A 144,179-nucleotide genomic window follows, 5' to 3' on the forward strand; every position below is an offset into this window, starting at 1 on the left:
AGTGATCTGTAAAACAGGATTAATGCATACTTTGCATAATACTCCTTAGAGCTGAAGAGCATTTTTAGAGAAACAGCAATTTTGGTTGGAAATTGATGTTCCATAAGAGATGCCAGAGAAGCCTTGCCTGAAGAAAAAAAGAAAGCATTGAAGAAGCAAACAAACAAATCAGATTGCTTTAGGCATCTTATAATGCAAAAACATAAACAATGTGGAAATCTGACTATGCTATTTCTGTTCTTCCTGTTACTCTCTCTTTTCTGCTATCACCCAAAGGTGCCTACAGGACGAAAACCTCTGGTGGCCATCTAGATGAATCACCCAACCCATGCAGAACTGGTGTTTTGTTGGGAGATTTCAAAGGAAATTGCTATTGTCAAAAGAGTTTTTGAATCTTATCTTAGCTTTTGTTGTAGTGAAGTACCAGAGGATCTAGTCTTTCAAGAGAAGGTCTTGTAGACAAGACCCTCAGCATGATTTTTTCCTAATGCAATGGTGCTGACCTAGTGCCAAATTCCTCATGGGAAAACATACTTAATTTCTCAGTACCCTTTGGCAGTGTTCATGTATTTCTGTCTTCTACTACTCAGTAGTATTTGCTATAAATTCATAAAAAGCTGCTATCTCACTATGGGCAAAAACATATTTTATTTCACCTTGGAGATGTCACTATCTCTAAATTTGTAAAGTTAGATAAGTGAAGGAAAATTATAAGCACTTAAATTTTAGTTGCTCCATTATTCAAACAGAACTATGGGTTTTTGAATGACCTCATTGTCCTCTGTTGCTACTACCTGCTCAGAGCTGAAACTGCATTTTTTAACATTTTACAATACTGCATCAAATGTGCAGTCTGCAGTGAAAAAGTAAAATACCATAACAGTAGTGAATGTGAATCAAGCTACTGATCCTGTTCAACATATGCACTCACTGACCTTTATGTAGATCCTTTTCTTTCCTCTGTACTTCTGATTTTACTTTACTATATTTTAAGTGCAACAAATAGAATCTTATTTCTGTTGGTAGTTCTTTAACACATTTTTAATGTCATAATTTCAACTGACATGAAAATCTAAGTTTACTAATTGAAAGTGTATATACACTGATTTCTTTGCTTTCAAACTCATTCTAATTTCTAATAATATTATCCATTTTCCTTTCGAAAGAAGGAATTGTTGATCGATTTTATGGCAGCTTTAGAACAGCCAGTATCTATTTCTTTCAGGAAAAAAAGAAAAGAAGTTACATAACATAGTTTATTTTAACCATGTATCTTTGTTGCTTGGTGTTACTCTTCACATGTCAGCAGAATAGAAGAAAGGTAATTGGCTTCTAAAAATTATTAATTTTTTTTCTTTTTTCTTCTTTTTTTTTTCTCCTTAAGTTAGAGGTAGTGTCTGGGCAGCTCAGGCTGCCCAGTACCCCATCCAACCTGGCCTTGAACGCCTCCAGGGATGGGGCAGCCATAGGATCTCAGGGCATCTGTGCCAGTGCCTCACCACCCTCAACATAAAGAACTTCCTCTTCACATCCATCTAACCTAAATTTCCCCTCTTTTAGTTTAAAACCATTCTCCTTTGTCCTATCACCATCACACCACATAAAAAGTTGGTCTCCCTCCTGCACAGATGCTCCCCTTAAGTACTGGAAGGCCACAACGAGGTCTCCCCATGGCCACTCCTTCTGCAGGCTGAACAAGCCCTGCTCCCTCAGCCTCTCTTCATACGACAGGTGCTCCCACCCTCCAGTCACCTTCCCAGCCTCCCTGCCCACTCCAGCAGCTCTGCATCTTCATGATTCACCAAGTTATAACCACACATGAACAGAAGGAGGCGAGGGTCGTACGTGGAGCAAAAACCACTCTGACAAACTGATGGCCATCACTCTTGCTTCAGCTCCCTTATATACAACCAGCCTATAAGCTAAAATCTAATGTATACAGTATGTGACTACTGCAAAGACAGAGTTACGGCATGGAAGTTTGGATGAACCCACTCCTAAACACATACAGCTGGCACCAAAAATGTTTTGATGACAACAAATTCCCTCTAGCTGAGTAAAGTGGCTTAATGAAAGTAAACAAAGGTGAGCAGCCCATGTTTTCTTTTAAACTATTTCTTGCCTTTAGCAAGAAAAGGCAGAAGGCAATACACTAAGTGTAAGTGTCCTACAGGCAGTCTGTAGTTCTGTGTTGGTTTTCTTTTAAAGGAGAAAAAATACAAAAAAATCCGAGGCTTCAAAACACTGCTAAGATAACAGCAACAGTGATGCTTCCCAGTTTACTGAAGAGCAGGAGATGAGGCCTAGAACAATGTACTGCTGTAAGTATGTTCATGGAAGTCAGTCTCTGGCAGCCAAACACTGCTTAGAATTAAAAAAAAAAAAGAAATGCAACATTTGTCTAGAATCTATTGTTTATTATTTGTGGCTGTGGAAATTTCGATACATGACTGAATTTCTACACCATTTTTTTCTGTTTTAGCACAACCTGGTCTTTTCCAGCCAACCTGACCAGCTGCACAGTCAGTTATGTACAGTCAGTACTTTTGAAATATCGTGCTTATATGAACTCTGAAAAACAACATACAAGGTAAATTCTTGCCATGAATCTGATAAAAAAGTTAGGCAAAAGAGTCCATCCCCCCATTAGTGTGTTATGGCTTTACATACGTATCAGATGTCCAAACAAACAATTAGAAATGCTTCTTGTTAAAGGCACTTACTGTTTTTACATACTTGTAAGTTTAGTTCTGTTGCATCGAGGAGTTTATCCCTAGATCATATTTTCATAGAACAGCCCAAATTGGCAGCGTTAATAAAAGGGAAAAAAAGGTTTTCATGTTAAAGTATGAAAATAGCAACAAATAATGCAAACTTTAAAACAGGATTTGGTCCTCTCAAAACAGGCAACAGCGTTCAGGCGATAGTGATTTCTTTTCTTAGACGCTAACAAAATGGCATATCCCCAAAAAACAAAGTCTTCCAGTTTCAGCCTATGGATATGTCTACGTTGTGCAGCACACCTACTAATTATCCCCAACAAAAAATACAGCTTTGCAAGACTAACTGTGCTCCACTTTGGCCGGGAAGGAAGAGAACCTCCTTCTGCATTCTGCTTGCACGGACCAGCAAGCCTAGAGTTCTGTGTCTCTGTATCTGGATGGCTGTCCATAGTAACCTTTCTTAGAGTGGTCTGAGAGCTGCCGGCGGTACTCTTCCTCCTCCTCTCCATCACTGCCACAGCTGCCACGATCCTCCAGGTAAGGTCTGGTAGGAGGTTTCTGGGGTTCTGGAGGGCGGCAGCTAGCAGTCAGACAGGGGAAAAGAAAGATAATGTTTACTTCCATTCTGAGAACCTAAAAATGACTCATTGACTTCATGGTCACGCACAGCACAGAGACCCACATAGAGCCCACATAGAGTGAAGCCGCTTCTAGCCCGTTTTACCACTATCAGCATTTGTATGGCCGCGGTAGGACTATCAAGAGAGCGGCATCTTATTTCCAGCAAGCTGGAGCTTCGTGTTCAGATTTGCTCCACTCATCACGCCCGGAAGAATGCCAAGTTTTAAAGTATTAACTACTCTGCACCTCACCCCACATGACCAAGAGCTTGGCTGCTCTTCACGCCCCGAGCACAGAGGTTTCCACGCTACTGCTGGTACCGCAACTGAGCGCCTCAAGTCTTCCTCAAACTGTTCTGCACCATCCATTTCTGCACCATTCTCTGTATGCCTGCTTCCTTTCCTTGCATCTCTGGCCTGCTGTCTCAAGGCCTGAGATGTGATATTTCTTAAACTCATGGCCTTCATTCAAGGCTCTTACAATGGCTCCCATCTCTAAAAAAGCAGGCACAAATAATCGGTGTATTTCCTTTTTATACACTTTGGTGCTGCCCATTTAATGTGAAACCAAGCATGCGTATGTAAATGCAGTCTGCCAAAGGCATCTCACTGGTGTCAAAACCCATGATTTTTGCAGCCCCACACTGTACATAAATAAGGTGTCACTGCCCCTTTCCAGGGCAGCCATTACCATTCCTCCAAAATGCTAAAAGCACTGATTGCTGGAAGTAGGCAAATACTTGGCACACGCAGTTCAAAATGATTTTTTTTGGCTGCTTTCCAAAAAGCATCTAAACCCCACATAAAAGTTTTTAACCTACCAAGAAAAACTGAAATTAAAATTCTGTTTTCTGCATTTTAGTACGTTTCTGCATTTTAAATTATATACTGTGACATCAAAGGATTTGACTCTTTAGAAAGAAGTCCCATTTCTACTGGCTACAACTAAGAAACAAGAAAATCTCGAAGAGTTCTGTAGAGCACAAAACAACAGTGTTTGTGTCTTGGTATTGTGTAGGTTTAAGCTGACACAGTGGTCTTACAATTGAAAAATCACTGAACTTAAATGAAAGAGTCTAACAATTTCATGAGACTAGTTAAATTGAAAAAATGTTCTCTTCTCAGCTATGCCTTGATGGGTAACCTCAGCAAAGTTTCATTCTTGGTTTCCCTACCTAGGCAACACATCTGCAACTGACAAGGCACCTGAGTAATTAAAACAGCTGTTAATAGTAACTGGAACTAAAAACTGACTGTGCAAGTCTCTCAGTAAACATGCACAGTTGTTTCTCCCTAGCTAACTAAAATATTGAGTGTACTAAAAGAAAAAAGAAAATCATGAAAAACAAGAGAGGTTAACTGAGGCTTTGCCTCATCATTACAGTAATTTTCAAGGCACTAGAAGAAAGCAATTACGTAGGTAGGATTGTTTTTATGGATACAAACTATCCTCTTGACACTGAGCTGCACATTCAAGACAGGAATCCAATTTTAAATTGGATATGCCTTACCTCATGGGCTGAGTCCAGTTCTGGTCTGACTTCTGTGTTTTGATGGGGACAGCATAAATATCTGGGTGCTTCTGGGCTATTTCAATCTTTAAAATAAAATTGGAGAAAGTAACTGTTCATTTTAAGTCTATCCATAAGGGAACCCTAGATAATAGACATAGCATGTCACAGCTACATCTGAAACAATTAAAGCACAAACTGATTAATGATCTTATTTATATTCCTGCAGTTGCAAGATCTTTTGCTAGAGTACTGATTAAAAGTACATGCAGAAATGAGGGATTGCAAGAACAGAAGGATTTTTAAGATACAGCTTGCTACAACTAAAATAAGAAGCCAAAAATTATACTCTCTTTTTATATGCAAATCCACACAATGGTATTCCCCTTTGTGTAATTTACCACACTTTCCCTCTCCAGAATCAGCACAATGTAAGTGCATGGTTTTCACTTTCGGGATGCAGGCTGTTCTGTATGGGGAAAGCACAACAAGGGGAGAATGCATTTCTTCATACCCTGGCATTCTGGGCCTCCTGTAGCTCTTGCATTCTTTGCATCCTCGCCTTATGATCCATCTCCTCAAATATTTTTACTTTCCTCAGTACAGATTTTGGAGTATTTTCTTGTTCGCTTCCTTCCTCTTCCAACTTTCCCTCCTCTTCTTCTTCTGCACATGGGACTGCTGGCTGAGTATTTCTCAGGATGGGACGCCCAAAAGTAGGTTTCACAGAAACAGGTGGTGGTGCTGCTTTGGCTGATACAGTTGAAGTCTCACTGCTCATATGGATGTTACTTGGTTTGGAATCATAGTTCTTAGGGAAGTCATATAGATCCTCTTTGTTTTGTAACTTCCCCTAGAAGTATTAATAATACGTTTACAATAATAATTTCATATTATTATCTGAAATAAAGACTTTTATCTGAAATTAATCATTTTGCCTTTGTATTTAATGTCACCCAATGTATATAATGTCACCCTTCATTCAAAGAAAATCTTGAACGGTACTTGAACATTTGGATCATTTGGGTAGCCATACATCCATATGCTACACAACAACCTACAGAAAAGCAGTACATTTAGATTTACTGGTACAAATCTTTGAAGATTACCATAACAAGACATTCCAAGAAAGAGCACAGAGAATACTGAGCAACCAGATGATTTGTCCTCTCTACCTAATACAAAATATCATTAGAAGTGCACAGCAACATGCCTATTTTCTCTTCCACCATTATTTTCATTGTTTGCATTCCACTCGGTCCTACCTCCATTGCTAAAGTGTACTTGTAATATACTTGAACATGGAATGAAGACTGTGAGGGCACCTCAGTCTCTTGCAGAAAAGACTCTAAGGTCAGTGAAAATCAGAAATTGCAATAGTAGAATTTCGTTTCCAAGCATCATCTTGTTTTTTCCTGTTTCATTCCTGAGCAAGTTTTGACTAGCTAGTTAACAACAGTTTCTAGTAATGGAAACTGATGACAGAGGTGGTAGATTCTGCTTTTGCATTTCACAACAGTGGCTCATCAGATAAACGTTTATTGATGATTAGCTTAGATTTGTTCTTGCAGCTTTCAAAAAGTAACTTTTAATTAATTAGCAGACACAAAAAGCAGTATCATTTCTTTCTCCATACAGAGATTTCACAAATTTGAAGACAGCTATAACCCCTTTTCTTTCTGGTGGCTTTTGCAACCCTCTAATTCATTTTCTCTCCGCACTTTCCTTGTTTTCTTGTCTTTGATCATTCCTGTGGCTTTTCTTAATGTGCCACCCTGAAAAGTTCTCCTGAAAGAGGAACTTTGTATTCTGTTTCTACAAGTTTACCTTAGGTGGTTCAGGCTTGAATGCTGGAGGTGGACTAGGTTCTCTAAGAATCTCCCTGCTACCAGCTTTCCTCAATGGAGTTCTTTGTTCCAAGCTAAATTTCTTTATATTCTGTGATAGAACATAAGAGATAAAAAACAACCATGCAGTATCCAGTAATTCAACCATTTTTGGTCTCTCTCATGTTTACTATTTTGGGAAGAATAACCAAAAGTTAGAAGACTGTCAGCAATCTTAATCACTGCAGATATAACTGTCAAGTTCAAGGTGATGAGACATCAGCAGTAACCTATGGAATTAAGCAGAGCAGCAGAGATATTATTACTTTTGCCATACAGAAGATATTTCCAAAACACTGTCATAAGTAACTTAATGCTGCACCTTAAAGACAGTACAAGAGAATATTTTTTTATTTCTAGACCACATAAACAAGGCTTTCATAAAGTCCAAAGCAGAGTCTTATTGAAAATCCAGGCATCTCACCTCCTCATGATGTACAGGTTCAGAGGACCGGCCAACAGATGAAATTCTTGGTTCATCCAAAGGTTCATCAAGTTCATTATCAGTGTATGCACCTCCTTCTCCATCTGTATCTTCTAAGTCACTGATCAACCGACTGTCACAACTCAAATAGTCTGCACCCATGGCAGTAAGGTAAGACATGCGATCATCTGCATCATCTTCCATGCCATCTACCTGCAGAAAAGTTATTAAGAATTAAGGAATAAAGACTAAAGAAATAAGAATTAGAGCTTAGATAGGTCATGACATCATGCTAACAACTGCTTAAGAATTTGACTCTGCAGAAAACAAAAGAAATTCTAATGAAGAATCATAAGGGAAAATCCTGTGAAGTTTATTCCTCCTCATCACTCTTCTCTACCCACAGCATTAGTGATCAAAGTTCCAAAGTATAACAGAAAAACAGGTAATTTTTAGTTAGCAAGACAGACATCAACTGACACTTGTCTAGTATGTCCAGCATGAGCTAACAAAAATTTGAACATTTTCCCTGGCAAGAGGTTATCTCGAGACATCTGTATAGATTAGCATGGACTGATTGCTTACCTTTCCTTCTGACACCCAAACTGCTTCACCTTGCTGTTGCTGAATTGTATCCTTCAGACTACCATACCAGCTATCATTAGCTGAATTCAAATTGATGGTGGCTATACAAAATTAAAGAGAATGTATTTATACACATTTACGTGAGAATGTTAAATAGACATTTCATTTAAATCACAAATATGTAGTATTTTTATTTTATTTGTCCATATCCTAAGATTATTAACTCATATGCATATTGCCTCGGAAAGACAGCATGCTGATTCTCAGACCTTTTTGAATCGTAATTTGGCAAAACAAGGAATTTTGAGAAGAAGTCAAAGAAGAGATTGCTCATGACCATACTTTCACAGTCCTAGTTCCAGCCTGCATATTGAGTTAATAGGCAGAGCAGTAAGTGGATGTTTGAAGACACAGACATCCACTGATAAACAGGTTTGACGCATATTCTTCCTTACCTGTAAAGAGGTGGGAACAAGTTTTCTTCAGCTTGCTTGCTTGCTCGTAAAGCTTCCTTGAGCTCTTGTTAGATGTGGAACACAATCTTTGCCTCATTGTTTTCACACCCTGCTTACTGTCTGGGTTAAAGAAGATTACAATGGGAAACCACTGGGTATAATTTAGCAGATCCACTGCTTTAGGAGTCACATCCAAGAGAGCATGTTTATCCTGTTAACAAGAAAGCACAATCAGCATTATGCCTATATAGACTAAGGGGCAGAGTTTGGAACATCTTATCCTAGAAAATTTAGGACGCCTAACTTGCTGGATTTTTTCTCTACAGTTATTTTACATTCAGAAGCCACAGCAGGCAACATTTTCCCTTCAGCTCCATTTTTCTGAACAGTTTTGCCTGACTGTATCCACATTCTTATGTTAATTAACTAACTAATGTTAAGTTAAATACATTTATTTTACTGAATTTAACTGGCCTTTCTCTCTACCTGTTCATACCACAGCTTCCACTAACCCAACAATTCTGGGTATTAACTGTGGAATTTTATCTATTATTAGCTGTGGAAACTCTTTTTTCCTTTAATTACCTCTAGTGTTAAGATGAATGGGATGTGTGCTGCAACGGGGCCTGAGCTCTGAATAGCCCCGTGTCATATTTTAACCCCTCTGGCACTGCCTTTCTTGGGCTCAGGGTAATAAGCAGCAGAATGTATTATTTAGCCTACTTTTTTAGGTGCTTTGAATACAACCTATTTACTTTATCCCCAAAGAGTATTACAAAAAGAGTCAGTGCAGTCTCAGTAGATATCACAGCTACCACAATCCCTTCCTAGTCAATTCACATAAGGGAAACTTTGAAGGAAACTAAAATATTAGATTTCTGATGGTAATTGCAATGTGTAAAGCACCGCATGACAGAAAAACTACACTGGCAAATTCAGGAAGCAAACTGTACAACGTAGACACCCCTCTGCTTCAATTCAGAATGGGTAATATAGCAGAATTTAATTTTTAGTATCAGGTTCGCATTCTCATTTAGAGAACAGCTATTAAAATCACATAAGTTGATCTTAAATACATTTCAAAACAGCCCTATGATTAAACAAGTCTGATCATCACAGAAATAGATTCAGTGAAGATGGGAGAACTCCCAGGTTTTAAGAGCAAACAAACTGAATAATATGCCTTTAAGAGTAAGCAATTCTCATAGAAAAATACTCTACCTGCTCAATGATTTGCCTCACAGTGTTCAAGCGTACTACCCCAGTTGCCTTCTCTGAACCTGCATCTCTGGGTTCTGTCTCTGCAAAGAAAACATTTTATCTCACCTATAGTAGCTGGAAAGGTAAGAGATGAAGTTACCAATTTTTCAGCTAAAGATGATAAGGAAGCTGGAAGGACAACTTACTTGCAGTCTGGTACAGGTGAGGCAAGTCATTTGACAACTTCTCCATAGCAACATCTGCAATAGGGCCAAATATCACAACAGGTCTCTTAAAACCAGCTGCAAAAATATAATTGGAGAAAAGGTAAGCTCAGTAAGATCACTTTTACATACTTATGTGAAGTAGTACAAAATATCCTCATTTACACAACTTGAAGAAAACTTCATCAGCTGAGAAAGCATAAAAGTGTTTCAGTTTAACTTTCTTATTCCTCATAATGATGATGGGTTGAGAAGATTCTACATTCTGAAAATTCATGATGTATCTTCAGCAGTCTTTCCATCTACAAAATAACATGACCCTTCACCCAGTGGGATTTCTGAAACTAAAGCTACAAATGCTAAACCAGCTGCAAGGCAGCCTAAAGAAGCAAAAGAAATGCAAAATTCTGTTATGCTAATGTCAAAAGAAGTGCTAATATAGTTCCTGCAAGTGGATGAATACCATTCTATTTCTCAGTCTTCATTGGTGAGTTCCTTCAAAACACATTTTACAGTTTTTTTTCCTTTTTTTTTTTTTCTTTTTCCCCACAACATTATCGTGTGCAAATGTCCAGGAAACATTACCCAACGTAATGAGCAATATAGCTAATTTTTTTAACAGCTAATTTGAACTCACAAGGACAGACCATATCAACTCCAAATTTACTAACAAATTTGGACTGAATATACAAACTACTGAATATACTTAGGTTTTACTTGCTTTCAAGATAATGTTAAGTGGTGCTGAACTAGAAATGGTGAATCATTTCAGTCACATGAATTGTATTTTCTAAGCAAGCCACAGAGAAGTTGAGGAAACAAAAAAAAAATTCTACTTGTTTCTTTTTTTCTTCATTTTGAAACCTGAAATTGGCATGTGTAATTTAGAGGCAAGTGAGAACAGCAGTTTAGAAAACACAGAAAGCTTTCTTTTTAAAGTTGTTAATTTGCATTCTGATAAAAACATGATCTTTTTCTGTTCTTCAAATTTAACACTTAAGCCTAAGTTGTTCCAAATCACTGATTTAGCTGAACAAATGGACACCAAAAGAGCCAGCAATAAATGGACAACTGGCTACAGTGGTCTCACACTTACCTTCACGCAACTGAACTCGTTCATAAGCTGGGAATTTTGTGCCCACTGATACAATAGCTGTCAGATCTTCACGACTCTTCCTCAAATTTTTCTTCACTCCAGATCGCTGTCCGCGTGTTCTCCAGAAGTCTGCCCTGTCACTAGGGCCATCTTTTTGGGCATTTTGAACACTGGCCATCTGCTCGGCTCTGACAGAGAAAGCAAAGTGCTTATGTGTATGCAACTAGTCAAAAATGGGCATAAGGCCCTTAGCTGAATAAGTGAGTTTTGAATTTGCAATTGGTACTTTGACAGCTAGGCAGACATGAAAGTTGAAAAGGATACAAATGCAAGTTTTGTGCGTTGGAGCAAACTTAGCATCAGCATGATGATCCAGTTCGCCAAACAGCCCACAAGTTTTAAACTGATAACTCATACAGGCATAAATAAAAGAATGCAACTGCACAGCATGGTGAAGAAAGAGCACGATGGCCTAAATAATTACAGCCATTATTCTCTTCTTTATTAGAGCTTTTAAGTTACGTCACTACAGTATAAAAATAAAGGCTGGTTTGGACATATTAATTACCAGAGAGGACAGAATGTACTAACCAGGAAAGAGGCAGGGGAACCATGTATGACTGTATTTCAGGAATTTCTGTACAATGCAACTGAGAACATTTTTTTTTTCTCCCCATTGTAAAATCGTTACCCCCCTCAAGGACGTAAAGGCTAGAGTTTAAAAAAAACATCCTTACTGCTTTTGCAGATGAATTTTAATTCTCTTATTCAGTGCACAAATTATGGACTGGATTACTTTTATCTCACCTTAACTTTTACCAGAACAGTGTAATATAAGCAAAATACCAAAAAAAATCATTGCTGTAGTTTAACTCCACAGTTCATGCAAAAATTACTATTATGGCTACCAAGAAATATTATCTTGGAATAAATTCTTGAACTGTTTTCCGCAAGAATTAACAAAGAGTTCTGCACTGGAAGAGATAAATTATCAGAGTATCCCTGCACATGCAGTAATGAGATCTTGCTGGATTTTGTTTTTTTGCTTGTTTTTTAAAACTATTCTCAAGCAAAAAAAGAACCTTCTTCCTATTTTGTACAAGAGGAATTGAAGAAGTTTATGGTCAATGCTTGGGTGATTACTTAATCATGAGCTCTAGGGCTATGCTGCAAAAGCCCAGCTCAGCGTGTACATAAAACTATTCTTTCTCCCACCATCTTCTAAAATCTACAGTTTTGAAGGAACAACTGTTGTGAAAGTAAAGGCAGAACAATTTCATCATTCTTTTATGGAAGATAGGAAAAAAAAACAGCAAAGAAGAAAAGTATGGCAAAGAAAAGAAAAACACATATTTTTAACAATGAATAGGAGAACAGAACGTCAGCTTACCTGCTCCTATTTGGAATGAGGCCCTTTTCAAGTTCATTTCCAATTCTCACAGCCAGCCAGTTTCCCAGTTTGCCATCATACAGTGTATCAACTACTCTAAAGATTTCCCCTCTGGTAAAGGCTAAGCTCTGTGGTGACTCTTTTTCACACTCAAAGTGGCTTCTGATGAAGAATGAATCTCCTCTGCCACAGGCCATGATGTCTCTGTATACTAAAGAAGGAATTCCATTTAGTTTATGATTTTTACATTTGAAAGAAAGATTAAACTGTCATTTCAGTTAAGAGTTTAAAATTAGAAACATATAATGAAGGCTGGAAAAGACTAAGAACACCATCTAGTCCAACCATCAACCCATCACCACCATGCTCACAATACCATGTCCCTACTCCCTGTTCAAACATTCCTCACCACTCTAAGAATAATTTTTTCCTAATATTCACTCTGAACCTTCCCTAGAGCAACTTGAGGCCATTACCTCATCCTGCCACTATTTACATGGGAGAAGAGGCTGACACCATCTCACCACAATCTCTTTACAAGGAGTAAGCTGCAGAGAGTGATAAAATCATCTTTGAGCCTCCTCTTCTCTAGTACAATCCCAGTTCCCTCAGCTGCTCCTCATAAGACTTGTGCTCCAGACCCCTCACCAGCTTCAGTGACATTCTCTGGACACACTCGATGTCTTTCTTGTAGTGAGGAGCCCAAAACTGAACACAGTACTCAAGGTGTGGCTTCACCAGAGCTGAGTACATGGTAAAGCTCACCTCCCTGCTTTTGTTGACTACACTATTTTTGATACAAGCCAGGATGCCGTTGGCCTTTTTGGCCACCTGGGCAGTCTTCTTGCTCATGTTCAGCCAGCCGTCAGCTAACACCCTCAGGTCCTTTTTCTTTGCACAGCTTTCCAGCCACTCTGCCCCAAGAACATGATGGATGGGGTTATGTGGCCAAAGCGCAGAACCCAGAAATTGTCTTCTTAAAGCTCATACACTTGGCCTCAACCTATCAATTCAGCCTGTCCAGATTCTGCTGTAGTGCATTCCTAAGACACACTGTCACTTCATCCAAACTTGGTGTCATCTGCAAACTTACGGAGGCTGCAATCAATTCCCTCATCCAAATAATCAATAAGGATAATTAAAAAGGGCCAACTCCACTATTGACCACTGAGGAACACCACCAGTGATCAGTCGCCGGATGGATTTAACTCCATTCAATTCTTCCAGTCCACTCAAAAATACACAAAAGAACAGCCTTCACAACCAATACCCTGCACCTATAATTATCAATAACGTTCTATATTTGTACATAAATAGCCATTACAGCAAAAGGGAAGCATGAACTTGCACCCTCAAAAAGCAAAAGGCTTGCTCCTTCACTGCTCATTAATTGCACTCTTTCTGCTGGGTGACTGTGAATACCTTATGACTGCCAAGGCACAGCTGAAAAGAAACGTAAACACCAGATCTTAGGCCAACTGCTACACAAAGAAAAGCAGAAGGAACAAGCACTATGCTATCAGGATTAAGAAAAGATGCTACTAACTAATAATGCAAATGGTGATTAAATGTTCTGATAGACATATCATACAGGTATCTCTATGATTTCTGTGGTATGGAAGACAGCTGTCTTGTATGCTACTGAAAAGGTAACTAAAATGCTGTCAAGAATAAGCAAGAGAGAAGTTATCTGTAGTTTCACTTGCAAAATAGATCACAGCATCCTTCTGAAACCTCCAAAAGCTTCATACACATTTTGTTAAAAGCACCCACCTTCATATTTGCTTTGAGCCAAAATTGTCACTGTTTCACCTTTGGGAATTTCTAATAGGTATAAAACAGCATCCTCCCGAACAATGCCTCTGAAATCCTGACTGTTTACCTACATACCAAAAAATAAAAATAACACCAGAGAAAAACAACAATTAAAAAGAATACCCAAAGCTTTTTGTTTAACTTAAATATATATATAAAATCATAGAATCAAGAATTGGTCAGGTTGGGAAAGGCCTTAAAGATCATCAATTCCAACCACAACCTAACCATACTACCCTAACTCTTAACAATCCACTGCTAAATCATATCCCTGAGCACCACATCAGTTTTTAAACACATTCAGGGATGGTGACTCAACCACCTCCCTGGGGAGCCTATTCCAGTACTTAACAACCCTTTCTGTAAAGAAGTGTTTCCTAATATAGGACCTAAACTCACCCTGGCGCAACTGGAGGCCATTTGCCCTCATCCTGTCACCTGTCACCAACCCTGAGAAGAGACCAACCCTGCTCTCGCTGTAAGTACCTTTCAGATGTTGGAAGAAAACAATAAGGTCTCCCCTCAGCCTCCTTTTCCCCGTATTAAACAGCCCCATTTCCTTCAGTCTTTCCTCATAGTGCATATTCTCCAAGCCCTTCACAAGCCTTGTTGCCCTTCTTTGGACCTGCTCCAGCACCTCCATGTCCTTTCTGTACTGAAATGCCCAAAACTGAACACATTACTCGAGGCGAGGCCTCACCAATGCTGAGTACAGGGGCAGGATGTCCCTAGTCCTGTCTTATGTATTATCTTCCTTTTTTTTCCCCTACATTTATTTATTAAGTCAATATGGATATTTTAATCTTGCCATTCGCTGTAGCCTTCCCAGAATAATAAGGTTCTAGTTGTTTATTGCTAGATTGTTTCAATTTCTTCTACGACTTGAATAGTCTCCAAAAGGCCTTAAAAAGGCTCCTAAAATTGAACTAAAAAAAAAAAAAAAAAAAAAAAAGAATGAAAAAGGACAAAATACCATAGAAAAAATAATTCAGAACCTTGTCATCTAAATAAGTTGAAGAAAAATTAAAAAAAGAAAAATATACTATCTCCAATTTTTTTTTTTCTCCTCTCCAAGACTAGGAGGAAACAGTGTACAGAAAATCTTGAGGCATTTTTTAAACTTAATCTTTTCCCTATCTATTCTTTCCACAGAATTTTATACATCTCGATATATAATTTGAGTTCTCCTTCATAAGCTGATTATAGTAAGGTCGCTCCATCACACAGTTACACATCAAGCAAAAATCTGACTTTCTGAGAACATGACTTGTTCTATATTTCCAGTAAGAAGCAAATAAAAAATTATAAAAGCTTGAATTTCAAAACACAAATTCATACCTTGAGAATCTGATCTCCTTCCTGAAGTCCTTCCTGGTCAGCTGAGGTGCCTTCTTGAATTCCAGCAATAAATATCCCTACATCATTTCCACCAGCAAGCCGCAGACCCACACTGTCCCCTTTCTTGAATCTCACCATTTTCGTATTAGGACTACAAGATTTATAGGCAGAAGAAGGACAGCCAAACATTAGGCATATGACAGTAACAGGCTGTCAAGAGCAAAAAACTGCAACTTAAAAAAATATGTTAGTAATACTTTTATATGCTTTCTGTCACTAGATAGGCTGTACTTACCCATGTAATGCTTCAAAGAAAGAAAGCAGAAAATTTACATTTTTTAGAGTAGAAACTGAGTTAGAAAGGGGACGAAGTGACATACCCATACATGACAGAGAGTAAACAAATTCTTGGTTTCTGACGTCCTGAATACTTACCACCTACTGGATCTTCTGTCACATAAGCAGCTTTTTTTTTTTTTATTTTAAATTTTTTGTATGAAAACAGCCTGAGTAATGAGTAATCCCACTCATAGTTTTTTCCTCCAAGCACCCAAGAACCGTCAAACAAATGACAGTTTCTTTGCAGTTTAACATTTATTAGATCATGTGGAACTTCTGTTTACTCTTACCACAAATACTTCAAAATATATTTTACTGTTATGTTATCTGTCATACCTTTTATATTTCAGAAGGGAAGAGGCTATAGGATTAGGTTCAGCTTTTTTCCTGTCAGAAAAGCTGTATGCCTGAATGACCTTCCAACACAGAGGACAGTATTTATCTGTCAGCCTTTCTCACTAATACTCTAAGCCTGTATTATAAATTCCCCTTCACCAAAATAATCACTTGATTAATTTGTACATCAGTGACAACAGGGTCCAACTCCAGGGAAGATCTGAGAAGAGAATCTATTTGACAAAAAAAAAAAAAAAATTCAAGACGCACAATCTTTAGGCTTTCCTTTACAAGCTTAGCACTCCTCTTCCTTTAATTTTTGTATTTGGGAACAGTCAAAGGGAACAGGTATGCTGATTTCATATCAATACTGTTTACAACCTTTAGTATCTTATTTCTTAACGCAACAACAGTACCAGATTAAAAAAGAAAACAACAACACAAAACTGCCAACTCCCCACCTCCACAAATTTTGCAAGCAGTATTTTTTCTTTCATTCAGAGCAGATAGGGACTGCACAGGCTTGAGTTTGAACAAACTTCTGTATAGAATTTTTCAGCATTGGCCTTTGCTTCCAACAGACTTGTTCCCAAATAGAGAATGTTCTCTTAGTATCTTAGTATAGGGGAAAAAGGATTGTTGTCTTTTTAAGTATAAAATAATGAAGAAGTTTAAAATACACTATCTACATTCCATAGCTTTGCGCAGGCTAGAATGGACCTGTGCTCAAAGCAGTTGTCCTGATCAGTTATGCTTCTGAGTATCACTGGTGGTGGAGATACCACAAAATACATGGGAAAGCCGTTCAAGAAATTAACCAATCACACAGAAAAGTTTCTCTATACCAAGCCAGACTTTTCTATGTTCCAGCTTGTGTCTGTTGCTCTTCATCCTACCACCTTGCCCTATAGGGGCTCTATTTTCTCTGCATGTAGTCATTAGGTAGCTGGAATCAACGCTGTCTTCTGTTCTCTCTTCTTCAGGCTTGACAACCTCCATTCTCTTATAGTCTCTTCTTCTGTGCCATACACTGACTCTGTTGATGTGCCAGAGCTAGATATACTCCAGTGTGTCTATGTCTTTTCTTGGCCTTGCAGGACACAAAATTCCAAAAGCTATCCCACAAGTGCAAAATAGGGAATAAAAAACATATCTCTGTCTAAATTCCTACGAATGCACAGAAGCACAGGGTCTTCCAGGCATAAAATAAGTCTATATCTTCTATACAAATACTTGTAAAACTAATCTTTTTCCCAAGTACATACAGTTAGAAGGCATGTGATTTTGGCATTAAACTTTAAAAGGAGTATTACTCCAAATGTACAGAAATTCTGAACACATGGAACTAATACGTGCAAGTCATGAAAGCACTGAGAGCAAAAGAACAAGGAATATGCCTCCTTACCCATATATCGCTTCATCTTCGGGGCTGGGTTTAAGAATCGTTCTTGTAGCCGCTTTTGGTTGAGGCACTGTGTGTAAAAAAAAAAAAAAAAAAGGTCAGTGGAAGTTACTAAGCTATAAAAAAAAGTTCAACTGGCAACAATTTTTAGTGATCAGATAGCAGACCAACTGCCCCATGCCAAAGATTAATACAAAAATGAATGTTAATGTCCTCAGAAGGAGAGATCAGTTCACTCCACATGATTTTACTATTAAAGCCTTTTATTAAAGTAACCAACTTGTTTGGTACAGGAAGATTAATACAAAAATTCAAATGCCTATCATTTTTTGTGTAGAACTGATCCACTTTCCTTTATTTTCAGTTGTTTCTTTGCTTTTACTTAATTCTTGGGGGAAAAAATATCATCAGAAAGATATACAACTCTTTTTTCAGTCAAGACAAACCAGACATCAGAAATAGCTCTTCTTGTCTACTTAGGCTACGAGGCTACTAGGTAGCATCTAGAAAAGCAAATGCTTTTTGCGATAGTAATTCCAATGGACCACTACCTTCAGGTAATCTCAGATATTTCCTCTTTCTCTATACCACAAAGCAAAGACAGATCTCTTTTGCAAACAAGGATGTGATTAACAGGAAGACTATGCTAGACTTGTGGATGTGACTGAGGGAAACAGACTTTTTGTAGTCAGGAGAAGGAAAAAAAAAATGGGGAAAAAAATTATAATGGGAAGCTCTGACCTGCTACATCATCTTGGTACTTTGGTTCTTTGTCTGCATCTACAACAGTGACAGCAGTTGTAGCAATATCACCAGTTGATTTAAATGGCGTAGGCATTGCTCCCATCCTGGACATCCTGTTGGATGGATCATCTTTTGAACTAAATTGAGCACAAAAAAATGAAAGAATGCAGTAAAAACAGTTAACTGTTAGTGCATGTATTTTAAGCATTGCCTTGATAAGCAAAATACTAGAAAACAACACTTCTTACTTTGTTTTATCTTTCAGCTTTTCATTGGATGAATGTGAATCCAGATCAGAATGATGTAATCTGTCATCTTGAGGGGAGAATGATCTGTTTGACTCTATTTCAGAAATATCTACAGAAACAAACAAAAAAAAATATAAATGAAAAGAGAAATATCTATAAACACAGCAATAAACCAAAAAACACCTATACTGTCTGTACATATAATTACCACATTTGTTTACAAAAACTTTCACATATATGTAGAATCTTCAAGTCTATTTCCCTTCCAAGTATGGTGTTTGGATTTGACTAGAGTTCCATAGGTGCTGTATGCTTTTTAGTGCTTCCCCTCTCTCCACTCAAAAATACTTCAAGAAGTTTTCACACAACTTTTGGGAAACATGCAACACACAACTATTATCACCATACCACTCCTAGATTAGCTAGCATTCATTTCAGTTCTGCTGAGAAAAGGAAAACTACATTAACCATCCTCATTACTGCTTCTCAGTGACAAAACAGTAGCCTTCAGATTTGAGCTACATTTCTGTCATGACAGTAAAACCTATGAAGCACTGTACGGACTATGCTGATATATGAGAAACAAATATCTTGCACCAAGTAATGTAACATCCTACTCCCCCAGACATCCTGAGGCCATCCCAAAGTGAGATCATATTGTGAGATACAGCTCATGCACTGTCAGAGATCACTTGTGAAGATACTGGAAATTGAAACCATTTCTCCTGGAGACTTCATATCCTTGTCCTGAACGCTTTTCTAATGAATTCTGTAATGAATGTTAATGTCCTCAGAAGGAGAGATCAGTTCACTCCACATGATTTTACTATTAAAGCCTTTTATTAAAGTAACCAACTTGTTTGGTACAGGAAGTAAGCAACATTGACCGTTATTTTGCCTGACCATTACTACTTTTTCTGTCTCTGCCTCTGCCCAATATGTAATCATGTGATTACTACAGAATTCTTCTTTCACCTAAAAGGAAGTTGGCTTGATGCTTATTTAGCTAGTATTTAGTTGTGTGTGCAGTTTTTTGCTTGTTTTGTGTTTCAAAACCTAGTGCTACTGTACCACTGCAAAACACTATAAGATCCAATTTATCTCTGTGCAGAAAGAAGAAATTTTCATCCAAATTAAACCTCACCATCCATTTCTGAGTCACTGTCATTCAATGAAGGAATGTTGAGCAGGGTCTGCTTTCTGTCCCTGAGGACAACCAGCTGGAGCTTTCCCCGAGACTTCTCAATCAACTTTCGGGCATCAGCTAAAGACATGTTTTCTGTCACTGTACCATTGATCTGGATATAAAAAAGGTATCAAGTAAATAATAAAAATCCATATTGCACTGAAGTTCAACACTGAATTTCACTATAACATGACATTCCCCAGATAAATCATCTTTAACAAGTACTTGCTACACTGCTAGTAGTTTAACCACAACACACCTTAAGAATGATATCCCCTTCATGAAGGTTGCCATCTTTGGTTGCTAGGCCAGTACTGGTCATTTCTTTTATGAAGATCTGACTTCCAAGTCGGAGACCATATTCTAGAATCAGAAAAATAACCCATTGTAGCTTAGATAATAAGCAAGAATACATACATTTTTTTAAATAATGTTGTATACGAGCAGCCTTACACTATGAGAAAAATAAGAAATGGGAACCAAGTATACAAACTTAAGCTCAGATGCTTCTATTTCAGTGCTGTCACACCTGTATAAACAGGTCTGAAAACAATCACAGACAAACCACTAGCCTGCACCTTCAAAAGTGAAATGACACCTTTGTTCTGGACATGCTCATAAACACAGTGGACTACATTCTCTCTGCATCATAGTTTGTATGGTATAGAAAGGCATGGGAAAGTGTCAACAAGACTAAGAGAAGAGCTAGTTCTTTTACTGTTTGCTTTATGGGGGCCCTTTCCTATCTATAACAACCTAGTAAGTTGTCTCCTTTGTTTTGGGCAAAGGGGAGAAAAATGCACAAAAGTTAACACTGATTTTATAAAAAGCATGTCTTTGAGCATAAGAAGACAGAAACCACACTTAAGAGAAACCGCAGAGTGTATATATATGAGTGGCAGGAAGTATTAAGGAAATGCTGGCTACATATAAAACTTCTTAAAGTCATCTGATATCCTTATTTGGATAACTATCTGCATTATATGTAGAAGTAGAAACATTACATGCATGGGAAGAACAAGAAGGAGGGAAAATGATCCTCACCAGAGCCAAAATGAGTGATTTCTGCATACAAAGCTTATATAGGAAGAAAATTCTCACAATAGGCACATTTTAAATTTAAAACAACAACACAACCTCCAACAAGCAAACAAACAACCAGAAAATTTGCATTATCTAATCTCAGATAGGTTTTACAAGAGTCTTTATTTCACTGCGCATTAAAAGATCCCACTTTTGGCTTTTATCTACACACTCCAGTGCTTGACAGAAAAAGGCGGCTATTTCAGTTGTTGCTGTTTCAGCATCCATTAATTACATTCTGAAGTATTTAGAATCAAACAATTCTTGGAACCACTTATTTCCTTCAGCATAATAAAATTAAATGCACCATTAACAGCAGAGTCTACCCTTCACTCATTGTAACTACCCATTTTATGGATATGACAAGTGTAATCTCAGTCATGATCATATCCATGCTTCAAACCACATTTAGAAGAATAGGGAGGAGAAAACAGAAAACTAAAGGACACAGAGGCTCAAAAAGACTCAAATGATCTGGGTGAACAGTTATTTGTACAAAGGCAAAGTCCAAAGTGCTGGGGGAAAAAAAAAAAAAACAAACACCAAAAACATCTGAGAGCAAACTGAGAGAAGAAAAGAACAACTTAAACAACCAGTGAAAAAGCTCTATCTAAATTCTAAAACAGAGAATATTTAAGTACCCAGAAAATATTTAAGTTTCCAGAAAAACATGTTACATCAAAGTCAACCCCTCCCCTCCCACACCTACCTTCATTATGTTTGCCTTTTGTTAAGAGAACACTGATGGGTCCATTCTGATCCTGTGGTCCTAGGTACTCATGCTGATGGTGTGTTTCAGGTGAAGGACTACGAGAATGAAGCCTGTCTCGACTTAGGCTCCTCATCTCCCTCACGTATCTGGGATCAGGTTGAGATCCATGTCTGTAACTGGCTGGACTGTAGTCTCTTCTGTAGTCCTGTCCATAGCCACCATCCCTGTCAACGCTTCTTCCCCTGCTCCGATCTCTGCCATAGTCTTGATCCAAGCTCCTGTCAATGCTCCTACCACGACTTCGATCACGGCTGTAGCTACATTCCCTACTACGATCTCTGCTTCGGCTCTGCTCTCTGTCTTGATCATCTCTATAGCTCTGATCCAGGCTGTTTCCCCAACTTTGACTGCGCCCTCCATTGCCACTACGCCAGCTTCTTTCACTGTAACCACTTCGAGCGCTTTTGCCATCAAATTCTGCATGGTCATCCATTACATCTAAAGCTCTGTCCTCATAGTCAAGGGAAGGGCTTCTCCTCAAAGCAGCAGCCTGCACTTTCCGTGGTCTTTTCACAACCTATTCAGTGCAATATGAAACAAAGAAAGCAACTCCAACAGTCAGAAATTGACATTTGACAAATGAAAATTCTTCACGCTTTGATCAGAGCTGCAGAACCTCAAAACTCTGAAATACTGTAGTGCTGTACTTATGACAACTGAAGTTCACAGAAAAACAAGCACATGAGATTATTTAGATGTGCAAAAGAAATATTTACTAATTGGAAGTATAAAAATCAGAAGAACCAAAATAAACACACACACACACACACACACACACACACAAAAGAACCACAAAAAACACATCAGTAACCATATATTTCAGCTCTGCAATAAGTATGCTACTGCAAATGTGACAGCCCCTTTAAAACAACAGTAGGTGCATCTCCCAAAGAGAGCCAGTCTGAAAAGCAAATTCAATGAATGCTGGACATCATTTTCTTCATATTATTTTATTTTGTCCAACAAGCACTCATTAGTAAAACTAAAGACTGAAGACAAATTTTATTCCCAGTTTTTCAGTAAGATAAATAACAGTGTCACAAAGTTAACTTCCATTTGCTTCACCTGTATAAACTAAAACAAAAATATTGTTTATTTACTTGTACATTCTACTGGCCAAAGGCTTGCTTTGCTTTACACATTTGTAGATCATTTCATGTAAGAAAACCAAAATCTTGATTAACCAATCACACAGCCATATACCACTGTAGAGTGAATATATTCATACTGCACTTACAATGGTGGCCACTTTTCCACTTTTCCTAAGCTGCTGTACTGCAAAAGAATGTGGAACATTTTCCATTGGGGTCCCATTAACTATCACCACGCGATCATTTTCTCTGAAAAAGATGGGAGAAAGAGAGAAAAGTATTTAAGAGAAGTCTTCATAAAAACACCAGAAGAAAACCTCCCTCCCTTCCCCTCCCCTAGAAATGAGGAGAAAGATGGACCAAAGGATTTCATTCACCTTACCAAGAATTTTTTCTTAAAAACAGTACTTGTTAGACAGACACTATAACACCTGAGATTGCTACAAGAAGCTTTCAGTATGTATGATAATTAGTTTCGGTAGAATAGCATAATTTTGTATGTGTATTATTATGTCCTGCTTCAGTTAACTACCGTAACTTCAAGGCAGATTTTTTTTTTTTTTTTTAATTTCTTTTGTTTTAAGAATATTCAAGATAACAATCAAACTTACTATCATTTATTTATTAAGTTTTTCATAACTCATCATCTTTCACACCTAGTGGTAGCTTCTTTTTCACAGCAGCATGCAAATTTCAAGAGAGATTCAAATTCATGCATGCAATAGTATTCATGCAAATCTAAACAAAAAAACCTACTCTTGCACAATCTTCTGAAAGACTGGCATTCAAACCCTGTCTATTCTGGAAGAACAAGACCAGTGAAAACCACACCAAACTGACCTCCCCCAGAAAAACAAAACAAAACAAACAAACAAGGCAAAAACCAAAAACAAAGCAAAACAAAAAGAAAGGCTCAGGTCAAAAGAGATTATAAATTCAACAACTTTTCAAACTTCCTATGTGTGTCAGGGAGCATTAGCACTTGGCCACCCACAGGAAACAAATCCATAACACATGATAAATTAAAAACATATCTTCTCAAAAGGCATTTCAAACCTACAAAGTGCAGGAGATAAAAAAAATTCACAACTCCACATATTAGTTTTTTCTGGTGTTTACTCAGCTAGTAACCTTACAAAGCATCAGTCCAAAGAAGTATTGGCTACTCTACCTTTTTTTCAGCTAGATAAAAGAAATTCTTAGTACCAATTATTTTCCATGTAATCAAGTCACATCACAATCTTCTTTTTAAATAAGAAGATTATGTACTTTAAGCTTCCATTTGTAGAGCATTTTCTCTAACTCCTGAATGACTTCTGTGCCTCTTTTCATACCTTTCCAATTCCTTTTACTGAAAAATATGCCATTTTCTGTTCTGCAGTACTCATCTAGTCCTTCAATACCCACTCCTATGCGAGAGCCTTTCCATTATCTTGCCAGATTTCTGTTTGACAAAATGGCCAGAACATTCTCTTTTGAATTACTGTGCAACATCATCGTTCTTCTGAAATTCATCAGATATTCTAGGATGAAAATCCAATCAGCTGTGGACTGGAAACTGTTTATGTCAGCCTATAGATTTAAAAATACGGTAAATGTCTCACCGAGGAAGATGTAATCTAAAGGACACTGGAGTGCGTTTATTTCTTTCAAAATAATATTTAGCACACAATTCTGTTTCTCTTCCCTCTCCTGTTATCATTTCCAGTACCTTAAGGGTTGAGACTCTCCATTAGGTGACCTGACTTAGGCCATTCTCATGAAAACTAATAACTGATAAGGAAGTACATTTCGTGGAAGTACATTTCCTGGAAGAAGAACAGGATGAATGTTTTGAGATGCTAAGTATTTCTGTTGTTTCTTTAGAAGACATACAATCCTAAAGGAGATACAGGTGGCAATAAAAGCTTTTCAACACTACTGAAATTTATTTTCTTAGAAAACAGTGAAGAAGAACAACCCCAGGTATTATTTTGTTTCGGTTTTTGTTTCCATTTAAAACAGTCATTTAGGTCTTCAAGAAATTATCAAATCTCAGTAGGACTAAATCACCAAGACATTAACCACAACTCTCTGAAGGTTTTAATTATTCTGTAGCCATGCTCCTAAAAATATGTCAGACAAAGAAATAAAAAAATTGCTTACTGAAGTAATCCATCTGCTGGGCCACCTGGGAGAACATCTGAAATGACTATTGAGGTTTCACCATTTTCAAAATGTGGGTTATCTCTGCCACCAGAAACTGCAATCCCAAATCCTCGTTTTGAATCCTTGGAAATAAAAACAAATACAACAAAACTCAATGCTTCCAGCAAGAATTTTGATAGAAATAAGAGTAACGTGAATATTCTCATGATAGCACTCTATTAATTATTCCAAATCCAATAGTTGCATGAACAGTTGCAGAAACACACAATACTTCTAGATTTAAAAAAGAATAAAACAAACAAACAAACAAACAAACAAACATTAAAAAAAAAAAATATCAATCCGTCGCAAGGTAATATGTTCCCATGTTCCAAATTCTCAGTCTACGTAGAACACTTGGAAGGACACTGAGTTCAAATCCTGGCTCCACACAGGATCACCCAAAATTCAGGCCACATTTCCAAGAGCATTCTCCAAGAGATTCTTGAACTCCAGCAGGCTCTGTGCAGGGCTTCTCTCTAATCTTGTAGTCTGTACATATACTCCAGTGATGCCCTGACCCACATGCAGAACCCAGCACCTACATTTGTTAAAATTCAATCCTGCAACGGCTATTAATTAAACAGACTATTCACTAATTTAGCCTACAATTTATTACACCATCCCACTAGGTGTTCATGCCAAAGTTACTGTTGGATATATGGCTCTATTTTGTTAGTGATGCTTAGGAAATCAGACCAGCATTTCTATTATGTCATCTTTATTAGCCGCTATCTAGTCTTTCATTACTTATTTACTCCTCAACCAGGCTAAACAAGATTAGAAAAAGCAAGCCAAAGTACTTATGAATTTTATACTCTCTCATTATCAAGTATTTTAAATAAGCAATTTAAGTCGAACCTGCTCTCATAGAAATGTCAGATCTGTAACTGCTCAACTCTGGCATTCAAAAAAGTCAAAGAAGTACTTAACAAGATGTAAAGGAATCATGCCTGTAACACTAAACCTGAAGTGTTAGCATAATTTAAATGCAGACAAGAACATGTGCACAAAACCATACATTTTATTTAAAACACGGGTTGAATGCTACTAGCTACAATAAAGACCTTCTAGTCCTTAAAACAAATATGTATATACGTATACACAAGTTATGCCACAGGAACATTTTAAAATTTTAATTAAGTTACACATGAAATAATTCACCAGATTAAAGTGGTACTTCTACCACTCTGCATGTGTATTTAATCATATGCCAGCTTACACTCCATTAAAGTCAATATTAAGAGATTATTTCTTCAAGGAAATAATAAAGCTTCACTTTTACTGCATCTTAGCTTTACAGGAAGTAGATTGGTGCTTCAAGCAAAACAATAAAGAACTTAATTGTAGAACTCAATGGTAGTGTCTGAAACAGTAAGTCCATGGCTCACACTGCTCAAGTGATAAACAGCTATCTCTGAATTAAAGATTTAATGCACATTTGCAGGGAAGTCAATACCTGAAAAGGTGAGAATTTCAAGAACTACGATCTTCTGCAGTGTTTCACCTGTCCATGTCCGCAACATGGAAAGCAATCCATCTCAGAAATTCCCCCATAAAACCAGTTCTGTAGGTGAGGCGACTGTTTTACCTCAGGTCATTGAGTTCATTTCAATGTAGGACATATGAAAAACACTAATACCATAGTACAGCCTGCTCACTGAACACAGATCACCAAAACAGCTGGGAAGACTACCAACACTGTCAAGCAACATATCCTGTATTGTACTGTGGTGGCTTAGCCCTCACAGAACTCACAAGCAAGAGACAGACTTTGTTTAACTCAAAAGGGCTTGCAACATACCAATCTAACTTCAGCTTTTCTTGAACGTTAAAGCAACGCTTGTAGCTTGCACATTTTAGAAATTTAGATGAAGTACTTTACAACTAAATTCCACACTGGTTGAAAGTATATACAAACAAATCAGTGGAAATGTGTTCAGTGATACTTACAAAGCTTGAACATTAATCACAACTGCATAATAAAGCCATCTGCTTTGCTTTTAAGGTTATTCAGTGATGAATTTTCCTATGTGGCTGTTGTGTAGTACATTAGACTGCTATTACAAAGGCTAAATAGAAGTAAATATAGCACTTAAGCAGTTAATTTAATTTATTTTTAACATTAATGAGTCACATTATAGTATGAGTAACTAGCAATTAAGCTTTGAAATGGAAAACATATCTAATTCGTACAACACATTAATCATACTCTGGGCTCAGATATGCTAATAACATTTATTGTGAAACATATCGGTATCAGCAGTACTAGTATATCCGAAAGCCAAAAAATATTAACAGGCACTCACCTTTTGTAAGGTCACAGTGTACTGTTCCCATATCAGCTCTTCCATGCCTGGGGCCTGTTGCACACAGAAACCAATTAGCAAAACAAAAAGCATACAACTACCTAGACTGTGAAATACCCCATTAAAACACAGATTAAACATAATATATTTATTATAAGCATTTGGTATAATTAGTACGAAACACATGCATTTCATTTATTTATTTAAAATTGGAAAAAAAATATCTGAAGGTTCCATTTGATAGAATTCCTTCAAATTTCACTGATACAACAGTTCATTCTAATTTTCAGAAAAGCTTCATTTAGCATAAGAAACTAATTCAAATCACACTACCATGGTATAACCCTGATTCAAAGAACGCAAACTGAGTATCTCTCCATTCCAATATATCACAAGATCAGTAGTTGAAACTGAGATCTTAAAAACCAGTGAGCCTTCAGATCCTTCTTGTTCACATGGATTTGGCAAAATGCTAAATCCACTGAGTTATAAATCGAATATTTCGATTCTCCAGATAAAATTTTATTTTACAGAAAAACAGTGTATCTCTACGTAGCACTAGTATATCCATTTCTATGACACTTCTCAGATGTCTATTTTTCCTTATTTTTTTTTTACTCTCCACATTTCCAATATAAACTGATCCTGAATAGGTCTGTTTACCTTACATGTTATAACCTGAAATCTTTCCAACTTAAAATAAAATACAAAATAACTACTCAGTAGTGGTGCATCATATAGCTAGCTCCTTCACTGCCTGGCCTTGAAATGAGGAGAAAAAAACAAACCACGGTATTTGACACTAAAAACTTTTCGATTCAAAACACAGAGCCTTCATTTGCAAAAGAAAAATTCAGGTTCTTCATGAGAATGTGCATGCATACCGAAGTCACAGTTTTATTTGTTTTTACTGCTAAAAGTAGACGTTTCTCTTGGTAAGATATGAGCTTCCTGAGGAAGCAGAAGCCATATTAGAAGCTCAGTTTTGACTTTGCAAGGCTTTAGAGGAATTAGCAGTGACAGCACTAGCCCAAAAAAATGGACAAGATGTGATACACAATGGATATGCCTGTGCTGTAAAGCATCCCTCATTTTTCCAGAACAAATGTTTTTGGGCAGTCAGTAGCAATTTGGCAAGCCATGGATGCTGTTTCTCAAATGCAGAGAACCCCACGATGTATTCTTCCAGTGAAAGTTTCAAACACCACGAAGTAGAATGAAGCTTAAGTTCTGCTCAGCAATCCTGAAGGAATATGCTCGATACTCCTGATATTCTTATCAGGAAGCAACAAACAACACTACATGTGCAGCATTACTTTTCTCCTCCAAAATGGACACTATCCAGTTTCTAGGAATCTAACTAAAAACACATTTAGCACATCTGTCCAGAGAATGGCTTAAATTGAATTTAACACAGGTGAGTACTCCTAATCTTCTACTTGTCTAGAATAAGTGGCATTTGTAACTTCCTATTAAAATGTATGTGTCTATTGCCAGACAGTTACTCTGCTGAAGCATATGGTGAAATTATTTTCTCTGATATTCTCATGTTAGCAATTTACATGCCTAATCCTTCAGCAAGTTGACAGAGAACCATCTCACGACACAAATTCCCTCACACAGAGATCTCTTGTAGGCTAAAAAAAAGAAAAAAATCTCCTTATCTACATGCTTTTTTTTAGCTGCTATGAGAAACAGAAGTGCTGTTTGACACTTGCTTGTCTGGCATGTATGAAAATTGATAGTTTAGCTACTACTGACCCTTATAAGTTATACCATTACTGTCCTACTTTTCTATATGGTATCTTCAAACTCTGCTGTCAGTGCTGAAGAAAGGCTGCAGTGTCATTTAAATTACAGTCAGCTTCACTGAAGAAAATTTTAGAAACGAAAAGGGATCAAATAATTGGTAACATTTAAAGGACACACAGTCAAGTTCAGATTTTGTGGACAGGTAGATGGAAAATCTTTTCTATCTCTCTTACTTCATACAAGCCCAAACAACGTATGTACGTGGCAAGAACATCATTTAAATTCAATTTACACTGCCTGCAGTCCTTACCAATGTTACTTACCAGCCCAACACACTGCTGAGACCGGCTCTGTTCAAACAAAAATAAGCAGGCAGACTGCCCTTATGGGCAGAGGGTAGCACACAGACCCTGCTCTTCCAGCAGCTCTAATATTGAGCCTTCTGATATTCTATCTGTAAAAGGATGGTCTGAGAAATGACTGCTTGTTAAATGCAATGCTGCAGCAAAGGGGCTAAGTAAAGGAGAGTAAAGATACTGGGAGAGGATCTATGGGTAGAAAAAAACCTGAGCTTATAGGAATTTTCTTCACTAAAACGATGGCTCTAGTGAATTGTGTAGTAAAACCTTGCACCTGAGACAAGAGATGCATCATGTAGCAAATATATACAAAACTAACATAGATAAGTATTTGCTCTGAAAAGCAAGTCTCGTGATATCTGGTCATAAAAACGAACAATAGGAAAGGAAAAGAAACTAGTGCCTACAGATACTAAAGTTATGATCCTGTAGGATGCCAAGCCAGCAATGTCATCTCATCTGTGCCCAGAAAATGATACTTAAAATATCACTTATGGTCTTCACATACCTCCTGTGTAAATCTGGGGGAGGGGAAGGCAAGGGAATTTTTAGCCTGAAACTGTTAGTAATCATTAAACAGAAGACACTTAAATAATTCACTTTTAAATTTGTAATTAATATGTTTTCAGAAACTGGTCCTTGGGAAACTGACTCCCAGTTGCTGTATACCATATTAGTAAAGGAAAGTACATTATGTACTTGCAAAGCTGATTTTGTGCAACATAATTACCACGACAGCAGGACCAGCTATGCCATACTGATAAAGCCATTCAGGCTCTGCAACACAGTTCAGAGAACTGAATGGTCACCTTGGAAGCCTGCAAGGCAAAAAACACATCTGTACTCCCTCAAATCTCTCAGCAATAATCCCTTTAACATTATAAAAAAAAAATACTGCTGCATGCCATTGCCACGATACTAACTGATACTGACAGTTTACTGGGGAAGACTAAAAGGAAGGAAGAGACTACAAATGCTAAAAATCACCAGCCAAGGACTTCCAAAACTATGGTTAAATGTCTCCACCAGAATAACAAAATTCCTATATTCCACACCTAATGACACGACTGTCCTCTGTCTGCATCAAGTGATAGGTTACAAAAATCTCCCATCACCCTAGCCAATTTCTTCGCTCTTTATCTCTAGGGAAACAAGAAAGGATCTGAACAGCCTGAACATCCCTTGTATGATTGCCATTTCAATGCAAAATCGCACACAGAAACACTGGAGAAAGAAAGGCAGGCAAAACAGTGAAAATTTCACCTCCAGTAACTGCTACTAACTGTTTTGCAAGGTTTTACACAGATAGCAGGATAGCTACAGGATAGCTGCAGGAAGTGCAAATTGTCATTAGCTAGTCCAAATTCATTAGTGACTAAAGTCAGTCAATTTCTAATGAGAACACTGCAGTCAGGATTTGCTTAAATCTGCCTAATTCTGAACACCGAAACGATAGGCGCTTTCAACATGCCCAGTACAGACCACTTCACAGAATCCGTGGCAGGAAACAATTCAGAGTACTAAAATCATCTGTGAGCTACAAAGAGCAACTCCCACCGACAGTCATCTGCGATTTATGCAATTACTTGCAACTGAGAGATGGCCCCAGGCAGCTTCTTTCAGAAAACCACCACCAGAAGACCTGCCACCACAGTCATCGGGCTGTGAAAGTGAGCTGGAGGGGGGAAGGAGACACAAGGCACGCAGGGGAGGGAGGAAAGACCCAGAGCAATATGCAACAAAAAGCAACTCACGTGTCCCCTTAAAATCCTCAACTTTTTGACTGCATGTGACCACATTCTCTGCAGAGCTTGCGCTGTCTTCATTGTCACGGGATATGGTCTGTTCGGGGACGCCGTGCATCCTGGTCTTTTCATCTGTTTCTACCACTCCACATGGTTATGTAATTCTAATACAATAGTGGCCTACATACTAGAACAAATCCTGCCATTCGTTTCACACAGAAATGCATCAAAACCACAGCAGGGAAATCTACTCAGAGTTTTAGCAACTCTCGCTGCAAGAGGCCCCAGGGAAAGAAAGAAAAAAAAAAGACTACCCCCTTGATTTTAAAAATAATAGGAATAGCTGTTATTTTAAGTGTCAGAAACAGATGAAAACATAGCAAGCTACTCTTTTTACAAGCACATTTTGGTTCCCTCCCATCACGAACATTATCTGAAACTTTAAAGAAACAGGGTACTAGCAACTTTAAAGACAAAGGCACAGAGAAGCACAATGAAGCTTACTTGAAAGTTACCTTCTGGTCATAACACCTTATAGCAAGAATTACCACTTGACTCCATTATTTTGCGCATTTTAAATTGTGTTTAACAGCCTCTATCAAGTCTCAACAATTTAACTGCTGGACCCAGGAAGTCCTCAGGCAGAAGTAACTGTAAGCATGAGAGTAATTCCTTCACCTGCACATGTATAATTACATTTAAACACTTCCAGAACTTACATTTAAAAATATCCCGGGGATATGACTCTAGCAAGTCAAAAATAGAAAGAGAAACAACTTGCTGATAACCATGAGTAGCAGATATTAGATGTCTGATAGAGCAGGAAGTAAAATTGTCGTAATAAGCTGATCATAGAGCTCGAAAGATTACTTTACTGGAAAATATGTCAAGCTATCAGTTCCATCTACTGCATACAAAGGATGAACTTAAAAACGTGACCAGAGTTCTCCCCCAGACTTCATGCAAGTCTCACAGGCTGTTTAAAATGTGAAACAGACAGGAACACACACCAACACACAGTGCACTACGCAACACTAAGTGAAAAACCCCATCCACAAGTTGCATTTCTTCTCCAGGTGGGTATTCTAACTACTCAAGGTGAATGACATCCAATTGAGAAACCTAGAGCTTAAGGTTTTTCCCTCACAAGACTGAATTCTACATCCTGTGATTCAAGGGTATCCTGCCAGTCTTTGGTAATTCCTTGCGCTAGGCAGCAGAAGTAGATCACACACAGGTTTGCGCTGTTCAGCAGCCTCTGGGTGGGCCTCTGCTGCCAGAGCACCTGCGTGGATGGAGGACTTGGCACTGGAGCCTGGTCAAAATCTTCATTAATATCTCTAAAAGAAAATAATCATTCTGTAGAACAGACTCGCATTCAACACTTCTAAAACCACATTTTTGTCTATTTATTTGAAGAAAAGTGTCAGTAAGAAGAAACAAATGTAAAGATGTAGTGGAGATGCCTATCTCCCTGTCCTTGCTCTCCTGTTCTCCTCACTGCCCTGACAAAGCTTCCACAGCACTCTAAACTCTGAATTTAAAAAGTAGCATCAAACAAACATCCCCATTTCCAGACAGGGAAAATGTGGTAAAGAAAAATGGCAAAACATTTGCCATAAGTCGAAATCTTTATAACAGCCTTTCTTCTTTGGTTTTGGTCTGTTCTCTCCTCTAAAGGAAAAGGAGAAAGCAGATGGATTTTCTCTAGCAACATGAGAATAAATAAAAATGTAGTAGTCTAGAAATATCACCAGAAGTATAAGAAATTTTTCTTGCACAATCACAGCAGCAGCTTTCAAGCGACCAGTGAGTTAAGAGAAAGCTGCAGCCTCTTGCATTTGCATTTCATTTTGGGAGAAAACAATTTCTGGAGGATAAGAATTCTTCAATTTAACTTTTCTAAGTGAGATGGAAAGGTAGTCTTAATTTTTTTTTATTATTATTTTTTTTAGAACCATTGGCCAAGCAGATCCACGATACCTGCATTTAATTACATAGCCAGCACTCTATTTTGCCTTTACCTCCATGACTCTTTGCAAAGACTAAAGGAGAATAACTAAAGCCTAACTACACACTCAGCATAAGATTACAAATGCAAGCATAAACATATGACATTTCACAGCCACCTGACATTTATAACAATATACATTTTAAATTGAAGTTCCTTTTGGGAGAGAGGAGAAAAAAAGAAGAAGAAAAAAAAAAGCATTCAATTCCAAGCAGCAAACAATGCCTTGGTTTGCCTGTCTGTTTAGACAGTGAAGAGTTTGTGAGTCCTGCAGGGACAAATAAACTAAAAACTAACCAAGACGACCTGTCCTAAAAAATATCAGTGTTAGAAGAGAAGGAGAACTTCCAGAAAATTCTGCAGAGTGACTTCAGAATTTCACAACGTTCTGGTAACAGTGTGTGATAAGAGCAGACAGGGAGTGACATATCACAGCTGCTTCGATATATTTGCAGCATACCTGGCCTCAAAGGCTATGGATTATAAAAGATTATTACAAAAAGAATCATGTAACATAAACAGTGTATCCAGAGCCTACCAAATGTTTGTAGTTACCACAGTGAACAAATCACCACAAAGTCTGAAAAGAAACAGCATTTTCATCATGCTTTTCCCCATGCAGTAAGGATGTCACTCAAGCCACTTTGATGTAAGAAGACTCCAACTTAGTTATTCTCATCAAATACCTGCATATGGTAAGGAAGACCTATGATCGGAATCTAGAAGGATGAGAAACACTATTTATCCATATGTCTTTTATAATAAAGCTATCAGAGCAGTTGCTCAGAGAAGCCGTATTGCCCCATCCCTGGAGATCTTCAAGGCCAGGCTGGATCGTGCCCTGGCAGCCTGAGCTGGTGAGCGGCAGCCCTGCCCATGGCAGGGGGCATGGAATTAATGATATTTAAAGCCCCTCCAACCCAAGCCATTACATGAAAACAGCCACTTTATAACAGTAAGTTCTCATGTTAAGTAAGATAAATGATAGAAGATGATTTGGAAACAATAACCACTTGGAGTAACTCTCAACTGCTCTTCATCAAGGCACAAACTCTTTTTTTCCCCTAGTCATGAAAAAGAAATACACAAAATGGACAACTCCACATTAAAAGATAGTCTGTATTCAGGATTATCAGTTCTACTTTCACATTGGAGTAAAATTAAGATGGCTGCTATCATCAGGACGCAGGAGCTTTAAAAAAAAAAAAAAAAGCAACCCCCATCACTTACTATACATGACAGAATACCTACAGTTCAGCGCTGAAGTGACATTCTTTAAAGAAAAATTATTTCATGTGGAAAGAAGCAGTGCAACAATTCTTTTCTTTCCAGTTAAAGACTATTAACAGAATTGTGGTATCACCAAAGCTGGAAAAGATCTCTAAGATCATCTATCTATTCCAACCATTCACCTACCACCTATGCCTACTAACCATGTCCCTCAGTGCCACATCTGTACCCTTTTCTGGAACACCTCCAGTGACAGTGATAACCTTGGCAGCATATGTCAATCAGTTATCACTGTTTTGGATCAGAAGTTTTTCCTAATACCCAACCTAATATCCAATCAATTTAATTCCTAATCTGCCTCATTTCTCCTCAGGTCCTGCCTCTGGGTTTCAGGATGTAAAGTCTCCTGTTGTGTGTGTTACAAAAACATACTTTGCAACAGCGTATAGTAACTTCTCTTGCAAACAAGTGAAGTGCACAAAACACGTGCATTATTAGATTTCTTATGAGGAATATTTTCACAAAAATGCATTTAGGTGTTATAATCTTAAGATAAGGGTTATCTAAAAAGAATTCTTTAAAAAGATACAAAGGAAGCATTGTGCTGATGATGGACACTATCTCACTCTCCCTCAGCAAACAAATGGGGGGATAAAATATAATGAAAAAAGGCTCAAAATTAAGAATAAGGAGGTCACTCACCAATTATTGTCATGGACAAAACATACTGGAAGATTAAAGCAGTAATAACTAAAAGCAAACAAAAACCTCTCCCTCCCCAACCCCACCCTCTCGTACCTCATTCCAGGCTGTGCAGGAAAACAGGCAATCGGGGCTGCAGTCAGATCACAGTGTTTGTTGCTGTTGCTCCTTCATGGTCACTCCCTTTCCCCGCTCTATGCAGAATCCCTCCCACAGGATGCCATCCTTCCCAAAGTGACCCTGAGTGGGCTTCCAAGCACTGCTCCAACATGGCTCTGTACCACAGGGCTCACCCTTCAGGGGTGGATTTCTCCAGCACGGGTCCCTCCGGCCATCCTGCCCTACCGTGGGCTCCTCTCCATGGGCTGCAGCTTCAGCCCAGGGCTTCTCCTGCAGGGGCTCCGGCCTCCTTCAGGCCTTTTCCACTGCCATATCATAGGCTCCTCCATGGCTGCACATGGAGATCTGCTCTGCATGGTGCCCACAGGCTACTGGAGGAAAGCCTGCTCCTTCATGGGCCCCTTCTGGGCTTCAGGGAGCTTCTGATCTGCACATGCAGCTCCTTTTGCACTGACCATAGTGCTTGCAGGGCTGTTTCTCTTGCATTTACTTACTCCTTTTTCTCACTGTGTCTGGTGCAGTGTTTTAGCCCCTCTCAAATATGTTATCTCTGAGGTATAATCAGCATCACTTATGGCTCAGCTCTGTCCAGCAGCAGTCCCTTTTAGAGAAGCTGAAGCTGGCTCTGATATAACAAGAAACAGCTGCTGGGCTCTGCCATCCCAGCAGCCCACCTGCTACCAAAACCTGACTGCATAAGCCCAGTGCAAGCATAAATTTTCTAATCACTTCTTCCTCAGATTTGATACACTGAACAGTATTGTACAAAAACCATCCCCTTAAGATACTCACAGAGAAGTTGCTGAAATACTGGCTGGATGAGTAAAATGATCAGAAAATGGTTAACAGCTGGACCCAGAGGACAGTGGTCAGCAGCTAGAGGCCAGTAACAAGCAGAGTACCCCAGGGGTCAATACTGGGTCTTGTTCTATTTAACACTTTAAATAATGATCTGGAGAATCAGGCAGGACGCACCCTCAGTAAATACGCTGATGACAGAAAACTGGTGAAGTTGCTGACTCAGCAGAAGGTGGCAACTTCTCATCTCTCTTCTCTCCTGTCTCTTTTACATATTCTTCCCTGCTTCCTTTTCCTTCTCCACTAGGCTTCCTTATCAAGACATTTTCCCTTATATCCTAAACTTTAACTTTTTCCCTCCCTGAGATGGTATTCGATAAGATTTGGGTGAACAGTTGAGTACTGTTGTCATATATATTTAGAAGGTTTTTTTACAGCTCATGAGCATACAGAGTGTTAACTTTAATATTAATGTCATGGTTAATAAAGCAAAAGGTCTCACATTGTGCAAAACAGCCTTCAAGATTCTGTGCTGAAACATGACATGCTTATTTCCACAACTTCAAGCCAAAAGAGGACCATCCTGCTCCTGCAAGACTCTCCTTTTACTGCTTTCTATGCCTACCTCACAGGTTTCCATCCTGAAGGTTTTCACAAAAGATAAGCAAGTATCAGTGTGAAAAACCCACAGACTGGGACTATTCAGCCTGGAGAAGAGGATGCTCAGGAGAGATCTTACATATGAGTGTGTATAAATACCTGAAAAGAGGGTCCAAAGGGGACGAAGTCATGCTGTTCTCAGTAGAGCTCAATGCACAGACAAGAGGCAACGGGCACAAACTAAACCACAAGAAGTTCCCTCCAAACATCTGGAAATACTTTTTCCACCATGCATGAAAGGGAGCACTGGCACAGTCTGCCCAGAGGCTGCAGCCTCCTCCCTGGAGATTTTTAGAAGGACATGGTCCTGGGCAGCCTACTCTGGATGTCCTGCTTGAGCGATGAGCTTGGACCAGATGGACCCATAGATTCTCCTTCCCACTGAAGCCATTTTGTGATTCTGTGAAACAAAACTGATTTTTCATGCAGAAGTGATGACTTGAAAAGCTTTTCTTACTCATATTTTATTGAAAAGTTACACTATTCATTTGTTATAGTTTGTAAATTCTGTCTGCAAAAGCACTGGCAAACACCATATGTGTACCACAAGCCCATTCCAGGCATTCAAAGAGCAATCTCTACTTAAGTTGCATGAAAACTTTTGAAAATATCAAATAAAGAATTTTTACTGATGGTGTAAAGTTTTTTGACATTATTGCTTTCAGGAACAGTCTGAAGCCAGTATGACAGCAATGCCCATGGCCATTACTTTACAGTGTGCTCAGCAATACTTCATTATGGATTCTGCTTTACTCCTTCTTCAAAATGATCTGAACCCAAATCTAGCCAGCTGCAGAGTAGTTCAGGTCTCTGAACTTCAAGTCAATAGCCTTCCCACTGAAACACTGGCAAAGGAAGCACGCACAAAGACTTCCTCCTTGTCTATCAAAGGAAAGCTTCATACCAAAACCAGCACGTGAAACAAGAAAACTTTCCCATACTTGGAAAGTTTTGCCCAGCTAATAGATGGGGCAAAAGGTTTTGAGGTTGCAGAACTTGCATTTGCTTCCACACCTCTTTGTTACCGACACTCCAAACACTCTCCAGACTGAAATCTGAACTAGAGTCCAGTGCTATTTCAGAACTGAAGAGATCAAGGACAATAGCACTGTTCATCAGGCTACTGGGAACGCTAAGCACTGAACACATCCACGTCCCATTTATACTGTTGCCCTGCAATTAACATTCACACTGCACCACCACATATCTTGCAGTAGATAATTTCTATTTAAAAAAAAAAAAATCCAAGGAAGATGGGGAAAAGTTAGATATATGCACAACACCTTGATTGATCCAGAGCTTTGACAAGCTGTGTGCTTTTTAATTCAAAAGTAGTGGCTTTTTGATTTCAAGTATAAAAACTCCTGAACAAAACTAGGGAGGTTCTACATACAAAAGTCCGTGCAAAGCATGTTATAGTCTCATTTGGAGAAAAATATTTACTATTTTTCATGGGGCTTTTTATACCCAATAGTGCCAATAGGAAAATTGTTTAAAGCCTAACATTCACTGATTATACTGAAGTTTCAGAAAGGCCTAACACTTTGAGGTGACAAAAAAAGGGGAAGAAACAGGTTTTTTTTTCCAAAAGTGTTCTGAGTTTGTAAGTCACCTTACAAATAGCCAATAAATAACCCACATATTTCTGTTTATTTCCTTGTTTTCTTAAGGTGCTCCGGCTCACGAAGGTTTTTTTTTCTCCCCGGAAACGAGCATCCTTAGAAGGAATTGAAGCTGACGAGTTGTTCCTGCAAAATGTCGACAGCCCATACGAGCTAACAAATGACAGCGCCCAGACGTACTGTGAGCCGTACGCTCAGTTAACCTGCAGAGCCACTAGGTGGTGCATTGGCCCCGTAACAGAGACGGTTCACTTTCTGCGCAGAAAGTTGAGCAATTGTTCTAAGAAGCGCAACTTCAGGCTGTCCCTTTTGCACTGTGCTGTTGCTGTGAAAAGCAAGGTTTATTATTATACTATTTATTTATCAGATTACGTTGGCATTTCTGTGATTTTCAGATAGAGTCACAGAATCGTATGAGTTGGAAGGGACCTGTAAAGGCCATCTAGTCCAACACCCCAGCAACGAATAGGGACACCTACAGCGAGATCAGATGCTCAGATTCCCATCTGGCCTGACATTGAGTGTCTCCAGAGATGGGGCGTCCACCAGCTATCCGCTCAACCTGTGCTGATGCCTCACCACTTTTATTGTAAAAAACTTATTCCTTAAATCCAATCTAAATCTCCCTTCTTTCAGTTTGAAACCATTTCCCCTTGTCCTGTCACCACTGATCCTGCTAGATCTCTCCCTTTTTCTTTTATAGCCCCTTTTCAGAAGCTGAAATTCTGCTATCACATCACCCGAGAGCCTTCTCTTTCCCAGGCTAAACAGCCCCAGGTGGCTCAGCCCGCCCTTGTAGGTGAGATATTCCATTCTCTCTGCCAAAAAAAGGGAAAAAAGAAAAAAAAAAAAAAAAAAAAAGGACTAACACCTTTTAGGCCAAAATCCTACTTTTTTTTTTTTTTTTTTTTTTTTTTTTTCCCAGATTAAAAATGACAGGAATCTTTCCATTCAAACAAGTTGTTACATGTTGTTTGTTTTCTTAAATCTCAATTTTTAGGAAAACATATTATCAGACAAACAGACATTTGATTTTTCAAAATCCCTGCTTCATTAACTCACTTTCCTCCACAATCACTTCCAGGATGAATGGCAAAGTTCATTTAAATAAATAAATAAATAAATTCCCCAAGAGGTTTTTGTTCTGAAAAGAGAGAATTGCCTGGGACTCTGGAGATAATGTCAGCACACAACTTTTCAACACCACCAACGCTCCATGGAAATGAGTAGCAGAAAAATTCTAAAGATTTTGAGCCAATACAAAATGACAGTTGTATCTGAAGTTAGAAACACAACACTGCAGCACTAACTACAAAAAGGAAAACTACAGCCTTGTTTTCACTGTAAAGCTTTTTATTACAGCCTACTTTTGACCTGAACAGAAGTAGTGTGGTACCACTACATTTGCATACTTCCTGGAGTATATCATCAGCAAAATCAAGACCCTAATGGACTTCAGTTACAAAGACACAATTTTTTATTGAGCTGGAAAAGGCAGACAAAACACACACCCAGGAATCTTCTAAAATCCACTAATGTGGTCACAGTACCTGTGACCTATGCCAGCAAGAATGACAGTTATTCCTTTCAATTCAGTACCTAGAAGCTAGGACGATATGGTTTCTTAAAAACTTTTATGCTTTTCCCACAGCTTTCAACAGCTGGTAACTGTTCAAGGGGGTGAATGCAAAAGCAGTCACCTGAGCTCCTGTGATAGTGTCCAATGAGCAGTTATTTACCACCATCACGAGGGAAAAAGAACAGAAGCGCTGAGAAGAACAACAGCAAAAAAAATACATACATGGGAGAGTATAACAGATTCAGAACACAAACTCACCATCAGTTTACAGTCTTGGCAGGTTACACTTACTGTGAATGTACGTGTAAAAGTTCTAAAGTTGCCTGGGATGGGGTTGAAGAGATGAGCAGAGTAGAATATATTTGTTACAGCTGAATTCTATTGAGCTTCAATACACAGAATCACAGAATCACAGAATTGCCAGGGTTGGAAGGGACCTCAAGGATCATGAATCTCCAACCCCCCTGCCACACGCAGGGCCACCAACCATTCCACCTAATGCTAGACCAGACTGCCCAGGGCCCCATCCAATCTGGCTTTGAACACCTCCAGGGACGGGGCATCCACAACCTCCCTGGGCAGCCTGTTCCAGTACCTCACCACTCTCTCCGTAAAGAATACACATATGTGTATCAAATTGTAATATCCTTATAATCCTTTAGAAAGGCTGGCTAAGCAGTGGAATAGGCTTCCCAGGGAGGCACATGAGTTACCTCTCTGTATGTGTTTAAAAACTGTTTGGATGTGGTTCTCAGGGACATGATGTAGGGGAGGGTTGTCAGAGTTAGGATAGTACGGTTAGATAGCGGTTGGACTCGATGATCTTTAAGGTCTTTTCCAACCTGAGTGATTCTATGCTTCTATGATTCTATCCCATTACAAACAGTAACTTATGCAAGAAAAAAAATCAGACATTGTAAATAGAATGCAATAGCAAGATTCACAGATCATGCCTACTAAAAAACCTAAAAACCCGTAGAAATACAGCTTAGATCTCTTTCTGGAGCAAGTCCTCTTCCAAAAGTACCTTTTGCCCAACAACAGTTCTGTCATTATCCCACTGAAATCATGCTGCAATTGTTCCAGTGTTTCCCCCAACAGGAAGCAACACATTGTTCAAAGTCTATGCAGAGAACAGTTTCAATTGAAACAGAAAATTGCCATTTTGGAGAAAACATATCCCATTTCCTTTAAAAAAAAAAAAAAAAAGAGCAAAAAAGTTGAAATTATTTCCTTCATTTTTCAGAAAGCAATTTCTGCCTATTGAGAAATAACAGCACTTTGGGAACTAGTATTTTTCCCACCAAAGTTTTGTTGTTGTTGTTGTTGTTGTTGTTGTTTTTTCATGTTGCTTCAGAGGAATAACAGAAGGTGTTTTGTGTAAGCATTGCTCAGCAGAAGTACCTTGGGAATATTAACTTACTCTCCCACGGGCATTGCAGGGTTCTAAAGGAAAGCACAAACCTCACCTCTCTGCTTGGCACACGTTCAGTCTTGCAAGAAAGACGTTTTCCCTACTGCCTCTTTTCAGTAATAAAGACATCTTTCAGGACATAAAAAGCTGAAAACAAAGTAATTTCAGTTGAAGATCAAAACTAATCTAATTAATCTAGTCAAAAGGCAGCTACAGCTGCATCAATGACACTTGTGCACACAGCATGTAAACTGTCGCTTTCCAGTCTGTATATGTCCTGTTTTTCTTCAGTTTCCTGGACTTTCACACACCATGTTGTATATAACACAGAGCATGTATATAACATGCTCTCGTGGTTGGCAACCCTGCCATGGCAGGGGGGTTAAAGCTAGACAATCATTATGGTCTTTTTCAACCCAGGACATTCTATGATTCTACTTTTTCTCTGTATACATACAAAACAGTAATGCAACTTTCAGTTTGCCTAATCCAAAACAGCTCTAGAGGTTATCTGATTTAATCACGTCCATTCACTTTACCTGTAAACTCTACAGAACCTTCTGTTTGCACTGTTTCTGTGCTGCCTCTTTCTTAAGATGCCCACTGCCCAAACACACAGTCTGAGAAACAAAGCACACAAGCAGTTCATGCACAAACCAAAAGTTCAGCAGGACACTTTTTACTTGGCAGTCATAACAAAATGCTTGTTCTGATGTGGATCGAGTTTCGATGGAGAAGTGAATGGAACTCAATAGCTCTAAACAATGTTTCATTATGCTAAGTAATGTATGTCTTTTTCTTAGTTTAACTGTGAAAAACATAAGTGCAGCTGCTGTAACTGAAGTGTCCAGCTTCAGAATCAGTCACCCTGTGTCCAGGTATAACTTTTACACTTGCATCTTAAAACAAAGAATTTGAAAGAAAAAGAACAAAGATCATATTCACTGTGTGATCTAGAGGGCAGATTACAATTTTTATTCAGCTACAGTGAGACACCTACTGGTACTATTTCTGAACGCTCCTGCTACTTTTACCTATAGTAGAACAGCAAACCAAGCACTGGAAGCAATCATCTCCAGCATCAAGCAACTACTAGTTGAGAAAGTGCATTTCTGCTATTCCACTGTCCTGACAGACTCTGTGACTGCATGAACATCATTATTTATCAACTAAAACTCCCAAATCTGAGAAAAAAATAAGCTGGTTACCCATCTACTGCTTCACGTAACTCATTTTTTTAAAAGGTCGATTCATTGCTGGCATATAATCCAATCAGGTCAGCATTTTCATTTAATAATCTATTCATAATGCAAGACAACTCAAACAATTGTACAGTTGTTAGTTTCTGAGCTCTGAGGTCCCAAACCATTTCAGATTTTCCTTCCCTGCTAAGATATCTAGTTTCCTTTTTCTAACTCTTATTTATAGAACGATGCATCATAGTCTTACAGGCATTCTACTTTTGTTTGAGTATTCCTGTAGCAGTGCAATCATATTTGATCATGTTTGCTTTCCTTTTTTGGCTGATAGAAATGAACCCTACTAAGGTTCTGTATGGTGTGGAAGTTTTAAAGGTACATTTAACTACACTCTAGAACTACATGCTACAGCTACAACAGCTGTCATACAAGGCAGATTTAAAATATACACACACACAAATACAGTAAGAAGCTTTGAGTGTCCAGACTTCTGCTAAATAAAAAAGGTTAAAAATTGAGTTTTTTTTTAAATTGCCAAACAAATTGCTGCAAAATAAATAGATAAATAAATAAATTAGTAGTTTTGAGTAAAGTCATAATTTCAGTACCATTCAGATACATATTGCCAATAGTTTGTACACCTTGTTTGTTAGCCAGTTCTTACAGGGATACTAACTTCATTAATCAGCATACCACAAAACTATTGCAGTTCTTGTTTCAAAGCAGATTCTTACTTTTTTTATATTTCAGCTCTCAAAAGGATTTTAACAGTTCTAATGCTACCACCTGCATCTATGCTCCTCTCCTTCCTTCAGCCACCTTATGCCTGATCCTAAAGCCTTAGGCAAGTCACCTCTCCCTTTCAAGACAGCTCAACAGCTTACTCAGTCACACCAGAAAGCAATGATGAAGTTCACTCCTCAGCTTTAACATATCTTGCAATTCCCAACATGAGACCTAAATCTGTTGCAAAAGAAGTTCAGTATTTTTAATGTCATCCATACAATGGCTCTTGCATTGTAAGGGTTTATGTGTATAAATCTCATGTTGACACACTCCTCCAGGCGCATGTGGAAGAACAGGGAACATGCAGTCAAAAAAAATCATTTTGTTTCATCCGAAACTGCTCCTGCTGCTTCAACTACCATGAGATAAAAGGTTAAGGCAGCTATGCCCACTTCACAAATCACATTCAGAATCCCTTTGCTCACAGCAGAGCTTCCTCCTCAGGACCTCCTAAGGACTACAACTGCTTTGTCAAATGCAAATGGTAAGCATAAATGTTACCCTCACCTCTGAATATTCTGAGCCACCAGTAACCCTTCGTCCCATACAAAACTACATTACTGTGAAACTCACCACCTACCTGATCACACTGAAAAAACACTTTGAGATAAGAAAGCAATACAGGGGAAGTTGAAAATGGAAACATTTCAAGTATTTTCCATTCCTCTTTCCCAGTCCTTTGGTGAGGGAGGATGTGAAGCTGAAGCATACCATGCATTTAAGAACTAGCACACGACTTCATTAAAATCTAAATATATCAATAATAAGAACATGTGAACACTTCCAACTTAGGTAGAAATTATTCCATCAGGATTTATAATAACATTCAACCAATAAACAACCACAAGGAAGGTAGGAAAGGAGGAACAGTGCGGAGCAAAATCAAGCACCTCTTTTTTCTGTAGTATTAAGATAGATACCAACTTCTACTTTGTTGATTCGTTCCCAAAGCACTAATCTGAGTTCATCTGCAGCCATTCGTACTTCACTTGAAAAGATGCCAGGAAAAAAATTTGGAACTACAACCGTTAATGCAATCTCTCAGCTCAGTCAACACTTCTCACACATGGAACACCAATGTAAGAAAGTTCAGGCATCTCTCTATGTGTTAAAAGAAACCAAACCATCTTGCTGCTTCAGAATAGTGCTGTTTCCGCTACAACGCACACTGTAGTGCACAAAGGATAAACAGACCAGAATGGAATCAAGTGAGTGACAGAATAAACCTTATTCCTCCTTTCACAACTACTAGTGTCTTACATGGGCTTCAAAAGAACTGGGAAAGAAAGAAAAAAGAATCCTGCACATGTGGCTACAAAGAAATGACAGGTCTTAGAATCAATAAGAAAAGCTCCATTCAATTATCATTTATAACACAGCTCAGTTGAGTAGCAACTTCACTTTCAACCAAGATTCAAAACAGAATTTTCTTCTTGCAGTTTGATCCATGTAAAAGAACATTTTATACCCAAGAGCTTTCTTACACACCAAGCAAAAGCAAAAGCAAACCATAATTAAGTATTCTGCTTCTTATTAATTTGTTTAGGGGAAAAAAAAAAAAAGAAAAAAAAAAGTACCTGTCTATAAGCAAACAAACCTTACAAGAAGACAAGAAATATGAAATCCATTTTCAAACCATCACGACCCAAGAATTTGAAGTTCATCCTTATTGCTGCAATAGATGTTAGGAAAGTATCCACTAGCATCTACAAGGTAAAGCAAGAAAAAAACACTTTAAAAATAATAGAAAATAAAGTAAAATTTCTACAAGAGGCAGAAAAGTTTGTGGATAAAACTTAACAAATGAAATGTTACAGTTTTACACCACAGTACTGTTAAAAGTAGAAAGGCATCATAGTAACCTATCAAAGGAAAAGCCACACAGAAAATGTCAAAGCTCTTATTCAAAGCATCCCTGTACGTCAGAACAGATAAGTATCTCTCACGAACCCATGGGACCGCAAATACTGATGTACCAGCAGTACTCTGACCCAGGGTTTTCCACATTTAATCAAAAGCTTGACAAGTGTGTCTGAGGCACACGACAGAAAGCCTCCCTATCTTCTTCCTCCATCTTAAATATACTTCAAGTTTATGAACAGGTAGGGGAGTGTAACTGCCAAAGCAGAAGAGAGAACACAGCAGCACTGGGAAATGCCAGGAGGCATCCATCTGCAATCAACACACTGTCCATAAAAGCATGACCTTTTGCAGGCTGACCTCCAGTAATACACCAACCACACTGAGGTGAAGAGCACACAAGAATTACTCAACTCAGTCAGCAACTGAAGAGAGTTTCTGCCAAAGGGTCAGGAATGACATCACCCACTTTGATGCCAAGCAGCAACACACTTCCAGGAAATCTGAAGTGCTGGAAAATAAAAATTTAAAGCCAAACTGTAACCAGGTCCTCAAACAAAACAATGGCAGTGCAGACTAGCACAGAAATAGGATTTCAGATGGCATCCTTTAAGGAATGTGCACAGACACCTTTTCCAACCAGCTATGCCACTGTCACATCAGTTGTTTAAAAATATTCCCATATGACTTTATGAACAGAGGAATCAAAACCACTGACTTTTTTCTATTTCAGCAACACAAAATTACATAGGAGAAAAAATACAGTAAAATGTTATTCATTCTGCAGAAGGCCTCTGAAACACTGGACAGAAGAATCCTCAGCCATGACCAGTAGAAGAAATGCATATTATCCAGCAGATTTCTGCAGTGCTAGGACACAGAAATAAGTGCAATCAGTGCCAAGCGCTGACCCTGGCAGCAAGTTTTGCAGCTATGTCAAAGGCCAACAATTTGCCTCAGAATGCGCTGTTTGTGAAGCCTGGAATGACAGCCTATCTGGACATCTCTCCAAAAACCTCGCATGCATTATGAATCTTCAGGAGTGAGTGTCTGAAATACCACATACAGCGTATGCATGCGCAAAGGAAACGTTAGGATGAATGCTTACCTTAGGAAACTGAGTAAATAATAGAAAGGAGCATCATTTCTTAGTTGCGTAAGGTTTGGTGACAGCAGGGGTTTTGCAAAGCTTTCCTTTTTGGATACTGTATTTTATTTATGTTGTTTTGGCTTTTTTTTTTTTTTTTTTTTCCTTCTTTCTTTTCTTTCTTTCTTTCTTTCTTTCTTTTTTTTTAAAGACATATTTATCTAAACAGCAGTTATGAAATACTAAGACAGCACTGTTAATCAACTCTAGAGACTCCACCACCAGAGTACATAAAGATACTGCTCTGCTCAACAGGGCATGACAGAAGGCACAAACACACCCACCTTAGAAGCTGCTGATGATCACCTATGTACAGTAAGTGAAGGACTTGAAGGAGTACTTTCACCTTTATTTTATTTCAAATTACTGGATGGAGATGCCTGGAGTGTTCATGAAGGTATATCCCCTACTGTCTACTAAGTTAGATGATACTTCATTCTTACACAATATTAAGAGTAATTGCATTTAAGTACTAGCTTCCGCTGAACAATCCAGCTAAGATACATTCAGGAATACAACTCTGCCTTTAAGCAGTATTTGTCTGTGATCACAGATCACATAAAACTCTTGGAGAGTTCTGCATTTTGATGGCAAGAAATACATTCCAAATACAGTTGCAAAATACTAAGTGATTTTATGTTAATTTACATTTTAAACATAGCTTTGAATTCCACTGTATCATTTGGCTTATACACCAAATACAGTTGACATTATTTGGAAAAAAAGAGTTCTGTGGCATCAGCTACATTAGCTTCCAAGGAAAACGCTGCAACTAACTACTTAATGATACACAAAGGACTCTAAAACTGTTCTGAGTGTCAGCTGAATCCACATTGGTCTTGCAATTCCAATAACCACAAGCTGTGAAAAACAGAATTCCGAGAACTGAAGTCACAAATTTCATATTGTCTGAATAGCATCATTTAAAAAACAGAAAATTAAAAACAACAAAAACAACCAAAACTGGAAAATCATAGCTGTCATATCTCACCAGACCATTTTTATGTCTTCTATAAAATACTGAACAATCTTCTTTATAAAAGAAACAGAACAGTGGACTTCAATAACCTTAATATGAGAAACACAGGCACTGGGGGAGCCACAATTTTGACAATTTGTCCTCATCAAAGTTAAGTACACATACGGAACATTAGCTTTCTCACCATCTCGAGCAGTAAGTGATAATGAAGATGAGCCAAAGCTCCCTTTTCTGTTAATACAGATGTTGGCACAGAATTCACAGCCAATACGGCCCACTTCCAAACTCTCTAGGGCTCACAGCTGCAACATGAAAGGAACCTGCATCCTAACCATTTCATTCCTAGCTCTTCACATGAAAGGCAAACCTTAAAACAGTTGGAAGACACCACTCAGTAAGGACAACCATGCAATCCACACCTTTTTTTTTACATTTTTTTTTTAACAGGGAAACAAAACAAAACAAAACATAACGGCAAACCACCATCACATTCTTTTTTCCCATAAAAAAAATAGCAAGTTTGTGGTATAAAAAGGGAAACAACAAGGGGGAAAATCTTGGATCAATTCAACAGAAGCTTTGTCATCAAGAGGATTCCAGCAGCACTGATCCAGAAAAGCACAGGTCCAAAAAACTCTGTCACCGGAGGTTAAGGGGAGAAGACCGGTAGCACAGTTCACCAATCCATCATCTGCTGAAATGCCCCGCGAGTCTCCTACTTTGGGACAATTCCGTTTTTTAAGCGTAGTCAGTTCCGTTTTTTTAAGCGTAGTTTTTTAAGCCAATCCGGCTGCGAAGGCGCCGGGAGGCGAGGAGATTTCTCCCCGGGATGAAAAGAATTGTTATTCTCCGTTTACAAAAATATTTCTTGTCTTCTTGCCCTTGGCAGCGGCCAGTAGCTGACGCCTGTCACGGGATAAACCAGGGAGATGCCCTGGGCGGGATCTGTGAGAGCAGTCAGGAGCTGTGGGATGGCACCTGCAGCATCACCCCACAGAAAGGCGCCCATCTCCTCTGCCTTCTCCGTCCGTGCGGTGTCGGAAGGAACGGCCACACACACCTGACGATTTCCCAAGCCCTCAGCCTCCATCAGGTGCCTTTCCGACACCCAGCAGGATTTTCACTTCTGTCTCCAACTGCTGCAGTTAATTCGGAGGCTGAGGCGATCATCTTGGCTTTGAGGCCATCATTACACAGCAGTGGTGTAGAGGTGACCGTACTGGCAGAGGCTTGAAGAAATGACTGGGTACAAAAAGCACAAAAAAAGCAGACTGGCAGAATTTCAACCATACGGTTATGTTAAATGCAGTTTCTTTCCGTGGTGCCTTTATTTGGGGTGGATGAGTCAGTACTGGAATCTTCTATTGGAAGGAAGAAGTACAGAACAAGGAGGAACTGACAGGGAAAAACTTTCTTAAGCCATAGCATTTAAAAAAGAAGACAAACAGTACGTTACTTTGTATGGCCTGCTCTCAAACTTGGAGAGAAAAAATCAGAAAAAATGCCAAACCATTAACTTTCATCTCATTTCTCCCCACAGTTTTATAAGGCAGAGATAACATCCAACTTTTGTTGCAATACTAGCAGCCTGATGTACAGTGAAACATCAAGACCACTAGGAAAGTTAAAGCACAGAAGCCAGTGTCTTCTTATAAATGACATTCCATAGATTGAGATGCTATAATAGCATCTAGCCTCATCAGCTAAATGAGGGACAGCAGGGCAAGGTAAACTAGCTGCCATGCTGGGTAGTGCTGAGCACTTCTGTGCTTCTCTGAAATTAAAGATATCCTTCCAAGGAGCCAGCGCAGTCTGGGAATATCAGCACATGACACTATGCCACTGCTTCAGCAGAGAAAGACTGCCCAATGCTCACCTTCCTGAGAAGACAGGACATGAGGAAAACAACATGATCCACTTTTTGTTTTGCTAAGATACAGTAGGACTTTGCTGCATGTGAGAACAGAGTTTTAAAAACAAGAATAATTTTTGTTTTTCGGTCTCAGAGCAGTGTTTTTTTCTTCTTGTTATTCTTAAGAGAGCAGTTGCCAGACACAAAGTGAAATAGAGAAAGGAGTCAACAGATTCCCACTAATGCATTCTCTTAAGATGCAGATATTAAGTTAGTGGCTGCAAAATGTAGAGAACCAGCCTCCTGCAACCACCTCCCTCCCAAAGGCCCTGGCAGAGGAAGAAGAGCCAGCCTTCCAGCCTTCCCTTTTGATGCAGCCTTCTGTGGAAGGCTGTAGAGTGTAGGTAGCACCTGTCGGAGCAATCTAAGCTCATCCCATGCAAAACAGGAGGATTACTTCTCATTCCAGTCAAGAGCTGTGATTTGGCCTAAAGCCTTGTTTAAGCAAGTTTTGTGACCTTATCAGAGCCACATGGTGTTTTGTTTTTTTTTTTTAAGTTAGTGAACTTTGAGGTTATCAGACTGTGCTTCCTTGAGCTTTAAGGCTGCAGCCAAGGTTAACATACTTAGCTAGCCTGAGGTAAATGCAGCACAGATGTAGGAACTGACCATAGTAATTCAAGCAAAATAGACTTGTTTTTAATTCCTTAACACAAGTGCCTATCAGTTTATTTCCATTCACTTTCCTGTAATAACACATGGAAAACAATTCATTTGGGCTTTTATTTTCTATGTTTCCCCATGAAAGCACAGTGGGCACTTTTTCTGCTTTTTTATTTATTTTTTCAAGCCAAACAACTGTTCTGCCACAACAGGCAGATAATTGTCACCTGAAACCCTGAGCCATGACTCCTGATGTTCAGACTCACACTTGAGCTTGGCAAAGTTTCCAGATGCTCATAACAATGTGACAGATTGATGTGACAATCACTGCAATCACAATTTACAAGTTACTCATCCTGCAGTTGGTCTGCAGAGAACAGACTTTAAGGCCTTTTTGGGTGCTTTCTTGCCTTTGACCAAGCTATCATCCCAATGCAGATGTGGTGTCTGGCCTTAAGAGGGGCGGACAATGCCAATGAAAACAGAAGTGGAAGAATAAAATACAGCAGTCAGACCGTGACAAGAGCTGCAAGAGCATCTCTGGCACCGCAAGTTACATAATTCCTACAGGAAAAGGAGAGCAGGTAACTAAGGTACCCAATTCACCTTACAGCTATTGCCTTAGAGGTCAGCATCCCTATTCTCTTGCCTTGCAGAGGGGTAGAGAAGAAAGAGGGGAGGTGGGGGAGTAAAAGATTCTCCTGAAATACAGCTCACACAAGCACATCTTTAAGTGAATAATCAGATACATCTTAGATTAGATAAAGAAGGCAACAAGACCCTGCCCAGTGGATTATGAAATGACTAATACAGAAGACCTACAGTCTAGCCAAAACTTGTCTGAGACAGCAGCAAAGCAGAAGAGGGGCCAGAGCCTCAGCAGGATGGTATGTTCTGCCTGTGCAGGTCTCCACACACCCAAGAGTGAGTGTCTGAAGGAAGGGCTGCCTTCACTTTTTACTCCCTCCCTTTGGAAAGGAAGATGCAGGTACAATTGGAGCCAGACTTTCAAAGGATACTGTTTCATGGAGATAAAAGTCTGGTTATCAGTATAATGTCAAAACCATACGAATTGGGCTAAAAATGTGCAGCTCTGTCCTCATACGTGTTTAGGGAAAGCTGTTCTGCATGTGCAATAACTGTACAAAGCAGTATCACATTCAGGGATTTCATGAAATGTTATGTAGATCTTTAGAGATTTTATGATGAACTTCATGGAATATCTTATCATCATTAACTGTGTAAGATGCATGCATGCAAGCAAATAATTCCCAGTGATAACATTTCCCACTGAGTCTTTCAGTTTAGCTAATCGAGGTAGACACCGTTTGCTGCAGTTAATGTAGATTAGTTAATTTAAAGAGAAAGCTTGCTGTAGCTTGAGTCATGTAAAACCTTAGATGTATTCCATAAATTATCTAATGCTACTGTGAATGCAGTTGTTGTGTTGTTTCCAGCACCAGCAGAGGCACTATCCATTTAACACTGCACTATGGGATGCAAATTTAAACATGCAGTTGCCTCTCATGGTTACTCCTGCCAACCAAGCAAGGCTGTTCAGCAATTTGCCTGCAGCATAGCGTTGTGATGCAGGTGCTCTCTGCCCCATCCATACCTCCAATTGAGCCTTTTAACTAGTTCCTCTGACAATCACACCTATTTAGTTAATTCTTAAATGCTGGAATTCAACACTAGACAGCACTAGTAACTTTACTGACCTAGGAACTGATTTCAGTAAGAGACTGGGAATGTAGGTTGCCAGTTCAGCTGTTGAACTGTCTGAATACACACATCAGTTTTGCTTTTGTTTCTAAGCAGGTGTTCATGATCTTCTGATGAAAAGCACTGTAGAAGTTTCTAAAAATACCATGTTGCCAAACAGCCTTTTCCCTTTCCCTTCCAATCTCTTTAGACTGCTTTTTGTCATCAGCCTGCAAAATTACACAAATCAGTCAGCCCAGTCCTACTTAAATGATTCATAAATCCAATTATGTCCGCTTCTTTATATAGCGAGCTAGGCCCTAACAGATTCAACCTTCAGGATTAGAGGATGTGTAGGTAGCTGACCTCTGACTCTCTAACTGCTCAGGGCATATATATGGTTCAAATACACAGTTCTACACTGCAGTGAAGGCACATGAACGGTACAGCAATCCTAATGTGCCTTGGAGGGACTGGAAAAGCCACAGATGCTGTCTTCACAGCTGTTACTGCATGCAGATGTGAATCCAATGGAGGACCACCAAGACTGTGGGGACTGGAGCACTGACCCTGCAACAGGAGGGTTGTTCAGCCTGGCGAAAGATAGCTACAGGGGAACCTAACAGCAGCCCATCAACATTGACAAGAGGAGATCAAGAGACGCAGGACAGCATCTTCATGTAGTGCACAGCAGGAGAATGGGAGAGTGTAGACAAAAGCTCAAATGAGAGGGTCAGAATGGATGTAAGGAGAATTTCTTTTTTTCCCCCATGGAAATAGCCACATCACAGATCCAGAGAAGCTCTACTGTCTCTGACCTTGGAGCTTTTGAACCCCAGCTGGGTAAAAGCCCAAGCAACCCAGTGACCTTAGGCTGGTGAAGAGCCTAAGGGCTAGAAACCTCCTCAGGTTCCTTTCCACATGAATGATTCCATCATTCTTGAGCTGCCGCATGACTCAAGTGCTAGTGCCAGCTTACAGCAGGGCACCACATTCATCATCTTGCCCCCTGTCTCTGCTTCCAAAGTACAGCTTGTGATACACTGCAAAAAGATTCTGACATATAGCTTGTAGGGTCTGTAATACTGCCCTGTAAGGATGAACAAATATACTTGCTTTCCGTATCTAAAAGCAGTAATTCCCAGTTTGTTAATTTAGAAAGCAAAGGTTTCCCTGTAAGAAACACAGCCCAGCATAAACATATCCCATACTTCACATGTATTTTTTCTGAGGTAATAACCAGTACAAACCTCTTTATGACTCATCTGACCACATCCTTTGACCTTTACAAGGGATTTTATAATTATTATTATTATTTATTTATTTATTACAACCTAGGCATACAGATTTAGATATTTCACATATGATGTTAGATTTGGAGTGCGAAGCAACACAATTCTAAGCTAATAAATTTTGTATTCACAAAAGTAGGGAAAAGAATATTGTGACAGATGCTATATGATAAGCAACTTAGGAAGAGCACTACAGAAATTAATAGTAGGAAAGACTAAAATATATAGCATATTTTTCTCAATAGTTTTGAGTCTTTTTGGCCATCAAGTCTACTAGATCTCACACAAAGATTGCAAAGCTTTATTCTGCTGAAAAACATCAAGACACTGCTTGTTTCATATTGCCATATCTTTGCAAAGTAAGTGTGAAAGTATATTGATTAGCATAAAGATAGGTAACATCTCTATGATCTTTCCCTTTATTTTTTGATAAATAAAAATCAGCAGCACAAGAACAAGCTGAAGTGTTTGATAACCAGCAGTAAGAAAAAATGATAGTGGAGAGAATAAATAAATATAGCCTCTTATCTATCCTAAAAATGTTTATTCTAAGCACATTTGCATCTACAATGTTTTAAACTGCATAGCAGTATCTTGAAATGTACATTGATAACCAAATGTAATAGTGGGACATAATTTAGAACGTGAGACAGAGATTTCAGGTAGAGTCCTTGCTAAGTCCTTTCTCTCTGATAAAAATCAATTCACCAGCAGAGTAAGTAAAATTAAAACAACTTCCTCTAGCACACGCTCTTTCCGGTTGATTAATTTTAGAAGCTATAAAAACTTATTAGAAAAAGATATATTTAAAACAAATCCCAACAAGTTTGCAGTATTCTTCTCCTCAAATATCACATAAAAGTGCTTATCAACACTCAAAAAGACATCTTCTTTACACTGAACGTGTCCATTTTATGCAGGAGTGACATGGGCACAATCAGGTTGAACATTCATTTTGCTTATATCTCAGTCATTCCTCTTTCCTTTATGTTTCTTGGCTGCTCCTTGCAAAGCAGTGATATAATATTCTGCTTTTAGCAATTTATTTGGCCTCCCTCACAAGATAAGCCCTTACAACAAGGGCATCAAGAACTACCATGGTAATCAATTCTTACAGCACAAATTAATTAAGATAGCACAGTAAAGAAAACAAAGATCCCATTCTCATGGAGATCATTACACATATTTAGAAAATACAAAAGAATATGGAGAATGCACAAAATGTAATATATGCAGAATGTTCTTTTGCTTTTTTCCTAATACAGTGATGAATTTAAAAAACAAAGCTCCAGATAGCAGATCTTCATCCAAATTAGTCCTTCAGAGCACTAAAGCTCTGCTTCAAAGTTCTGACTCTTCCTACCTTATTTATACTGGCAAACTTCCTGCTGAAGAGTTTGTTAAGAAACAAAGCATTTCTGCAGCCTTATTCAGTAATAGTAGGGCCCCAGCTTAGGGTACTCTACCTACTTCTGGGTGTTCCTCTTCAGGAAAGATTGAAATCGGCTGCTGAGAGTGCAAAGGAGAACAGAGAGCAGAGCCATCAGAGAGAAAGCAGATGGACTAAGCCACCTTAATCATTCACTTTCCAGTCCCACAATTCTTGGTAGGTCTCAAGCTGGGTGGCTGGATATAACTTCTGAAGCATCTTTTTTCTAATATATCAGTGACCCTGGAATTCTGCACTTAGTTGGGCTAGCTAGTATCCAAATTCCCTGATGTAAGGTTTGCATACCATACAACAAAGTTTTTCAACTCAAGGAAACATTGCTAGAGAGTCTCCTAGAGGGCTCAGACGGGACACTCTTGCCTATCTACACTTCACTGACATTCTCACATCATATTTTCTGCCACACAGCTTCCTATGAAAACGGGCTTTGCTTGTTTGTTATTTTATATAATGGCATCTTATTTTTTTCTTGGTCTTTCTATGATGTCTTTAGAGTCTTATTAGCTTTGGTTAAATATCAGGGCTGCTCTGAAAAAACTGCCTCCTATTTGATTACATTGGACCACAGTGTCAGAGGTGGATGTTGGTGGCAGTGGAGGATGGTCTTTCCCACCAGCATTCCATTACATGTTGTTGAGTGTGACAGATGGCAGCAGAGGGGCACTCTGACAGAACAACGTCTGGTACAGAAGTGCAGATGAGGCAAAACTCTGTCCCTGAATTCCTCCATGCAGAAGAAAATGGCACCCAATACATTTATCAATACTTGCTGAATGTCTATGGAGACCAAACAGTGGATGTAAGCGCAGTGAAGCAGTGGACAAGACAAACAACATTATGGCCATGCAGATTTTTATGAGCATGTCATGCAGGTCCTTGCTTACTGCTGGAAAAAAACATGGCTAATGGTGGTGACTTTGTCGAAAAATAGCGTTTTGTATTTACTCTACCAAACAGTGTTAATGTGTTCTTTTTGGAGTTTCCCCAGCAATAAATAGAAGGCAGTACTTTCAAAGCAATCTATGTATGTCACAGCTGATGCCCACATCTCCAAATAAATTACTAAACCACCTGTAGCTATCCAGCTCTCAACAATGAAAGGTAAGTCAATTTTTAGTTTTGCAATACCAGTATAAAGATCATTTGCTCTCCTAAAATTGCCATCTGCTAATGACTTAGAAAAGATTTAAGCACACTTTTCATATTCTCTCTGAAAGTACTTGAGAAAAGTTTTCAATTGCAAGGTTAAGACGCCAAAAGGGTTATATTTACCTTAATGATGTACTACGCAAAAATATGCAGCAAAACAACTCTCTCTGTGTGTGGCTATTTTGTTTCTCAGGAATCAGTACTGAGTCACTAAGCAATTCCCATTAAGACTACCCTTTGTGCTTAAATTTATTCCCAAACACATGCTGAATATTTATATTTGCTGAAGACACCACCACAGAGTAAATCCATTCTTTTCCAATGTCTTAAGCAAAGAGACAAACTAGTCCAGGCCTGTGCATGATTATTTGCATAATTTTAGCACAGTTCACTGCACAAGTCTCTCCCCTTCAGTCCTCTAATACATCAAGCTCTCAGTAAACCTGCATGTGTTCATTCTAAGTCACTAGAGAAATCCAGAAGAACTAGTTCTGTTTCAGTGTATTACTCTGTTTAATACAGCTTCATAAAACCTTTTAAAAACATAGCTAAAAGAATGAAAAGTATAAACAGCACACAACGAAAAATCATAATTTCAAACTAATGAGTGGTTCTAGCCGACATAACTTGACCAGTACCTTGTGAGGAATGTTGATTTTTGAGAGTTTTGGTCTGTTTGCAGTGAAATACTTTGGGCGTGATGTACAGCTGTGCTCCCAGTCCCACTCACAAGGAGATGGCAGTGCAGTAGTTTGTTCCCTGAAAAACAAAGTCTCATTTTAGTTATGTACAATCACAAGAAAGTGACTGAAAACCTGGGATGCCTAGGTGCTTGAGAGAAAATGCATTTTCCTGGTTAATTTGGCATGCTTTAGCTTCCCTGGCAGTCAGGTTGAAACAGTCCTCAAATAAAGGAGGTATCTACCAATACATACACTTGCAGCACCACTACAAACTTCAAGTCAAGCACTGACCCTCATCAAGCAACCACAGAGGCCTGCACACAAGAGCACAAGGGCATTTTTACAAGCAAAACAAGGTACAGACAAGAAGCACACTCATTTTCCATTTGTTGCTCTTGTACTCCCCACAAGGCATTTTGGCTCTTAATTTTGACTTAGTAAAGAATTAAACTAGTAACAGCATTCTATCTTGAGCAAAATCTCAGTAAGAACAAATACATGTACTTCAGTTACTTCAGCTGCTAATTTAACAGCTCCACCTGCCAGCTGCAGTGGCCTACTCCTTCCCTGCTTAGGACTGCTCAGCAGGCCTCCATTAACCTTCCTTTGCACTAGCAGTATTTTCACTGCATTTAAGCATCTCTCTTAGAGTGCTCCTCCTCTCCCCGCCCCTTGTCATAGCCCTTCATTATCTTATGTAGAAGAGAAAAATGAACTGTTCACTACAGTGAAGGGCAAACTCTTAAAAGAAATACAATGTCATTGGTAAGATTTTTTTTTTCCCCTCAATACCTCTTGATTGTCTTAATTCCTCTCAAAGGGCAGCTTTCTAAGGTATCCCACTTTCAAAGATATAGTCAGACTTCCCTAGAGAAATAGTGCAAGAACGGCAGTTGATTGGTTGTTTTTCTTTCTTTAAATAATTTCTATGGGTTTTTTTAGGTTAATAATCCCTAGCTACTACTTTCTAGCAGGAAAGCCACAAGAAATAAATAGTGAAATCACTCTGCAGAACTACCCCAAATATCTACAAGTCTACCTATCTTATTGATGTGTTTTGTCTCACTCTTCCCCTGAGTACAATCAAAATGAGCTTCCAAGTTCAAAAAAGGACACTTCAAACTTCTCTGATTTTTTTTTTTAAACATTCAGTCTCATTAATCTCTTCAAAGCCTCACAAATACAAGCACCTGGACAGTTTACACTGTGAAGATAAAATGAATTTTCCCAGTCTGCTGGCTATTCCAGCATGAAAGTACATTTCTCAATATCAAACACTAGTTTTTTAAACAAGGTAAGATTTCTGAAGTCACAGAACAAAACAGTGCTTAATATGGATTTCTATATTACAAAGAGCAACAACATATACAAAATTATGAACAAACATCAGCTTTAGTGTTCCAGTCTTCATAATTCCAGGCTACATGCAGAATACTCTTTTGGAAGCAAAAGAAAAGTTACACAAGAAATCAGAAACCACGTCATCATTAATATCATAATTTGACACCATGCAAAAATTTCAAAATTTATGAAAATCCACCTGACACAGAAATCATATCACTATTCCAAGTAAAAATGGGAATAAGAAAACATATTTTCTAATGCCTTTGATATGGAAATGCAAATGATTGCCTTAGCAAAATGATGTATTTTCCTGTCAAAACTTTCAGGTAATAGTATTGGAGCCGGCACCATACTCTAATGCTAATTTTTATCTTAGGAAATAATTAAGTGCAGTAAAGGAAGAAATTAGGAACGCACCTGAATTTGCACAGTGTGCAGTTGTCAGATGGGGACCTGTACACCTAACATTCAGTATTAACTTCTGTAAACTGTTTTATGATGTAAATTTACACACACATAAACACATCTAAAATGCTTATTTTGACTTTTTCCTAATGTGAACCTGACAGAAGTTGAGTGATAAACTGATGTTAACAAATTGAGTTATTAATTTGCTTATTCCTCTTGCACAGAATAAGCCACCCGCAACTATGAAAAAAATCAGTGTTTCTTTTCTTTCTTGAACTTATTTTACATTACAGCAATTATTGGCTACCAGTACTTAGCTCCCTGAAATTCAATGAAAATACAACAGGATCCCTACCTTAGTCCAATGACAACAGCTTTTCTGCTTTTGTGAAGAAGTCAGAATAACAAATCCAGATGTAATCCAAATACATCTTAAACAGCTTGGAATTTCAAGTGTACACAACAATTGTATCAACTAAATCTCTGTGAAAGGAGGGAGATGCCTGATTAAGAACACTGGAAATCGCCTCTTTTATACTGATACTCAGTAGTAGATGAAAGCTAAGCAGCCACATGTTTGAGTCACAAAACAAAAAATAATGGAAGCTGCAGCTAGCTCGTTTCATTTTTGGACTGCTTGTTTCAAGCTGCATCTCTGGCCAAACAAGCCCCCTTGAAAACAAAGAGGAATTTGGCAAGAATTATACCAGTGCTTTCCAATACAATTCCTCAATGCTTCCAGAGCAATCATAGAAGTCTTTTGTCAACATATAAAGAGCGGCTGCAAAATTCAAAGAGCTGGCTTGCAGATAACATACACAAACAATCAAAGGAAGTCACACTCTAGGACACTACACTGTCCCATGTCCAAATACATCATACTAAGAATCCCTTTTAACAGGCAGAGTTTAGCAACAACAACACCAACTACTCTTCAGTATAATATCAGAAACATAGGAAGAACTTGCAGAATTAATGCTGGTGGGTCTGGAAACTGTTGGCATTGATGCAACTGCTAGACTACTTGTTACGGGCTTGGTGGCACAACTAAAAAATCATCCTGTGCTTTGGGTTGGAGTTGTTTTCACTGTCACCATTAGAGGAAGTGCTCTTGCAGAAAAAATTACAGAGTAAATGTGCATCAGTCATAGATTAATATTCACATTTTACTTCAATCTTCACTTTGAAGTCTTGCTTACACAAAGCTATCCCAAACCAGTAGAAACGTGTCTAACCATTACTCATGAACAACAGCCTCACGCATTCTGTGCTGAAACAAAGTGACATTCTAACACAGAACCAGAAGGTGAGGGACCAGAAGGGCTGTGAAGATGCCCATCCATGGAGGCTACTTGTAGAGGGGCAGGTAGGCTAGAAAAATGATCAACGTCCTTTTCAAGCTATTAGTTTTTGAGGGCAACACCAACGAACAAGGCTTTCTGAAAAACTAATACTGAGCTGTATGGCAGAAGGAAACATTCTGTATTGCTTTTAAACAAAACAGAATGCTCTGCATTTCATAGTTTGAATATTTAGTAGTCTTTGCTAATTTATCTTTTAATAACTAAAACTTTCCTTCAGGAAAACAGTATTTCTAGGAATGAGGAACTCTTGCTTCATAACAGAGAAGGAAAGATGCACACGTGTGGAAAAGGGTTTTTCTTTTCCACTTTTAGAAACTGTTAGTTCTCCCATGGATAAAAGTAGAGTATATATCTTCTCAAAAAGGGCAGTTTGGGGAGTGGACAGACACACACATAGCAGATTTAGCAGTAAAAGCAGCAAACATAAAACAGCAACTATTTCATTTTCATTCTGTTCTTGAGCAAATTCCTCACTTAGGAATAACATCTGATTATTCTGGTAACCAGGGAGAAAAAGGTACACAGAAATCTCTAAGAAAACCACGTTTTACTATACTTGTAGAGAGACAGACTGTACTGAAGGTATGAAGAAAAGATTACCTGTTTGAACAACACACTTCTTTCCTAATGAAAAGTTTTCAAATTGCAAGATGAACACAGGTTTTCCTGTTGTTTTACTCTGATAACATTTTTACACTTACCCTGGATGTTGCCACAGGTTTGCATGTCTACCCTCAGGAAGCAGCTCCCTCTTGTTAAGGGGAGTGATTCCTATTGCTGCTTCTAAAATAGTAATATATTTCTTGTAGCGCATCCTGCCTCTCTCAGCATCTAAGTTATCATCCAAATGCAGATTCTGCAGCTGAAGTCATGCTTCTTCACTTATCTGAACTGCTGTTTTTCAAAACACGCTGCAAGTTTGAAGCATAGAAATAATGTTTTCTCCCCCTCTTCCAGGCTTAGAGAGTTAGCAAGAGAGGGAAAAAAAAAAAACCAACAAAACAAAGAAAAACTCCTACCGGATTCCCCTGAAACGTCATTGTTACATAATTCGATCTTTGAATAAGACACTAATGAAAATGATTGAAGAGACAATCACGGTTCTAAGCCTGGCCGGATAATGCACACTCTCCAATTGACTAATCCCTTGCTAAATCTCTGCTGCCTATAATCTTCCAAGTACTAATGGAACACTAGGTAACTTCTCATCAGATGACAGAGATCTGCACAGAAAACTTGAGATTTTTTTTTTATTTTTTATTTTTTTTAATTAAGACACTGGGGAAGACGAAGAGTTTTGGGTTGTTTTTGTTTTTGTTTTGTTTTTTTTTTTCAATTTTTCTCCTCAGCACCAAGAAAACATGAGAAGTGAAATCTAAACTGTCCAAAGATGGCATGGAAAAACTTTCCCTTACTTGACTTGTGACGGAATTAAGAAAGCTAAAGACTCCATTAGGATACCTACTAGTCATTCTATTGTGCCTCACACAATGCCAGGAGCCACTTAGTATAACAAAATTGTTTGAGCTCTGAGGTAGGTGGCCCCAGGTAGTACCTACAGAGGTGGAGATGATGCAGAAGTTGAAATAATGATGATGTGTCAGAAATGCTGCAGCACCTTCAAACCACAGTAGGCTTACCTGATTGCAGAAAGGCCAACTAAGCAACTGCTTTAATGCTGTTCAGACCCCAACATGGTAAATACAAATCCTTAATATATAATTTTACTACGAAGTGCATAATATTTATATGGAAATACTGAAAGAACAGGTGGGAGAGGAGGTGCTTCTAAAGACTTTAGCTACAACTCCTGTACATCGTATACCTTAGTTATTCTCTATTATTATTGGGCACATCTGTATTTCTGTTGGGGTGACTTCATATTGCATATATAAACTTCTAAGATGAAAAACATAAATTTTCATTATTTAGGTTGTAAAAGATTCAACTCAACGACAACTTCTTTGTATAACAATTGCCAGGTCCTTTGCTACTTACACTCCTGTATTACCCACATTAGGTGTTAAACATTTAGTCAAATGTGTAGGTTATGTTCACACAAATATGCACATACAGAACTACTGCTAACTAACACTAATAGACAATCTATGGGACTAGTGTTGGAAGAGCAAAGCAAAATTAAGCATTTCTTAAATTGAAGGAGTACGCTACAAATAACCAGCAAAGAGAAACTTTCAGTTTTCACCTACCTAGTTGCATGCTTACATATAAGGAATATAGAGTGAAAATTTGCAGAGTTCTAAGAAAAGTAACATATGAAACACGCAGAAATTAAGTTAAGAAATGAATTGCTTCTGCAGGTCCAAAAAGCACTGAACTACAACAAACATCTGTATAGAAAGTATTAAGAAGCTTAAGATAGTGAAGTACTACTAGAAGTCTCTAAGCACAGCTGATGTCATTAAGCTTGCATGCATTTTAACTTCAGATAGCTTTGGAGGTCTACTGCAAAAGCAGTACTGACCAGGAAAGGAAAAGATAGGAAGTAGGAAGTATTTTTGACAATTCCACTTTGCTGAGAACCTTCTAACTGCAATAGTCTATGTTAATACCCAATTTTACTGAACATAAAAACATTTTGATAAAATCCAATCTTCCTTCAAAGTCAGTGTTGTTATTAAAATTGTTATCACTACAATTTCTTCTCAAAAGTTTTGGTTCTTCTTCTTTCTGTTCTTTGTAGCACCTTCTTAACCTTAAAGTTTTCTCTCATAGATCTAAGGAACAGATCTTTCTTAGAAAAGTTTCCCCAAAGTGCTTTTCACAGATAGTGTCCTAAGCAAAGTCTGAAAACCATTCAATGCACCTCTAATCTACCTTTTATTTCTCCAGAGAAAGACCAATTATCCTAATGGAGCACATGCCCTGCAACTAGCCTTGTATAGACTGATCACAACCAAACTCATACAAGAAGCGTAAGTTACTTCCAAGGACTGATTCTGGATATCTAGAGTGAGTAAGGGCTGAAACAGTTTATCAACTTCCTTCAACTTTATTTGAAACAGAAATTCAAAGCTACTATAGTACATCCCTTGTTAACAAAGGTCTACTTTTGCAAAGCAAACAAAAGATACTTTCATCCATTGTGTCCTGCTGAGGAATGTCATCCACTCCCCTTCTTCCAACTTTGTATTGTTTTGGGAAGAATTAGATTTATTGAAAGGACACAATTTTCCTAATTGGACACATACATACTAGTGAGGAAACTTAATCTAAGAACTAAGCTGTTATTAAAAAGGATTTTTATCAACTTTAGGAACTTGTGGCCCTCAGCCATATCCACACAGATAACATCAAGAAGCCGCTAGAAGTTTCAGCTAGAAGTTCAGCTAAAAAGATTACTTGGTTACTCAATGTATATGTACACCGCCAACCTTCTCCCCATGGATTCCACATTAATTACCACTCAGTTCACAAAATTAAGAATATCCAGTAACAAGTATTACTAATAAGTGGATAGAGTGCACTATGGCAATATATCAAAGCTTGGAACATTTGCCGCAGTCTTATTGAGATAAACTATCTATAGGAAAAAAGGAGATGTGAAAATTGTTAGGTTTCCCTAAACTTGTTTCAAGTCCTCCATTCTTTTCTCTGCTTCCTTAGTTGAAACAAAAAAATCTGGGGGGGGGAGTGATTTCAACCTTTCAAGAGCAATTCAGAAGCACTCTAAACATTTTAGAGTGTTTTGCAGAAACACTCTAAAAATTTTAGACTCAACTGCAGTGGAAAGTAAGCTGTGTTTCAGGAAGAGGGGAAAAAAAAGACAAAAATTCCTTTCCACACTGAAGAAACATTTATAAGATCAAAGCAAAAGCTTCTTTTTATTCTATCCCTTCATGGATGAAAACAGGAGTTGTACTCTCTTAACAGGGTATAGAGCATGCTTCTTGTAAAAAAACTGATGACAGAAGCACGATCACATCTTCAGTCACTTCAGACTCAACTCCAAAAGAAACCACAGTGTAGAAACTGCCCAGTGTAGAAAAAAATTACTTTCAGTCTTTGGAAAGTGAGAATCCTTTTTTTCCTCATCTCTCAACAACAAAAATCTCTCCAACACCTACAGAGCAAAGAATTCTGTCTTGGAGCGAGCAAAAAAGCAAAGGTCTTCTCCTACACACTTATTCTTGTGTGACAAGAATAACAACAGCTGACAATTGTTAACCTGCAGAGCACGTGTGTTTTGTTTGGACCATACAGACAAGAGCAGTATGGGAAACAGTCAGTGCATATGTAAAGCTGCAAACTCTTGAGGCACAGGAGCATTGAGGTTCAGATTTTGGGGAGTGAGGGGTCAATTTCACAGAAAGAGGAGGACTCGGAAACTTCTTTCACACAGCTTTGGTGATTGAAATTGCTTCTGGCCCCTCCCTAGAGAGCATCCCTCGCCTGAACAGCCCATATGTTCCTGGAGATTCTCAGAATCAGCTTATACAAAGTTGTGCTAAGGAGGCTAGAGACACCAGTAGTCAAATCTGCTGGCTATTAAGCAGAGCTAGATGATGAAGCAGATGTTAGAACAGAGAGAGCAAGCTGGACTACAGACAGTCTTGCTGTCAACAGTGACATTCAAGGGAGATTTACCAGTTTTCTCTAATGATTTCCCCTAAAAAAAAAAAAAAAAAAAAAAAGGCTGAACAAACACATGAAGCTTTGGTTAACATGAACTCAGGCACTACTGAGCTCAGTTTATCAATACAATGGGGCTTGATGTTAAAGAATTATACGGAATATAACAGAAAGTTTTTGAGAGAAGTATTACTAAGCCAATGTGAGGAAAAATGTAAGTCCAAAATACCTCATGCTTCGCTCAATGGAAGCACAACCACCTCCAAGCTGTGATCCTGCATCTGCTATTTCATGTGTATGAAGACCACACCTGAGATAAAACACATGCTTGTAAGAAATAAATTTCTCAAAAGCTACTATTAATTGGTGGGGCAAGAGAAGCAATGGCAACAGAACAGAAAGGAAAAAATCAGAACAAAATGAGAGCGTCAGATGGGCTTCTGCCTTTTTCCTCACATTCTTCTGACTGACCCTAATATCACATCACACAGCATTTTTCCCTTATGATGTTATACATGTGGAAATACAGAACTGATGAGTTTCATCCTCTCCGCAGCTCCAGATTAGGAACTGCTGTTATCTTTGTGGTTCCAACACTCCGACACACAATGACAACCTGACCTAAATTCAGGAAGCCTTGGGTAGCTCATGTTTCCTAAAACAAAACATGCAGCTCATGAATATACAGCAGGGTAGATGGGATACAAGATAACAGACAGAGCTCCCACAGCTCCCCAATTTTCTAAGCTCAGATCATAAACACTGTAAGCACTGGACAGAAAGGAATCAGCACACTCTACGTTCTCACTTGAAACAGAAACCTAACCTGATTTAAAACAAAAACACTAGAAAACAATCTAAGTGTAGCACTTTAAATAATGAAATGACCTACAGTGGTCCTCACAGCTGCACAAAGCTGCTCCATTCCCACACTACAAGCAGTGCCTCAGTTAATTATGCAACATCTAAAACAAATGTAACCTCAGTTTTGACTATTAAATGCAGGCTTTGTTTTGGAAACAAAGATGTAAATAAAATAAATTAATTGCAGCACATAATAAATCATGATTTATCTATTCACCGAAAAAAACAAAAAACAAAAAACCACCTTTCTGAAGTGCGACGTGGCTGTAGGGATAGCTTTAGAACTAGTAAAAAAACCCACGCTGTTAACAGACAAGAGGAAGCTCTGCAGACTCTGGGGACAAGAAGCAAGCATATGTTAGAAAGTAGAAGGTATATGAATTCAGACAGTTGAGAAGAGCATCCCAGGGCTCCACTAAAGAGCATCCCAGCTCTGTTCTGACAAAAGCATTAGGGACAGAAATCTGAGTAGAAGCAGAAGACTCAAATAATTATCTTGGGAATTCCCAAACAATTCAAAGTACGTGGCCACGGGGCTGAAACCAAATCTTTACTGTGACAGATGACATGAACTTACGTCACTGTGGCCATGAAAACCACCAACACCCATTGTGGTGCGGCCACCCTCTGGGCAACTCCCCACTCCCAGGCATTCCCCACTATCAAGCAAGAAATGTCTTTAGAACAAAGACCTAGAAACCATCTCCTGCAGTCTCACTGCCATAAATGTTTGCTTGGCAAATCAATAGTCTCATTTTTGAGAAGTCCTCTGAAGTTGGTAATTAGCTGTAATTCACTGGTTAGGATTCACAGGCCTTAACACAGCTGATATCAATGATGAAGGTCTGATTTAATGCATTCTTCCTCTCCCTTCTCCCCCCGTAAATGCACGTTTTTATACCAGTTTGAAAATAAGCCAGACAGGAAAGTCTCCAGCTTCAGCAAACTCTACCAACAATGCACCATGTCACGGCTTTCTTTTTCTCTTTATTGGAAGGACTGGTTTCAAGATTGCAACAAAAGCACGAAACTGACACAGCCAGGCCTGATGAAAGTTACACTGTCCTTGAGATTGTTGTTGTAGCAATTAAACAGAGCAGTCTTGTAACAAGAGCTTTCCCTCCCTCACAAGGAAGTGCTGGGGACAGACACTGCCTGTGGCTGTGGGCACACACAGATGCTGTCTGTCGTCTGAATTCCCACCAAGCTGGAAGCTGCTCTGAAGCAGTCCTGGATTGCCATTTCCCACACAGGGATTACCCTGAATAATATTTCAGGAAATTTCTATTGCTTTTACACATCTGGATTTTATAAAGGTGCAGCAATGCATCTCATTTCGGGAGCCACTCCAGCACCTGTTCATTTTAATTGCTAAGAAAGATTTCCTGGTTGTCTTTACAGACACCAAACCAGGAAAGGGGGTATTAAGCAATCAAAAAAGTATCAGACACTTAATTGCTTCAGTGCTGCAATTCTGAGGAGCTCTGCTGAGATTACAGTCCATGCAGAGTGCTGGGATCACCCTGACCCCACTGCTTAACTCCAGAGTCTGTCTCTGGTCCCACAGCACCCAGCCTGGGGCAGTCCTGTGCCACTGAAGCCCATCACAGTGCCTGACCTACAGCAGCTGTATCACAAGGGATGTGCAGCCACAGCACGGCCAGGGAATGCAGTGCTGAGGGCGCAGAGCAATTTTGCATGTAACAGTCTGTAAGCAATTATAACAGCCTGCAAGTCAAATGAATGCAGAAAGCTTCCTCCGGAGCCTGACAGAAGCTCTAGTAAGGGCTAGATGATACAAAATACAAACCTCACCATCTCCAAATGACACACATGCACACACAGCAACTCCAGCTGAAGCCCTATAAACAGGCACACGCAAACTTCTTGTGCTAGCACAGCCCCTTGCCACCCACACCCTGTGGGAGCTGGCAGGTGCTGCTGCTGGAGGAGCTCGCACTCGAAGCCTTTGATTCTGAACGCCTCAGTTTCACCAGCCGCACCGCACGTGGCTGCTCCTTTTTATTTTCCTCTGAATCACAGACCTAAATAACTACCTCGAAAATAAAGTTCGGTTACATAAAAGAAAAGAAAAGCCATTTCAATGTGTCGCTACGCCACCTCGATGGCTGCGCCCAGAGGTTAAAGCGAAGCCCTTTGGTGGCCCCTACCGGAGCGCTGCTGCGGGCCTCCCCCCGCACTGTCCAGCCGCCGCGTCCAACGCCGGCGGCTCCCCGAGCGCAGGAAGTTACTCAGAAATTCCAGAGGAGCGATAGTTTGAAAGACGCACCGGGGGAACGAAGGTTCTCAGATAACCCGCGTGAAAGATCTCTACGTATGATCCTTCCGTACCCAAACAGCGCGTACTGCTTCGCCCTGGAACAACACAAAGAAGGAACAGGTCTGAGGCAGAGAGCGGCCACACGGCACCGGCGGCTCCGGCGGACAGCGCGAGTACAACGCACCGTGGCCGCAGCGCCGCCCCCGGCCCGATGCGCGGGGCTGGCTCTCGAAGCCGCCCGCTCTTTTGTTTCACAGCTCCGCTAACTCGAAACTTCCCCTGACCCAGTTAGCCACAGCCCAAGGCACGACTGGAATCCGCTCAGGATGTGCCAACAGAAAGACCGGAGGAATTTCGCCTAAAACAAAGGCGGCCTCAACCCCGCCGTCGCGGCTCGGCGCCTCCCGGGTCCCGCCCCTGCGGAGGGGGACGAGACCGCGTAAACAAAATCCCCGATTCATCCGAGGCACGGCCGCCGCTTCCCACGTCGTATCGCGCTCTCCCGGGAAGCACTTAGCGCGGAAAAAGTCACCGAGAACCGCCTAATCCTGTTAGCGACAAGCCTCTCCCCGCCCGCCCCAGGTGCGCGCCCCGCTCCCGCCGACGAAGGGGAGGGGGAAGGGGGACCGGAGCCGCACCTGCCCCCGCGGCTACTCGCCTGCCGACGGAGCCTCGCCCGGAGAAGGCGTCCCGCCGGCCCGCAGCGGGCTGCAGATAGCCGGGGCTCGGCTACGGCCGCTCCTGCCCCGCCGCGCCGCCGAGTCGGGCGATTTCCTGCCGGGTAGAGGGCGGGGGCAGAGCGGGGCGGGCTCCCGGGGCAGGTGCCGGCCTCGCCCCGAGGTGGGGCGGCGGGGACGGGACGGGGCGGGCGGCGCCGGGCAGCGCAGCACAGCACAGCAGGAGCGCCGTCCCGCCCCGTCCCCTCGGTGCTTCAGGCCGGAATTTCGGCCGGTATCAGCTTTCTGCCGTCCTGCAGCTGAAAGGAGGGGGAAGGCGAAACCAAACAGCCCGAACAAGATTCTTTGGAGTCGTGTTTCTCTCTGCGTGTCACCGAGTATCCCTTATCTCCTCTCGCCATGAGAGCTTCTCTAAAATTAATCTGTGAAATAGAACCGGCTCGGAAGCTCCCTGGCACCGCGCCATTCGCCCTTTCTCAAGGGCAGGTAGTTTTTGCTAAATATTCCGGATTCCCGGAGCATTCCGCACTCGCTCAGACCTCGTTTCCTTCTCGGTAGGTTTGTTTGCACAAGGAGCCTCAGGCAGAAACCGAGATAAGGAAAGACAAACATTGCTCCTCGCTCAGGCGATGGACTTTGGAAGGAGGCCGGGGGGGGGGGGGACGACAGAGAGAGCCCATTTTATTGACAGCACGTTGAGACTGGATTCAAATGTTATTTATTTTCGAAAGGCAATGGTAGCTATAGTCAATAATTAACGTGCCCGTGCATACTAGTCTTTAAGCAACCACAGCTCTCTAAATGCTCTAAACAGCAAAAACAAATGAGGAAAAGGGCCTAATTCAGCAACTCGATGTTTTCTGTCAGCTCTTAAAAGGCTCTGCCATCAGTAACACAACAGCAGCCCGAATCGAGGCTTTAAGGAGTGGAAACGTGGTCTGACACCCAGGCACAACAGATTATTTGGTTTATACCATGCCGGGTGTCTTTTTTTCTTAACGAATATTTTAAAACTTTGTTCATTCTTAGAATGTTTTCCTGTTCTGAAGCTACTTTGGCAACTCTGGCTGTATGATGCTCAGTGCTGGTATGTTCTAAAGAGTAGTAATACTACTGACTTAGTATATACCCTTTTATTTTTTAGAAGAACAGCAGAGAACACAGGTGGCTGATACAGGAACCTACATTTGGAAGCAAACAATGCTTGCAGAATTACTCATTGTAATACTGATCATTTGGTATAATTACAAGAACAGTATTTTTTTTAAAAAAGAGCAAACTGGAGAGAGCAGCAGCAGCTCTGTATGGCTCATGCCAACAAATCTGTTCTTTCCTGATGTAAACTTTGTCCATCATCCCTTAACCTGAACTCCAGTAAGAGATTTGGAATCAACTACTGTTTGAAAAAAAAAAAAAAAAAAAAAAGTATTTGTTCATTCTGCCCCCAGGAAAACATTTTATTTTAAGATGGCCAACAGTACAGTTTACATTAATGACAGTTTGGGATAGAGAGAAACATAACTCCAGACAACTTTTTCTTATCTTTAAATGAGAGTTAAAAAGTCTCAACAGCAACAGGGACTGGAACATCTGCTCGATAAGGTAAAACTAAAATAAGTGTTAAACTAATGTGAATAGTGGTGTGCAGAGTAAAATTAAAATGCCATTCCCAAATGCCACAACAAGACACAGCTTTCCTGTGGTCCCCCCGTGTCCTGCCAGCACCACCAACCTTGGGCACAGCTAATCTCTTCCTGATTGTCTTCCATCCCTCCCATGCTTTCTTCTTTATTTTCAATGTTCTTTTAAGTATTTTGGCAGGCCTCTGCCTTCCTTCCAAGGACTCACTCCTGCAGACTCCCTCACATTCCAGCACTAGTTAGTATAGTGATGCAAAGCCAACAGTAATTACAAATAATTTCCATGCTGTCCCCCCCGCCCCGCCATCCCCCAACCCCTACTCACCTATGAGTTCTTCAGAACATGTCTATGTCCAATTTCTCAAGCTGCTGAAGGACTTCAGGAATGTTAAAGAACAAGACAAGATGAGTTAACATATGGAACAACCGTGCAGATGGGAGATAACATTGCTTAAGAGTTACCACAAGCAGAAAGGAAATGGAAACAAGAAATGCCAGCCAAGCATTTATGCATGTAACTCATGTTACGACCACCACAGATGGAAAGCAGTTGTGCTACGCTAAGCTCCACTACCTGAATCTATAGAGAGAGGACTTGGTGATACACAGGAAATGACTTTAGCAAGGTTAGAAATGCTGAGATGTTCAGGTTGTAGGACAGGAGCAAACACTATCATTTGCTGCAGAAAGGGCATTTGCTGTTGAAGAAAATTCTGATAAATCTTAAGAAAAAAACAAACACACCTCCCTTTCTCTTGAGCATTCAGTATAATTTCAGATACCAAAATCTGTCTGTCAAAAGCATTTTACACGTTTTCCTCTACTGAGGACAGAGCAACTATTTTGTGGGGAAAAAGCCACCAGTAATGCAAGTATTCTTATTAACCGTCTGTAATGAGTATCAGAGGGTTTTCCTTCACGTCTTCCCATTCAGAGAATTGAAGAAAGAAACAATCGACATGACATCAGGTTTGTAACTGTGGAGCAATCAGTTAACATAGGTAAGTTACAGAAGTAAAAAAGTACTACGGAAGATTTATTTTGTCTTGGGGCAATATGAGAAGTCTGACATCAGGATTAGAACTCCTCCTATTGCCTCCACTCACAGGCACAATGTCTGTTTAAGGCCTTGCCCTTACTTAGAATTCCATACCAGTATTAGAGCAGAAATGAGTCACATCCTATGATTCACTTTGTATATGTGGATAAGAATCCCTCCTTCTATCTCACTGATGCTATTCATCTTTCTCAGTTAGATTAAATCACATTGTTATTCAGCTAGCTAAAACCAGGAAACAGTTTGCATAAATAGCAGTAGTGCTATAGGAGAAGGGGAAGGCATTTCAAACATGAAAGCTGAAGTGCTTAGAAAGGCCATCCTGGCTAGCCAAGTCCTGAATAGAATATTAAAGCAAGCATTTAAGAAACACTAATAATTCAGCATAATATGCACAACTGTTGTCTGTATCATTACACATGGAAATAACACTTTAACACAATGAATTCTACATGCAACTTTATTTTGTTGCAAGTGTATAAGCGAGAGCTCTAAGGTGACCTGGCAGTGGCCTTTCAGCATCCCAGGGGGAGCTACAGGAATAAGGGGGACAGACTCTTTACTGGTTTCAGTTGTGACAGAACAAGGGGAAATGGCTTCGAGCTTGAAGAGGGCAGATATAGGTTGGATATACGGAAAAAGTCTTTTACAGTGAGGGCACTGGAACAGCTTGCCTAGAGATGTGGTTGATGCTCCATCCCTGGAGACTATCAAAGAGGGGCTGCATCAAACTCCGGGCAACGTGATGTAGCTCTGCACGTCCCTGTTCACTGAAGGGGAGTGGGACTGAATGGCCTTTAGAGGTCCCTTCCAGCTCAAAGGATTCTATGATTCTACAATGATGAAAGGGCATGGAGAATGAGCCTCAAAATATGAATTAGATACACACTGGTGAGTAAGCTGCATGCAAATTACTTGGGAAAGTAGTTTTTTGAGAAGTCAAAAAATAATTAGACAAGTTATATGTGATCAGGCAAAGGAAAAACCGGGAGGAAACACCCCTGATTCTCATACTAGGCAATGAGCACCTATCCAGGTTTGTCTAAATAGTTTTTTCAATTACTAGGAGACAGATCAGAATACCATCACTTTCCATGCACTGTATTTTATTTTATTTTTTTAAGTTTTAAATTCAAATAGCAAAAAGATGTCCTGTTTTAGCTTTCATGTGAGAAAAAAAAAATCTTATATACCAGTTGTGAATCATTCAGTAGCTTCTATTTCAGATAATACTGGCCTTTTCTTATTTTGATTTAAAAACCAAACAGTTTGTGTAACAGTTTGCACAATTCACATGATCACAGTCTGCACAATCGATCATGATCGTGTTCCAAGGAAATGGTACTCTCTATTTAATTCATGGTGAGAAATAGTTGGAGCAACATACACTTCAAACGCAAGTATAGGGCAATGATGCTATCTGGAATTAATCGCATGTGTAAAATTCTAGTTAGCCAAAAGCATCCAGATAAGCTAATCAGAAGTGTCAGAATGAGCAAGAAAAGTAACTTGCATTGAAACATCTTACACCGAATACTTATAATACAATGAAAAAATATTTTACGTCACAACTGTGCTTCCATTTTAAAGGCAATTAAAAACAGTGGCAATAATGCAGCACTGCAAGTGTTAAAGCATTCTCGAGGTTCAAAACGTGTAAAAGTTTTTAAATGCTTCCATGTTGCAACATGGTGAAAATCCAAGCGCACTTACTTAAAAAATGCAGCAGTGCAAATTTTTGCTAGCACAACACACAATCTCCATTTACCGACTAATACACAGGTAATAAATTACATCTTTTTGCTCTACGAAGAGTAGAGACAGGAAGAAAAAAAATCACAGGAAGAGAATACAGTGTATAGGCAGAGAGATTACTGCACAGCTTTAACACTGCACACCAATCTTTTTGAGTCAAATGATGCTTACAAACACACAGACCTAATTTTGCTCAGAAAAATATCCCGATGTCAAAGAAGATTGAACTTGGAGAAGTGAGCAAGTTCTGCAATACTGAGAGAAAAATTACATCCATCTTGCAAAACTAAAAGTTCTTCTCTGCCACAGTCATTTTCTATACGACATGTTCAGTTTGACTCCCCTGCATTATTTATTTGCACTAACACTAAAACCTTATCAATAGCTGCCAATTTTAATACAATGCATCACAGTACCATAACTTACATCATTGTGATTTGCAGACATTTATTGTTTAGGATTAATATCTCACAAAAAAATTTGGCTTTTGTGCAGTGGGCAGAGGTCACCCGATGCCAGTCCTTACATCCAAACAGGACTGCAGTTGATTTCAACAGTAAGAAAGTAGAAAATGTAGTTATGGGAATGAACGGACATCTCATCTACCTGTCCTGCATAGAAACACATTCAAGCTGCATCAGAGAAACTCAAAGACTGAATGCTAGAGAAAAAAGATATTATTTTCATGTTCTTGCACATAGTGATGTCAAGAAAACAACAACAGAAATAACCTCAGGTAATCAGAGACCAAGGAAGCACTGGTGGTTAAAGTCTTTAAACTTGCATGAGGTAGCACATCATCAAGTATCTTCTTTTCCAGAATATATTAAGCAGGATAAATCCAATTTAGTTTTTAATGCTGCTGAAAATTCTTTTGATAGTAGTTCATGAAGGGATACTCTATCATGAGAATATACCCAATTCCGTCCAGTCCAGTCATAGCGCTTGGGCCCGCTGGAAAGCAAAACACATGCTGTGAGTACAGGTTATTCACAGGGAAACGCTGGAGGCATGCATTTATAATGTAACCCAGAAAGCACCCTGAAAGACTGTGAAGACGAAGACAGATGCGCAGGCTACGTGAGGAAGCAAAGCAGAAAAGGCCAGAGCTGGCAGGAACTGCTGTGCCATTTGAGGGACTTATGTGAAAGGTGGCAAGATGTACCAGTTACTTCAAGCCAACACAAGCTTCTGTCCTTCTTGCTTTTGGCACTAGTCTTCCCCATCTCCTCCATCACCCACATAATTCTCTCATACACAACTATCATTAAGGGATGTTTGTGTGAGGCTAAATTAATGCTGTTGATTAGTTGCTACAACACAGTTATGTGCAGATAACTTAAAGACAGCAGAACACACACCACCATTCTCACTCACTTTTTGGATATAATAAGAGAATTTATCACCTGAATGCAAATATGTACTGCCATGTGGGAGTTTTGCATTAAAAATCTGTTTTTCTTTCTGCTACTATATAGTTGTTGGCTTGATTCTTCATTCTTGCATTAAATGTCAAGAAAGTAATAACCAGAACACCTGGGTTCCATTACAGGCCTTTGTAGCCACCTAACTCTCCACATCTGAAACAGGAGCAATGATTGAAAGGTGCTCACTACCTCTAACAACGGCTACAGAAGCTTAAAAAAAAAACAGAAGGAAATGAAATGTTCAGCAGGGATAAATAGGTGAACCACCACTCTTATGCCTGGACTTCAGCTCATAGATAGGACAAAGTGACTTAGAACTCCAACAACCTGCAACAGGGTCTGCTAGATATCAGATTGTCCTATAAACACACAGGAACAATCTGCAGTTTCTCTTCAAACACACACACACAAAAAAACTAATCTGAACCTCAAATACCCTGAAGTATTCACAGTATTTAAATGAGCTTTTAAACCACTAACCAAGCTATAAGAAGTAATAAATGACTTCCACTACTATTTCACTTGCTGCATGTGAATGGGGATCTTCTTTCTCTTTGCAGCATTACTGCGTGTTCATACTGTCTTACATCCAGAGATGTTACTTGGTAAATATTAATGATAAGAATTAGCAATGAAACACTGCCACAGTTCTCTGAATCTCCAAAATACTGTAGAAATACAATGTTTTCATTTACACTTTAATTTAAGCAAGAATCTTGTGAGCTCTACAAATGCTTACAAGGGCTAAATGTTATATTCTCATATAAAGCCTGCATACATTTTTAAAGAATAAGAACTACAATATCACCTTAAGGTATTACTAAAAGGTGTTGTGTAAGGTTCGTAAGTCTTTCCACTCAAAGGAGTTACATCAAATTACTGCAGTTGCACTGTTGCCAGACTGCACACACACTTTTTATCTTCTGAATTTGTCAACAAAATTAGGCTAAAGAAAAACAAGTTCACTTGGCTGTACTGACACACGATAACAACATACCGAACAATACTCAAGGAAATTTCACTATTATCAGTTAAGGAAGCACAAAAAGGAACACTCGATGAATCATTTTTCATAACAGATGCTGAAAAAATGCCGACAATTTTCAGGTTTCTCCCTTTTTTTCACTATGGATCAATTAAAAATGCTTAGAACTCTGGCACGTGCTCACAAATTCCACATTCCGGTGCTTGGATGTCTTAGCTGAGATTTGGTTCCAGATAGGTAACAAATCTCTGAATTCTGGCTTCTGTAAGTAGGTGAAAACTTTGTGTCAGTGACACAAAAACCAGAAGCAGAATCCAGGCCCAGGAATTTTGTTTTGTGCAAAATACATGGAATAATGAATGAATGGTGACACACAGCCTGTGTCTGTCTGAAGAATAATCTTGCTAGGCCAGTACCTTAAAAAGTCATGTACTTGTTGGTAAGTTATTTTAAGTTATTTAATTAAAAAAAAAAAAAAAAAGCATTCTGGGATTGGAGAGGAGTTATTAGTAGAGAAAGATGATTCACAGAATAAGCTGTGCACCAACCTAAGTTTAATACAGCAGTTAGGATTTTCTTTAGGCAAATTCACTTCTATTAAAATCGTTTCTCTTGAAATCTGATTTTCTTTTTTGTCCTATGCAAATCTCCTACAGAATTCAACTACTGCAAAACTACTCCCAGTTTTGCAATTAGTACACTCTCTACAAACAGCCTTCAAGAAGTATGCCTGCACAGCTACTGGGCATGCTCATATTTTCCAGCTAGCTGGTTCCTTCCCCAGTGACAGCCACTGACTCCCTATGTCTCTTTGAAGAATGGTGGCAGAGGACACTTCTTTTTTGGAAAGGGACTCATATTATCTTCCCCACATATCTGGCTGCCCTCCTAGGTGAAACCAGCTAGAAAAACTAAATGGATCAAAACATAGCATTGGAGAACACAGAGGGAACAGCTAGCCAAGACTCCCATAAAGTGCAGAAGCTTGACAAAAACAACTAGTAGGAGAGCACATAAAGCAGGAAATCCCACAAGCTTAAAAGGGAAGGAGCCACCCTGTCTAAATACAAAGAGCAGTTTAGATTATAACATCACCATCTCTCTTTTTTCCAACAGAGCTTTTTTGTGCTTTTTTTAACCATGGCTGGCTCGTTGGTTTTTTTTGTTGTTGGTGTGGTTGGGGTTTTTTTGTTATTGTTTTTTTTTTTTTTTCCACCCTATTAGTAAGTTATACTCTTGCAGACATTGGTTTCTGACTGGAACAGCACATGAATACTCTGTTACACATTTCCTTGATTAATTTAGGCATATCAGTACACTACACCATGTCACAAACCCCTGTAACAAATTCTTAACATACATTTAGATTAAATCATGTTTAGAGCATACATTAAGGAATGGGGCTATTTGTGGCATTAAATAATCAAATCCATTCAATGCTAAGAAAAAGGGGAAGTACATTTCCACCCAGTCTTCAGGTGTGACGTACCTTACATGTAACTTACCTAGTGGGAGAGGACAGCCAAATCTGCCGGTTTGGTGTTTGCTTATTGATTACATATGTTCCCATGTCTCCACCTAATTTAACTGTTAAAACTCCACTCTTGAATCACAAAGAAAATAAGTAGAAATTTAAGTTTGTAACCTGTTACTTGACAAGAAATACATCACTGTAATAAATAAACAGAAACTCACACATCTGCACTACATTCCCAAATATTTTCCAGGTAACAATAGCCTGGAAGAATTAATGTTATGAATAAACAACACCTGCTAATACTTAAGACAACCTGAATACTTTTGAGCCTGACCTAGACTTCAAACCTTCTGGTTAGTTTTACTTAGTGTGTTTGTACCACTCACAATAGCACTACTTAAAGAATACATCTGAGCTCTGACCTGTGATCTTGGAATATCTGGTAGGTTGTTTTGGAAAGGCTGAAACATGACTCAAAACCAACCTTTTCTATGCATGAGCTAGTGTGTTTCAGAGTCAAGGATCTTTCTGTGTCGAGACTGATTTCCCAAGAGTCCCAGTTTTACTTTTTTTTTTTTTTTTTTTTAACTGCAACAGTTCCCAAGAGAATAAACACAACTCTTTACTGCAATAATTCTGATGAAGTGCTTAGATCCTGAATCACACCTTAAAAATGTTCCCCTTTTGAACTCCAGAAGGCCTGTTTTCTTTCAGGTGTGCCAGTGTTAGGCCATGATCCCAGCAAGCATTTCTGTTCTCCTTCTTATGCACATTTCTAAGTGACAACATGATTAATCTTTTTGACATTCTCACAAGCATAGACAGAAGAGGAGCTGACAAAGATGTTTATGCCCTAACTTGAAACTAAAAAACCCACAATATTTTGACACAAATTAACTGACAAGTGATCTCAATTTATGCTGGTCAAAAATTCCACCTTCAGAGACTGTAATTTGATGATTTGAGTAGAAAATCTGGTTGTATTTAATCTATAGTTTTTCAAATACTTTACAGCCTCCAGCACAAAAAAGCTTATTTAATGGATCTATATGTTTTACAACTTAGAAAGTATTACTAGAGCTATTTTCACTTCTAATGCTACTACCTATGTATAAACAATTACCTATCATTTTCAACTACCTAATGCCTCCCCATCTTATTTTGTAGCATGCAGCAGCTTAGTGCTTTCTTCTCCTACAGAGTAATTAAATGTTCCTAATCTCTGACATATCTTGGGAACTATCAGCAGTGAAATAATACTCTCAAGGTCTGAATTTTTGATTCCAACCCCCATGCTCTTCTTGTGCTTGATGATACCTCCACAGGCATGAGCAATAATATATACATAAAGGCATGGCTGGTTACTGCAGCCATCAGATTGCCAGGTCAGTTATATTAACTGGAAATTGTTTTAGAAGTGCAAGAGTAGGTGACTTCTCTGGTCATCATGAACTCAATGTTTTCTATATCTCAGCAGTCTTAGATCTGTAGAGATAGAGCAGAATAAGAGCACATGGGGCTAATTAGCCCTGAATATGGCTACAATCATCTCAGCATTCTTCTGTGGGCTCCTCAGTGCCATATATTAAGTATTCAGCATGATATTGAGCTGCGTACTACAAACACACTGTAAGCAAACAGGTTTCTGAGGAATTAACATTTTTTTCCCCAGTGCTTATAGTGTCAGCTGTTGGAGAGTGCTGTTGCTCTGTTACTGCAAATTAAATAAAAGTCAGCTTTTATTGCTGGTTTTAAAACTTTGAATCATGTATTTTGCAATACTTCTGAAACACTAGAATACACAAATTGAGTTTTTAGGAATTTAAAATACAATATATTTGAATTGTTTGAATACTCTTGCATGTACTTTGTACTACTGTATGAATGTTCGTGACCTCCTGGTAAAATGCACATATTCATGAAAAGAGACTCTCCTCTTCCCCTCCCTATATTTGAAGTTACAAGCTGCGTGGGGAACTGAAGTTCCTAAGAACTCACAGGCGGCAGATGACCTTTCTCATGTTTGCCACCTTGTGGCATGCTACAGTACTGGTCTTGCTTGTGTGAAACAATCCTCAGTAGACTTAACTGAAACTTTTAAGACGATACGCCATCATAGAGCTTATGCTACAAAAGATTGCTTATTAAAAATTAGGATGGATGTAAAAATAATTCCGTCAAGCCTCACAGGGAGTGAATGTCAAGCACAAAGCATGCGTCTGTGCCTGAAGATAAAATTAGGGCAGAAAGATGACTCACAATTCTCATGTAATGAAGTGTTTAAAAATACTGAAGAGGTTGATGATAATCTTTTTGCTCATTTTTGTCTGATACACCAAAACATGCTGAATAGTAATGGTTAAGCTATTCACCAGAAAAGTAATTAGCCATAACATTATTGCATATTTGATTAGACCAACAAATAATACTTGCTAACCGCATCAGTGGTATCCAACTAACAATATTTCTACTCTAGCTATGCAAAACAAACAATGAACATTAGGATGACACAGTTACAGAGAAACAAACTACAGGGTTGATCTGTTTGTTTAGCACAGTGCAACCCAAATCACATGACCCAATATCCAGAGCACAGAACCCTGACTGATGGCACTTGTGGTCAGCAATCTCTGAGTGGTAAGATATGAACTGACAGCAGCAATTTTGCAAAATAGATGAAGCATGTTAAAGGGAAGGCCTGTGTTGCAGCTGTCAGTGCAGGGAGAAATGCAGTCTCCTCCAAGTCACGTGGAAGCCGTAAAATACAGCCCATTTCAGGACTTTTATATAAAACTGACAAACTCTTCAAAGAAACACAGTGGCATTTCTAATCAGCCTTGTCACCTCTGTCAAAGAATTTGAAAGGGTGACCTATTAAAGACTCCAATTGTCAGGCTAACAGCTACTCTGTGTCCCATCGGACTGTAGCCTTCCCACTGTGACAGACTCACTTCTCATTTTTGCAGCTACCTACTGCAATTTGCATCCTCCAGCATAGCCACGTCAAACACACTTTGTAATGTCTGGTGGAGACCAACATTCCCTCTCAGTACTCAGGGCAATCACATAAACTGCTCCACCAGTAACATACAGCAATGCACATGCACTGTGCCATGTGAGTCAGCCCTAGCATTTACCTCTAGTGAAGTGACTGATGATGTCTGAGGTCAGTGTGAGTTTAGAAAAATATAGAGAGAATTAGAAATCAGTTTTCTTCTCCTCTTAGTATAGAAAAGTAGATGAGCCCATGTCTTTTTTTCTACAGACTAAACTTTCTTTAAATCCTCAAATTATATGGACTACAAGCTACTTCTTAGCAAAAGGCATATTTTTAGCAATAAAGCTGTAAATAAATAAATAAAAGAATACTAAGGCAACTAGTGCAAAATTCTCTACTGAAGTTAAAAAAAAAAAAAGTCTACTGGAATTAGAATCTTTAAAACATACCCCTAAAGAGACATCATAATCTTCTGGGGTAAAAGGCTTATCTGTGAGGTCCTCAAAGAAATCTGCCAAGGAATCCAATGTTTCTTCAGCCAGTTTTTCGTAAGTGGTCTCATCTAAAGAGCTACAAATAACACAGTCACATAGTCAGGAGGGAGGGAAAACATGGAAGCATGGTATTTTATTATTGTCTATCACAGGGAAAATATCAATATTGTTTCACCGTTAGCATTTTCTCTAAGGACACAAATAGACATCTCCCTTATGGTAATGGAGGTTACAATGCACCTTACACGTGGAGGTGGAGTTTTAATATTTGGGTAGTAGAGACCTCTAAGTAAAAATTGTGTACTCAGTTCTATAGATATCATGGCCCCTGAGTAGGGAGACAGACCCAGACTTCAAAATACAGCCTTCTTATGAAAATGCCGTGCAAGAAGCACTGTTCGAGGCTCCACAAATAGATTCCAGCACCTCCTGTTGAGGCATATAGGCCATTTGACAATAAGGAACTGAATGCAGCTACAAGCAGAGCTTTAGAAACATCAATGTCAAACGCTATCTCTACATGCAGCATTAGATTTCTCAACAGGGATCAGCAATGCAATCCAGGAGCGGGACATCATTTACAGCACACACATGAACTAATCCTTTTACAATTACCTCCTTCAGAATCTCAAAGCACCTTTATAGCCCATAATTAAGGTTTACGACACCTGTGAGGCAGCTTGTTATCTTCTTTAAGCAAGTAAAAGGAGTGAGAACAAAGTCTAAATAATTTTAATTAACTAAATGTAATCAAGTCACCTATGTTCTTCTATCCATAGCAGTCGTTTTTAAATGAGTGTGTAGGTGGGTATTTCTAGCAATAGACAACTGGGTGAAACCATGTATTTTGCTAATGGGTGCGGCAAAACAGCTGTTACAATGAACTAACTACGTGACTCAATGTTTTTCAACTGACTAGAACGCTTTGTTCTTTTTTTAAGTTTCTTGTAAGACAATTGCCAAAAAACGCTGCACACCACTTGAGTCATGGATGCCCAAGGAACTCCTACAAATGTGGAGAACTGAGGGCCTTAGGATCAGTGGGATTCACGCACTGTTCCAGGTGTCTAGCAGCATTTCCTGGGCTTTCAACTGCTGCAATGCACGAGAAGAGGTCTCTCACAAGCATCACGTCATGCCCTGCCACTGCATATCAGCAATTCCACATTCCCCACCATATGTTATTTCTCACTGGTGACAGGATGAGGGGAAATGGCCTCAAGTTGCACCAGGGTGAGTTTAGGCTGGATATCAGGAAACACTTCTTTACCGAAAGGGTTGTTAAGCACTGGAATAGGCTCCTCAGGGAGGTGGTTGAGTCACCATCCCTGGATGCGTTTAAAAACTGATGTGGTGCTCAGGGACATGATTTAGCAGAGGGTTGTTGGGGTTAGGTTAGAATGGTTAGTTGTGGTTGGACTCGATGATCTGAAGGTCTTTTCCAACCTGAGTGATTCTGCGATTCTATGAGAAATGGTGAGTTGCCCGTGCTTAGGCACAAGTTATTTCCCACATAACTTCCCAAACTCACACTTAATGATTCTCCCTAGAACTACACTTTTCCTGTTCACGGCCGTGTTGTTTGTTACATTAGTTTGACAGCCCTACCAGCTGTTTAAAGATGTATGTATTTTCGTATGAACAGAAGTATTCCCAGAATATCCTCAGAACAAAATTTACCTGCTGTCATTCAGAGTTCCCGCACTTCTTAAATTCATGAAGTGAACAGTACTGCTCCTCACCTCTGAAGCATATTGCAATTGCTGCTGAAAATAAGTTAAAGGGAATTAAAAGACGGAATGTGAAGACCATGAACCGCACATTGGTCACACAAACCAAACGGCTCCTTGAGGGCTTTGTCTCCACGTTAAACATTCGTATTTTGAATCGCAGAGCGGAATTACACAGAGGGAATCCTTCAGCGACCCAGGCAGACAAGGGCACTCCCATCTGTCACAATCGAAGTCACGCAGCAGAGAACCAGGAAGGTGAAGAACTATTTCCTCTTGCTCTCACACAGAATTACTCTGCTCGGTTCGGTTCTATCCAGCACGGAGCACAGACCCGCTCCGTGCCACCGCAACCCGTAACGCCGACACAACACACACCGACACCTCCGCGTTTTCGACGCTCCCGGGGTCAAAAGCCCCGGGGCCACGCCCGCCCGCAGCGTCAGGCCACGAGGCCGCGGCTTCACCGCCGTTCGCGCTCCCGACGCGGCCGCACCCGGTGCCGCGGGAGGCTGCCAGCAGCGCCGGCCTACCGGAGGGGCGGGCCCGGCGAGGCCTCGGCTGGCCCCTCGCGGGCGACCGCAGCGGCTGAGGAAGCGCCCGGCCCGGCGCCGCGCCCTCCCCGCCCCGGGACCGGCAGCAGCCCGCCCGCCCGCCCCGGCGCCGCCGTCTCGCCCCCTCCGCCCTGGGCGCAGACCGCTCCCGCCCGCTCGCGCTCACCGCCCGGCCGGGGACCGCGGCGGCTGCCCCCGCCCTCGGGGCCTCCCCGGGGCCGCCGCTCCTCCGCCGCGCCGCCGCCGCCGCCGCCCGCCGCGCCGCACGCAAGGCAGCGGCCGCCCCCGGCCTCCACATGCCGCCCCTCTCGCTGCGGAAGAGGCCGGGGAGGAGCCGGGGCTGCGCGGCCGCTATCGCCCTCCGCCGGCGCCGAAGAGCAGCGCGGGGCCGGGCCGGGCTGCGAGCGCGGCGGGCGGCTGCCGCGGCCGGGATTTGAGCGCAGCCCGGGCAGAGCGCGGGAAGCCGGCAGACGATTCCCGCCGCGCCCACAGCGCGGGTAGCGAACGAGCGGGGCGGCCCGAGTTGCAGAGCGCCCCCGTGCGTCAGGTGTGTGGCAGCCACTGACGGTGCGGAAAAATGAACGGGAAAGATAAAGGCGACTCGGAGGGAGCGGTAGGCACCGCTGGAGAGACGAGAGATAAGAGTTAATTCTGATGTGGAAGTTTATAAAAGAGCGCGTTTTGTGTGGGAACAACAAACAAATTCAGATCTTTCCAGGGGACGGGGCTGTGTGGGTCTGCGCGCTCGCTGCATTCCCCTGCTGGAGTGGCACATCAGGAGATGCTCTCTTGTTCCTTGAAGACCGATCCCACGTGCTTAACACCTCTGGAAGAAAAACAGTTATGTTTTCGCAGCTGCAGTAATCTAAATACTGAGGTAAGGCTGATAGGAAGAAACAACTTTCATCAGATCCAAAAATCACTCGTAAAGCCGTTTCTTTTTCATACATTGGTGAGCAAAGCAGCAGGAAGAACAGCAGGTAGTTAATATGTGACATTTGATTTAAGTAAAAGGTAGCTCTTGTTCACACTTTACTGTTCCCGTACAGCATCCTCAGATAGGTATCTTCTGGCAGTTCCCATGTTGTTCCAGTGTTTTGTTCCAGTTCCAGTGCTTTCATGGGTCATGAATCATGAATTAGTGTAGATGAAGCACTTTCTTCATTATTGGCAGTCTCATGTATCAAAACTGTCAAGAAAATGTCAACAGTGTTCACATGAGGGACACAAAGAGGGCAATTTTGGCATGTTTTTATTATGGTTTTAGACTTGATCTTTGTTCCTTAATGTTCACATCCCAGCACTTTGGTATCAGCACTTAAGCTAGCTTGCAATAACTGCCCAGCAGCTCCAGATGCAAAGCAGCTGCGAGATCAGGCCCTGTGCCCTCACTGTGGGCAGAGCTGATGTCCTTTTGCAAGCAAATGCATGCATCACAGCAGAGGGGTCAGCAAATGGCCTGAGTGTAGAACAGGCAGGGTGCTCTGTCTCTACCAGCTGCTCTGTCTCACTGTCTGTCGTTCAGGATTGGACAAGTAGTACTGAGTTAAATGAAGTTACCTGTGCATAAAGAAAGTCAACAAGAAAACACATTTTGGGTCAGGAATTTGTATTCTCAAGCTGTGGAGTTTTAGGGCTAGAAAGTGAAGTACTAGTCATTTGTTGTTGATGTTGTTTTTTTGTTTTGTTTTGTTTTTAAACTGGGAATGACTATTAAGTGCCACTGCTAAAGGCAAAACCTGGCTTCTGAATACCATATGGTTAAGCTACAGAATCATACACACAAATTTCAAGTTATTCCCTCTGTATCACCAAGCAAGCACCAACCTGTGCTTTTTTTTCCTCCTGGGCAGTGTGCAGGGCCAGAGTAGGCAGATACCAGAGCTCACAGATCCCCCGCACCAGTGACCTTAATGTTCAAGTGTTGCTCCCTGTAATGAGCTCCATCTGTTTAGACTTGGAGAAATAGACCAATATATCACTGTAATACTCTGGAAAGTTGATGCTGCCCATGCCTTCTGTGTGTATTTCATTTTTATTTGACATGTATATTACCTTGTTGTCTTCACAGATAACTAAGTTTCCAAGTCCTTCAATTTTCACTGAAGTGCCACCAATGCAAATTTAAGAGAAACCAAACAATCAGGCATGGAAAATATACATCTTAAAAACCTTCTGTAACCTTCAGTGATTTGTACTATTTCACATACTGGAGAAATAAATGGTATCCAAGTTATTGACCATGAATGTTGCTTAGCTGTTATTTCTCATCACTCTCAGTGGCGTCACGCAGTTGCAGAACAAAACAAAAACCCCAAAAAAGAAAGAGCTGCAAGTGTGTGTGCTTAGGTTTCTCAGTATAGTTTGTAAGGATTTCTCTCCATAGTCCGTAAGGATTTCCTTTCTGAAGTATTCAGTGACTGTTTTCATTTATAAGAAACTGTTAAAGACACTGTACACTAAGGGTGTGGTTCACTCTCTAAATCATTTATTATAGACACTGTGGTTTCAGTCAGAATGGCTGCATTAAATTTGGTGTCCCTTGGAGTCAGGGGACAGATTATTTGGACACTACACCCTACTGGATTTTTGGGGAAAACGTGACAAATGTTTGCATTCTGGAGGTTAACCTAGTGCTAAAAACTCTTTTATTTTACTCCCAGTAAAACTAATGATAACTATCTACTTTGCATATGGCTACACTTAAAATATACTACACACTATGCATGATTGAGCAGACACTTCTAATCTACAACTTTTTTTGCCCTTAGAGCATGCAGATTTGTCTCTAGCATTTTTGTGAGGAATGACACAAGATCATTATCTTGCTGAGACTGAGCAATCCAATTTCAAAGCATGGAAAAGGGGTAATCATGGAACACATACTTTAGGTTAATAAAGAGGCTCTAAGAAAAGAAATCAGTCCATCGTTACATTTCTCTATTCTATGCATGATAAGGAGAAATAACCTCCTCCTTGTTAATGTTACTGGATTAGATCAGTGTAAAATGTACCAATGCAAAATTCTTCAGGGGTACAAAGTGGAACTTTAGGAATTAAAGTGCTAAATTCTGGCTTGGCAGTCCAGCAGGTTTACCTGCACTTGCTCCTAGAATAGCTGCTATTACCTGTAACTTCCATAAACTTTCAAAGCAACAGCTACATAGCTTTTTCTTTTTGTCTGTTTGCTTTTAAACACTGTTGCATTAAGGTTGGAAGTCTTTGGTTGATGGTAACTGGTGCTTGTGATTGTCTCTCAGCTCTAGGGAAATTAAGGGAACCAGAACAGCATCTGAATTTGTCTTGAAACAATTGCTCATAGAGAAAAACCTGACACGTTGTTATGAAGCACTTGGGGCACTGTTATGCCCTTTGCTTTTTCCTTTCCCTTTGCTATGCAACTTTAAGATTCCCCCCTTCATTAAAGAGCTAGCAGAAGGTAGTTCAGATGCCATCTTACAGACTGGTTGATGCATCTCTTGAGATGCCTCTGAAGTCCACGAGACATACCAGAACAGGAGCACACTGACAGCTGAGATAGTCTTGAGAACAAAATACTTTATTCATCAATAAAACTATAGTTTACAGTAGTATTTACTAAATAAATTATATAATTTCTCTTTTACAAGAAATAAACTAAAATCAAAAATATTTCGGAGACAATATATATACACAACATAAGGCCTTGTTATAAATAACGTTTTTTTCTTTTCACCGACAGTGAAAATGTCTTTAAAGGCTTATTTTCATATCCCATGTGCAGAGGCTTACCCTAACCCTCCTATCAATTCCAATTTCCACTTCTGTGGATCTAAGCGATTAGAACTAAAGGGTGAAAATATGCAAAAATTAATTTTATTCACCACTGTGCTTATTTTTAAATAGGTAAAGCAGATAATATATTTTGTTTGCATAATTACAAGATGCATGCAAATGAAATCACTAGGAGCCAATAAGAAAATATTACTTTCAAGTCCAAAAAAGTTGATTGGCAAGATAGTAGAAAGCAGCTCAAACACACAGGTCTTCACAGTTCAGCAAGCAAGAGCAAATGATAGTAGAGTGTGGAATGTTTCATGTCACTTTTGCCAAGTCTATCCATCCTTTCTATAATTCAAAGATCCTGACAATTCTTAGAACAAGTTCTACTGATTATTACTCTGTCTACAAGGCTCAGCAAATCAGGAGTGCAGAAAGTGCTCTTTGTTAACCATGGTCACTTCTCTATCTCGTTTTCATTCTTCTTGTGTTTTTTATTACTGTAAAAAACAAACAAACAAAAGAAGTGAAGTTAGAAGTTGTGTTTATTTGCTTTCTTAAAGAATTATAAATTGGTAACATATTTATTCCCCTGAAGAAGCTGAAGTACAGTTCAAGAGTGATCCTCTAATCAAAATTACCAGGTACTTCTCTGTACAAGAACCAGCCCCTACAGTCTTGCAGATGTTGCATGGCACTTACATTACCAAAATCCAACCACTTGTTTATGCAAAATGCTGAACACTCCAGGCATCACAGAAGACAATCCAAACTGAGAGCACTCAGCAGCTCCTAACTTTCTTTCACCTGACAGAAGTACCTGAGGCTGATTAGAAGTGTCAGGGGGGAAAAAGTGCAGTTTTTGCATGTCTTCTGTAAAAATCCTGCTAGCTTCCACAGGATATCCTCTCAGTTGAAAAACATAGCTATCCCTTCAGGCACAACTGATGTTCTCTATCGTTCTATTTCACAAAAAACATGACAATATTAGCGAGTTCATTTTCTACAATACCTTCCACAGAAGCAGCTGTTAAATAATACAAACAGTTGATTACTCCTTAGTATCTCTATTGAGTCACAGATGAAGAAAAGCTGTTCTCTGCTGAACATACTAGTATTTACAAAGCATTGTATTTTGTTGAACAAAATCTTGCAGAAAATCAAACGTATCAAATGTGGAAAAGGACACAAAAGCAAACCAAAGACAGCTGGACTGACCCCAGTCTAGAACCTGATAGAAGTATAAAGAAGATGCAAGTCTGCATTAATTGACTAGATTTTTAAAGTCCCTTCCAAACTGTATTTTTTCAATACAAGTGTCTAACTAACCTTCAAGTAAGTATTTCAGGAACACTCCAGTCTTGGCCGTGAACAACAATGAAGCTCAGAAGGCATTCTAAAAGCTTATCTTAGAAAATGAAAACCCATAGATTTAAATCAACATTTTAGTTATGACTTCTAGCATTAGACTTTGAACCTTAAAGAAAGATTTTTAAGTGCTACAAACTTTAATTTGTGTTGTGAACCACTGTTATGGACAGGGCATTCACAATCAGTTCGCTGCTGGTGAGCAAAGTACTAACTTCTCAGAGACTATTCTCCGTTTGGACAGCTGCGGTCTGGCAATGAATGCTGCTGCATTATCACCTGGCTGCCTTAAGGCAGAAAACTAGTCAGGCAGTATGTACTTACAGGATGCAGAACACTTTAATATGCAAACTACTGGACAAGTGAGTGAAATTAAGGAAAGTAATATTTTAAGAAGAGAATGATATGAGATAACAAGATTTTTTTTTTTTTTTTTAAAGCAAGTAAGCATCAGTTTGGCAAAAAAAAAAAAAAAGATTGAATAGTTAACTGTACAGATAAGCAACATAATGCTTTATGAAGTCAGTGTGTGTTAAAATGCTCTCTGGCAGCATCTAGTTTGTAGCTGAAAGCTCCTGTCTGACTGACTGCAAGTCAATTTTCACAACAATAATAGTAATTCAACACAATTTCAGACCGACTGGCCTTGTCACTTCTTTTCACTCTCAGCAATAATGCCAATGCTCACTTTTTGCTATTCCAGCAGTACACAATTATGACACATGCATTTTTATTCCTTTAACTCTTATCCTTCCAAAGCATTGCAGAAGGATCAGCAATTAGGTCTGAAATGATAATTAATGGCAAATGACCCTATCAGATGCCTTCCTGCAGTTGCTGTCTGAGATGTCTCATGCTGGTTCTATAGTGTACTTTCAGTATTGAGAATCTTTTTGTACTTAATTATCTTCCCATGGATTTGGCTTTGAATAAATTGATTTCTCCATACAGTGCATTAAAATCCTAAGGGCATGAGAACCTGTAGTTTAGCAACAATAGAAGCTGTCATTTTAGCACCTGGCTTATGCAGGTAATGTACTAATTGTAATCAGAAATGTTATGCTTTTAATCTACTCTAACACTTCATTCCACTATCTGATTTTCATGCAAGTGTTGCTGTTGCTTTTTACGTAACACTGCTTCTGCAAAAACTCTTCTACTGAATGATATTCAAGAGCTTGGTTTTTGTTTCACCTTGCATCAGCCTTTGGTTTTATGAGAGACATAGGCTTATTTTTCCCGATAGACAAGATGGACAGTTGAATACAGACATCAAATAGGTAAGAGAGGAGAGGAAGAGTGAGTTGTTCCTCACTGTGTGGAACACCTAGATCTTCCCTCTTTCAGCTTTATGTAAACCTTGCTTTGAGGAAAGAGTGCTTGACTGGTTCCAGTATGTGCACAGAACAAATAAGTATTTTTCTGCTCTTGGGGGAAACTTACTCAAAATATCTGTAAATAAGGAGGCCTAAATTCTTTTCTCACAGTCCCGAAGTTAACGTTCAATCTGCTGTGTTTTTCTACCACTATCTTTGAAATGGTAAAGCTCCAGAAAGAGAGCAATGTGTCAAAATATGTCACAGTATGTCCACCTCATATTGCATATGTGCATAATGACTGCACATTTAATTGCTTGTTCTTACATGCATCCTGCCTGGGAAATGCTTTAACTTCAGTCCTGGTTGTTACTGCTTCACAACAGCACTCTGAAGAAAACTACCATATGATTAGAGTTGAATCAAATGCTGTAGAAAACAGAGATGCAAGAAGTTCTTGAATGAAAAAGAAAACAGAGATGCAAGAAGTTCTTGAATGAAATAGAAACACCTTGTCAAGGAGTTATGGTAGCACGTACAACCCTGTATGGTACCTGTAGAGTCACAGCCTGAACCACTGATTGAGCACCTGGGGAAAGCACCCAGTCAGCCCTGGGAGCACAGGGGAAGGCAATTAAGCTATGTGACCAGAAGGGGTGGAGCCTGGCTGCTACAGTCATTACTTCTTGACCACTACACTCCCTGATAAAAAGCCCCTCCTCATCTTTCCTCAAAGTACTGGAAGGCCACAATGAGGTCTCCCCAACCCTTTTCTTCTTTAAGCTAAATGTGCCCAAGTCCCTCAGCTTTTCTTCACAGGAGTTCCTGCTCTCTGATCATTCTTGTGGCCATCCTCTGGATCCAGTGCAACAGCTCCAAGTCTTACTTATGCTGGGAGTCCCAGCACTGAACACAGAACTGCAGGTATTCATTTGATTTGAGATAAAAATTCTTTTTTTCTCTACAAGAAAAATTCACACTAGGAGAGAGTGAAGACTGCTGATTCAAAAATAGCTGAAGGAGTGAAAATATTTCTAAGAGAAAGTAATTGCAAAGTTGAAGGATTAGATAGTAAACTGGCAGTTGAAAGGGGTTGAATACAAACTGTAAGTATTCAAAAGGAGAACCAGGCACAGTACATAGCTATAGGAGTGAAAACAGAAGAAAAGAAGCACAGTGAAGAGTAAGAGGAGGGAGACAGTTTTGCCAAGTTTCCAAGCAGGCACAGGCAAACACTCATCAGTCTATTTAGCTATATATCTACACCCACAATACACACAAAACAGATCTCCAGCTGGCTTTACAACTTCAGTATCCTATAATAAAATTGGCATTTGGTCATAAGCCACCATATGATCAATTCTGAATGTAATATTATTATGCAATTCATCTGTCAAATCATAGCTATACTAACTGGACTTCAAATATGCAGAGCTTGCTCATCACTACAGTTACTCTTTTTTTCCACTTGAAATCCTTTTCAATTCTTTGCAGCCCTCTTTTTCAGTGGTAGTGACTTCTAAGTCGCACACAAATAACAGCTGGTAATGTTATTTTTCCACATAAGTATTTCTCCACTACCAAGGAAACTTCTATTATAGTTAACACAGGAGTTCTTCAAATGAAATAGTCCAGTAATGAAATCCTACAGGCAGGATATATACTTGTTTAAGATCTGTATTTACCACCAGTTGATTTAAGCTGTAGAGCATCGTAATGGCGCGAATTTAAGTCTGTCACTGTACTATTTACGTGCATATTCTTATCCCACTGTAAGCATAATGGATATCAAACTACTTACAGTGAAACAATTACCACACACTATCACAGGGGTTGGAAGGGACCTCAAGACATCAGACCTCAAAATATCCTATTTCTTAAGCCTTAATACTCTGACTTCACTGACTCTGTAGTTTGTCACCTGAGAGAACAGAGGAGTAGTTTTTAATTTAATACTGCTGTTTCATGGACAGAAAGTTTAATATTGCAGACAGACACAACAGGGTGACTTAAGGTTTTTTTTTATTTCCTAACTTAAATTACTGCTTTCAAGGTTCTTAGTTTTATATACCTTAAAAATTGCACTAAGATCTTTATGACTGGCTGCTCTTGATGATCTACACAATGAAATTTGCAATGTTGGGTCTGTATTTCATACTAACCAAAGTCTTTCTTTTCAGAGGTAGTAGTGTCTTTTAGGCAGCTTCAGGAAGTTAGACTGTGATTACTTGTCCATTTCCTGCAACATTTCAGGATTTCTGAGTCTCTACAGACTTTTCATGTCAACATCGTATCAACAGGCCTGATCAACACAAGTCCTAAAGGAATAAGCTGATTTAATGGGCTACATGAAGCCACAATTAACCAAGTCAATTCTATTTCCAACTGGCTGCTTGTACTTGCTACTGTGTTGATTCAGTGGAGGTAAAACAGACAAAAACTACCCTAAGCAGTGGGTACAATATTTATCTAAGTGTTGCTGGCTTAGGGGAAAAAAAAAAAACCAAACCTCAGTGTTTTTTTTTATACAGGGAACAGCACAGAATCAGACAAAACATAAGACATATTCTGTATTTCACTGAATTTCTTATGGAAAAAAAAAAACAGAGAATACTTAAGACAATAAAGAATGCAGGGAACCTCTACTAAAAGGAAAACCACCATGCTTGAATGAAATGCTTCTTAGTAACCTAATTAATTATTGCTTTTTCACTTCCTCTTTATATAATTCTTGCCACAAATGACATTTCTTCACGAATAAAAGACCTCTAGGATAACGTCAGAATTGTTCATGTTTGAGGACAATAAATCCTCAGGAAAAAAGAAGAAAGCAGCATACTTCCCTCCAATATTTGAGTTTTTCAAATGGGCTTGCAAATGCACAAAACCTCACTCAAATGCAACTAGCAATGGGTGTCCAGTGCCTTTGTTTGTGGAATGTGAGCAACTGCCGTAGTTTTGTCTGTTAATTTTCCTTATAGGAACTGATGTAGTGCTGATACATGGATGGTTTCATTGCTACAAAGCAATGCTTACACAGAGCCAAGGACATTCAGCTCCTCACTCTGTCCAGACAGTAACTGGCTGCGGGTGCAGAAGGAACAGTGGGACTGCTGACCCAAAGTGACCAAAAGGATCATTTGCACCACATGGTGTCATGCTCAGCTATAAAAGCTGCGGAGAGGAGGAAGAAAGGAGATGTCTGGATTAATGGTATTTGATTTCCCAATGAACTGTTACATGTATGAACCCTTCTTTCCTGCTCAAAGATTTGCCTGTTGATGGAAATAGCGCATAAATTCCTTATTTTGCTTTGATTTCACATGCTGCTTTTGATTTATCTATTAAACTGTCTTTATCTCAGTCCACAAGTTTTCACACTTCTACTCTTCTGACTCTCTTCACCACCCCATTAAGGGGGGTGATTGTGCAGCTCTGTGAGATGCATTCCAGCCACCACAACTGAAGAACCCTTCATAGCATAAAAGTAAGTATTTCATATGCTTTATATTGTGCTTGCTTTTCTTCATAATCACTGCTTTAAAGACAAAGCTTGTCTCCCTGGAAAAATTTACTTTCTCAATTGTGGACTATTAGATATGAATACAAAAGATGTTTTGTTTCCTCCTATAAGCATGAAAAGCAAGTAATAAACCACCCCCATTCCTCCTACCATTACAGAATACCTGAAAGAAATTTTAGTGTAACTTGTTAATAACACAATAGTAATAAACAAAAGATTACTGAAGGATTTATTTTGCAGAGAAATTACAGGAGAAAAAGCCTACCAGAAGCAGACTGACAACTTACCAAATAGACATCCAAAACAGAAGCATTATCATTTTCCGTTTCCAGTGTGCTCTGTTCTGATGTCAAATAGATGGCACTATCTTCTAGAGTAAATGTTGAACTTGAAGGCAACTCTTTACTGGGAAGAGAAGGGAGACTACAGTCGACAAAAAAATACAAGTTGCAGAGAGCTCAGTCACAGCTGAAATCTTAAATTTCTCTCTAACAAACAAGCTTCAAATACTTGAAAAGTAGAAAAATAAACAAGTATAAGTGTATAGGTAGTTAACTGGGGGCTTATATTTGACTAACACATGCAAACCACATTATTTCTACTTCTGTTGTAATTAGAACGTTATCAAGAAGTAGTACTATTCTTGAACTCTGCTGGAACAATGGATCTATGCCACAGTGTATGTGGGGTAATTTCATTAATTTCTACATCACAATGGTATAAATCCTAGGAACATTTTTTAATTTAAAATACAGGAAAAAAGAGACTCAGTAATAAAGCACAGTAGTATTGGACTTTCTTGTGTAGATAAGATATCACTTGCAGCCAAGAATTCAGATGGGATAGTGAGGGAAGAAAAAAAGTGTACTGTACACTCTTTTAGTATAGCTCTGCAAGCAAGAAATGTTGGCAGAAGAGGTATGCTGAATTATTTCAGTCAGAGATATGATTTATGTTTGCTGCTATGGAGAAAGAACACGAAACTACAAACACCTCCACACAAGAATCTTGTTTTGGAAATACTTGGAACCACAGAGCTGAAACTATCCATGGTGCTTTACCAGATTTAAGCATCTTAATCACCCACCCTTACTAGCTGCCAGAAATGAAGGGACTTCAGTTTTGTAGAACCGCATTTCAAATGTTCTTACCTATTGTACACACGAAGTGAAAAGCTAATAATTCTGCATTATAACTGGCTGTCAAAACATGGCCACAGCCATCAGTCTGTAAATGAGGAAAGGAGGATTAATTTTCCCCTCCTTTTGCAGTACTTCATTGTTTAGGTATGTTTCAGATTGGGCAGCAAATCAGAAAGGGTACAGCTAGAATCCATAGCAGAAAGCAAATAAAAATAAAATAATGAATCATCAGTCATCCTCATGTCACATTAGTATTAAGTGCACAGTACTACATTCACCACAACACACTGCTCCTTTTACTATATAGTGTATCTCTTCAACTGTAAGACTAACTCAGTTGTCCCAATGGTGATGCAGCTCCCATTGGCTTAGCAGCAGTTTTCTAACACCCTCTATTTGTATTCTGTTATGGAACATTTCAGTCATATCAGTTTTCTGCCAACACTACATTTTACTAAAAGGAAAGGGAAGGACAGGAAGGAAAGAAAGGGGCTGCTGCCAAATGGTGACTATGTTTTTATCATCTCCCACAAAACAAGCTCTGGCATTAAAGACACTATTTTTGGTGAAAGAAAAAAAAAATAAATCACTTTTGCTTGCTTGCATGATTTTGACCAACGGAGATGCTCAGTTCAGGCCTCAGAACGTGCAAAGGCCCATATAAGAAAATCATATGACACAGGATGAATATGAAGTGAACAGCTAATGTATTTATAAAAATGTGCAAACTCAATGCTCAACCTTTCTAAGTCAATGCTCAACCTTTCTCTGCATTGCTATGGGCAGGCCAGGCAGTCTGCAGCATACATTTGGCTTTTATACCTGTATTATGTTAAGTACAGAAGAAAAAAACCCTCAAAATAGTTATTTGCTATGTACTAAGCCACATCACTGCTGTTATTTAACTTCTCTCACTCAGAAAACTTCTGGCACCTGCACTCAGATGAGGTGGGATTTTCCACAATTCACACCAGTGTGTTTTATTTTAGAGCCTTCTTGTACCAGAAGGCCAAGACCTAGACCTACTGGTCTTTTCTGGTTAATTCACCTGTTAATTCATTCCTATACCTACTTTCCTTTCTCCCTTTCCCACTTCCCCATTGAAATGCACTAGCTTGTTGCGTTTTTTTTTTTGCTGCTAATACGCTCGTTTGTTATCATCTACTTTGCTTCACAGTCTGCCTTGGACTGCAAGCAACAGCAAATTGAGGTCAGCACTGGGATGGGATTGTTAAACTACCGCTCTATGGCATATAATAAAGAATGTGCCATCTGCCCTTCAGAGCATGTCTCTTTTTATGGTATGCAAGGAGACATGCAGATCTGCCTGCTGCAGGAATCCACTATACAGAGAGGAAGCAAATGAAGGTTGGCACAGAAACAATATGGAAAGAGAAGTCAAAGTGCAGCTCACATTAATGTTACAGCTTGGTTACTCATTAGTGGATTTCCTAAAAAAGAGAGAACATATAGAAACAGATAATACCGTATGGAAATAAAAGGGAGAAAAGGGGTAGAAGAAACAGAGTAAACTTGCACAGAAAACCAGCAGGGAATAAAGGCCCCTGCACAAAAGCAGGCATGAAAGGAGAGGCAAAACAATACAGAGATGCTGCTCCATATTTTAATTACAATCAAATCCCCACAACTTATCTGCAGGTAACTATCTTCTTGCTACTGCGATTTTCACATTGAATAGTCAGAAATCAACTCTAATACTCATGTATGAAGAATTGCTTTCTAAAAGAAGTACAGAAGAACTGCTGGATGACAGAGCTTTCTTTCATATATCCTAAGTTCAATAACCAGAGACTGGGTGAACTCCAAGAATTCTCTAAGAAAACTTAATTTTACATTTAAAAGAACATATGCAGTCCATTTTGGGAAGCTAATCAGTAAAGTGCATAAAGCAGAAAGTGGAAATTTAACATCACTGCTATCCTAGCCTGCATCTGGAGCCCATGCTGGTCTGAGTAGGAAAGCAATGTCTTCTGCCAAAAGCTGAACTCTGCCACAGTTACAGTATACTGCTTATGTGCAATAATGTAAAAACACCTTTTTAGTTATATCTTTTTAGTTAGAAATAATTTCCATGGCAGAAAACCACGCTTGTTCATTGAACCTGCCTTCTAACAACAGCATGAAAAAATGCATCCCTAGCATAAATATAACAAGGTTTCTAATTCGCCTATGAAAAGTGAGGAAAAACAAGCAGCTTTTTTTTGTTTTTAAGTCTCTGTTTTAATATGCTCCTATTCTCAGAAACAGTAATTATTTTGACCTTAGAACTAAACAAGGGGAAAAGCTGTATTTAGGGCCTTCTAATACAGAATACTTCAACACGCTGAATAGCAATAATAAAAAAGCTCAAGTTCTTTTCCTCTTCAGTGGAAAATAAAATAAACTCTGCATTTTTCATTTTTCAGAGTTGTCCTGATTCGTTCTCTTGGACAGTAGAGGAAAAAATTAGCTCAAAAAACTGCTTCTTGGAAGTATGGAAAATGGGGTTTGGGATGCAAAATCTTCAAAAGATTATTACATAATTTCTATACAAAATTTTAAGGAAATTATCATCTTACTGTATCATAAGCTTTAAAATGTGTTTATAGGGGTTAATCAGAAAAATGTCTCATAGAACAGTGGGCAGTAGAACTACTGCTAAAAAATACTGCTTAAGCAACAACTGTGGAAAATCTACCACGGATACAACAGGTGTTTATGGGTCTGTTCAACATGGGTTTTATGTTTACAATGTAGACATCATTTCTAAAACTCAATCTTGCACTTTATAAATTTCACACATGCCTGAAAAAGTAGGAGAAACAAAAACTCTTGCAAGTCATCTTTTAATAACATTGTTCACAGGCATCAAAGCTATAGACTTGAAAAAAGTAAATAGAACTGATCTAAATGCTGCTTTTGTCTTCCAAGTGATGGAGTCTGACAGTGAGAGTCTGCGCCACCAAACTCATGCTAATGGCAAACCATGCTGTGTGAACAGAGTCATGAAAGTCATTCTATGACTCTTTGATTACATGAAGGTGAACAAACGCATACTCTGCTGCAATTGCCAATTAAAATCATAAGGTGTGTTATTTTTGCAGCTGACATGTATATGCAGTTGAAGAGACCACACACGTAAGCAATCAGCATTCAGAAACTCAATCTAGACTGTACAGTTTTAAGTAACGGCAGGTTGGGGAGTTTACATGAATTCTGTTCAAAGAAGGTCCTCAGAGTCCTCCTTCCAGAAAGAACTAGTGAAATGAGAATTGCAAGGATGAGAATGGACTATAAAGTCAGGACCTACAGGGACAAATTCATGCAAGGAAACACTTGCTCTTTTTTGCCATGAAGGAAAGCACTCATCATGCTTGTGAGGCATGTGAGAGCACAGGGTATCAACAGCTGAGTGGGATTATACCCAATTAATTCAGTAAGGGCAGATGGAAGCATGCCTACTTTATTATATAATGCAGAGATCTTCCTGCGAAAACTCAAAGCAAAGTAATAGACTTCTTTTAAGAGGTACATAAAGAACAACAACAACAAAACTCCCTCTCTTCTAATTGCAATGTCAAATGCAGTCACTTTGCTCATGTAGCCTAAAGGACATGGGGCCTCATTAAATAAGGAAACACAAATGTGAGAACGCACCATTTAAAGTGATGTTGATGAAGTCCAGAGTACCTTTGCATACTGACTTACTATGTGGTAGGCAGTATGTCCCAAGGGAAGACATCGAAAGGCTCACTGTTTTTATACTTCAAACAGCAAGATTTTAAAAAAATCAGCACAAAGGTGTGCTAGCAATGTGCTAGTGAGACATATTTTGCCAATGCCTAATACCTAAAAATTGCTAATCCCAATCATCTGATGGTTAGGTCAGGTCAGGTAATGTCACAAGTACCAACAGAATCTCAGATCTACACAGGCCTGCTGCAAACAGAACTTCCACTTTTCAGAAGGATTTAATTTTTCTGAATTGGTGGAACCACCTTGTGAATGCTTTTACCAAACGAAAGGTCCTTCAGTGGGATTATGTAGGCATGTGTAAACCTATGATTGACACTTGAGGAATTAAGGAAAGAGCAGGTGACACTTCCTGTTATTCACCAGAACTTTTTAAAGACACATACAGACTGCTCTTTTGCGCAAAAAATAAACTACACAGGTATGATGCAAATACGATCTTTATTGCTCTCTAATAATTATTAAATATGACTAGTACCTTGTAGATATTTGTAGTTGAAGTAGAATACTACTTCCTTCTAAAGATGCTTTGAGAGGACTAACTTTTTAAACAGGAAATATGCTCATTTATGAAATCACATAGGCCAGTCCTCTGCTAAAATGGTGCACCTTCTGCATGTGTACATACATAACATTGGAGTACAGAACAGATGAAATCAAAGAGTTTTACTCAAGGCAATTACAAAGCACCATACTGTATAACTTGCTCAAAATAGATGGATGAACTTGTGTTCACAAGGCTAGTTCTTTACTCTCTGTCTGCATCTAGTTCCATTGTAACGCACACCAACTTTTGCTTTTTAAGTCAGCACTGATCCCCTCTAGGGAAAGACACTTTACAAAAGACTAGCCTTACAAAAGACTGTCTTACAAACTTTCATTAAGGAAATATTCCTGCCAGTTGTCAGAAAAATCTGATTTTGGTTTAATTTTTCTCAAGACTACAAAGACCACAAGACAGAGATCATTATACAAGGTATAATATGATGCTAACGTCATTAAAATTTAGTCATGCCTTAATAAAGGCATAATTAGCAAAACTTGAGCATTATCCAAATTTACCTTACTTTGCATTTCAAGTGAGAAACTTATCTTTTTTTTTTATTATTTTTTTACATGTCCAGAGCAAACATTTACTGCTCAAGATAGATTCTCTCTTCTGTTTCCACAAACACTTCATAAAACACCTCCAATAAATCCAAATATTAACTTCTGACACCACTAGAGAGGGGGAGAATTCTGTGTGCTTCGACGATAGTATTCTATGTGCTGGCACTGGAAGAACAAAAAAAGTATCAGACTGTACAATTAAATACAATTTTATCTTTTCTCTAGCAATATTTTTTGATGCTTCTCCAGAACTGCAGGTAGCAGTGTTCTGCCCTTTAAACTGGTGTACTTCAATTTGCTTTTCTGCCATCTTTCTTCTTTTATTAAACTTGTCACAGAACTGCTGTTCCAGCAGAACATAATGGATAAGCAGGAAAGTTTTTTAACTCCATTAAGTACTCGAGAATATTTCTAGGCATTATGCCTTTTTATCTAAATGTTATTGACTACTACAGTAGCAATCCTATACCAGAAAGAAGAAAAAAGCAAAACCGATGCATACCAAGCTCTGCAGATACTACAAAATACAGCTTCTACCAGCACACTAATGAGATTTCCAAACTAGTCTTTTCTCAAATTAAATAAGTGAGCTGAATCTGATATGCACATGAGACTTATGCATAGGGGTAAAAAATACATACGTATGTATGTATGTACGGAAGAAGGTATGCATGTAAAATATGCATCTAAGTATATAATCTCTTAGTGCAACACATTTGCTATAAGCAGTCCTTAAAGTTCAATTTTCTGCAACAGCATCATTGTAGAATCACTGATGATCATTCAGTTTGAATGTAGAATTCCTGCAGAGCATTCAAAGAGAATCTGGAAGTGAGGAAGCATCAGAAGAGAATAAGACCCTATACACACAGTTTACTAAAAAGAACTCATTAGAGTGGAATAGAGGTTTTTAACAATTTCAGTGATGCAGAGAGTTCTCACTGTTAATTTGTACATTGAAAAGGGAATGAAAAGACAAGGAAAAACTTATTTTTACAGTTATTTTCTCCCACACAGTAATGAACATCCATGACTGAGCTCAACTGTGCTGTTGCTCTCATCTTCCTAAAACGGTCTACTTTATGTCTTCGTTCTTAATTTAAAAACAAAATAAAAACAAAAAGCACACAAAAAGCAGAAGTAATCCCATCAAAGAAGAAGCAGGAAAGCCTTATGTTTTTTAAGCCTTATATTACATGTTGTCTCAATGACAGTCAAGTTTCCTTTCTTTTCCACGGGGATTACCCCACTGTTTCAGTGCATATTTCTAGCACTGAAGCACTGAAGTCTTCTTCCTCCACTTAGTTACTCATTTACATTCACCTAGCATGCACCTCTTTTAATCAAATTTAGGCAAATTTGCCTAAGCTCCAGAATCTAAAGGCAGTGGGCACACAGACAGAATGTTTAAATATGGGAAAACTCTTGTACATTATAAGAAAACCAGACTCACACAAGGCATATTTTTCCTATAGCAAAAAAATACCTATAAATTCCTTCTACTGAAAAGATAGAAAGCTACTTTTATTTCCTAAGTGGTCTTTAAAAGATTGTTTGATAAAATGTTAGGTCATGGACATTTCAGTTCAAGCTGGGAAGTTTCAGGAAGTTTTAACAGTGTAAGAGAAAACAATCCATTGAAGACTTCCAAAATTTCAAGTGGTCTGCACCAAAAAAACAGAAATGCAAAAAAAAAAACATGAGAAATTGTTCAGTGAAATTCAAATACAGCTAAGAATCACAGAATCACCAAGATTGGAAAAGACCTCCAAGATCATCCAGTCCAATCATCCCGCGTTCATCCAAGCATGTCTTCTTCCCTGCCAGTCTGCTCCTGTGTCTTTAAGACTTCCTTCCTGAGGAGCATCCAGCATTCCCAGATGCCTTTACCCTTCAGAACTGAATCCTAAGGGATCTTCCCTGCCAGGGGTCCTGAACAGTTCAGTGGCCACCCCCCAGAAGTCCAAGGAGCAGTTTTGTTGGCCCCCCATCCTGACTTCACTAAGAATCGAGAACTCTACCATTTCACAGTCACTCTGTCCAAGACAGCTCCTAAGCTCCACATCTCCCACCAGTCCTTTTCTGTTTGTGAACAGCAGGTCTAGCAGTGCACCTCCCCTGGTAGGCTGTGAAAGTTATCTGCAGAAACCTCTTAGACTGCTTCTGTTGCAGTACTGCATTCCAGTGTTTGCACTGTAATTCCAGTATATGTCAGGGAAGTTGAAGTCCCCCACAAGAAAAAGGGCTTGTGATTGCACAAATTCTGTCAGCTGCTCACAGACCACTTCATCTATCTCTTTATTCTGCCTAAGCAGTCTATAACAGACCCCAACAGGACATCAGCCTTTTTTGCCCTCCCCTGATACTTTCCCCTAGACATTCTACCTTGTCATTCCCAGCCTTGAGCTCAACAACACTGAAACACTGACAGAGGGAAATACACCACTGCCCCTCTTTTCTTGCCTGTTCTTTCTGTACAGCTTGTAGCCATCCATTGCAGCACTCCAATTGTAGGAGTGGTCCCACCACATTTTGTTAATGGCAGCTAAGTCACAGTTTACCTGTCACATGATGGCTTCCAGCTCCTCCTGTTTGTTGCCCATACTGCGTGCAATGGTACAGAAACACTTCAGCTGAGCCCTTGCTTTGCCCCCAGTCCTGCCATTATTCCTCCATGCTCATCTCCAGTGGGCCATTTCCTCCATTAAAAGAGGAAAGAGAAGGCCATTTTATATGCATATGGTATGATGTGTATAAGATGGTACAGAATACATTAAGAAGGAGAGAAACAAGATTATATTTCACATAGATCCTAGGCTAAAACGAGTCAGATTTATTCAGCAGTTCCCCTTCCTATAAGCCACAGGTCCTTGGCATAAGCTGTAAAGACAGAGAGGTAAAATATCCCTTAATACATCATGGGCTTTTATTTGGGTTTTTGATTGAACTGAACATATTGTCTAACAAAAAACAAGAACAGAAGATCTCTGTCAATTTAAACAGAAGTAATATATTGTTACTTCTGTTATCTTACTAAATGAATACTTGATCTTGCTAACAATAGAACCACTTAACTAAGAAACAGCTTCATAGAACAGAAGCCAGCTGCCTTTTGACAACCAAAAAAACCTACACTCGCTGAATACCATATGACATGACATTTGTCCATTTTCTCCTTTTTACTTCCCATTTGTAGATGAAGTTCCTTCTATGCTGAAAAAACAGCCACCTTCCCCCTCCACACTTATCCTGCTGCCACTCCTTCACACTGCGAGGGTAACACCTAAAGTCTCCCTAATTTCTCAAGGACCAAGGAATAATTCGGAGAAAATTAAGCAGTGAGCAGCCTAGACAAACACTCACAATAAGCAGTATTTCTATGACTGCTGCTCAGTTTCTCTTTTTTCCATAATAACTAGTCCCCAAACACTTCTCCATATTATCTATCAATTACACTAGTTCTAATCAATGCCAAATCAGTATTAGATAAACTCTCCTCAGATGATGAAGTCTCAGGAGCCTGCTCCAGCTCAGTAAATCACCTCTGGTTAGCCACACTGGCAGCAATTCCTTACGTTACAGATGCTCAGGAACTCCAAGAACAGAACGTAATGAGCCCTCTCAGAAAATGATGACATTCATGGTTGATACAAACAAGGTATTTAAAAATAAAAACCACCAAGGTTAAAAATGTGAATGTGTGCCTCAAGGTACTCTTTTTCAGTGAGGCAAACAACAGCACCTGTCTTCTCAGTGTGTTGACACATATTGCTCATTAGCACTACTGGGAATCATGGACCTATGCATAAGTACTGGTACTACAGGATTATTTCCTTTCAATATCATAAAACAGAAACTGCTGAGTGGTTAAGAGGAAATTCTTGTACTCTCTACTTTGTGCTAGGACACTTTGAAAGGGGAAGGAAAACAGCCTAAAAAAAATACCAAGCTAATTCTAGTCAATAATTTAGAGTAGAATTTCATAGTCAATTACATATTTAAAAACTGAAAGCAGGCTCATATTTGTAAACAAATAATTCATTTTGTCTTTGTTTCAAAGACTGCTTTGGATTTTATGTTATCAAAGACAACTGGCAAAGTGCTGAGTTATTCAAAAACTGAGCTCCAGTGAGAAAAACTTAAGGCATCTAAGCCTCAAGACATCATTATGGCATGATTATTTGGTATTTTTATTTCCTTACCAGCTTTTCTCCTGGTAGCACAGTGTCATGGTTTTGTGATTTTTGTTTTTCGGTATTCCACATCATAACATCATGTGGGGCACTGGGAGTTAATGCTCAAGTTCTGGTTACCTACCCGGAAGAGAAGAACTACATTCCCCAGGGGACTCTGCAGTCACAGAGAGGAGATACAACTCCTGGCAAAGTCACCTGATGCGCTTTTCTTTGTCGGCTCTCCTCCCGTCTCCCTGCTGCTCAACTGCACTGCGCATCTCACATGGCGTTGTGGTGAGGCCTATCTACCTTTCGGACACTCTCATTATATTTGATTTATTAGCTTCAATTCTAATTATATTGTATTATAGTGTGTTATCTTGCATTCCAATACTATGTTTAGTAAATCAGTTTGTTTCTCCTCAGATCATTGCCGCTCTTTTAAATTACTTCAGGGTCCCCTGTTTCCCTTTTCTGGAGGTGCGGATTTTGCGAGATCCCTCCGCCCTGCTAGTCACAGAACTGGGCTCCACATAAGTTTCAGCTGCATTCACAAGAGCTGCTCTGAAAGTAATGCTTCCATTTTATTATGTTGGCTTACAATGTCAGAGTTGGTGGTATGGCAGTAGAGGCTGAATCTTCCCACCAATATTACACTACGTGTTGTTGCTGTGTGACAGATGGCAGCAGAGGAGCACTCTGACACAATAGCATCTGACAAGGAAGTGCATGGATGAAGCAAAGGTGCAGCACCGGTGCCACTCACCACCACATGCAGATCAAGCACTGGATGTAAGCATAGTGAAGCAGTGGGTGGTGTATTTCAACAGTGATGACAGTGATGTGAAAGATGAGCCATGTTCTGTACAGCCATGCAGGCTGTTATGAGTGGAGCATGCAGGCTCTTGTTCATCACTGGTGAAAATGCAGAGCTAATGATGGTGACTATGGTTAAAATGATTGGTGTTTTGTAGCTGAGAATTTGCTCCAAACAGTGTTATTGTACTCTTTGTATTTGTTATATTTTCCATAAAAACAAATGAGGCACATTCAGAGCAAAACTACGTATTATTTAGTGCCATGAAGAAGATCATCCTGCACTGGTGCAGAAGGTACCAAGCTACTAATCTTGAAATGAGTACTCAGCATACGTAGCAGCTTTCTTAATTTGTAAAATAAAGCCATTTGCTCTAACATAGAAGCTAATCCTTGTTAATTGTATTCAGATTGTGACATCAATTAGAACTTGGCTGAGAGAAAAAATTATCATTAGGAAACTTGGCTAAAAAGGTTTCAGCACTAGCAAACTTGGCTGAGAAGTTACAGGTGGATCAAGGAGGATGCAAGATTTGAGTGGTAAGAAGATCACCTGGTGACAGGACAAGGTCCAGTTTGACATAAGACATGGAGAGAGCCACACATCTATGAATACTGATGCAGGGTTTGTCCTGATAGAGAGCATGTCATTTTGTACTGATAAAACAGAACTAAATGCAAACACTACAGTCCTCTTCTGATTTTATAAGGTAATGACAGGTGAGGTTGCATTACTGGTAACATTTTAGGTAATTTAACTGATTGATTCACATCTGGAGATCAACAAATCTAAACATAATACTGGCTTGTAGATTTGCTGAAAAACTGGTTCACTTTAGAAGAATTTTGGAATATATTTACATTAAAAAAAAAAATCAAGAACTTACTCACACTTTTCCCCTATTATTAATTTGTAGAGAGTAAAAAGTATTTGAAATATTTTATTTGCAGTAAATCCGAACTCTTTAATGAGTCAACTCCACTGTTCTTTGCTGACTCACGATAATAAAATACATACAAAATATAATGCTTACAGAAAATTAGAAAAACTAAATACTCTAACAACCTTATTTTTAGCAAAGCTAAGACTTGTTTCAAGACTATGGAATTTTGAAGTCCTACAGCTGCCATAAATTGGACAAGGCTTACAGAAGTTAAATTGAAAGAGCTCCATTTCTGCTAATGTGTATTCATTAGTAATGTTATTTGACATGTGTGACAACTTGGGTTTTTAGTTACAAAACTATGACATCACCAAACCATATCTAATTCAGATTTTATTTTACTTTTCAAAACAGATTTATGCAAGATGCCACAGTGTGCTTTCCTTCAATTTAATGAAAATAAAACCTTAAGTAACACTTTGATCAAGGAACTCTGCAAGCCATTTTATGTTTTATATGAGAGCAACTCATGACATTTTAATAAGAAAGTAAATTTCTACTGCTTCAAAACGACTTGTAAAACGCCTTGATTTTTTTGGACAACACAAAGTAAAGAACTATATCACACAAATTTGCTTACTAAATTTACATAAATACTATATAATGCAGGATTTCAAGTTAGCACAGAGAAATTCAAGATGCTTGATTTCACATCAGCTACCCATACTGACAAAAATAGATAAAATTGCTAGTTTGTGACATCGCCTATGGTAATCAGATCTCCACGCAGGTGAGACTGTACAATATAAAATTTTTCTTCTGGCATATCTTGGTAGAGATCAGGTACACAAAACTTCCCAGAAAGCCTTACTGACACAGCAATGGAATTGGGTAGACATAGCTACAAGGTATCCAAGCTAGGTCACAAGTTTCATCAAAACATTCCCATTTTTATCTGTCCTGAACTAAAATTGGATAGGCTCTTGTCACACTCCCTGGTTCAATGTTCAAGAAAATTCAGCAAATACTTCTAAAGAACTTAAAGCACACCATTCAGCACTGAACATTCAGAATAAAGATCATCTTCAAAGCAGTTTCCTTTCCCTAGAAAACAAAATTGTTTTTGCAGTCAAGTTACAAGTATTCTCAATCTTGTGAATCTTAATACAGTTTAGGTTGAAGAACAGACTAAAGCCTAAGTAAGTGTTCAATGCCTAGTTTAGTTTTGGAAAATGATAAAAAATTCAAAGCATACTTTAACATTTATGCTGAGTTTATGCTTTTTACTTTGTGAAGTATTGAAAAATACTTAACAAATCCAATAGGATTATAGTAGTTCTGCTTCAGTGGTAATGGTCAATACTGGTCTACACAGAAAATCTCTCACTCTGATTTTAATTTTGCAGAGCCTCCTCCCACTGAACATGTTGCCACACTTCTATCAGAACAGTGGGGAGTCCTCTTCTAAACACAGAATAGAATAAAAAAAAAGTTAGAATAAATTATTTACCTGCTAGAATAGAGCATAGGCTGATCACGTTGATAACGTTCATCTACATTCAAGGAAGAAGAAGAAATTGTGGTTGCCAGAGAAGCTGCTTCAAACAGAGATGGAGTGCTTGGTACTAAATCCGGCCGGCGGCGTGAACCTAGTACTGAATATACAAAAATAACGTTAACAACTTCCATTTCAGATTGAATCCAGAAGCCTTTATGCAAGTATATGGGGTTACCTGGTACTCTTACTAGGTTCTCCAAGCTTCTAAACATGTTTGAATAGATGATATTGTGATGCACCCATACCCACAGTCCTTACAAGGCAAATTTCAACTGCTAGTCAGTACATTCAGCGGAATACAAAGCAACTAAAGGGACAAATATTAAACAGCAGTATGAATATACGATGAATTCTTCTAAGAGCCAGGATTGCTCTCACACTATGTGAGCCTTCTTTTCAGACAGGATTAGGTGGTTGGTTCTTCTTTGCATCTGGTTGGAAATGATCTCTGAAAGGAGCAAATTCTGTTTATTCAAAGACTCTGGGGCAAACAAATTGAGCTTGAAAACAACGTGACATATTCATTTAGAAATCAGACAAAGGAATAGCACTGGCACTGGCCTTAATCTGCTAGCTATTGGACAAAAATTAAGACCTCCTGCAAACAAGGAGAAAACTAAGGTCATATAACCTCGATATATAAAGAACTTTTTCCATGCAGTATCCAGGAATAACCAAACCTCAAGTTCTGAAGACTAGCCAGACTCCAGACGTTCTAGTTCATGCTTTTACAAAACTTTTAAAAAACGTGGTTCAGACTGTTGAGTTGAAAGGTATTACCTTCCTCATCAAGGCTGGAGTAGCTTTGTCCTTCAGTAATAATGCTTTGCGTTTCATCCTTCCACTCCTGGCTGACGGCACACACTATTTCTTGTGATGTTGCCTTAAGGGCTGTGATGGAATTGCATCGTTTCTTGGAAGGTGAAGACCTTAAAGCTGTGTTACCAAATGAACACAGGTATTGAATTAAGTCACTTCAATGTCCTGTATATCTTTAACAGCATACAGAAAGATAGCCACCTTAAAGCTAGAGTTTCTGGGTACAGATCAGACTGTATATATATTGTATACATCCAGATACAAAAATCACTGATCAAATACCTTAGAACTAAACCTACAGGCACTGGTTGGTTACTCATCTACGAGCAAAGTACTTTTATTTATTTGCTTTGTGGAGTTTCCTACTGATCATGGAACAAAAAGACAAATCAGTCAACCAAGCTTTGTATCACTGTTAGAAGTCTCCTATGTATCAGCATCCTATGTATCAAACTGTGTATTCAGAGACAGACTGACGTAGAAGAAAACAAGACAGGAAAACTGAAAAGTTTTGGTATCTTCTGAAAAGTTATGACCATTTCCTTGAGCTGTGAATCATTCCTATATAATGATGTATGTGCTATTACAGAATTTCTTCAGTGGCACGTGTGAAATCTAAACTTTTTGGGGTAAAATAAACACTTCCAAAATGTTGATGGCTCATATACTCAGAAAATGCCTGTTATAATTCTTAGTAGGGCCTTCCCACTTAAAACAGCACTTTGAGTGAAACACCAAATCTCATCATTGTTACTACAATTGAATTGTGATCTCTGTTCACAGTTCTCTGTCAGAAGAATGCCAGCTAGTTCAGTTAGTGTTTTTTAATTGCCAGCTGCTGATCCTCATGCATAAGCAGAAGAGTGATATCAGATGCACTGGAATAATTTATAGTGTACTCTATTACAAAATTCAAGTTAAGGGCATCAAAGCCACTTGGCTGTGGACTGACACATGCTTGGAAGAATGGAATCAGAAGCATGGCTTCAGGATATTGCTAAGAAAATATATAACAAAATAGGTGCTGTGCTAGTCTCCGACCAATGATGAATCTTCTTACTACATTTCCATAGTCATTTATGGAGGCTTATTCTGTGCACTAATGGAAAAGTACATATGCAGAACAGGGCTTAAGAGCTTAAATTGAAATGTCTTGCCTGAAGTTGAGAAGCGATGTTTCTAAAGACAGAAACACTTTTTTTTTGAAATGAAAAAAATGATACTGTATTTGAACAACTAACCCATATAAAAGTAGATTATAGCCTTGTATGCAGATCAATAACAGCAGAATATTGAAAGAGGTTAATAGCCTGAAAAAGTGAGACAGACAAATTAAAATCATCAAGAAAATAAGGCATGTCCCGTACTTGTACCATGGTTTTCAAAATACAGAAAGGCTCCCATCTTGCACTGAGATAAATCCAGCAGACAAAACCAGAAAGAATTGAAAATAATCAAATGCACAGTGAATGTGTATACTGGAAAGGTTCCAGATAATAAAGCCTTTGAGTAATGTCTCATAAAACTTAGCTGCCTAGCAAAATTATTCCATAAGTTTAAGAGATCTCAGCCTCAGGGGGATCATTTCTTTCATCTGAACTTCATTTAATTTTTTTTACTATATTTCCTCGCTGTCTTATTTTTATATTAATCACAATGTTGTGCCATAAAGTGATAATTTTAAGTTCACATACTGTGTCATTTACCTGTTCCAATGGTTTTATTGTTTAGCACCTTAAGTTGTTTGTGTAAGAATTTGCAGCCACCCTCCTTACGCTTAAATTTCAATTTTTTCTACCCTTCATTTCAATTTTTTTCCTACCTTTCTCCATATAGGCTTCATTCTTCTTCTTTCAGATAACGAAGGACAACATTAAGAGAGACCAGACTAACACTAGTCACAAAGGTATTTACAAAATATCTTCTATCAGCTTGATACAATGCCATAGGCTCAACATTAATCCTGTAGCATTTGAACAAAGTATCTATTCTACACACCAACTTTCACCTCCAATGAATGCACAGCTGAACAGGATAGCTAACTGCTACACTGCATACTGCTAACCAGGATCCATTCTAGAATATGAGATTCTTTATCAACTACATTGTTCTAACCAGCCAGTTGATTTAAATTTACTTGTGAAGAACTCTGCTTTAAAAAAAATCCCAAACTCACAGAACACTGTTTCTTAAAGGATAAGTGTCAGAAACGTGCAATTTTTTACCAAATGGAAAAGAATAAACAATAACTTGCAATTTCATCACCTCCACAGATTTCAAAAATAATTTCACAGTAAAACAGGAAGTTAGTAAGGATGCAACCAACAGATCTGTATGTCTTACATATTAAAGGTTTTATATTAGCCACCAAGATTGTTGGAAAAAAAAAAAAAACATCAAAAAACCTCATTGCTCTGATAACCAGAACTAAAACTGATATTCAGATTGAAACTCCTTTCAGTAGCATGACCTACTCACAAAAGAATTATCCATCCTTTCATTAGTATTTATAACACTCTCCAAGAGTTTATTTTCCTGAATACTTGTCACAACATAGCTTGCACATGAAGAATCACTAATTACAATTAATTTAAATGGGTTTTTTTGTTCCTCTAAACATTTCCTCACTCTCCTTAAAGTACATCATCTATCCTTTTAGTTTGTCAGCTCTCAGCTTTCTCTTTTCAGCCTTCTTATTTAGTAATTTCACAAAGTACCTATCATTTACTTCTCTGGTTTCTTGTCACTCAGAGTCTGCATAGGGTCACTTTCCCCCTTCTCTAAAAGGATCTACAGTTACATGGTCTTCTTTAAATTACATTAACAATTCATTTTATTTCTGAGAAGTTACAATAGTAAGAAGTTAAATTATTGCTGAAATATTAAAAACTGAAATGTTTGGATAACTCTTGGTAGTGATATTCCTCTGCTGTGATGGTGGGTTTCTATTGGCATTTTCTTTCTCTTGTAAATACCTATTAATGGTTTGCATCTTGCCCCTGAGAATGAATACAAGTGTTAAGGAAAGGAAAGGGGAAATGGAGGCAAGAAGTAGAAACAAGAAATAAAGATGAAAGACTTAGTTAATATCCAACTTTCCGTTTCTTTCTTGACGAAGTACATAAGAAATCCATATCAAAGGGAAGACTGCCTACATTCAAACATGTTGAAGATGGTATTTCATCAATCTTTACTTATTCACATTAAACAAAGCACTGGGGGTACTGCTATGAACAGAAGCAGGACAAGACTCATAGCTCACAAAATTTATCTTTCTATCAATGTCAATACACAGAAACCTATCTTATCTCCAGACGTCCCTTTATACAGCAAAAAAAACACATAGCAAATACATAATTCTGCTACCAGGGTACAATCCCACTATCTCTAATGAAAGACCTCAAGTTTTGCTAATGTAAGTGCTACACGATCCTGTAGAAAGGATTCTTTTATTACCAGAACAGAAGTGTTACAAAATAATGATTATGAAAATGACTACAAGAGCAAACTCAACTATTCCCTTACCTTGAACTTTCTTGAAAACTCTTGTATTCATAAATTTTAAAAATCTATCAGCATAAAAACTTGGTCTGTGAACTGAAACTGTATCCTGCAAGATTGAAAAAGGTCTTAGTCACATTTTCTATAAAAAAATCAAAATTATACCGTCAAGATGAAAGTTCAACACATCGGGTAAACAGTACCACATTTTTCTGGTCTACTCAAAGCAACAAAGCCCCAGCAATTATTTCCTTTAAGGAAAGATAGCTCTAGGTAAAAGTATTACATTCATGAAATTATGAGTTCAAACTTAAATAGCTATGTTCTGCAAAATCTCTGCAGAATTTGAAAATGATATTTTTCAGAACACATGAGTTTTTTTAATGTCTTGCTAATGGCCACTGTCCTGTGTAAGACACAAAGGCAAGATCACTTTACCTGCTTTTTGAAAGGTCAACAAAAAATCAGAGCATGGATTAAGAGCAACCTAAAAGATTTCAGAAACAGTTTAGATGATAAGGTGATGGTAGTCTACAAATAACCAGGCAAGAGAGAACTCTGGTATAACAGAAAACAAAGTTAAATTACTTTTAATAAAAAAATAAACCCAAACCAAAAACATTTACCCCATCATAAACAAGAGCTTTCCATGAATGTTCCAGCTTCTTCATTAACCTAAGTACACAAAAAAACAGTCAGAACTGCTCTATAAAATGTCCACATTTGTAAGTAATTTCAAAATATTTTATTCAGAAAAAGTATGACATTCAATTGCCATTTACCTGTAAGACTGCAGAATATCAATAATCCCCATGAATAGAAGCAGCTTTTCTCCTTTATGGCTTTTAGCTGGAATACCTCCCATTCTGACAGAAACAATAAAAATGTAGTTAGAATCTCTGACTGTTGCTTTGTAGGTTAACTGTACCTACCTACAAATCCAAAGAAATAAGACAATTTCAAAGCTGGATGCCACATTCAGATGCAAATTCAGATGTAGCTCACTTAGCACAGAACTGATTTGAAATGGCAAGTTTAACGTACTTTAGATAGCCTGGTACATACTTATCACAAACAAGGTGCATTTGGGGGTGATTTGTGGATAGGAATGCACTGGGCTTTCAGCAGCAATACTGCACTTCTCATTATCTGAGTAGCACCCAATATCTTCACCGCTACATGACGCCTTGTCTCCCGTACATAGTAACCACAGGAGCTTTCTTGGATGACCTATGTAATGAGCTGTATCTTTAAGTAAAAAATGAAAAAAGAAGAAAAGCCAACAACACAAACCAAAACCAAAAACGAACACCCCCCGCCAAAAGGGCTGGTACAACACCTCTGTAATCATACAACAGCATTCATCATGCCCTGTGTAAAATCCAGCTTTTTGTCTAATTTATATTCTAGACCTCAGAACATCTGGAAACTCTATAAATGCAAAGTACCATGATTCTCCCATTTGTCTGCTGTAGGTTTAAACACACTTTCATACTGTTAATTGTATTTACACAGACACCTCCCTCAAAAGCTGTGAGAAAAGTCCTTCTAATATGCAATTAAACCCTCATTATACTCAAGAATTGACTACAAAGATTAAGAATGGTGATCATAATATCCTCACTGATAATGGATGTATTTCAAAGGAAGCAAAAGAAAGAACAACTATCTATATGAATACATTATTACTGCAGTTTTTGTAATACAGAAATATAAGAGAAAAGCAGCCATTCTCAATCTCAAGAAATAGTGTATATGAATACGACTGCACTTCAGCAGTGATTATACAATCCTGCATATTGAGTATGCTACTTTAATATCAAAAGAAAACACTACAGAAACATTTCAGTGTTAATAGTTTTTACTTATGGCTCATCAGGCTGTTTTTAGTTAAGACTAGTTTATATCTGGGCCTCTTACAATGGTTGCCTCAGGACATTTCTCTTATAAATGAAACTAACAATATTTGCAATCAGCTGTTTAAAGGTATCAGTCAACTACTCAACATTTTTACTTCTCAGCCTCCAGCAAGTCTTGATTGTGAAGCTTTGCAAAAGTAAAAATGCAAAATCTTTCAATTCCTGAAATACAAATGAGTCTTGAATGTTTTCCCAATAAATATCATGTGACACTGACTGAAGAACTTTTAATGTCAACATTAAGAGCATGGTATGGCACTTACGTGTTCGTTGTCTCTGTTACAACAGAGTCCCCTGACTTCCCAGGCCCCTGTATAGACTCCATGGCTGTGGAATAGAGAACTTTCTGCCCTCCAGGACGTTTCCCATCAGATGCGTTCTGGGAGCACTCACCCTCTTTTTCTCTCATGTTACTGTTCAGTATGTGTATTCCCAGTAACAGACTGTAATCCATGATCTTAAAGCTTTCTAGAACCTATGAACAAAGAAGAACTGGCTGCAGCGAAACGAGAAAAGGCTACATAAAATTGTGTTACACAGCAGCATTTTGAGAACCTCAGTAAGAACAAGCCTTCACAGCACACTTTTCCTTGATTGGGAAAACGTGCAATAAGAGCCCTAAAAATAATCTTTTACTACTCCATAAAGTTAAACGCTAGTTATCTTATTATCTCTTAATACCTGACAAAAGAAATATACAAAACAAATGTAACAATGATGCTCTGTAATCAAGAACGATACATTCACTCTTTTTTATTTATAGAAAAAAAAGAATTAAAAGTTCCACTATATACTTAAGAACTACACATAACTCTATTTCCTGTTCCAGGTTCTTTAAGGAGAAATTGTGCCTATGCTAAAGTAGCACTCTCTTCTCCACTTCCTGTTTTAACTCAAAAAGTATTCCTGAAGCATTTCCAATGTCATGAAAACCACTTGGTACTGCTCTCTCAGAGCCTTCTTCTCTAATGCATGCATACCATATATTTCTAGTCAGTGACATCATCATGAGATCTGTCATACCTCCATTAAAAGGCAATATATTCAAGTCAATGTGTGAGCATAAAATAAAACAAGCTGTAATCACAGCTAGCAGCGTAACAAAAATGTTAGTAGAAAGGGGCTGGATTACTACCCCCGATAATGACAGTGCTACGTGGAAGGAGAGAAATAGTAGCAATGGGAAAATTTGCAGTGCCATTTAACTTTCCTTCCATTCATTCATCTCAGCAATGATTTATGGTAAGTTTTAGCACAAAATGCCCAATGCAAAGGTGTAATTTTGTCTGAATTAAGAGGTAGTAGTACATCTTTTTACCTCAATGGGAACAAAATGTGATTATTTTATAGTGACGACAAAGAGCAGAAACTCTCTATGTTAAGGGTTGACTCCTGATGTTAAGAGCTGACTTACTGTCAGCTAACTGAAAGCACAAATATTTTTAAGCAAAACACTGAGTTGGCATGTGAACACTATGACATATTGCAAATCCAAAATGACATTTGTTGGCAACCTCCAGGAAACATTTAATAGTCTGTGAATTTGTATAAGGAAAAAGTAGTCCACTACTTAATACCGATCTCCAAAGAGAATTTTAACTTCAATGATCAAATATATGCAAAGAGGTAGGAAGGCTCCTTTACACTCTGTTTATATTTCTTATGTACTTGTCAAAGTAACTAGAAGCTGAATTCTTTCCCACCTCTGGTATTTGTTTCCATGAGACTACAGTTTAATTTTTGCATCACTGTTGGTATGTAAGGTGAAGAAAGCAAGCATAACACAAAGTAACCTAAGTGAGGAAAGGCATAGGCTCATACTGATTTCCAGAGAAAAAGAATGAGATTAAACAATATGGTAAATTTGAACTTGCTCAGAGTATCCCGCACCATGGCAGGCTAGTGGTGAATGGGACAAGAAAAATGCCATAGGTATGGCTATTAGTACTCCAGAGCATCTTCCAAAAACAGAACTCTTTCAGGATGCAAGAAAAGTATATTTTAAATTACCATGTGACAGCATAAGGAAATGTTATTGCTCACTGTGTGTTGGTGGCTATTAACTTCCTGTTTTATAATCACAAACTGCAAGAATAGCACAACAAACAGATGTGAAAGCCCAGACACTTGGCATCAAATAAATCCTAGAATTTCCCTTACCATTTGCTAGTTACTAAGCTTTTCTCATACGCATTATTATATAATGCAGCCACTAAAAATATGCAATCAGTAGAAGTCTGCCACCACATACTCAATTAGTTTCTGTGCTGGCTGAAAAAAAAATACCAAAACAAAAAACACAATTCATCCTCAATAACATTACCACAACAGAATAGCTAATAACACTATCTATGCAAAGCCAGATTTCACCAGCTTGTCAAGTTTGCAAAAAAGCATTATCACCTTTTTACATTTATAATACCTGGCAGTTCTGCCTTCAACCTATTCCTTACTCACTCTCTAATTAGATTACATTAGAGTCACTATGATTTAATTGCATTAATTCATTATCCACATTTAGGATTTGATGCAGCCTCATGGAAAACTATGGTATCACGTGGTGGTCCCTATTCCAAAGTGATAGACCTCTTACATAATAAAATTAATCTTTCTGACTACATCAATTCATCATTGCCACTAAAACCCATAGTGCTTTTGTTGTACAATGGACAGATAATCTTTTTGACAGCTTACTATTTTGTTCTAAAAACTACTGGAAAGAAACACCAGAAAAACAGGAAGGTATTCTGCTATTCTAACTATTTTTCATAAGCAGTATCAAGTTTTTGCTATAAAGGTACTGAAATGAGTTCCTAATCTATTGCAAAAAAACCCAAAAAACAAAAACAAGACACCAAAAAAAATAAAAAGAATCCTAAAAGAAATCAGTTCTATAAAGGCATGTATTCCCAGCAAAATGAGAAAGCACATGATGCCAGCCAGATGGCATTGCTAGAAATTGATATTAATTCTCAGAAACCTTGTGTTCCTTGTGAAGGAAAAGTCAAAAACCCAATATTTATTCATGTAACCACTCTGAGATGTGCCCTGCTAACAAAGCGGTATTGGGAAAGTTCTGCAAGAACATTCTTGTGTTTTTTAATGAGAGATGAATGTTCTTGCCATGCACTTGTTTGTAAGCAGTGCTTACCAGAAACCTCCAGCTGGTAAGCCTCTCAGCCTTCCAGCCTTAAGCACTACCTTGTCTTCATACTATATAAAAACCCAGTCAAGCTGCATCTCAAAATAAATTGCTTTTGAACAAGGAAAAATAACTCCTTGAATCAGATTTTCTCTTTTCTCAGCTAATCAGATGTTAAAGTGTTCCATGAGTCATCTTAGACAAGGTCACAATGAACAAGCTCAGCCAGTGACTAACAACCAAGCACATATTTCTGCTATGTAATTTCATTTTTATACCACATACAGCCCAAAGTAGGTACTGACAGCAAAATCTCTGTTCATGCTGCTAACCACAAAAGCTCTTGCAATTTTCACAGAAACAAAGAAAATACTACTTAGAAAAAGATAATTTTGTAAGTTTATGAAAAGAAAAAACTTGTAAGGTTAACCACAAAATCAGGTTTTTCCTCTCCTCTGAGAGTTTCAGAAAAGGGGCATAATAACCAGTATAACAGAAATAAGATGAATGTAACAATTAATGATCACATTTCAACATAATTAAAAGTTGTGGGTTTTTTTGTTTTTTTTTTTGTTTTTTTTTTTTTTTTAAGAAATACCAAAAAACACAGAAGAAAAGACTATCTCACTAAAATATGCACTCTCAGAAACAAGTGTGCAAATGTCCAATGCAGGTGATGTTGCATCAAACTAAAAAGAAGTAGTTTTATTGAAGTGCAACTTCAGAATAAGCAGGCTTAGTTTCCATTTAAAATTATCAGAAGGGAAATCTTCTAATACAGGAAGCTAAACTCAGTCATTTAGTTTGCAATTCTACTTTAAAATCTTAGTAGTAATGCATTTTGCCCTAAAATCTTGAAAAATGCTAGGCAGTGGGAAAGAATAACAAAACAAACAAGCGTGACTTGAAGCCTACTCTGACCAGCAATGAAAAATGGCATTCAGAAGTTTTTCGTACTACAGATTATAGATAGCACAGAAATATTAGCAAAGTAATAGTCACAATATTCCTATGGAACACCCAGATACTCTCCTGACTTCTTTTTTTAATGCAAAAAATACAAAGAAGAAATAAAGTACTCCTTCAAAGAGGGATCACTGCAAGTCTTCATATTAATTCTTAGGAATGTTTTTTTGTTTCCTCAACTGCAGTAAAACACCTTAAGGAAAGGGATGAAGAATGAAAGATTACTTGAATCTCAGTTTTAGTTATTGCTGTATTTACTGAGAAAAATGTTATTTTTCCAGAATTCAGAAGACATATTCCCAGTGAAATCATAAAACACACAGTATCTCCAGGCATACTTTGCCTATTCTTAAGTCACTAGCACTTCAATTGAAAACTTAAAAAATAAACCATCTTCCTACTGAAAAACTAATCATTTAATGCAAAACAAAAAACCCTGGATTTGGAGTGAGCTGACTTGTCTATTAGACTGTGTTATTTAAATGACAGGCCCACTAAGGTCGCTGAGAAGAATAAATTCTGAACTTCTAGGTGAGCTTCTTAATATGCTTCACTAGGAGAACAAAAGCCACTCTGAAATTAACACATGAAGATCACTAGTGCTCTTATAAACACTGTCTTGTTTTCTTCATTCCCTCTTTTAAAGTAGAAGTAGAATGAATCTTAATGTTAGTTTTTAGAATATAATGTCTTTGCAGTTTCCCTGGGGAATTTTAACCTCAGGATAAACAAGTGCCATTCAATTTTCATAGACAGTTTTTTTGTCACCAGTATTTATATAAACTGAAAAGTGTTATGCGAGAGGAAGGAGAAATACTGGGAGTTATATTCTTAGTGACAAAAGGAAGTTATCATAGCACATACATTAGCATCTTACTGCGCAGACACTAACAGCAAAGTAAAGAGCAAAAGAACACTGCTTGGAAGAATTTCTTCCATATGACCAATTACTACAGTCAACTGTGCTGACATACACACCTTTAATTAGCCCTTTTTTGTTTTCTCTTGGATTCAGCAGCAGGTGGAAAAGAAAAACACCACCAAGCTGTATTTAATAGGACATCTAAATGTCTGCATGTGACTAGCTGACACTCAAGGGCATACTGCATATGTGCAAGCACATGAAGCAAAGACTTACAAGAAAAAAAAAAAAAAAAAATCGATGACTATCTATTCTCCTGAAATTCATGTTTTTTATTTAAAGTTATGCTAGTTGTGCTTTGTTAGGTATCTAGATGAGCTTATAGGAAACTGTCTCTGAATAATCACAACACTGTCTGTTTTAAAAGGGGTCTTCTTTCTTCCTTCAGATCAACACTTACCTATAGAATTCTTCATTTTTTTTATATATGAAGTTCAAAAGGCAACCTTTCTTACGTGTTAAGACTGTAATTCCTGGTACCTGAGAACATGCCTGGATCTTCTCATATGCGTTCTACCCAGAAAACAGGTAGTTTGCACTTATGAAATTACTTAAGACCTTCGGTAAAGATCAAGCACACAATAATGGATGACTATATTTACTTTGATTTGGTAGCACCTATGTACAACAAAACACTACAGTTAATTCAGTTCTAGCCTTTCTTTCACAAACTGAAACATGCTCATGGTACTTGTACCTAAAGATTCAGTTAGTGACATTGCTTATCCATAATCTCTATATAAGTATTCATCCACAAAGAATTCCTGTGGGATTAGATGTTTATACGAAAACACAGAGAAAAGTTTGAAGTGGAGTTCGATTTTGTGTATCTTTAACAAAACAAGACCAAACAACGCACCTTAAACTGTCTTCACTGATCTTGGTTTTACTTAGAATCTGCTTAAAGCTATCTTTATCTGCTATCTTTATCTCATCCTGAGTAAACAGTTTCTGTCGATATTTGTCAGAATGGAATTTTATTTGAAAATTTGAGAATTCACTTTGTTTTTAGTAGCTTACAGTTTGATACAGTAATCAGCATAACTAACAGCAGGATTACTACAAATAAAATACAGTTTAAGTAGCAGTGATTTAAACATCTATCTTTTGATACTCTCAGTATTTACCATTATATAAAAAACAGGCATGTTGGCTTGAGAAACTTGAGATGAATAAGGCTTCAAAGAAAACATTGGCAGTGAAGTTCAGGCCAGTAGAACATGCATCAGTAGCACTATATGGCTGCATTCCATCCCAGCTCCCAGTCACTACAATAGTGCCTGCTCACAAGAATATGGTAGCTATACTAAATCTCCATGACAGTCTGGAATTTGAAAACTAGTTCAAATTTCCAACTGTACTTATTGTCCTGCACCATGAATTGAAGAATATTACATCCTTATGAACACTGTAATATCACAATTTTTCATTTAGTTAGGATGCAAAAAGCACAAAAAAGTATGTGAATACAGCTTTCAGTTCCTACCATCTTGACAAGTGTGGAACACCAGAGCTGGATGTAGAACACAAAAAAGGAACTGAGACACATGCCGTGTGCAAGCAGAGACTGCATTCATTAGTGAAACTAACAGTCTGCTAGAGGTGAGGTGTTTAGAAGGTGTCAAGGGCAGCAAGAAGAGTTTCTACAGCTAAAATGGCACCAAAAAGCTGACCAAGGAAAATGCCAGTTTGCTGCTGAGTTGGGTGTGCCTGTGACAGCAGGCACAGATAAGGCAGTTCCTCATCACATTCTCTGTTGCCAGTAGAAAGGTCAGCCAGGCTTCTTGCTTAGTGATATGGCTCCAGGAGTAGTTACCAGCTGGGGACATTAATATTAAAAAAGCAAGAATAAAAGTGTTGCTTACTGGCTCTGATGTTCCACAGAGCTCTCAAGTAACACATGCCAAGATTTTACAAATAGTTTCTAACAAAGCTGGGAGAATCCTCCTTCATAACAACAAGTAAACTATCAATTCCTGCTTTCACTTTTCAACTTTTTAACGTCTTTTAAAATTCTGTTTATTATACTCTCTGTAACAGGTTATCTTCTAAGCTTTGCCTGGGTAAATAACCTTCAAGTGAAGGAGGGTGCACAAAAGGGTGTCCAGAATGCTGATGCATTCTGCTTTATCACACATGGCAGGAGCTCAGGAAATGCTCAATGCAAGAGGCTACAAAAAGAACAATGCACGATGTTAGATAGATGTCTAATGCTGAATATGCAGCTGAACATTAGGTCACCCAGCTTTACAAATCAAGCACAAGACATTGCAGGGTTTTGTTTAATTAAACAAAAAGTACCATTCATGTGCAAAAAGAAAACACTTTCCATCTTGCAACACAAGTGGCAATGAACAATTAAGTGATGTTCAGGATGCCTTTTCTATACCTTCCTCAGTCAATGCATTTCTCTGTTTTATCACCAAAAATTATTAAGTACGTCTTTTCTTTCTGCAACCCCCTTTGATTCTTTTGGATCTCTGTGGGAACTGAATAGCTCCTCTTTTTTCCATCTTTTTTTTTTTAAAAAACTTTTCCTACCAAAATAAATAAATAAATAAATAAATAAATAAATAAATAACTTTTAAAAACAATTCTGCCTACAAGAGACACTGATATCACTCACTGGGTTCACAATGGCAGACATCTCTCCCTATCTCACAAATCTTACATGGACATCAAACAGTATCTTACAGCATGGGAAATTACTCTGCTCTAGAACTAAGACTGCTGTCACAAGACACGTCTCCATTATTCAAGTTTATTGGCTTCTATCCACTTAGAATGAGACAGACCCACCAAAGCAGTCTTGAGCCTGCAACTTTAAACACTCTTCTATTTTACCAAATGACAGTACTACTGGTCTGTTTGCTGAGCATCAGGAAAGATTCATTAGAAACTTCAAAGTAATGGAAAACAGTAATAATAAGAAGAAATACTCTATTGAGCTATTCTCCTAGATTTAGCTATATTTCCAAAAATGGGTCTTAAATCCTAATAACTAAAACACAGTTTTCATCAGTGCTTTGACATTCTAATTAAATTGGATGGAGAGGGACCTGGCAGATTAAACAATATAGAGAGTTATATACTGTCCTTGTTTTGCAGAACTAAATCTAGAATAGACATGAACAGAAAAGATGCTATAGTCAATAAATCTTACTCACTCGACAATCCCGCTGTAATGTTTTCATTAGTGCGCTGTGAGTTTCAGAGTCAAAATACAACCCTTCATGCATGTCTTGCAAGAAATCCAAGTCTTTGAATGTTGGGTTGGACTTCTCCCTCTCTTTTCTTGATGCTCTCCGTTTATATGTGGAGCCTTTCAAGTCATACGTGAAATGCATCTTCAAGGCTCGTGGCAAAACATTGTTCATTACAACAATTCTAATATTGATGCCTCCTGACTGAACACAGTATAGCCCATAAAATTTGGGTAGAAGCGTTCTTGGATTCTGGTTCAGATTCTAGAACAAAAGAGATACATTTAAATATGTTTATTTAGAAGAATGAACATGCTTAAGAAAGTTATTTTTATGCCAAAGGACAGTAAACAAAGAGCAAAGAGAACAGAACAGATTTTCCTATTAAGTGCAGTTTCCTTGAGCAATTGACTTTCTTAAACACAATACACTATTCTGAGAAGAAACTAGAAGTGAGAGGTCTACCACAAAACAAACCTCCTGTGATGCTCCGAGTCTTCATGTAACCATGCTGTCCTTTGATGTAAAGGCTAAACACAAGTCTTGGAAGAAAAAAAAATCAGATGCTGCTACCAACACACATTGCCTCTTGACAGGTGGTTCCAATTTAGTTTGAACTGCCACAGTCACACTTCCTGACATGCACTGTTCTGACAAATATGAATGCATCTCTGATTCTGCATGTATAGCAAGTTTCTCCTTCCCACATCCCATGGAAGTGTAGACTGGGCTAATGGCTGGCCTAAACATAACCCAAAGATTTACTTCATTGTTTTGATCTAAATAACCTTTGCATTTCACATGTGGGAAGAAGTTTGGGTCAACTGCCCTAACTTGGATTCTGAAAAAGAATCCCTGTCTCCATGAGGCTTTTCATTATGAAAGTTAGTGCCAAATGATCAGGTTGTCTCCACATGAGTCTGAGGTCATTACAGAATCATGACATACCATCAAAATAGTTGGAGATTACAAGAGAGGCAAGAGTAAAAATCATCCTTCTGAATGCAACTACTCTCAGTTTTTGGCATGGAAACATAAGAAAGGGAAAAACTACTTCAAGTCTTGCACTATTAGAAAGTTAGAATATATACCTATGGGAACAAACTGCTTTCATGGAAATAGGGTGTTTAAAGCTTTACATTTTGGAAATCCTTGCATATGTTAAGAGCAAGAATACAGTTCCTAGAAAAAAAGAAAAGTGGTCTTACATTTACTTGCAGTAATGCTCAACTCAAACTTACGCTGAGCTGATTATCCTGATTACAAACAAGAAAAAGGTGTACCTTGCCATTGTAGGGTTTTTTTAATGCTATCACTGCATCAGTTTTCTTAAACAAACACTGAATCCCTATTACGTTACTGTAATCATGATTATATTCACAGAATCATAAAATGTCCAGGGTTGGAAGGGACCTCAAGGATCATGAATCTCCAACCCCCCTCCACATGCAGGGCCACCAATCTCCTCATTTAATGCTAGACCAGGCTGCCCAGGGCCCCATCTAACCCGCCCTTGAACCCTAGGGATGGGGCATCCACAAAGTCTCTGGGCAGCCTATTCCAGCATCTCACCACTCTCTCTGTAAAGAACTTCCCCGACACCTAATTTAAATATTCCCTCCCTCAACTTCAAACCCCTTGTCCTGCTGTTATCTACCCTTTCAAAGAGTTGATTCCCCTCCTGTTTGTAGGCTCCCTACATTCCTCATTCTTAGTACAAGCAAGAAGATAACATTAAGTGCTTGCTTAAGAAAACAAAGGAAAAGAAAATCTGGCTAACAATAATTACAGGTGTTATATTCCAGAGTCTTATATACAACCCAGAAGAATCTCTGTTTATATGCACACTGAGTAGTTTTTGTTGAAAAAAGGAGAACTTTTTAATTTATTTTGGATTGATGATTTCTGTTTCTAATGCCTGACACACATAGAACAATACAATCAACTTAGCGTTAGCTTTCAAAAAGGTTCTACTTAAAACTTAGGTATCGAACAAATTATTTTGGTAAGAATACTTTTAACATCATTGTTTTAATACATGAGAAACTGAAGTAGTCCAGAAACAAAAGAGAAACTGACCGGTCTAGTCTCTTTGTCCACTCTGAGTGAAATGCAGAGGGTAGACAAACAAAAAAAAAAATGGAGAAAAAAAGTTGAATTAGAAATTTAGAAGTCTTTTTTGTTACTAACTTGTTAGAAGCAAAGTTTGGTAGCATTTTAGATGATGTTCAGCTTCATCTTGAATGCTAAGAGAATAACAACTATTATCTTAAATGCATTCTTTCGGATGGATGTGGGAGTACAAATTGGAAAGGTAAAAGAATATTATGAAAAATATGGATAAAGTCATCAAATGATGACTTCCAATCCTTAGAAGTGTGATGTAAAACTGCACACATATAGGTAATGAATATAAAGATGAAAAAAATTACTTACCATATAATAACCTGGCAAGAGCTTCTGAAGAAACTCAGCCTCTTTGTGTTGAACTGTTTTGATGATGAACTCGTCATCACTAGTTACAAAAAATAAGGACCCACTGGCACCTGGATTGGACAATTCAATTAAAGGCTCACTGCAGATTGAATACTGGAAGAAACAAAAAAGTTTTTTTTTAAGCCAGTGCATGCATTATTCAAGTATAAGTTTAATACAAAGAATTGCAGATGCAAATAAACACAGAGGAGTTGGGGAACTCCATCCTTTGGGCCTCAACAGCAAAAACACTACTCTACAGCAAACTGGGTTGCAGTAGTTTGAGGACATGTGGCACAGTTGTGGAAGCAGTACAACTTTCCTCTCCACGAACCACTACACCAGATAAATTCTCAAGGCAATGAACTGAGTGAGTGAGACAGAAACAATCCACCATCACACCATCAGCACTGCAAATTTGTGAACCTGATGATGATATTTTCAACTGTTCACTTTTCACAGACACTTATTTATGAAGCACATGTTGGAAGTATGTCAGAAAAAGAAATACAAGTGTTGTACAACACCCAAATAAGTAATTCATATCCTGTGCAACGAGGGCTGATATACTGAGATGAGTATTCTAAGAGTAACTGCTAATGTAGTTTTCTGATAATATGCCTGCTTGAAACAGGATAACTAAATAACAGCAAGAAGGAAAAAATGCATTTCTGGAGGACCATTATACTGGAGGTTTAGACAGGCTCTCTCTTCACAGAGATTCAGTAATACTTATGATCACATTAAGGAGGAAAAATAACTAAGGAGTATTCTTCACTAGTAGAACCAGACCTCATACAGACGCTAATGCACATTTATTAACCTTAATTAATTTACAGTTTACACTTCATTCAAAGTAAGTGGAGAAAAGACATTAAGCTCCAAAACCGCAGAGAAATCTGTTTAGATAAAAGTCAAGAGCTTATTTGAAATACAGTAACATTAAGCTTTCATTCACACACACTTGTCTTCTGTTATACATCAGTGGCTTTATGCATTTGCAGACCTAGCATGCAGTCCAATAGTTTTAAGGCTTCAGTCTTTGAAAGAAATAAAGTTACACAGGACCTGAATTATGAGCAATATAAGCACCAGGAAATTATTCTTAGCAGCAGGTCTTCTGATCTTATCATAACAAAAAGAATAACTGCTTCAGTAACAAAGTAAACTTGGCTTACTGGGTCAGCACATGAGATGAGCTAAGGAATTCTATGGTGGGAAAAAAAAAGAAAAAAGTTTTATTTGCTGAAAACTGCTTTCATTAAATTTAACCAGAATCTAGCCAGTGATTTAAGAGAGTTGTGACAGTAATGAAAATTGATATAAGAAAATGTAGCAAATATGTTTTGGTTTTTTTTTTGACGCTTGATCTAAAGAAGTGTGCTTCCCATATGCTCAAATCATTGCCTTGTGCATTTTCTTACAGTGGTGCTGGCTGAGGTTTTTCATGTTCTTGGAATTTTTATGCCATTAAAAATGCATGCCATAAAAATTTTGCCTGTTCCTTTCTCTAATTTGCTGTTTACCCAGCTCCAATTAATGAGAGGCTTTTGTTGGCTGCAGTGGTCTAACAACAGAACAGCGCTACTAATCTCTAGTGCTACACAGGCCTTCAGAGTAAAGCATTGGTTGTATTACAGCCCCTGAATCTTTCTTGGCAAAATATATAAAGCTTCACCAACAATTTTCATTGCTGCAAGCATTTGAAACCAATTATCTTTAACATTAAATAGTTTCAAAAACACAGTAAGAAAGAGCTAGAAACCTACACTATATGCTTGCTATTTTACAGTTAATTCCTGTAAAATAAAAGCCTAAAGACCAAACAATTTTTTTTTTAAACTGCTGAAGATAAGTGAAATAGAAAACTGAAAACTACCAGAACTCCCCTAAACCACAGCATTTAAGGATCAAGAATTCCCACTTAAAGGTAAAATCGTTTATCTTCCGATCTCCGTCATTGGAAATTAGACATGTAAGCCTATTTATGCTTGCTGTAATTTATCCTCTCCTTATTTTACTTTATTCTCTCTCTCTTCACTCCCTGTTGAATCATCAGTTTGCATGCTCTTACAGTAAAGTGTGTCATTTTAGACATTAGAGAAGATTTATGATCATGACATGACAGATCCAGATTTCACAAAAATAAGTAGGACTACTCAGTCAGAATCCCTACACATGCTACCAAGAGGAAAACTGTGGTTACAACCAATTGGGAACAGAGTCCCAAACTAAGTTTTATTCTCTGATTACAGTATGCCACTGGTCACGTCTGTCTCTGGGCCACAACAGACTGCAACCTGCTCTGGTTGCAATGTGATGCCCGTTTAGAGTGAGAAACAACAAAAATGGATTGCTTGCAAAGTAGAAACCCAATGGATGCCTGCATCAATTACAACAACACACTGAAATTCCAACTGTATTTAAAACAAATTGAAGGAAATCTACTTCTGTATTGTTAAGAAGAAAAGTGGTACAGTATTGAAACTGCTCAACTTTCAGCTCTCTGGAGTACTGTGTTCAACCTTCCCTTACTCTAGGAAAAGAGGAACCTGCAGCAACAGGGGAAGAAACGTCCCAGACACACTGTCCCAGACACACTTCCTCCATAGAGTGGCACAGAAAAACTTCATTCTTTTCTTTCACCAGAATTCAGAGTTTCTCAACAGCTGCCCAAATTGAAAGTTTGGAAATAAATAAGAATAAAAAATGCCTTTCTACAATGGCTGCATGGAAACTGAAAACAAGATGTCAGTTCAGCTTTTGCTTGCATTTGACCACTGAAATGCTTTCTCCATTTCTAGCTCCTCAGACAGAGATGCTCCTTTTCCTTGGTATGTTTAGCTGTTTAGAGGAGAAAAATAAACTAAAAACCAAGTTGCCTACACTTCCAACAGCCATCATTAATCTGTGATTTTACCGCTGAGCAGGGTGACACAAATTTCCATTAACAGCAAGTATAGCCTTTCTGTAATCTTTAATTTAGACTACTGCAGATACTTCTTCAGGTGGAAATAAAAGTCGCAGGTGACGGTATTTACAAATTACAGTCTTTACTAGAAGCTGTCAACACAGCCTGAATGCTTGATCTTTCTCGAGGTCCAGAAAAGGAAATAGAACATTTTACATAAAAACACCTTTATAAAACTCCAACCCAACAGCATTTCCTAGCAGCTAACATCTGTAATTCAAAGGAATTATCTATTCTTATACATAAGTATTGTCCAAGGGCTAGTAAAAAATAAAACCAAATCCATACACAGTACTACAAAATCAAAAATCAGACACTTGTGTTCAATATAATAAATGCAAGCGCAGCTATATTTTACTTTTAAGTTCACTGCCTAAAAAGCAAAAAAAGCTTACGTTGTACTCAAACACAAAGTCTGTGAAGTAATATATTTCATAACATTCCAACACCATTTTAACGCTTTATTTTTTATTCAGTGAAACCATCAAATTCTTCTGATTGCAAAAATTCAGCTACCACTTACAATAAAAAAATATTTTAAAACATATTCTAAGGAATTTAACAATAAAATTGATGCTCAAAACTGCTAACTTGCATAGGGGCTCTAATTTGTCACGTGGATCAGCATGAAACAGACTAGTCATGAGGGAAACATCCAACTCCCCCTTTTCACTCCGTCGTTCCAAAAGCAGGAGAAACAAAGTAAGCAGACCCTTGTCTCTGGCAGTGCACAAAGTGGTCCTACCAAATACAGCTTGCTCTTAAAACGATAGCAAATATATCACATTTTTCTCATGTAAGCAGATGAATATTGAAGAATTAGACTTCCAAGTATACAACATGGATAAAAAAAGAATATACTTTAAAACTCTTAGGCCTCCACTCCAATTTTCTCAAGGTTAGATGGGAATGTTTGCAGACAAACACAATGAAGTCAATAACACAAAAAACACTTACATGCTGTATAATCAGTACAGAAGTACTGAATACAATCTCTAAAAACAATAAGCTGGATAACTGTTACTCTAGTTAGTTAACTAAAGTTAGGCAAGATTTTTGAAGCAATTGCCTCAAAAATGAAAAATTAAGATTTTGGTGAAACTAAAAATATTCACTAATAATTAAACACCACACATACAAAATTCACTACCTGTTTGAGCACTAAAGCTTCCTCTGTATGAAACTAGTGCAATTTATTTGTAACTCAAAGGAAAACTGCAAGCTCTTACCAAGTAATCATCAGGCTTGATACCGAAAAGCTCTCTGAAATATCGGAAGGCAAGAGGTGCATACGTCTTAAATCTGAAGTCGGGATAATGATGAGCAGGAGTGAGATTGCTCCCTTCACTGTAAACAAAAACAAAAATAGACCAAACCCAGTTATTACTGAGCAATTTTTAGCCACTTCCTGCAAAGCTTTCCATTAATGTAAAGCCACCTAACTCAATCATTGGCTTTACTAGAGACGTACATGCAGATAAATCTGCATATCAGCATATATGTGTCACAGAAATGCCTGGGAGATGCACAGTATCACAGCAAACTCCTTTCATGCTGGAAGTCTTTTCACCACCCACTTCCACATTCATAAAGATCATATTTAAACTAAAGCTATAGCTTCTCACCTTCCTTCAAGGAGCTAATAGCTTTGACATAGAAAGGGAAAGTGTGGTGAAATGAACTGGTTCACAAGAGGGTCAGACAGAGATACTTAAGATACTAAAAATGCAAAACAGGTAAGAAGATACTAAAATGAGAGAGCATAAAAGGATACTATAGCAAAACAAAGAGGGCAGGAACTATGCAGACATAGCAGCGGGAAGTAAGTAGGTCTACAAATTTATTTATTTATTTATTGTGCCAGCAAGCTTTGATTATTTCAGCATTACTTATGAAATGGCATCCTCAGCACCATTTTCTGCAGGCTAAATGCAGTTACGCTATCTCACCCTTCCTTGCTAGTACAGTGCAGAACTGAAAAGCCTCCCTGAACTTTAAGTGGTTTTCTGTTCCTTCATCTGTCTCATCATGTATTTTATCCTGCCTCAGTCTAAACCATCACTGGTTTATATGCTCAATTAGGAACATGAGCTATATACAGTGTGAGGAATTATTGAAAATGGTATTCAGTTACGCATTAGATATAGATTTAAACCAGAAGATCGACAAAGAAAGACTGTTGAGCCAGCCAGTCCGGAAGCCAGTCTTTCTCAAAGGAGCAGATAAAAAGAATGTAACTCTTGTGACAGTTTCCCTTAATTTACGTCAACACTCCCTCTGTATTCCCATGATGCAGTTGTATGATATTGAGATGAACACTACACTATTTATAGTGTATATATTTATAAGCTGAAGGAAAAGCCTGGCAGGAACATGCTATACAAAAAAAAAATCTGTTTGTGGTTTCCTTCATGTTAGAAATTAAAAGAAGGCTTTAAACAGAGTAATAAAGTTCTACATTATAATTTCAAAGCAAGGAAGAACAGCATTAAGATAAAGTTAGGTCACTCCATGCATGGGTTGATAAATATTTGAGTATAAAATTCGTAAGACTGGACACAGTGGTGAATACCAGCTCTTCTGACGCTGCTTTAGTCATTTACCCAAATAAATTATTCAGAAATGCAGTATGTACCTACATGCTTGACAGTAGTAGTATACAAAGTATACCAAAAAATAAAGAATTCACAAAAATATGAAGAAAGTGTTAAGCAGATTTTCTATAAAGACTGATTTAGGTATCATAAATCTCTAATCAAACACATCTAAGAGCTTTGATCTTGTACAATTAATGTCCGTCATATGAACTTGTCACCCACAATAATTAACAACCTAATTACGGAAGTCTACTCAACCCATTTAGCTACCCCAACATACAAACCACCAAAACTCAACAGAACTAAACTGCTGCTAATTAAGTAGTACAAGACAGACAAAAAGCTTTCTCAGGCTCCAGAAAGGCACATACTTCAGATTCTGGAATATGAGACCGAAGAAGAAAAAACAACCTGCCTCTGGCTGGAAACCACACTTCAAAAGATGACTATAGATGAGGAAAGATGTACACAAAGATATCAGAATAGCAGTGTTTCTTCAACTGCTAAACCATACAGCTAACAGCTAGAAACACTGCTACATCGATTGCTCATTCTGTAGTCCAATGTATAATGACTCTAAGGAATTAAAATAAAATCCACTTACAGTTTATTATTATGAAGTAAAAAATAGAAGACAATAAGTTATTAGGCTGACCTTAGTATTTTTCCTTATACTTAAGCTTGGTTAATGCTTTTTCTTTCAGCATGCCAGTCTTAGCTGAAATGAAGTTTTACATATATATCCAGCTATCTCATTGCATTTTTTTTGCAATATAGGGATTTCACAGTGTAATATGTAGCTATACTGTGAACTTTTCCAGTGCCTCACCTCTCTGATTATATAGAACTTTTCCCTTACATCCAATCTACATCTCCCTTTCTTTACTTTGAAACAATTTCCCGCAGTGCATAGAAAAGGGACCATTAGTTAAAACTAAAATTGTTCTTAAGCTGGTACACAGTACATGGAAACTTATTCCAGTATATATGAAAAATAAAGTAATTATTTTTGAACAGCACATATGCAGAGAACAATGCACTGAAGCTGCAGTGAGCATACAACTCAGTAGCACCAAACGGACTTACTAGTTTAATCAGAAACCAGAACAAGCACAATCCAGACCCTGAAAATACAGACTATTAGCAAGTGAAATACACAAGACTGGTTAAAAACTTGCTGTAAAATATCAAAGTCACAGCTGTGCTTAGCAATGCCCTGCATGTCAGAAGGCTAGAAGAGATGAAGCCTTTCCCCAAATGCTCTGCATTTCTGAAGCTGCATATGACCGAGTAGCAAAAGTTAGCTGATAGAATAGAGTTCAGCTTACCAAGCATCACCATAGAAAACGTGCCTCCTCAATCGGTGTCTGCTGGATTTGCTCAGCAAGGTGCCCACATTCCCAGCTCACCTGTGGCTGCACAGTCTAGTGACTAGTTTGTCATCACTGCCTGAAACTGTGAGGCATGTTAGCTAAGCACTAGGCCCCACCATGGCCACACAACTCTGAGCTGGCCCCAGATTTGAATAAACAGCTGTAAGAATACTTCTGCATCCAGAACATGCAAGTGGCTGATATGGGAACAAAATGTGACACCAAGACATGAACTGGTTCATCTCACTAAGAAGGTCAGAGCACGAAGCATAATGCAGGAAGACAAGAAAAAGGCCCACACATCTGAATTAATAGATAGAGGAGGAAAGAGAGAACACTGGCAGGATGTAGAACTTTCCTACAAATCCTCTAGCCACTGCTACAATGGATAAGCCCCAGATAAGAACCTCCTGGCTGGATTTTCAAAGCAGCATTTAAAAACAGTTTTCCATACGATTTCAACCTATGGAGGGGAGTTAGGCTGACACTCCAGTTACTGTATCTCCAAAATCAACTGGGTCACTTGCATTTGTTTTTTTAGCACAAAGTGCACATTTACAGAGTACCATTTACAATCAGTCCTAACTGTAGCTCTAAATACACCTTCTTACAGCATCCCCTATTAATTCCCACTTAACCCCCAAAAGGAACATATTTTTATACTCCTTAGGAAAAGGGAAAACGACAAATGGACAATGTGAACCAGAAAGTAAAAGAAGCATTTCCCCATTTCCACAGCTGCAATAAAGTACAAACAAAAGCAAGCAATTCTACAGTTCAAATTCACTCCTGCAAAGATACCTACATTCTACTGAGAGCTGCTTCCTGAAACAAAGATCTACTTAGATCTAGGATAAACTATGACCCAATTTAACCCTGTTACAAAGTAACTCTAGAACAGGCATAACCTGCAATCCATGGGTTAATCCAGATTTACAACAGCTCCCACAATAAGCAGCACAGTTACGTTCAGTATTATCTGTGCCCTTTTAGGGAATAAACAGTTTTCTCCCTCCTTCACAAACTCTGGAAACAGCAGGAAGTTATTTTCCTATTGTCAACAAAGCTGAACTACAGGCAGAACTTCGGTTTACATCAGGGCCCAAGTGACACAAAGAAACAAGTTCTCTTATCTCACTTAACAAATTTATGAACAACTGTAAACTGCTTTTCCCCATAAGGGCACAGATAATACTATTTTGCTCGCTGGAACACAGGCTGTTGTTTTGTTGCACTTCCACTATCTCAGATCTATTTTGTCATCGTCACTCATGTTGCTGTTGAAGAAGCCTGTGTGCCTGTGACCACAGAACAACTGTCCTCTCACCTCTGACCATATCACACCTGCATGGTCTGGATGAGGCCATGGAAATTCAGTTAATAACCTGCCTGGAGTTGCAGCTAAATTATGTGTACTCAGAGCAAGAAGAAAAATGTAGCTTCTTGTTCAGTAATTGACTGCTTTAAGCTTCACACTTGCTACACTGCCTTGCCAGGTTCTTTTCCAGGTGCAGTTACTGGGCAAAAACATTGCTTCACCTCACCTTCCAGTTCCTGGATACTCATCATCTCCCAGTAATGAGTCCGTGGAATCTGCTGGTGTAACTAGTTTCAACTTATTTCTTTCAACCCAGACCAGCCCAAAGAGGGGAGGAAAAAAGAAAGTAAAAAGCTAAAAATTTAGAGGACACAGAGCTCATTTTCCATAAGCTGCAATTAAGTAGTGACTTGAACAATATTGTCTTCAAAGGTGAATACTGTCCTAGGAAAGTGTGAAGAGCACCTGAACTACACCTCTGGAGATCAGCCTCACACAGAAGGGACATGAGGCCTTAGCTTTTTATCTTGAGCTGTAGCAGTGAAGTCAGTTACAGACAGGACTTAGTTATCCATACAACGTCAAGACCCAATACACTAATATTCTCAGCCAGAAAGACTGAAGTCTGTAACACTAAATCATTATAATTCATTTAACACTATGTTATGATTTATACAAGTTAGTAGCACTTCAGATTGAAAAGATTTCAGACAAAGGTGCAAGTTAAATAAAGATGAGAGAAGGACTTGAAATATGAAATTTGTTTGTCAGTTTAAGAACTGAAGCGTCATGATTGTTTTTAAGAGACTTCTATGGATAGCCAATTTTTGGTTTCACAGAGCGTTACCAGCAAGGGCTCTACATAGAAAGGCTCTTTGTTACAGTCAAGATGCGTCACTGTATTATGAGTCACTGTATTATGTACTGCTGCTTACTAGAGTGCTACACAAAAACAAGAAGTCAGAGCACTTGCTGCTCTAGTCATTTTTTTCATTTATATCATTTTTTTCATGCTTTTTTTTTTTTTTAAGATAACTGTCGAGGAAGGTGCTATTAAAGCTTTTAGGATCATTTTTATGTTAGTACAAATAGGCTACTACTTTTGCCTTTGTTCTCTTTTTCAGCCAGAAGTAATCTCTCCTAGTCCTCCCTTAAAAACATAACCAAATACAAAAATGTAATTTCTCAGTGCCCCAGGATGCAAATTTCACAATGTCTGTGATGCTAAATACTACAAACCGTTTTATTTAACTTAATCTTTCACACACGCGTTAAAAAATACAGATTACATTTTTTTTGCCCAAAGTTGTGCTATATCATGAAACACTTTTATCATAGATGTTCCATTTTGTTTCACGAATAACAAAACCGGTGTAACAGTCAAACAAACAACTACAGAACCCTGCATAACTATCATAGTTGGACACTTCACAGATATGATGGCTCAATCTATTTTTCAAAAAAAGGGCGACATGATATACAAACTTCTCAGTTTTAAGTTGTAGGTTTTTTTTTTTTCTGAACAAGGGAAGAACTGTTACAGTGGATAAGGTAACAAATCTATATCACCAAGAGAAAGATCTGGTTAGCACCAGAACACGATATGGATACTCCCAAGTCCTATGAACTAGAGAATACAATTAAATGTTTCATTTCACATAAGAAATACAGTGTCTTACTCTTGAAAAAATTTCTCAGCTCAGAGGAAATTAGAAATTTAAACTACCAAATTTACATCAGGAGAGATCAACTTCAGAAGTACCTACCTGCAATTGTTCTGAACATTGTCAATTTCACTTTCCATTTATTAACACTAATAATCTCTGAGCACTGATACAAGCATCCAAAAGAAGAAATACAGGGAGCTGTTAGAGTGGGCTCAGAGGAGAACCACAAAAATGACCAGAGGGCTGGAGTGCCTCCCCTGCAAAGACAGGCTGAGGGAGCTGGGCTTGTTCAGTCTGGAAAAGAGAAGGCTGAGGGGTGACCTCATTGCAGCCTTTCAATACCTAAAGGGAGCCTACAAACAGGAGGGGAATCAACTCTTTAAAAGGGTAGATAACAGCAGGATAAGGGGAAATGGTTTTAAGTTGAGGGAGGGAAGATTTAGGTTGGATATCAGGGGATAGTTCTTTACCATGAGAGTGGTGCGGTGCTGGAACAGGCTGCCCCGGGGTTGTGGATGCCCTGGTCCCAGTATTCAAGGCCAAGTTGGATGGAGCTCTGGGCAGCCTGGTCTAATATTAGATACGGAGGTTGGGCGCCCCCTGTGGCAGAGGGGTTGGAGCTTGATAACCCTTGAGGTCCCTTCCAACCCAAGCCATTTTATGATTCTATGATTCATTGCAAATTATTAGGAACAATTTATGAAGTAACATTCAAATTCCACACATGAACTAAACTTGACAATATGAAGACAGGAGCATTTTCAAGTTCTTCTGCCTCAATCTTCAAACCCAATTTTGCCAGAATTGTAAAACAATTTTTATTTTAAATATTTAGGTAGAATTTCATTATGAAATTCTGCTAGAAAATAGATTGAATGGGCTTGTGCTTACCTGGGTAAGAAGACACTTTCCACTACGTAGAAGTCTTGCATAAGAACATCTCTGTCTGGTTTTGAAGTAAGGTTTCCTACAGTGTATCCTATTCCCAGCTGGATAGCACCTTTAATAGCCGAGGACGTAGTCTGCATAGAAAGTAAGAATTCAAGCATCAGCTAACTACAGATAGATTTCTGTTCTTATCAGTAACATAACTTTGTAATAACAATGCCACATCCTCTTTCTTTCTCAGCCTTTAAGAGCAGAAGAAAACTTTCAACTAGAGAACTTCTTATCAACTAAAAGATTTAAAGAAATACTGCGTTGATCCAAAAGCCTATTAGATATTCAAACCTATTCCAGGGTTTGAATCTGCATGTGTTACATTCTGGGAAAAAACAGTTACAAATACCACGAAAATGCACAATCTCTCCTCCAAAAGTAATGCCTCATATTTTATTATGTTTGCCCATCATCAGAAGTTGGTAGTATGGTAGCAAAAGGGTGAACCTTCTCACCAGTACTGTTACATGCTGTTGATGTGTGACAGATAGCAGCAAAAGGGCACTCCGACAAAATGGCATCTGACATGGAAGTGCAAATGAAGCAAAGAAAAGATGAAAGGATTGAATAAAGCAAACCACTAGGATGGTAAATAAGGTTGACAGAAGGGAATAACTTCCCTTAGCATGGTGCACTTTTAGTAGTTCAAAGGTACCATTTTGATGCTTGTTTTCAGATGTTATCTCTCATCCATCAAAGTAGACATGGTATCAGTGAAAACCCCAGAAGTTCCATGGCAAGAATTACTGCAGCACTTGAATAAAAATATTTCAGAAGGGAGTGAAAAATTACATAAGAAAAAGTTCACATACACAAAACTACACTTATTTTCGTCCTCAGAAGAGCACATGCCAGAGCCACTGCTTATTTTTAGAAAAGATAAAGATGTGTAGTTCCTCATTAATTAAGATTACACACCAAACTGAAGTTGCAATTTTATAACAGTTCAGAACAGGCAATTTGGCAGGAACAAACAATGCTACCATTCTTCAACTGCAACTTTGATTAATAAAAAGATCTGGCCTGTGTTGTAAGAAGATTCACATTTTTCTTTCTTTGAAAGGACTCTATTCATGCATGATTGAATTTCCAGCACAAGCAGCAATTATGCAATTTTGATCAAATCAATAAACATGTGAATAGAGTTTGTGCTTCATAGCTGGACACCCATCTTGTTCACTGACACAGTGAGCGACTACAACTGAAAAGCATAGCTGCTAACTGCATTTTACCAAACATAGAGGATACACCATACAAAAAAAACTCCATACACTGGCTCAGTGTCAGAGGTGGATGTTGGTAGTATGGCAGAACATCCCACCAATATTTCATAACACATTGTTGACATGTTACAGATGGCAGCAGAGTGCAAAACTGTAAGTACTAATAATTACTAGAAACCATATTATATGTTGCCAAATAACTATTTCCATTAGAATGTTAAGGTCATTACAGTTTCAATGTAAATGGCTGGCAAATGGTAAATACATTTATCCTTTTAAACAGGTTTTCTTATATGTTATCTATCTGTATGGGACTATTAATAATAAATTAATATTTTAAAAAGCAAAAAACAAACAACCATGAACAGAAAAAAAACTGCACTGGATTCAGCCTTCACTAAATTTTATGCAGTTCACCCTACTCTCATTTTTCCCGTTCTTAACACTCAATGTTTACTAAGTCTTCATATTCCCCACAAGCAGTTCATGAATTCAACATTCTTGCCCTTTTTAGCACATCCTAGAAATGTCATATGGAACTTCAAGGATATGAACTTCGTCCTTGTGTATCTGTTTTCCTTTTTTATAGCTCATTTTATTGCAACTGAAGCTTAGCCTATGAACTTTCGAGGGCAAAGATGGTGATTCTTTTGCAAGACACCTGGCTTATTGCAGGTGCTACAAAGCACCTGCTATAATGCTCATATTCTTTTCCTCAGAAATTTCACTTCATTATCACTCTGAAAGGCAAGATTTTTGCATTTTTCCACCCTTTGTAGCACAGTCATACAAATAAAATAAACAATCCAGGTTTTTAATTTTTTTCTAATGAAATGGTAGAGCTACCTAGTTATGACAGTTCTATTTATGACATGGAGAGCAAAAGGCACCTGATAAGAAACCACCACTGATTAACACTGTTCTGCAGCTGTTTTTCCCACACAGCTGCCATTAGTTTGTTTCTTTTTACTACTATCTGCGAAGAAAAGACTGCTCTTATCTCTTTCACCAGCCTGTTCTGCTGGGTGGTAGAACTGAATCAATGAATTGGTTGTCTACTTCACAGCTCTTTTCCTTGTGAAAACACAAGATAGTGATCATCTCCAGTTAGCTTAAAAAAACCTGCCTCACGAAGGAGGTCAAACTTCTCTCCATGCCTCAGTTCCTAGAACTTGAACAGACTATAGTTCCCTAAAATCAACTCTTCAAAACTTTAATAACACTACAAGAATGTATTTTCGCATTAAATCTTATAAAACTATTACATTACCCTGAAATCAGACTAAGAGTGTGAAGAACGTGAATCTGGCAATATAGCAAAAATTCCCAATGAAATTCCCACTTCCTTGATTTCTTATTTTAACTGAAACACAATGCACACTGTCTAAATTGTAGACACTTCTTAATACCATCAAAATGGCATTAAGCAATGACATTTCAGAAAGGGGATTGTTATAGAGTTGCATACAGAAGCTCTTCTGCAAGCCGCAGCCTCCCTGAAGATAAATAAATGAATAAATAATCCACAGGCTTCTGCCTTATTCTAGATGCATGGATTTGGACAGATCTGAGTTTCCTACAAGTAAACATTTGTTCTTCAGTTATACTGGTTACCACAAGTACCAGGAATCTAAACACACCACCTCTCCTCTGCAAACATAGCTTATCTTTTCCAGACCCATGAAAAGAAACTAAGCCTCCATAAATTGTGTAAACTCATAGGTCAAACCACCTGAGGACAGTGTTGTTGGAAAACAGTAAGCTTTCTCCATGCAATATGTTAAAAAAAACTCTTGAACATTAAGAAATTGCTGCTATTTGCTATTTTCAATCTGTGTGTGCAGTTATTTGGGATTCCATTTCTTTTGCACTATATTTTTCCTGTATTTGGGCACCTGTAGTGTCCCACTAACAGAACACTTCCAGCAGCTGCTTCTGGCGAAGCTTTTAGAGGCAGCTAGACCACCTCAGCAAGTCTCTGCTGCTGCCTTATTTGCCTCATTACCAGTTTCCTTTCATATTAAATCACAAAAAGGGCATGTAAAAACAGAGCAACTAGAAAACTTCAATGATTAAACCCCTTCCTGTGTTTCTCCACAACTTGCAACTCCATTCTGTTCTTTCATTCTTCCCTAAGTTCACACTGCCTGTTTCTCTGCCAGTTGCTTGCACAGCAAGTCAGACTTCATTTAATTGGACTTCTGCCACCCACCGCATCTCTGGATTTTGCTGTGGAAGGCAGGAGTTAACAGCTACTACTAAGCTGCCCCTCTTACAGAAAAAAAAGTTACCTTAGGCCTGCTAGTCTTCTTTGCAAAAAGCAGCTGTGACCTCCAAAGGAGAGCTCTACCCAAGGTTTTTGTAATGATAAGGCAAGCTATCATAATAGCAAATAAACAAAACAAAAGACAGCTATTTATTTGTATAATCCAGATGTAAATAGCAGTGGTGTCACAGATGTAGAAAAACACTCTTTGTTCTGCAGCAATGAGTAGAAATATCCAGAGTGTATCTGCTCTTTCTGAAAGCTATCCATTACACCAGCCTATGCCACATTCTTTGGCCATTCTTTTTCTTTGCATCCTAGAACTATGCCTATGAACAAAGCAATGAAGCGTTACATGCTGTTCCACATGGTGTTCACTGTACTTTCCATATTAAAGTCATCAATAACTGTGCTACCACAATATAAACTTACACACATTTTTTCTGACATTCTGTGCTGAATGCCAGTATATAGCTAGGTCATTAAACAAGTACAACTGCTATTATTGTATTATTTTCTTTCTTTCCGAGTACAAAACATTCAGTAGTATGCTATTGAAAATGTATGTTCCAGTGCAGCTCTGGTAGAAAAGTTACAATGTTGGCAGAACAATTCTACCCACACACATTGGTCTTTGGACATAAACCAATGCTAACAGTCATGCAGCAATGCTGTTAACACACTTTTGCAAGCTGAAACAATAGGCAGCTAATTTTCTTTTTTCAGATAAATTCCCTTTGCTCCTGGGCAAAGTGACTGATGCCACAGATAGCCAATTTTGAACAAGGCAAGGTGCTAATTGTAATACACTAAGAAGAACTGCAAAATATGTTACCATAAGAAATAATCATGCCAAACAAGTATGCATCTGTGGTGGACTGTGGATTACAAGCAGAGATTTTGGAAAACTGGTAACAGGTTTCCAGAATAAGAACATTATGCGTAATGGTCTGATTTTCTTCTACACTTTTCAAGTGCTTCAAGAGATCTGTTCATGCCTTATTATTTCTATCAGTATACTGAATGTCAGGAAGCAGCTTACGGAACTATTATATATGACTGATTACATTGCAATGAAAAAGTTGCACAAGTGTCAGCAGATTCTGATAACTGAGTCTGTAAAATATCAGGAAAAAAATAAAAGACTGTTGCATACTTACAACCGTGCCACTGTCTTGATATAGTTATGAATTCCAGAAACTGTATAGTTAGGATGCTTAGCAATGATTGAGCGAGGCTTTTAACAAGGTTTTAGTAAATCAAGACATCATCCTGGATCTTTAAAGTGTTTACGTGCATGGCAAATCACATTTTCTTCTATCTGAGATTTGGGTCAAAACATAACTGCTGAAGGAAACTGAAGAAAAGATCTCAAGAATTCCGATAAGTAAGAAATCTATCACTATTTTAATTGAACTAAACAAAATTATAAAGAAACTACTGGAAGTATCTAAAGTTTCATAAATAGAACAGGACTATAGGCTAACTTATTCTTAGCTTTATCCTGAAGTCAGATTTCCTCCTGGAGAAAACACAAAATGTCTTGGCTTGGAAGGCACTTTAAACATCGCCTAGTTCCTACCCCCCTGCCATAGGCAAGGCTGTCACCCACCAGCTCAGCTGCCCCATCCAAGCTAGCCTTGAACGCCTCCAGTAATGGGGCATCCACAGCCTCTCCGAACATCCTGTACCAGTGACTCACTGCCCTCTGAGGAACGAGCTTCTTCGTAAAAATGAAAGTTTATTTTTAACTGATTGAGATGAACTTAAAAACAGTGAAAAACAGTCATTATCACAGATGTTTATAATACCTTTTAAAATCATTCTACATGGATTCACGACATGTTTGGAACACACTGGTAATACACAACCAAAATACCACAGAAATAAAGTTCTCAATTATTAGTAAGATTTCTTCAGACCTTGGTTGGGACACAGATAATTTTCTTCATAATAACTGGTACAGTGCTGTGTTTTCGATTTGTGATGAAAACAGTCTTGTTAACACACTGATAGTTTACACAAAGCCAAGGACTTTTCAGCTTCTCATGCTGCCAGTGAGAAGATGGGAGTCCACAAGGAGTGGGCAGGGAACGCAGCCAGGATAGCTCTCCCATTGGACCTACACTATACCCTGTACTGCTTGACACTGCTCATCAATAGAAGTTGAGGTTAAAGAAGGAAGAGTGTGGGGTGGTGTTCTGAATGACAGCATTTGCATGATGAGCCATGCTATACAGGAAACAGCAGAAAAGGGAGCAAATTAGAGCCTTAGCTCTAATTCATTCTCCAGCTGTCCAAATTCACTAGATAAAACTGCACAGCCTACCTCTACTTCAGTCAGTGCACTCAAAGCAGTATCTACATCAGCTCCAGGGTCTTTGGAAGTAAGGATGAGTAACCCACAAGGAAAAGATGGTGATCATTTTCTGCCACTACAAAAAACCTTTTCTTTTATCTTAACAACAGTTAAGATACACTTTGTCCTGAGATGGACAAACATTTTAGTAAACCATTATTCATGTCAATGAGCCTGACAGTAAAGTGCTAAAGAAAGTAGTTTTGTCTACAACAGATGTAAGCTCCCTTTACCTCTCTCCAAGAAAAAATGTTTTTAAACATATATAAAATAGATGAAAACAAAAGTCATGTGTTTGCAATTATTTTCTCTCTAATTTTCTTCCATGTTTTCCTTATGAAGAAATTACTCGCAGTTCTTAGTAAGGGATATTTACATTTCTTCACATTTCCAGATCAAGCAAAAACATTGTTTAATATGTATTGATTTGTTAGGTTTCTTTCTCAGTGGAGATGACAAATGGAAAATGCCTCCAAAGCTAACATTTATTTAACTTTCTCCTATGAGTCACTGAATTTTACATCAGACATTTTCCATGTATTAATTTTCCGATTTGTATGCACTTGACACATTAGTGTGATGAAAGCTGTACAGACATAATCCTTGCACACTATTATGAAAAATGAGTGGACACAATGCAACTAGGCAAAAAGCAAAAATTATTCAGGACAAAGTGATAGTTCAGTCTTCAGATGAGACAGAGAAATTCCCCCTCTCCCCCATCATTATGTAAGGAAATAGTAACCTTTCAAGCAAAGTTGTATCAGAACATTACTTATCCATAAGGATTTCATTTGTTTTTAGCTTTACAGCAAGAGCTGGGAAATAGAGGTAAAGAGGCACACTACAGCATTTCACTCTGGGAGAAGACTGAAAAGCTCAAGGAAACTTAAAAGATCAGATCACATGGCTTATGATAAAGTTGCTCCTGAGTCTTCACATGGAACCAGTGCAGCCCTCAGCAAGAGACACAGGAAGATGACAATGACTCTTCCTTCATTAAACCCTCTGTGTTGGAAGCATGACCTTAAAGCTGAGACAGAAACTATCAGCTCATTTCAGGACAATTAACTCCTAGGACTGTCATCAGAAATCCCTTGAATCACCAAGGGAATCTTGGCATTACAAAACTTTTATAACGTCAGTGTTTCTGAACTACATTTTGGTTACCCATTCGTTCTCTAGTTATACTCTTTATTGCTTTGTTGAACTGCTCCAGACATGCATCTCATGATGCAACTTGTTTGGCTACCAGACCAATCAATGCAACCTCCTTAGAACAGCACATCACTGCTACAAATATTCCAGATCAAAGACAGACACCAGTTCCATTTTAAGAAACAGCTACACAGCTGCCCTGGAGCAACATATGAAAGGCCAACGCACAGCAGAGCCAAAGCCCAAACTGGCAAAACTGAAGTCAAGATCTGTATTTTGCCTGTTCTAAGATGAACAGACAAACATCATATGTTTCTCCACTTTGATTATGTTTAAACAACAAGAACAAAAAGGTGGAAAGGAGGTCTCCAAGCAATAAAAATGAGTTAGCAATCCTGGCCTGATCTGAAAACAATGGGAGCATCTTGCCTAAGCAGTCCCACTGCCATCGAGGGATGTGGCAGATGGGAGCAGGAACTGCCCAAGCAGTAGAAAAAGCATTAGCTAAGAAACTAAGCTCTTCCCCAAACCAGATTTCTGGAGAATAACAGGAAATCAAAGGACAAAATTGTCAGTGATTTTTGCCAAACTAAGTACAGTAAAGCATGATTGAAGAACCTGAACAATAATAATTAAAAAAAGGAAATAAAAGTGATGTGAGCAGTTAGAGATAGGTGGGTCTTAACTGCCAACAAGACTTCACCAGAAAGTGGTGCCATTGTGAAGGTTTCATAAAAATCTGGAATGGAAGATGACATGAAATGCCGCTGTCAAACACAGGTCTTGCCAGCCTCACCTCATAAACATCTTTCTACACAAACGCAAATAACTTCTATTAAAAAACAAACAAAAAACTCTTCAGTGGTGTTATATGGAATATCTTGCAAAGGTGAGAAACAGAATTTAGTGCAAGGCTTATAAAGAATTTGGCTTATGAGAAGAGATACATAACTAAAAGCAAAACACACTATCATTAAATTCTTCATGCATTAGTTTTAGGATTAAACTTTATTATTTTTTATTAGTATTCAGAAGCTGGAGCATAAATGACAATATGCAATAACACTGAACTATGGGGTACCCATAACAGAGGATCTTTAACTGAGAACAACTGAGAGTATGAATACCAGAAATTAAACTGCTGTAAGATCCATGAACAAACAATTGGAAGCTCAGGGAAAAGAGCAGAATTTGGAGATGACACTGAGCTCCCAGTATGATGTGGTGGATGCATTTCTCATAAAACTACAGAAGAATTGGTGTCATGCTATAAATCTTTACAAGGCTTTCTTTGGAATACTGTGAACTTAAGAGTTGAATGGGAACAAAGTAAGGCCCATAGGATGACTGAAAGGAATACAAGTTCCCCTACTGTGGAATACAAACCCCTACTGTGCAGGGACTACCAAGTTCTGCAGTCTACTCAGGCTGTTATAAGACTGCATTAATAAGTATTTTTATATGGGCATATAGCTTTTCTACCTTTCTAGTACTAGATGTGGAAAGTTAAGACTTCAGTATTTTGAAGTCATAAGCAGAGAAACTGAAGACAATTTTTAACTGAAAAAGATAACCACACATTTTCTTAAAGATTGTTTTCCTTTCATTTCTGAGAAAATTCTGAGAAAATAATCTAGAATGACTTAAAATGTAGTTGCCAACAAAAGGAGTGGGGAGTGGGAAAAGAAATAGCTTACTCTTCTTGACTTTCCCAGCAATGCTGTAGGAAAGACAGAGAAATAATATCCCCTAATTTATGATGTATACTGTAGGAGCACATGGACCTCAATGTTACATTACGGAAACATATCACTACTTCTTAGAGAATATCTGTCAAGGAAAGTGATCAAATCCATTAAGTAAAAATTGGCTTGTGTAAGTACTTACTTATGTATACATATATATGTCTCACCTTAGTTACCAATAATTTCTGATGGTTCTAAACAGTGCTGCTTCCAGAGAACCACTGAGAGACAACCAAAACCAAAAATATCACTTACCACCAATCTCTAAGTAACCTCATGTTGCTATGATGGATGTACAATATTACACAAAATATGTCACTTCTTAAACACCACTATTTCCTTACAAAAAAAAAAAAGTGCACTCTGCAGCAAACACTGAAGAGGTGTTAAAGTGAGTTTGTAACTCAGGCATCCGGCATAAACATTCAAAGCATTTGGGAACTCGCTGTACTCAATTTCTGACAACTGTTTGTGTACAGAGGTATTTCTGTTGCTAAGAGCAAAGAATTTCCAGCAATCTATCAAGAATGTATACTTTAAAACCATACTGAATCAGCTTATCATTTCACAGAAGGAATAAAATACTTTCAAATAATCCACAGAACATGCTTTACTTGTTTTTATATTTAATTTTGAAGTATAGTTCACTTACAGCAGGTTTAAATTATGAACATAAAAGGAAGAGCATGAAAAGATTATAATCTTAATTACCTTTTTATACGTTTTCTCTTCATTTGGCTTTCCAGCAGTAACATCTCCATTTTCAGTAACAGACGACATCTAGTAAAAGAAGCTTAAGTTACAAATTAAATACTTTGCAAAAACAAGTGTTTGGAAAAATATCATGCATTTTATTATCCATCTTCCGCTAAGTTCAAACTTTTTAGAGTACAGCAAACCACCAAGATTGGTGACAGCTCATGACAATTCTCTTCCACTGAAGTTATCTTAAGCTTTCCTCTTTACCTTGCTTAAAACAACATCCCAAAGAGCAGAATGTAAATATTTTGTTTATAATAACCTCTTTCCTTCTTATAGGGGTAGCTCAAACTGTACTGGCATGTCCTGTTCTCCTACTGCAACTAAAATTTACTCTTCATTTGAAATATTAGACTCATTGTTAATTCCCTCATTATGTTTTACACAGACTATTTCACATGTTTCTTTCTTTGAACAAAAAGCAATATGTTTTCAAGTACAACACACTACTATATTCCTTGCCCTATTTACTTCTGATTATTTCTTGTCCTACTACCTTTACATACTTAAAACTCCTTGGCTCTAAGGCAAGCATCCCAGACTTTGTTATGAGACACTGCGAGCAGCAACATAACATCCCAGCTCCATGCAGGCCACCAACACATTCAGCAGGAGCCAGTTTCATCACTTCTTTACTAAAAGGGTAAATACTTTTACTATGAACATTGAACTACTGAACAATTGTCATCTAGCCTATGGCCCTCCCCTAAATAAACAGTTTTCTAGAAGTAAACATCCTATCTCCACCCAGGTGTGCATGCTTCAATTAAATTTGACCTCTTGTAGCCCCACTGCCTTCACCTATAGCCTACACAGAGACAAAACAACTGCAGCTTTCCACACCAAGGGTTATCAGCTGCCAAGAGTAGCAGCTCAAGCACTGGATATGTTCATGTCGATCCATTCACAGTGGCAGGGATGGAACTGCTGCTATTGCTACCACCGTGACTGCCACCAACATGTTCCTCTGCCACTGACCAGGAGACACTACACTGGGCCTACCACAGCATACACAACATATATTGTTAGTTCTATAGGTGAATTTGACTACTGTTACTTTAAGTAACAGCATCTGGCAGTAACGACAGAATTTACAGGACAAATTACCATTTTTCAACAGCTTTTCTCTACAGACTTTCAAGTATGAATAGCAGTTTAAGCTATCATTTAATGAACTTGTCTTAGTATCTAAACTACTTGACCTGCAAACTCTTTAAAGAAAAGCAATGTCTATTTCTTAGATGCTGTATGCTGGCAATCAAGAGGAGCTCCCAGGCAGTCTGCAGTACCGAAGGATAACATTTAGTTGACTGACCAGATGCAGCACTTATTGTAACTCAGAGGAATTTTATTTCTGAGTTATGTCAAATATGCAATTCTCTTCCAAAGCTAATATTATTTTTCCTTCTGTTTCATACAGATTTCAATAAAATAGATAAGTTGGTCACACTCATACAGTCTTTGAACTACTGTATTTTGAAGATTTTTTTTTAAACCTTCTTCAAAAATTCATATAAGAGAAGAACATTGTCTTCTCTCCTGAACCATTGTGCAACCAAAACCTTACAAGTGTGCAGTATAAAATGAACTATCAGAAGAATCACCTTGGGAGGGATTTTACATGCAGACTAATAGGAAAATATTCAAGCTATATCCAGCACACAACTCTGAGTCAACAGGAACACCTTTTTCTCCAAACCAGCATGCAGCTGTGCAAGAAGATACAACCAAATCCTGCTCCTCAGCAGACTGCAAGTTCAAAGGAACAAAGACAGGCAAAACTAAGAGGCTGGTGAGCCAGACATTCAGAGGCATTTATGAGAGACCTGAAGCCATTCGCTACATTGACACACATATCACCTGCAACTAGCAACAAGGTATTGACACAGCATTTCGTCTTGCTGTAAAATAATGCTAGATCAAGAACAAAGGAGTAAGTTAGAGATCAGGTGGATAAGACACATTAAGTGTGGCTGTCAAAGTAAAACAAGCAAAAATAAAAGAAACAAACAAACACATGCAAAGGAACCCAACAAAAAAAAGCAACGGGAACATATCTTAAAATGATACTGGATTTTACCAACACCT

General features: G+C 38.5%; 3 protein-coding genes across 21 annotated transcripts in view; all 3 read right to left on the reverse strand.

The window, feature by feature from the left end:
- Positions 1–2,380: 2,380 nt before the first annotated feature.
- On the reverse strand, positions 2,381–67,372 carry TJP2 (tight junction protein 2). 10 transcript variants are annotated; one of them, XM_031608784.2, is made up of 25 exons: positions 67,210–67,368; positions 66,643–66,666; positions 55,673–55,793; positions 26,965–27,018; positions 24,614–24,738; positions 22,615–22,717; positions 21,315–21,894; positions 19,782–19,885; positions 19,481–19,634; positions 18,337–18,445; positions 18,086–18,225; positions 17,348–17,414; positions 15,268–15,418; positions 13,888–13,996; positions 12,115–12,325; positions 10,725–10,912; positions 9,611–9,706; positions 9,426–9,505; positions 8,205–8,415; positions 7,750–7,850; positions 7,165–7,377; positions 6,682–6,792; positions 5,369–5,707; positions 4,855–4,940; positions 2,381–3,303 (listed from the first exon to the last, which is right to left on the reverse strand). In XM_031608784.2, the coding sequence occupies exons 4-25, from the start codon at positions 27,007–27,009 to the stop codon at positions 3,135–3,137; spliced, it is 3,492 nt and encodes a 1,163-aa protein (XP_031464644.2). In that variant the 5' UTR covers positions 27,010–27,018; positions 55,673–55,793; positions 66,643–66,666; positions 67,210–67,368; the 3' UTR covers positions 2,381–3,134. The 10 variants fall into 10 exon arrangements, with proteins under 10 accessions (XP_031464644.2, XP_089986763.1, XP_089986765.1 ...); XM_090130637.1 differs by having other exon boundaries at positions 66,581–66,666; positions 67,210–67,334; XM_090130639.1 differs by having other exon boundaries at positions 66,581–66,666; positions 67,230–67,280.
- Positions 67,373–68,671: 1,299 nt separating this feature from the next.
- On the reverse strand, positions 68,672–81,663 carry FXN (frataxin). Of its 3 annotated transcripts, none has more exons than XM_031608766.2 (5): positions 81,532–81,663; positions 80,762–80,844; positions 79,037–79,157; positions 75,618–75,715; positions 68,672–72,654 (listed from the first exon to the last, which is right to left on the reverse strand). In XM_031608766.2, the coding sequence occupies exons 1-5, from the start codon at positions 81,661–81,663 to the stop codon at positions 72,501–72,503; spliced, it is 588 nt and encodes a 195-aa protein (XP_031464626.1). In that variant the 3' UTR covers positions 68,672–72,500. The 3 variants fall into 3 exon arrangements, with proteins under 3 accessions (XP_031464626.1, XP_089987672.1, XP_089987673.1); XM_090131546.1 differs by having other exon boundaries at positions 80,762–80,847; XM_090131547.1 differs by lacking the exon at positions 81,532–81,663 and adding an exon at positions 80,918–81,359.
- A 3,291-nt stretch (positions 81,664–84,954) lies between these two features.
- The window catches only part of PIP5K1B (phosphatidylinositol-4-phosphate 5-kinase type 1 beta), a 95,064-nt gene continuing 35,839 nt past the window's right edge, over positions 84,955–144,179 (reverse strand). For 3 of the 8 annotated variants that reach the window (XM_090131471.1, XM_090131473.1, XM_090131474.1), the window contains exons 3-15: positions 142,044–142,112; positions 132,534–132,664; positions 125,917–126,034; positions 121,678–121,830; positions 119,206–119,505; positions 111,272–111,483; positions 109,872–109,955; positions 109,716–109,764; positions 109,114–109,198; positions 105,550–105,705; positions 104,722–104,866; positions 91,619–91,754; positions 84,955–85,624 (exon numbers count right to left, since the gene is read on the reverse strand). In XM_090131471.1, the coding sequence (XP_089987597.1) occupies positions 85,622–85,624; positions 91,619–91,754; positions 104,722–104,866; positions 105,550–105,705; positions 109,114–109,198; positions 109,716–109,764; positions 109,872–109,955; positions 111,272–111,483; positions 119,206–119,505; positions 121,678–121,830; positions 125,917–126,034; positions 132,534–132,664; positions 142,044–142,112 (1,641 nt within the window). In that variant the 3' untranslated portion in view covers positions 84,955–85,621. Of the gene's footprint in view, positions 85,625–91,618; positions 91,755–97,403; positions 97,502–103,273; positions 104,316–104,721; positions 104,867–105,549; positions 105,706–109,113; positions 109,199–109,715; positions 109,765–109,871; positions 109,956–111,271; positions 111,484–119,205; positions 119,506–121,677; positions 121,831–125,916; positions 126,035–132,533; positions 132,665–142,043; positions 142,113–144,179 lie in introns of those variants that run through there. The other 5 variants (XM_031608760.2, XM_090131470.1, XM_090131475.1 and 2 more) reach the window with 5 other exon arrangements.

This window comes from Phasianus colchicus, chromosome Z (genome assembly GCF_987193195.1).
Source record: "Phasianus colchicus chromosome Z, bPhaCol1.hap1.1, whole genome shotgun sequence".
Taxonomy (NCBI): domain Eukaryota; kingdom Metazoa; phylum Chordata; class Aves; order Galliformes; family Phasianidae; genus Phasianus; species Phasianus colchicus.

What these genes read in the sequence shown, in the direction of transcription:
- TJP2 (XM_031608789.2), bottom strand. Translation starts at nt 30,952, where the DNA reads ATGAAAAGACCAGGATGCACGGCGTCCCCGAACAGACCATATCCCGTG. An exon ending in GTGGAAAAGTGGCCACCATT is followed by an intron (nt 21,895 to 22,614) that starts GTAAGTGCAGTA and finishes TGCACTGAATAG; the next exon opens with GTTGTGAAAAGACCACGGAA. An exon ending in TCACCTGTACCAGACTGCAA is followed by an intron (nt 9,506 to 9,610) that starts GTAAGTTGTCCT and finishes TTTTCTTTGCAG; the next exon opens with AGACAGAACCCAGAGATGCA.
- FXN (XM_090131546.1), bottom strand. Translation starts at nt 81,663, where the DNA reads ATGTGGAGGCCGGGGGCGGCCGCTGCCTTGCGTGCGGCGCGGCGGGCG. An exon ending in ATTATGATGTCTCTTTAGGG is followed by an intron (nt 75,716 to 79,036) that starts GTATGTTTTAAA and finishes TTGTGATTCAAG; the next exon opens with AGTGGAGTTTTAACAGTTAA. An exon ending in TGGCTGTCCTCTCCCACTAG is followed by an intron (nt 72,655 to 75,617) that starts GTAAGTTACATG and finishes TTTGCTTTCCAG; the next exon opens with CGGGCCCAAGCGCTATGACT.